The 144,179-nt window shown below is 47.3% G+C and overlaps 1 long non-coding RNA gene across 1 annotated transcript; it reads left to right on the top strand.

Annotated features, from left to right (window-relative positions):
* The first annotated feature begins 31,578 nt into the window (after positions 1-31,578).
* LOC146868162 (uncharacterized) lies at positions 31,579-99,338 on the top strand. Its single transcript, XR_014966186.1, has 3 exons — positions 31,579-32,216; positions 32,309-32,424; positions 99,166-99,338. It is a non-coding gene; the product is annotated as an uncharacterized LOC146868162 (long non-coding RNA).
* Positions 99,339-144,179: the final 44,841 nt, after the last annotated feature.

Here is a 144,179-nt window from a genome sequence, read left to right as displayed (position 1 = left end):
CCTAATCTGGGCATAAAGCTCTCTCGTCTCTTCCCTCTGATCTTTTAAGGCTTGTAATATCTGGGAGAGTATTGGGGTATCGTTTTCCTCGGAATCTGCATCTAGCAGCCCAGCTGACTTCTTTGACTGCAGGTTGTGCAGGACCGGCTTCCCTAGGTTCGCCGTTTATTTCATGTTCTCTGTCCCAGCAGCATCAACCTTCCCTGCTGCCTTTACACCCCCCGGCGTCTCCACACTCACCGGCAAACGACTCGTAGCACAAGTCCCTCTAGCTGGGTTCTTCTGTGGTGCCATCTCAGGCAGCAAAGGGAATGCCCGTACCAGCAAAGCTAACCCTAAATTAGTGCAGCTCGAGATGCGCCGAGCTGCAAGTCGTGCTGCCACCTAAGTGAGCAGCAAGTGAGGCGTACAGCTCAATCCGATCCTTGCCAGCGTCTGCATCCGGCGTTGTAAGCTGTTAGCGCGGCCGCCTTCAGCTAAGTTCAATGGAGTCGAGTCGACCCTGAATTTTCTCGTTTCTCGTAAGGTGAGTTCGGCTTCACAGGTAAGCTCTCACCACACTCCAACTTCCCACCACCACACTTCCCGTTGTTGATGCTTTCCTTTTCTCACAACATTAGCTCCGTTAGCATTAGCAGTGGCGTTCCACTCGCATTTAGGGGCATATTATCAAGACAGGCGATAAAATTATCGCCACTTTAGCGGCAGAAATCTGCCGCTAAAACGACGATAATGGGCTTGATAATATGCTCTATGGAATTCCAATTGAAGGCCATGTTAGATGTGAAGGACATCTAACCTGAGCTTCAATTGGAATTCCATAGAGCATATTATCAAGCCCATTATTATTATAATTTTATCTCCTGTCTTGATAATATGCCCCTTAGTGAACTAGTGAAAGCGCAGGAATTTTATCACCTGTCTTGATAATATGCCCCTCAGTGAACTAGTGAAAGCACAGGAATCACAAACTTCTCAGCAGCCACATCGCGGTGCAGGTTTCTCAAAAGACGACGTCAATCCGCCATCTTCCTCTTCCCCCAACCCCAGGCTAAAAGGCATTATTAAAGCCAAAAGCTATCACATAGGTGAGACCTATTCCTTTTGCCAATGCTTGTTGCTCTAATTGTGCTATTAAGGGGGCCTGTGGTGGAAAATGAGAAAATGCCCAAGTTGTAGATAACCGTCACTGCCAGCCTGGCGGGGCACTTGGCTCTTTTTAGAAGCGTTCGCCTTGTTTGTGGACTGGAGCAAGAACGGCTCCGGGTGTGGAGGGGACTGGCCTTCGGTCCTCTGAAGGGCAGTGCTTGCTTGGGTAGTGTCACTCGACTGCTTGCCAGTCTGTGTAGATGGAATTTTCCACTTGGCCTGTCTGCTTCTTGCTTCTCACCACTGGTATGACCAGGTGACCAGTCACAAAGGGTTTCTATAAGATTCATTAACAGGTATATTTATATTTAAGAGATACTTCTTTTTGTATACGACCTCACAAGGATGGTAGTTTGTGCTGGCCCCACTGAGAATTGCTGCAGCAATCTTTGTATCATCTGCACCAGTTCTGAGACTCAAATACGAGTCAGGTAAATGTTCATTCTCGTGGTGTAGAAAAAACAAGACTCTTTGAATTGGATCAAAACACTATTGCCTAAGTGACATCCACTTGCTTCTTGGTATGCGAATGCCTTGTACACATGGACAGGTTTCTACTGAAGTTGAATCCTTGCAGTATTCATTGTTGCACATAATAAACTGGATCACGTGGTTGGAGTCATTCAGACTGAACCCCATCCAACTCTTGGCCTCTCAGCTTAGATTACCAGAACAAATAGTGATTTCTTCCAGTTGCGATTGGTTGGAGGAACTGTATGGCAGGAAATAAATAATGATGCAAGTTAACACTGCAGCATAGGAGGTGGGGCAATATGGACAATGAGAGGGAGGGTGATAGGGAAAAGACAACAGAGGGGAAAAAGCATCACAGACAATGGGAGGGAAGTAGCAACATGGGATGAAGCTTCATGGAGGAAGAAGAAAGAAGCAACACGGGGTAAGAAGAAAGAAAATGAGAGGTTGGAGGGAAGAAGCAACAAAGGGAAGAAGAAATAATGCAGGAGAATTGAACGAAAATGAGGGGTGGAAGTGAAAAAGCAGCACAAGCAACCGGTGGGTGGGAGGGAAGAAGCTGCCGAACAACGGGATGGGAGGAGGTGGGTAGGAAGCAGCACAGAGAGAAACGACACAGGAAAGAAGTACTTTGTCCATACACCAAACAAAACAAGACGAAGTGAAATAAGAGCTCGCCAGACAATTAGAAAGCAGCAAATAAAAGTGACAATGAAGCCAGAAAAAAGTAAGCAATGGCTGGCTCTAAGCACCTTTCAGTAAATAAAAAATCTCACAAGCGAGAATACATGCACTAGCGCAGTTGCTGTCTCAGGCGAGACCTAAAAACAAGTGTATATATCATTATTTTAAGATTTTTAATAAACTGAAGTTTCAAGAGATGTAGAAGTTGCATATGCAGCAGGCTTCAACCAATAAGGAACAAAATCCAAAAACTACTGAAACACGTCAGTTGAGGTTTAAAAAAAGAAAATACATTATAACTCTATATAAAATACCTTCATCGTTTCTAAATTATGTTGGACTGTAATAGTACTGTAAAAGTGATAATCATTCACAATTAGATAAGCGTTTTGTATAGCCCTTTTTTTTCCCCAGTAGCACTTTAACTGGTGTATTTCGGTACAGTTATATGTTTTACAGCTCCTAGTGTGCACCCATTGTACCCTTATATACAGTTGAAATCTGTATTTTGAAGAAGTGGCAAAGCAGAGCTATGGGGTGCACAGTATGGTGTCCATGTTTGTTTAATAAAATGCCACTGTTATTTTGTTTTCCGGTATAAATAAAGCGTCTTCTATGCAGAGTTCAGTTGGTAAATGTTAAGTACCATTGAGACAATTACAAACTGAATTCAGGTTCCAAAACATGCATGCATCTAAATAGTAGCAACTCAAGCATACTGTTCCTTCTTGCATAAAGGGGCTGATGGGAAAGCTAGAAGTGCCAACTCAAGAAGTAAGGTTATTAGAGACTAGAAGGGCCCAAAAATAATATTGCTGATATTTACTACCTTAACGGTCTTCAAAAAAACCAAAAAACTGGATGGTATCAAAGCCAGATGGAGAAAGACATGGGCCCGATAGAAATGGGTTATGCTAGGCGTAAGGAAATGAGCCATTAGCTGAGTGGCCTGCACAAGTAATGGATCCACATTTGCCCTCCACTGGAAACCGAACACCCCAGTGTACCACTTGACTCTCTGAGGGTAGCGGAACAGAGCAGTCCAAGGCCTACTCGAGGGAGGTGGTGTGTGCTAGTAATCACCATTCGTTGGCATGTAATAACACTCAATAAATGATTGTCCGGTCTAGCCGGATGGGGCAGCGGGGCTCCCCACGCAACCTCTAATGGTATTTCACTGGGCCCGGGAACAAAATCGGCCAGGGAAAGGGGGCTGTTTGCCACGCCCCCTAGTTATAATGCTGGGACCCAGAGGATGGATTCTGAAGGGCCAAAGTAGGCCCAGGGAGGGAGGCTGTGTGCCCCCTTACCCTGATTGCAGCTGTGGGCTTTGGAGGTTGGGTACCCAGGGCCGTAATCAGCTCAGGGACGGGGCCATGTGACCTCCTCCCCTTTTAAAATGGGGCCGGGCCGTGAGGGATGGGGTCCCTGGGGCCAGAAGTAATCCGGGGATTGGGGGCCTCGTGCTGCCCTACCCTCAATGTTCATTAGTGGCCTGGGGGATGGGGTCCTCAGGGCCTAGCAAGCCTCGGGGGGGGGGGGGGGAAGGCAGCCCACTTCCCCTTTGATACAAAAAAGGGGAATTTGTCAGTGTCAACATTAATGTTTTGAACTAAAAAAAAACCACAGAATTTACCACTTATAGCTAGCAGCACTAACTATAACTTGCGTCCCAGCCATGCACTGCTTATGAACTCACTTATGACATCACTCATTACATTTTCTATGACATCACTGATGACATCTCAAATGACATTATTGATGATATCACTGATAACATCATTCAAGCTTCAGTTTCCTGCATATAGCTGTATAAATTGCTATGGCTTTACACGTAGTATAGTTCACATAAACAAGCAACCACAGATATATGGGTAGCCCTCATTGCATACGGTGTTAAATCTGTATACAACTGTTCAAAGAAAGCCAAAATAGTGAATGCCACTTACAAAACAAATGCCCTACTATGGACAGTTTTTATCTGCATCAAACCCCTGATACACACCAAACCTACATTAAGAAATGAAGTTGATATCAGTCGAGAACTGAGTACTGTAAACAGTGTTTATTCTATGTAGAATGTTTATTCTATACCACACTGTTTGCAAACACTAAAACTTTCATGAGAAATACACCACAGATTATTCAAAGAATCTACTAAGAACAGTGTATATTCTATGCAACATTTGTCGAAAAAGATACTATGCTACTTGACATTGCGGCTGGACGAGGGGGTCATATTGGAACAAACTGTGTTTGAAAGTGCATTGCTCCCTTGGGGAGAAGTGGCAGCCTATTTGGGTAGAACTTTATGGAGAGACTGCAATAACTGGCCACATGAGTCCAATGAAAATGATGTACCATTTTACATATTTTTCCCATCCATTTAATAAATATACTAAATTAGACTATTTTTTGATTTCTAGCTCTGAAATTAAGAATGTTATAATTGAGAAGCTTCCAAAAATTTTGTCGGACCATAACCCATTAATTATGGAGATTCTGGTAGATAGCCCGAATAGGAAACAAACAAAATGGACATTTGAGAGGAAGCTTCTCGCTAATCCCAGTTTTGTTGAGCATATTAGGGAGTGGACCCAGGAGTATTTTAATATGAATCGCTATAGTGCATCCCGAAACACTGTTTGGGATGCATTTAAGGCAGCTCTTAGAGGGAAACAATAAGCTTTTCAGCTAAAGGGAAGAAAGAAGAGCGTGAGAATAATAACAGATTAATGGGTCAGCTAGCTGAAGCTGAGGAGCAACATATTAAATATATTAGCCAGGGTGGTGAGATCTCGGGGATTAAGCAGAAGATTATATGTATTAGAGCAGAAATACTTAAAGGGATAGCACAAAAATCTGCTGATGAATACCAGACCCAGAGGGGCAAGCTCTATGAGACGGGAGAACAGGCAGGAAAACTGTTAGCCCTACGGATCAGACGGGAAAATATAAAGAATAAAATAACTAATATAGCAGAGGGGGAAAGGTCTTATACTGAACCAGAAGATATAATAAATGTGTTCAAATGCTTCTATCAGCATCTATATAAGGAAGTGAATCTGCCAGATGATGACAGTCATGAATTTTTAGACTTAGGCCCACGTCTAGGCAGTCAAGATTTAGCGGCACTGGAGAAAGATTTTGAAAAAGGGGAGGTTGCAGAAGCAATACAAGATTTACGTACTGGGAAGGCTGCTGGGCCCGATAGCATTCTGCTAGAGGTACACAAATATATACAGAATAAGATCGTTAGTATATTACTGGATTTATTTAACGGTATAATGAACTCCGGGGTAATCCCGGACTCATGGAAAGAAACCAACATAATAGTCTTTCATAAAAAAGGGAAGCCCCCAGAGAACCCGGCTTCATATCGCCCTATATCCCTCATTAATAGTGACACTAAGATCTACGCAAAGGTTGTGGCCAGAAGGATCATAGGCGGACTTGTCTCCCCGTGGCAGCATGGGTTTATTCCGGGTCGTGGGACCACAGAACATATCAGGCGGGTTATTTCACTTTTTGATATGCAGGCTGCCACGAGTGGACGGATGGCCTTGATCCTTCTCGATGCAGAAAAGGCCTTTGATCGTGTCACATGGAAATATCTTTGGGGGATATTGGAATATAGAGGTTTTGGGCCTAAAATAATAAGCTCTATTAAGGCCATGTACTCTGAACCGACGGCGAGAATTCAATTAATGGGCATAAGTTCGGAAAGAATATTTATATCCAGGGGGACACGTCAGGGATGCCCCTGTTCACCTTTTCTTTTCGCTCTATATATAGACCCATTAATTCAAAGATTAATAGGATGTGATAATATTAGACCAATGGTTAGTAATGGATTTGAGACCAAACTATTGGCCTATGCTGATGATCTTGCAATATTAACCCCTGAACCAGGCCGGGCTATGAATAGTATAAAAGAGATCGCTAATGAATTTGGACGAGGCTCCGGATATTTGCTAAATGATAGTAAGACACAGATAGTGTGTACAAGTAATATTATAATGAACGACGAAAGACGAATCGATTCTGCAGTATATTTGGGGGTTAGAGTGAGCCCGGTACCGGAAGCTATTATTAAAGATAATTTTGATCCGTTATTAGCAAGTATGACGGTGGATTTAAAAAGAATAGACGCTTTACATCTGACAATAATAGGTAGAGTCAATGTATTGAAGATGACTATGCTCCCAAAATTACTCTACCTCTTTCGATCTATTCCATATATGATTGAGGAAGGTTTAATGAAATTAATAGAGGCAACATTTATGAACTTTATCTGGCAGTACGGTAAAATAAGACGATCTATGAAATATCTCTCGCAGCCGCAGGAAAAAAGGGGACTTGCTATGCCTAACATCATATTCTACCATTATTCGTGTCTAATTAGTCAAATGGCAACACTATTTGAATCGGCCAAACATCATACAGACAACTTATATGGTAGCTCAGAATTACCATCTATTTATGAATTAATGTTGGGCAGGGAAGCCATAGGATTCCTGTTACGGAGAACGGATAAAAGATATTATAAAAAATCACGATATAAATTGATGGATAGTGCCTGGAAGGTCTGGAATCGGTTCTGTAGCTTAATAGGAATACCTAAAATAAACTATTATACCCCCCTCTGGAATTCAAGTCCTTTTCCCCAACTCAGCTATGATAGAATGGGGAAAGTCTGGGAACAACAAGGAGTGACAAGAATAGGGGATATCTGGGAAGGTGGGCAAATGTTAGACTTCGGCATTATTCAACAGAAATTTGGTATACAAGATAATCAAGGCTTTAAATATTTACAAATACGTAATACTTTAATGGGTATCAGACCAAGGATATGTCCAGGCGGTAGTATCAAGGAGTTTTACTATATTTTAGGGGGGGGGACTAAAATTAAAGTGGTATATAACACCTTGTTATTAAGTTTAAAAGATGACATTGAAAAGGTTGAGGCTTCCTGGATGCAGAAACTAGATGATCCGGATGTTGATGTGGACAAAGCATTGCAAATGGCAGGGAAAATCTTTCGCTCCACAAATTTAAAGTCACAGCATTACAAAACCATATTTAACTTATATTATACACCCTCCAAACTATATGAGTGGAATAAAAGGGAAGATGATAAATGCCCAAGGTGTGTGGAGGGACCCGCCAATTTGATCCACATGTTTTACCAATGTAATAAATTGAGTATAATTTGTGAAGAGATTGAAAAGTTTTTGGAGGGGCTGCTAGATAGAAAGATCAACCTATCCCCAACCCTAATGATAACAGGTATTGACAGTAACCTGGGGCTGAAGACGGAGGAGGAAGCCTTTGTGTTTTTATGTCTGGCTGTCTTGCGTTTAATGTTAGCAGGAAGTTGGAAAGATGCCTTGGCCCCTACGTTTCAATTGTGGCTATCTAGACTACTTGGGATACATAATATTGAAGCTGCTCTATACAGTCGTAGGGGAAGGAAGATGAGGGAGTTGGGGTTGGAAATATGGGCTCCTCTGAAGAGGTGGAGGAACTCCCAATGGTAGGGCAGAGCTGCATACAGATTGTATCTAGATTTCTCTAAATGTTAGTTTAACATTTATGAACTAACTGCCTTCCTAATATATATATTCTTGTATTTTATATTTAATGGAATCACTAAACACCTGATTATGTATTATGTATTATTTATGACCATCAATGTAAAAATTAAGCTATGTCAGATTGTCTATTATATAAATGTATATATTGTTATCAAACCAGGTATTTAATAATAAAAAAAAAAAAAGAAAATGATGTACCAGCATCTTGAACCCATTAAAGGTTGAATGTTATATTGGGTTACTTGAACTTCGATTAAAGTGATATCAAGTACATGGGCATCACCATTGGGAGTGTTATTTTAATTAGACATACAGTGATGGCCACCTCTGAAATGAAAAGTCCTATTTTATTATCCTCCAATGGGAGCTATTCAGGAAGTATTTATACACTTGCATTTGTCCCCCCCTTTAAAAAAAAAAAGCCTTGAAAAAGGCATTTAAGCTGAAACACGTCTGCTTTTTTGTTTAAATTTCTTTATTGGGAGTTTTACATTACATGGTACATAGTTACGCCTCATTATTAACACACATTGACAGGTAAGTGCAGGCACTTGGATGGTATCATTGCAGCACGAAACAACCATCCTATCATATAGTTTGCATCACAGGTAGGATACAGAGAGATGCAATGGGGATTACTCTTCAGTTGGACCTTACATGTAGCGATAGGTTCCTTGGTATCCGTGTACGTGGGTCTCCCAGAGGTATGGGTTGATGGTCAGTCCCCATCCTTATCCCCGTAAACCCACTTGTATAGTGTCCATGATTGCATTCCCGATGCAAGTAGGCCGGCTTCGGGGGTGCTTGGGGAAAACATAGAACAGTTAACTGGGGGGAGAGATCCCGGGGGGTTGGAGAGCTGTCGGATTGTATCGTGGTAACTGTCTATTATGTGGCTGATTCTGGTTCGCTGTTAGTATGTTGTGGTGTTTGTAGCGGAGGAAGAGAGGAGCAAGGGGGTCGTGTCGTCCGTTCGGGACAGGGGTACTTTTCTAGTAGTGCCCTAGCGCACAGTCAGTTTTATGTATCACACGGCTGCCTCGTGTTGGTCATCGTTTGTTCCATGGGGGACAAGGGTGGAGTTTGAGATTGCGTGGCTGTAGGTGATTCCTCTGGTGTTGCCTCCTGAATAAATTGGAATAGTAATTGCGCCCATTCCATAGAGATGAGATGTTTACGTATCCCCTTCACCTCCTCCTGAAACACGTCTGCTTGAAGTGACTTTAAGAAATCAGAACCCGCAGAGTGCTCTGCTCTATTTTCTTCTGAAGTGTGGTTGTGTTTACGTGAGTTCACCCTCACGACAAAGCACCCCTCTGTGTTTGGCAGTTTTTGGTGGAAATGTGGTGACGATATGAAATGATTAACTGCCTAAACCACCGCGGTCAGACTGGGAGGCACACCTGTTGATGCGAGTTGGGACATTATCAGATGGATGGGCACAGGGTCATTTGACCAGAGTCGATGGGCATGTGCCATGTGACTTGCAATTGCGGCTGGACGGGGGGCGCTTATTGGAAGGAACTGTGTTTGAATGGACATTGCTCCCTTGGGGGAGAAGTGGCAGCCCATTCAGGCAGGACTTTGTGGTGAGACTGCAATAATTGACCACATGTATGCAACGTAATTGGTGTACCAGCGTCTTGAACGCATTAAAGCTTAAATGTTAAATGGGTTATTTGAACTGTGATTAAAGTGACATCAAGTATGTGGGCACCACCATTGGGAGTGTTATTTCGATTAGACACACAGTGATAGGCGCCGCAGAATTTAGTACTTTACCAAGATTGGAGCAGTCCTCTTTTGTTGCCATTCGCTATCCTCCAATGGGAGCTATTCAGGAAGTAGTTATACACTTTGATTTATCACCCTTTTTTTCAGAAAGCATTGAGAAAGGCACTTACGCTGAAACGCGTCTACTTGAACTGAATTTCAGTATTGAGAACTCGCAGAGTGCGCCGCTCATTTTTATACGGAAGTGTGGTTGTGTTTACATGAGTCCACCTCCACCCTCATGACGAAGCACCCGTCTCCTTAGTGTTCAGTAGTTTTTGGTGGAAATGTGTTGGTAGAATTTGTAAGTGGTGGGCTGCCTCTTGTATGCTTTTAATATGGGGCTGTATTTCACTTTAGTACATCAGTTTATATCACTATATTGAAAGGCATTTATTAACAGTTTTAATAAATGCCTCTCACTATAGTGATATAAACTGATGTACTAGAATGAAGCACTCCCACATGTTAAAAGTATACCAGAGAGCACTTTTTTTTTTAAAGATATGTCAGTTCTGAATGTGAAAGAAACCAGATGCTGTTATGCATACATTTATTTTTGCAGGGAAAAGTAAAGTTCCACTTACCAAGCATCTCAGGAAATGTAAAACACGTTTATATTGTGCAATGGTGAAAGGCGGCCTGGCCAGGCTGCCATACTAACAATTACCACAGGCCACCTGGTAGCTGCAGGGAGTGGGGCTAAGGGCTACGAAGATTTCCTGTACAAGCAGCTTTCATACATATTAGTTCCACGTTGGTCAGCAGCCTTAGTATGCATGTGTTCTCCATTCTTTAACATGTCCAGTCCTTTGCTCCAGGTTGGAGAGAGCTGTAGGAAGGTAGGATCTGACTGCATGGTTACCCCCGCTTTTTTTGCTGGTTTTTGACTAGTCTGACTGGGATCCTTCTAATCAGGACCCCAGTCTATCTACTTTCTACCTTAAACTGTCATGTATGTACCTTGGTATACTCCAGATTGGATACTGGGGTACCCTTATCAGTCCCTAGTATATGGTACATATGTACCCAGGGCATAGGTACCCCAGAGGCCTCCCATGGGCTGAAGCATGTATTGTGCCACCCATGAAAGGCCATGCAAAATGGAACTCGAGGTCTGCTACTACAGCCAGTGTAAGATGGCGCTTGCACCACTTACCTTAGATATAGGTTCACTATATCTAATTGTCACTACACTTAAAACTTATAAGTCACCCCTATAGCAGGCCTTAACAATCCTGAAGGCAGGGTGCTGGGTTTTATGTGAGAGGATGCCTCTGCATGAGCAGAGCTTCTCTGCAGCCTTCGGAGACCATTCTCCCGGGTTGTTTGTGACTCAGCCGGACATATAGGTAGAGGTGCATTATAACCTTGCAGTAAATGATATCTAGAAACATATCGAGTTTGGTATCAAACATCTTGGAATCATACCTCCACACCAGTAACTGGTGTGTGAGGTATGATTCCACCCTTCTGAAGCGAGCTTCGTGGTGTCACTGCCTTCTCAACCCAGACGATACCAAAGGGGATGATGGACGGAGCATTTGAGCTAATCAAACACTCACCCCCAGTCAACTGATCTGGGTTTAGTCCATCATCATTCTTTAGCTCACTCCACCACCCCAGTTCTGACATGGCCATATGCAAATCAGACTGACCCTGTGCCTCATGGGAACAGTCCAGCCCGAACTGCCAAGCCATGTCTTCCCTGGACCGAAAACAAGCATCCTGGGACCGGTTTCAGGTTCATAACCCTCATCAGCCAGGCTATCTTGAATACAGTTGCAAAGTGAGCAAGGGACCCATGTCTGGGCATACCCTGCCAACTTAGGGCGAACAAAGCGATGCCAAAGGGGATGATGGACGGAGTGTTTGAGCTAATCAAACACTCACCCCCAGTCAACTGATCTGGGTTTAGTCCATCATTCTTTATCTCACTCCACCACCCCAGTTCAGACATGGCTATATGCAAATCAGTCTGATCCTGTGCCTCATGGGAACAGTCCAGCTCGAACTTCCAAGCCATGTCTTCCCTGGACCAGAAACAAGCATCCTGGGACCAGTTTCGGGTTCATAAGCCCTCATCAGCCAGGCTATCTTGAATCCAGTGGCAAAGTGAGCAAGGGACCCACGTCTGGGCATACCCTGCCAACTTAGGGCGAACAAAGCGATACCAAAGGGGATGATGGACGGAGCATTTGAGCTAATCAAACACTCACCCCCAGTCAACTGATCTGGGTTTAGTCCATCATCATTCTTTAGCTCACTCCACCTCCCCAGTTCAGACATGGCCATATGCAAATCAGTCTGACCCTGTGCCTCATGGGAACAGTCCAGCCAGAACTGCCAAGCCATGTATTCCCTGGACCGGAATCAAGCATCCTAGGACCGGTTTCGGGGTTTCACCCCTCTTCAGCCAGGATAGCTTGACTCCAGTGGCGTAGTGAGCACGGGACCCACGTCTGGGCATACCCTGCCAACTTAGGGCGAACAAAGCGATACCAAAGGGGATGATGGACGGAGGTACAAGGTCCCCGCTTTAATTAGTGGACATCATATACCAGTCCACCTTCTCACAAGTGCTACCAGACTCGTCCCCAAAATGACGCCTCAGCATCTCCCACGCCTACATTAACATCATACGCCAGCCTACTCCAAGCCATTTACTTGCATGATGCTCTGCTGACTCCGCCCTGGGCCACAGGAATCACACCTTAAGGCAGACTAACGCAGAGATTCTGAAACAGGCCATGCCCACCGCTTCTAACATCAATGCACTAGCTTTGACGTCGAGGGTTAACCCTCGCCTGGCACATGTGCAATAGCACCAACTTTGTCTTGCCTGATCCCTCCTAAAAAAACATAAGGCAATCTTTTTTTGTTGTTTAACATTTCTTTTATTGATTTCAAGACAGAGGAAATAACGAACGAGCCAGTGTGCTCTATAGTCATCGGGATGCAACCCGGCAGGTTTGTTATCATGTATGGCCAAAGAAATAACAAGAATAATAAAAAAAGAGAACACCCCCCCTCCCGCCCCACCCTCCTCCCACCAGTCATAAGCTATGCCTCCAGGAAGTGGTAACAATAAGTTCAAACTTGGGAAGACCCATATGGAAAGGTACACTAAATAGCTGAAATGTTTGAGGTTGGCAATCTAGGGGGGTCCGCGAGTTGCAATAGTCGCAAATATTTGGGACAAGTAAGCTCCGTAAACTCAGACATTAGGAGCGTGAGGAAAGGTTCCCATAGGTCATGAAAGGAGGCCCCAGTGTGAGTCAGAGAAAGGGAAATCTTTTCCATACCCAAGATGCCCCACATCCTATGGAGCCATCCCAGCCCAGTTGGAACAGTCTTAGTGCCCCAGTGAGCAAGGATGTTCTGGACCGCTGCCCCCAGTGCAAGTGCCATCTGTTTACCCCTTCTAGATTTGAGGGGAAAGGTAATAGCGTTAGGAAGGCCCAGAAGAACATACACTGGGAAGCGAGGGATCTGTGTGTCGAAATGGGAGTCCACATCGTCTAGTATCTGCTGCCAATATGTCCTCAAGGAAGGGCAGTCCCACAATAAGTGAGTTAAGGTACCTAGTTGGCCACAATCACGCCAGCATTGCGGGCTACGGGAGGGGTTACCCCTATGTAGTCGTACAGGAGTAAGGTACCAATAAGTAGCAACCTTAGTAGCTGTCTCCACAGAGGACACGTTGCGTGCTGTGCGGCGGGCTCTGAAATAGATATCGTTCCATTCCTTCTGCGTTGTAGTGTAGTTTCTATTTCCCTTATAGGCTCTGGGCATTGGAATAATATACACTATAGTTTTTGCATAAGACTAAGGTCAGTATGTTCCTATCGAGTACATTAAACTTAAATACTTGTGTGTGCCAGCTAACTCAGAGGTCACTAGAAACTTCTCGAATGAAGGGATTAGTTTCTGACAACCGCATAAACATGACTTTGTTTCCCTTAGAATTGGAACGCGTCTCAGAATCGTGGAAACAATAGATAACAGTTTCACTCAGTCAATCGTGCATGCTTAGTTTCTCCAGAGTTACACAGAAATAGATAGAAGGGCATTTCAATAAAAAGGTTTATTGAACAGTCTTGTTTGTCGTGTAAGAGATATGAGCTATTACAATCGTTAGACAGTAAGCAAGATATAATACACACAGCGTAAGCAGTGAGAAGAAATAATACTGCACTAGCATTGTCTTTTTAGCTATGACATATATTCATATATACATACATAAATAACACAGGCTAAAACGTGAATACTCGTCTGATGCTTCTAAATAGTTCTACCCCAGTGTACCTAACCTAAGTGTAGTACGAGGTACGAAGTAGGTGCTGTTTTCTATAGAATAGTATATACTAAGTTTAGTATGCCAAGAGTCCCTCTAGGTTCTAGTCAGTTCCATACCTTAGAATGAGAGAGGTGGGAATCTCTTTCTGGGTCTCAAACTCTAACACCCCGCGAAGGGAGTCAGAACACTGGAAGCTGGATTCTCTGCAAGCAGGGATGACAGCGTCTAGTCAGTGCATCAGGCCGGGATATGGTCTCTGCCGAACTTGTCGTGGCGAACCGTGCAGTTAAGTTGTGCCGAGTCGTGCCGTAGTTTGCCATGGTAAGGGAAGGTATACTTCTACCTGGAAGGTGCTTAGGAATGCTAGCATTGACGTACAGTCGGGCAGAGGAAGACGTCATGGATGAACCCCTAAGGAATAGTAGTTCATGCATAATAGATGAGTTCTTGGAGAAATCAATAATCCTAGCTAGGGTAAGTCCCGTTCGGCTTAAGGGTCTGGTTTCTAAAAACTCGTTGTGACGTGGGATGGACGGATGTAGGTGACCATGCCTGTATTTGGTTAGCATGGCTAATGCCTAAATAAGGACTGGGATTCTATGCCTAAATAAGGGCAATGCGAATTGTGCCTATATAGGGACATGATTCAGGAAAACCTATATATGGGTATCTAAATCGAAACACAACAGCGTCAGGGCTCTACCTAGCTCTCCTTCCTATTGCAACTGGCCGGGGGTTTTCACGAAATCTAAGGTGCCCCTAGCAAACCTATATAGATCCGCGGTCAGGTGTGCATCAGTGTAACGTGTAAGCAACCCCTTCTCAAACGTAGTGAGGTGTCTCTCCGCGCCCCACCCGTACCTCCCCATGGGACACCCAATGACGAACCTGCACATAGCGGTAACGCTCCTGTTCTGGTAGAACCTGCTCCTTGCGAAGATCAGTAAAGGAGCGGAGCCCAGAGAGATCGAAAAGATGCCCTATTGAGCGACATGACTCCCTAGTCCAGTGTCGAAAAGTCTCGGAATCAAGCCCCCATGTAAAGTCGGAGTTATGGACTATAGGCGTAAATAAGGCAATCTTAACTTGTTACCTGCACACACTCTGCAGTCCTTAATGTTAAGCTGCTTGGTGTGCTCCTCCTTCCACCTCCACCATGAATAGCAGTGCAAGACCCCAAACGCTCTTTAACACCAGCTGTCCCTGCCCCTAACTTCTACTGTTGAATTTCTGTTATTTGCGTGTTTGAGCCTCAAATAGAACTCACTATTTTACAAGTGTTTTTCTCAGTGAATGAAATTGTGTTTTCTATGATTCACTTATTTTTCTTACCCCCACTGTGCATGGCTTCGGCTGTGCGCATTGGTTTGGGCATTGTGTCCGCTGTTCACTGGGGTTAGGGGACAGAGCCTGGCCATTGGCCATCCCTGCACTCTACCTCCTGCTTTACAGGCTAATCCTGTCACCTATTTTAGTGATTCGTTTGGCTTGTGTTTCTTTTTTACAGTGAGTGAAATTTGGTAGTTAGGCTCAAAATGGCTGTTGGTGTGCTGATGAGTTGGCAGTGTGTCGAAAATGTCTTGTTTTCCAGGTTACTGTTGATTTTTTATGTGTCAGGTTTACCATGACCAGTGCCCTGGGGTCTGCCACTGTTAGGGTTTACTGTTGAAGGCTGAATAAAAATGTTGATGTGATTGACAGACTGACTTACAGTTTAAACAGAAGATGTATACAAAAGTGTTATCCCTTTAAAATCTGCTCAGCTACTCTTTTAAATACTAATATCTCAAGCATTACTGACAGATTTGCATAAAAACGTTTCTGAGTAACTTTCTTCTTTTATGCCAAATTTGGTGTCAATCTATTCAACTGTTCAGGCTGTAGAATATAGCCAAAGTTGCTGTATGAGCTAAAATGTGTGCTCCCCATTCCTCTACTCCTTTAACTTTTTTTTCCTGTGGATGGATCTTCACAAATATTTAGGTAAAAATATCTTTACTGACTTTTACCATGATATACTTATGAGCACAATAGAATTGCGATATTCAAAAGGGACAGAGACCAAGGCACGTTTGCGACACCTGGGCCAACACAGAGCAAGCATCCCCCTCACTCAACTGAAGAGCCGGAGCCAGAGCCAGAGCCTGGAAGTCTTTCAAGTTTACCTTTCTTTTTTTTTTGTCTTGTGTCTGCGACTTGCTTTCGCAGCTGCGTTGTTTCTGGATATTGTCTGCCGTGTTTCAGAGGGACTCAACCATGTAATAAGTATAGGCAGACAACCTCACAGAAAAAAACTGTGTCAGAGAGATCAGCACTCTGCAAAAAGCAACCCCTGAGACCCTCCTCTTGCTCAAGATCCTCCAAATCAGCATTTTAGTGAGACCGAGCAGCTTTGCAGGAGGACCATCAGCCTCCTATTCCAGCTTACACTGCCTCATTAATCGAAATGCGCAAGGCATCCACAGTGGGAACACCCGCATAGTGCCAATATCGGCAACAGTTGTCACAAAACACATAAGTACATAAATAAACCACACAACACTATTGTAAGTGGAGAAATATTGCTGCAGGTTTATTAGCATAAACAATATGCAAATATGGTGGGTTATCTTACGGGCGATCCCAGGGCAGGCCAGCCCCTATGCCGCCTGCCCGTCTGATAAGCCTAGAGTCACCATGGCAACGCCAGATGGTGTATACCAACTAATGGGAGGGGCCACCGCTCCCATCCGTGGACCCCCAGTCCACTTGCTTCACACGCCCCCTGCCCTGTGAGGGGTGGGCAGAGCATACATGGCAGCCCCCGGTTGCTCAGACCCACAACCGCCTGTCGGCTAACAGGGCGCCGTCGTTCTTCCAGGGGACAACGCTAAAACATCCCTGGGTATCCTGGCTTAGCACCCCGCGGTGCTGCTGCATGATGTACCCCTTGGTATGTGCAGACCCTGGATCGCCCTGTAATCCTCCTGCAACACAAAGTAACATTGTTAGAAGACCTAACCCCCCCTTTGTACCTCCGGACGCTGGGTAAGCGGAGGGGCGGGCAAGGCGAACGAGAGGACAAGAGGGCGAGGAGGGGGCGGAGACAGTATAAATACCCCTGTCTCCTCCCCGCCCCCGCCGGAAGCAGCCATCTGCTGGGGTCTCCCCTGGTGCGACCCAGGGACTAGACCTCCCACCCCTGTGCCTTCCTGTGGCACTAAGGCGGCCGCCCTCTTCGGGGGGTGGGGCCGCTGCGCAACCCCCCACCCCGGACAGCCTTACATAGTGCCAATATCGGCAACAGTTGTCACAAAACACATAAGTACATAAATAAACCACACGACACTATTGTAAGTGGAGAAATATTGCTGCAGGTTTATTAGCATAAACAATATGCAAATATGGTGGGTTACGGGCGATCCCAGGGCAGGCCAGCCCCTATGCCGCTTGCCCGTCTGATAAGCCTAGAGTCACCATGGCAACGCCAGATGGTGTATGCCAACTAATGGGAGGGGCCAACCCTCCCATCCGTGGACCCCCAGTCCACTTGCTTCACATGCCCCCTGCCCCGTGAGGGGTGGGCGGAGCATACATGGCAGCCCCCGGTTGCTCAGACCCACAACCGCCTGTCGGCTAACAGGGCGCCGTCGTTCTGCCAGGGGACAACGCTAAAACATCCATGGGTATCCTGGCTTAGCACCCCGCGGTGCTGCTGCATGATGTACCCCTTGGTATGTGCAGACCCTGGATCGCCCTGTAACTCCTCCACAGCCTTGGGAGTGGCCACCGTCACTACCAGGGCCCCCCACCAAGGTAGACCTATTTACTTACAACCTGCTGCAGCCAAAGCTTCCCCTAGGTCCAGTAGGAGAAGGTCCATGCCTAAACTAGAGAGGTGCACCCCATCTCCCTCCAGGCACCCTGTGGACTTGACGTGTAAAAGACCATGCATGATGAAGCCAAGACCCTTTGCTCTGCGCAACTGCGCATGGCTCCCGGTAGGCCTTTTTACCTACAGCATGCTGATACCGGGCTTCTCCCAGGTCCAGCCAAAACAAGTCTACGCCTAACCGGACCAGCGGCCAGCATGCACCATCAGGACAGGTTCCCCCATCCTTTCTAAACTCCCCCGGGATTTTTGACTGAAATGACCTTAAACCTAAACTAGGCGATGGTCCAAAGTTGCCTTTGAATGGCTGAAGAACAATCCCTTTGACAGGACACTCCTGCCTGGCCGTGCCAATGCGGGAGGGGGTAAGGGTTGACAAGCCCGCCTTACTTCCTCTTTCACTCCGTTGGAGTGCGTCCATCGCATTCCATCAGTCACCACCAAATGTGAAGCCTTGCCCTCCCAAAATTCTGCTAATATACCAGGGAGGGACAGGACAGAGTGACCACAGAAGAGAACCAGCGAGTAAAATTCTTCTCTATTTTGAATACTGGGGAAGGCAATTGTTCTCCAGCTGGTTTCTAGCACAAAGTGTCACCCCGGGGAATCCCTTAATCATACGGACCATCTCGCCCCCGTTGGAAGGCCACTTCCACCACCTGCCTAGCTGCCAGCCAGTGCTGGAGGGTGAGAGAGGTTACCCGGTACCGGTACTCGCATCAATGGTACCTGTTTCGTCGAACTCAAGGACGGGCTGCTGAGTGACCAACCAGGCTCCGCCCTTGATCCAGGGTCAAAACCAAGCCCCTCCAAGTTCTGCTGCTTCACCTGCCTGTTAACACGAATCCCAGGGCAGACCACCGGCCTATGACCCATGTTTGGCCATGCCTGAGCTAAAACACCTCTGAACAGCATGACAACAGGCTAACCACCAGCATTGCATTCTGAATGTTCCTGACACAGCCAAGAAACATGCGCATAACTAAAGCAACTGGCACCATGCCATAAAAGTATCAATTCAGCCTTCTATGAATGCAAAAAGTGCTCTGTGGCGATCCGTATTAGTGTTCCCTCCAAACCAGCCGCCCTAACCAGGCAACCCGCACCCTCTTGCACTGGCACACTCCCGCCCCAGCTGCCCTAGGGTGCCTGGTCGTGTGTGGCCACAACCTACGTTTTATCACTGACGTTATGTCGGGGTATGATGACACTCAACTAACTCTACTGCTGAGTGCCCCTTGCACCATCGCAAGTATGTCTTTGCCTACTTAGTGGCTGGATGTAAAGTTAGATGACATTGGCAGCCCAGTCCCGGGCGAACATAGCAGCTTTACAGTTTCTGGTGCTGTAGACCGTACCTGTAGCTTGCGAACCGAATGCAATTCCCTTGCTCCTGTTGAGCACGAAACCCACAACAATTTCTCACCATGGTTCAATACCTTACTGCTGCTCATCATTTCCGAGCAGAATGTTGACAAATCTATGTTCTGCAATGGCACTACTTCGCAGCCTGCACCATTCTGCCAGTGCCGAAAAGACCTTTGTCCTGCTGCCTGGCCTAAGCAATCTAGCCCTGTTCTAGAAGCGCCCGCTTCAGCCCTGGAGCAAACAATTCGCCAGTAACCCCAAACTGACCCTGACTAATAGCAGGTCTAACAGCGTCAACCAGCATCCTCAGCTTACAATGGCGTGAAGGAGTAGGGGGTTTCCATTGAGAATAAGATGACAGCAAATACAGCGGGAGGAGCGACCAATGACCTGCCCAAAGACTCTTCGAAATCCTCCTACCGAATGATGTGGGAGCTCGCCACCAACCTCTGTCCAAGCCTGCCAACCCCACAAGTATTTGGACCCCTATTGCTCCAAAGATTGGAGGGGGGGAGGAGGGGCAGTCTGGTCTGAAGATGTGTGTGATGGAGGACATGCGTCCTAGAGTACCTATAGTTGGGTTCAAACGAGTACCTGATGTGTTTAATACTAATAACAGTAGTAGCAACTCAATCGGAAACAGGGCTAGTGGCCCCCCGTCTTACAACGGTGTGCGACACACAGGGAGATTAACGGAAGGCTAACCCCAGTCAGACACAGAAAGACCCACCACGTGGCTGTGCCCAAAACCACCATCCCACATCAAACCGACCCGATGGAAAGACAAGCGCCTAACGCTCTACACCCGCGTATGACCCAGGAAATAACCAATCGTTTAACAATCGAGTAAATAACAACGGACATCCTTTCAGCATCTGAAGGCCTAGCCCTTCAGAAGTAACCTGGGAGCCCAACGCCAGGCATCTGGACAGGCCTCGGCACCTGTGGCGTGTGTGATCTTTGCCCACTACCGTGTGAGCCAGGGCCCCCGTTGCATCCTTTTTTTTTTTTTTTATGATCACTGAAGCACACGAAGGCACAAGGGATACCTACGGGCCCCGAGCCCATCCCGATGAAGGGTGTGCATTACCAACAGTGAGAGCCGTAGTCATTATTGGTGAGCCCAGGCAAAGTCAGGCAGATCATTGGTTCCCCAGGTCTATTTACAACATTTACTGGGTTACCAAATGCGTTAAGGACATCTGCAATGCATAACCACCAGAATACGATGTTGGGCCGGTGGCGATGAATGGCGTACACAAAAGGCTGGTAAAGCAGTGGACACTAAGAGATATTGCACTTGGCCACCAAGAACTCACACAATAAGTCAACCTGCCTGGCCCCCGCAGGCAATAACCGGGAAATCACATCTCCTTCCTGGACAAGGGACGTTGACGGACACAACAAAACGGGCCCCTCACCCTATGCCATTGACCGACTTGGGCCCACGAGGTAATCTACTGTGGTGGAGGACACCTACCCCCTGATGGATGCTGTATACACATTACCCCTTCAGGAGCATGCCTCCAAGGTGGCCGACTCACCACGTGCACTCCGACAGTTTTCAGCCCGGTAGAACTCAAGCAACGTCACCCAATCTCTAAGACAAGCAACAATGCCATGACATGTCAATGCATGGGAGGAAGGCAAATCAACCACCGCTAACTCAAACCGCAACAAGGGACATATGACCTGTCTTTGAATGCACAGCACATGTGGTAAAAACAAGTTTTAAAGGCATATTTATTGTCCATTCACCACCAGCACACTAATTTAGAATAGAGGCACCGTAGACCTAAACCGTTCCTTAATTAATGGAAAGTGTTGAGGCAAAGTCGACGTTAAAATCCCAAGAGCATCTGGCCATCTTCCACATGCAAGTCGAAGAGCTGTGCCTCAAGTTTGCCAAGAGGTCAGGTGGTTCACAAAGGTCCCAAAAGAGACGTGCGAGGCCAAGTTTTGTATTTAATTAAGTTCAACTTTTGGCTCTTAGCAGCTCTCGCTGCATATAGACAAAGTTCTACCCCTACTTCTTGCTTCATACTCCCAATATGAAGAAATGTATGGACGTTTGTACAAGGTTTCCTCTCCAAATATGTTGGATTCTCCCAGGGATCTTAACAATTAGCTATTTACACGAATGCCTTCCAACTCAAAGCCCCTGCATATAGCTGCAGTTCACCGTTTTTGCTGCGTAGCGACTACTTCAGTACCAAATTGTGTGATGCAGCCCCTATGTTTCATTAAGCCATATATCACATTTCACAAAAAACAAGGCAATGATATACATGACCCCTACCTTCCTCCTCAAGGTTATTTCTAATTTGTGCCAATCAGAATATGTAGTCCACTAAAGGCCCTCTCCATATATTTCCTTGCCAGATGAAAATCATCTCACACACAAGAAGCAGAGTTCTTATAAAGTGCCTAGTCAAAACTAAAGACTTGAGACAGTCTACTCAACTATGCTCGTCTCCATAACATGACTGAAATGCTGTAAAACTCTCACACTCTCGCGGAGAAACGGCAGTGCTGTGGCCAAGGGGCAGGGCTTCACGCAGTACATACAACGCCAACAGATCAGAATGGTCACAACCTATACCCGCCGAGACACAAAACAGGCCTCCCATCCAAGTACTAACCGTGCCCAACCCTGCTTAACTTACACACAGTGCCCTGAAATCACCACAAGACTAGCGACTGCATATGAGAGCGATGCCGAGGGAGAACAATTGTGCGCCCAGCGCTAAAGATAACCGTCCAGTAGCGAGCGACTCCCACCGGTCTGCCGGACACCTGGCACGATCTAAGAGAGAGAATGGAGAGGTTACAACAGTTTTTTTTTGTTTTTTTTATTAAAGAAACTCCATGATTCTTTGGCCTGCATTGCAACTCCGTACACCCGCGACGCAGTGGGATACATGGGGGGGGGGGGAGGAGGGCACCCTTGAAATTGTTGGGGCCTGCCCCCCCCCCGCCGACCCGCACTGCCCCCCGTGGGAGCGGCTGCGGCCCGATAATATATGTGTGCGGACCCTGGAGCCATACCTTGCTTCGCCGCCCAGTGGGGGGAGGCCACCGCGCGCCGCTGTTGAGAGGAGGAGGGAGGAAGCAAGCCTTAGGGCGGCAGAGGGGGGGGCAGCGCCCGAGGAACTCAGGGAGTCCCAGCTCCGGGACACATGTACCGCCCGCGTGAGGCCCGCCGCACCTAGAGCAAGCGCCCCCCCCATACCGGGTAAAGCTTGATGGGGCACCCTCCAGTAAAATTAAGCCCCTCCGCTGCACTCATGCCACCTGCGCGGGCAGGGCGCCCCGGGGAAGCTGTGCCAGATCTTATTTTCCGCCCCCCGGGACTCGAACCCTGGTCGCCTGGTCACGTTGGCGCTACTCTAACGAGTGCGCAGTTCCAGAACCCGAACCCTGCGAACCGGGCCGGAGAGAGCCCCAGCTGCCAGGACCACGGTCGGCCCGTACACTACATATCCTCGCAGCCCAGCTTTTGCACTAGTACGCAACAGTGCGACTCCGAGGCTTTGGTGCTGGGATATATTGGCGCGAACTCGACCCGCGACCTTGCTCTCCGTGTCCCTTCCCAGTCCCCCTGCGCCACTTACACCCTTGTCCAGTAGCGAGCGGGTCCCGTCGGTCTACCGGACACCTGGCACGATCTATGAGAAGGAATGGAGAGGTGAGTATAATAATTATTTTTTTTTTATTTTTTTTTTAAGAAACTCCCTGGTTCTTTAGCCTGCAATGCATTCCCCCGTACACCCGCAGCGCGCTGGCAGATTCACAGGGGGGGGGACCCATTCAGTTGTTGGGGGGGGGCGCCCCACCCCGCCGCCCCGCACCCCCCCCCCCGTGGGAGCGGCTGTGGCCTGGTAGTACCTGTGTGCGCGACTCCAGGGCGCATGGGAGGAGGAAAAGCCTATGGGCAGGGGGGGGCAGCGCCAGAGCAAACTCGGGGCGTTCCAGCTCCGGGCCACGCGGGGCACGTGCACCGCCCGCGATAGGCCCACCGATCCTAGAGCGCCCCCCCCCCCCAAGGCCGGGACTAGCTAGATGAGGCCCCCTCCCGTAAAAGTAAGCGTTTTTTTGGGGGGTTTTTTTATATGCGCCACCCGGGCGCAATTAACAACAAGGTTTAGGAAGCGCTCGAACCTGGTTCTCTGGCAATGCATGTCCAGGAGGTGCTTGTAAACATACTCTATTAGGTATATGAATATACAAAATTAGCCCCGAATGACCGGGTGCCCACACATTGCCAATCTCAAACCACCCCCGCGAGGGTCTCTCTGCGCTGGGCGCCTTCGGGAAGATTAAGCAAGCCATTGCCCCGAGTCACGTGATGCCGGGCTGAACCGCCACCAGAGGAGAGCGAAGCATGTCTGCCGGTGATCCCGCAACCCCATCCCCCTGTGACGGTGGCTCGTATATGAAAGCGGGAACACAGGGGAGGGTGCGGGAGTGACTACGCGGTGACCGGATCCTGGCCCCCCGCACCCTCAGCAGTCGCGCAAGCAGCGTGAGGGGGGGACCTGCTTCCTTAAATCATGCTACATATTGGGGGCGACCGCGAGGCTCGAATTATGCGACCACACTAAATACTGTCCTCCTTTAAATCCTTTTTCATAGCGTGACTCGACCCGCAGGTCCTGGAGGCTGTGCATAGCATCGTACTTGCATTACATACTCAGACCCGGGGAGATAAAGCGGTTAACCCAGAATCACCGGGCGTGGACGCGGCCCCGGGGCTCGAACCCTGGTTTCCTGCACCAGGTCGGCAGTGCGGCCGGCAGACCACATCGCCCACGGAGATCTCGACCCACGGGACCTGGAGCGCTGTACATAGCACCGTATATACATTACCTAACAGGCACGGGATGATTAAGTTCTTATGCCCCAGAATCACCCGGTATGGACGCGGCCGCGAGGCTCGAACCCTGAGACCTGGTCTCTTGCACCGAGTCGGCGGTGCAGCCAGCGGACCCCATCGCCCACGGGATCTCGACACGCAGGTCCTGGAGCGCTGAACATAGCATCGTAACTACATTCCGTATTCAGGCCCGGGGAGAAAAGTGATTTGCCCAGGATCACCGGGTGTGGACGCGGCCACGGGGATCGAACCCTGGCACTCGTGACCGCAAAACCCTGGTTCGAAGCGGCGGGGGTGAGGTGAAAGGAAGCCCCGGTATGTAGAAGTAACATACTCTAACCATTAAGCCACCCTGACTTAGAAGCTTTGCATTTAAAACCCCGCAAACCCTTATCTCTTTGCGGCCGGCGCGTGGGCTTAGAAGCTCTCACAATTGAATCCCGCTACTCTTTCGCGCCAATTTCCGTGCGCCCCCAAGGCCCCTTTAATCGCGCTACGTCCCCGCTACACCGCTGCAGACGCTCATTACGACGACCGCAGCGTCGTCCTATCAAGCCACCAAGGACCATCTTGCGCCCCCCCCCCGCCCGTGGCCAGCCGAGCCACAGGGCCCCGTCGACCTGGTACTGCCCAGGGACAGAGCCGGGGCGGAGTGGGTGTAGCAAGACTCACCGTTGTTCCAGTGATCAGTAAGATGACGGCGGGGCCGGGATCGCAGCGACGAGGCGAGGACAACGACCGATGCCGCTGGAGACGACTACCGATCAATGTGGCGAGGTAGGCAAGGCGAACGAGAGGACAAGAGGGCGAGGAGGGGGCGGAGACAGTATAAATACCCCTGTCTCCTCCCCGCCCCGCCGGAAGCAGCCATTTGCTGGGGTCTCCCCTGGTGCGACCCAGGGACTAGACCTCCCACCCCTGTGCCTTCCTGTGGCACTAAGGCGGCCGCCCTCTTAGGGGGGGGGGGGGGCGCTGCGCAACCCCCCCCCCCCCCCCCCCGGGCAGCTTTACAGAGCAGCTCGCAGCAGACTCCATATTGGTATGTACAACATGGGTGCTTCCTGCCCCGTTTCTAGGGAATCAAAGTCTTGTGCCCTGACCTCTCACGGGAGAGGCTTGAAAGCAGGATGCGCTCGGAGACCAGAAAAGCAGCCCAGACGGGCATGCTCCATAAGAGAAATGAGCCATAAAAGACGGGCACAAGGACGGTCCGCGCCGCCACCTGACATTCGCCAACGCCAGATGAAGCAGGGTGGGCAGGAAATTGTCAAAAAACACAGCGCAATTGCATCTATAATGCAACACAACACCTGCTGATGCAGGGCGGACAAGAGGAAAAAAGTAGCGCGGCTGCACAGCACCGGAAACTAACAACCGCTGATGGAACTCCAGGTCCGCTATTTGTTGGTCATCTCCTTTGATAACTTATGTGCTGCTGCTGCGGCTTCAGGGGCTTCCATTGCTGCTCGTCACCATATTTGGATGTGGACCGGGAAGGTGAAGGCTTCTCAGAAATCTGTCCTTATGAAGTTGCCTTTTGGAGGTTCAAAGCTGTTTGGCCCTCAACTGAGGATATGGTTAAGCAGTGAGCTCAGAATAGGACGCTGGTTGCTCCTGTTTTCCCTCTCTTTTGGGAGAGAGCTTTAGTTATCACTGCGCCTTTACTTTTTCTCAGTCCACCAGAAATGCTCTCCAGCCCTTTTGAGGCAGGAGTCGAGGCCCGGGGGCCCCTGGAGGTGACAAGTCCCACTCTCTGTCCCCCTTTGCCTCATCCGCTCCTTCCCCAAAACAATAAAGGCCCATCTTTTCCAGTTGGAGGTCACCTTTGCTTCTTCTGTCACTGCTGGAAGGGTCTTTCCGATGCCTGGGCGATTCAGACGGTGACTTACAGTTACTGGATCGAGTTCTCGTCTTGCCCAGCTCAGGTTTTCAAGGAGACTCCTTTGCCACAAATTCTGTAAGGCAGGTGGATTTGTTGGAGGGCGTTCGGGTTCTCTTGGAGAAACAGGCTGTCACTGAGGTTCACCCCTGGAATAGGGGCTGGGTTACTATTCAATCCTTTTGAATGGGTTATTATTCAATTCTCTATCTGATTTCGAAGGAGGACACCACCAACTTGGATCTGAAAGGGGTGAATCTTCACATTCTGCATCGCCGTTTCAAGATGGTGACTTTGCAGTCCATTCTTTAGCTGGTGCACCAGGGGTGCTTCCTCTCTTCACTATACCTTCTGGACGCCTACCTACAAGTTCCCATCCATCTGAAGGATCAGCAGATTCTGCACATTGCTGTGAGCTCAAGGCACTTCCATTTCTGAGTGCTTCTTTTCGGCCTTTCATTGGCGTCAAGGGTTTTTACGAAGCTCTTGGCCCCCCTGGTGGGTATTCTCCATTCAAGGGTTATTCAAATTTATCCTTACAATAAGGATTGGTTGGTTGTTTCTCCTTTCTCTTAGGAGGATGTTTGTAATGTCTGTCTTCTGCTGGGTTCCTCATCAATCACAGGAAATCCTCCCTTCAGCCCTCCCAGTCTGAATTTCCTGGAGGCCCTCTTCCGGATGTATCTGGGGCTGGTGTTCCTGTCTCTGGAAAGACAATTGACTCTGTTCCAGCATCTTTCCTGGGTGCTCTCCAAGTCTTAAGTGTCATCCCGGCTCTGGCTGTGCATTCAGGGGGAGATGGCCTCCACTTTGCATGCCCTCAACTGGGCCGTCTTCATCTGTATCCCCTTATGCATATCCTTCTGCGTCACTGGGATTTGTCTTCTCGGGGCTACCAGGCTCTCATTCGAGTGTCTCCTGCCATTCTGGAGTCCCTCCAGGGGTGGTTGTGCCCGCACAATCTCTCTAGGGATTTTGACCTTCTACTTCCTTCTTCGGTGGTCTTGACCACCGATGCCAGTGCCACTGGGTGGGTGGCAGATCTGGGGGATTCCAAGACCCAGGACTGGTGGTCCCATTTCAAGTCTCTCCAGCCCTCAAATTGGCGGGAATTGATGGGGGTTTGGCGGGACTTTCTTTAGTTCCCTCCCCTCCTTTGGACCCAGACCGACAACCAGGTAATTCTGGCCTATGTCAACCGACAGGCAGGAATTTGCTGGTGTCTGTTTCTCCTTTCCCAGAAGATTGGTCTGTGCGCCGAGGGGAATCTCTTTTTTCTTTCAGCAGTTTATCTTCTGGGGAATGAGAATGGGCCTGCGGATTCTTTGAGTAGGGTGTTGCCCTCGTCTGTGGCCATGAGTCTGTCTCATCTTCTTTTTTAGAAGCTCATTTCCAGGTTTGGCCTTCCATGGCTGAATCTGTTTGCCTCGGGGAAGATGGCCTTCTTCCACAGTTTTGCAGCCTGATTTCCTCATGGTTGGCCTGGGCGATCAATGCCTTCTCGATCCCATGGTCCCAAGGGCTCCTGTTCGCTTTCCCTCCCTTCTCCTTGATTCCTCCAGAAGATTCGGTGGATCGGGCGGAGGTGCTTCTGGTGGTTCCAGAGTGGTCGCAGATGTCCTGGTTTCCCATTCTTCAGAGTTTGGCGGTGTGTCCCCATTGTTGGTTTCCCCTATGCCCGTCTCCGCTACTTGCTCCCCTTCTCAGCCCGTCCTCTTTCCTCTGCCTCCGGCTGGGGTTTGGCACTTAAGAGGTTGAATTTGTTAGGTCAGGGTAGTTCTCTGGAGGTGGCTCGAAGCATCCAGTTGTCTCACAGGCCTTTGACACTGAAGTCTTACTGGTGTCATTGAAAGAACTTTGACTCCTGGTGTCATGAGCGAGGTCTGACTTCTTCGTCCTGTGATCCTGCCCACGCGTTGAACTTTTTGAGGGATGGTTTTGTCATGGGTCTCACTGTCTCCACCCTCTGTGCCCAGTGGGCTGCCATTCTTGCCTTCCGGGGTTCTGAGGTGACCTCTTTTTCTCCTTTGGTGTCTCGCCTTTTGTGGGGTTTTTGGCTTCAGCATCCTGTTTTCTGCTCTCCTGTTCCAGTCTGGGTTATTCCCTTGGTGCTTCAGGCATTTGCCGATCCCTCATTTGAGCCCCTGTTTTCTGTTGACCTTAAGTTCCTTTATGCTAAGGTCCTTTTTTGGTGACCATTTCTTCGGGTAGGTGGGTTGGTGAGATTGGGGCTTTGCTGGTTTCTATCTTTTTCTAACATGTTTGCACGGACAAGGTGATTTTGCAACCTAGTCTGTTTTTTCTGCCCAAGGTTTTGTCTACCTTCCACTGTCACAAGGATATTGTCCGTCCTGTGTTTTTTCCTGATCCATCTTCTCCTGAGGAGGAGATTCTCCATTCCCTGGGTGTGTTTTGGGCTCTTCGCATCTATCTAGAAAGTACCTGTGATTTTCGGAAGGTGGGAATACATTATTGTTACCTACGGTGTCTCTGGGATGTGTCTCAAACCTTCTTTGTCCATTCTGACTAGGTGTGTGAAGCATGCTGTAGTCTTGTCTTACGAGGCTGCTTTGTTCATCAGGTCTGTCTTCTGCTGGGTTCCTTTGGGTTCCTCATCAATCACAGGAAATCCTCCCTTCGGACCTCTCAGTCTCTGAAGTTCCTGGGGGCCCTCTTCCGGATGGATCTGGGGCTGGTGTTTCTGTCTCCGGAAAGACAATAGACTCTGTTCCAACATCTTTCCTGGGTGCTCTCCAAGTCTCAAGTGTCAGCCAGACTCTGTCTGCGGAGTCAGGGGGAGATGGCCTCCACTGTGCATGTCCTCCCCTGGGTCGTCTTCCTCTGTATCCCTTTTGCATCACCTTCTGCGCCACTGGGATCCAGCTTCTTGGGACTGCGAGGCTCTAATTTCAGTGTCTCCCGCCATTCTGGAGTCCCTCCAGTTATGGTTGTCCCCACACAATCTCTTCAGGTTTTTCGACCTTCTTGCTCCTCCTTACTCATTGTTCCTGACCACTGATGCCAGTGCCACAGGGTGGGGCAGTTCTGTGGGATTCCAAGGTCCATGGCTGGTGGTTCCATTTCAAGTCTCTCCAGTCCTCAAATTGACAGGAATTGATGGTGGTTCGGTGGGATCTACTTTGGTTCATTCTCCTCCTTCGGACCCGGGCTGTCTGCATTTAGATCCATCGACAACCAGGTCATTTGGGCCTATGTCAACCAACAGGGGGATGCGCTGGTCTCTGTTTCCCCTTTCTCAGAAGATTGTTCTGTAGGCCAAGAGGAATCGCCTTTCTCTCTGCAGTTTATCTTCTGGAGAAGGAGAATGGGCCTGAGGATTCTTTCAGCAGGGTGTTCCCCTTGTCTGTGGCCACGTGTCCGTCCCTTCTTCTTTTTTGGCAGATCATCTCCAGGTTCGGCCTTCCATGACTGGATTTCTTTGACGGCCTCTTCTTCCGCAGGTTTGAATCCTTATTCCCTCGCCGTTGGCCTGGGAAAGCAATGGCTTCTCGATCCCATGGTCCCAGTGGCTCCTGTTCGATATTCATCCCTGTCCCTTGATTCCTCAGTTATTCAGGAAGATTCGGTTAGATCGGGTGCAGGTGATTCTGGTGGTTCTGGAGTGGTCCAGGAGACCCTGGTTTCTCATTCTTCAGGGTTTGGCTGTGTGTCTCCCATTGGTGTTTTCCCTATGCCTGTCTCCGCTGCTTGCTCCCCTTCTCATCCCGTCCTCTCTCATTCGCCTCTGGATGGGGATTTGGCACTTGTGAGATTGAATTTGTTGGGTCAAGGTTGTTCGCTGGAGGTGGCTCGAAACATCCAGTTGTCTTGCAGGCCTTCGACACTGAAGTCTTACGGGCATCATTGGAAGAACTTTGGCTCTTGTTGTCATGAGCGAGGTTTGTCTTCTTTGTCTGTGATCCTGTCTGGGCGTTGGACTTTTGAGGGAGGGTTTTGTCATGGGTCTCGCTGTCTCCACCCTCTGTGCCCAGTGGGCTGCCATTCTTGCCTTCCAGGATTCTGAGATGGCCTCTATTTCTCCTTTGCTGTGTCGCCTTTTGCAGAGTTTTTTGTTTCAGTGTTCTGTTTCCCTCTCTCCACTTCCAGCCTAGGATCATCCCTTGGTGCTTCAGGCATCGCCCGGCCACCCGTTTGAGCCCCTGTTTTCTGTTGACCATAATTTCCTTTCTGCTATGGTTCTTTTTATGTGCCCGTTTCTTTGGGTAGGTTGGTTGGTGAGATTGGGGCTTTGTTGGCTTCTCCCTCTTTCTTATGTTTTTGCACGGAAAAGGTGATTTTGCGGCCTAGTCCTTTTTTTCTGCCCAAGGTTTTGTCTGCCTTCCACTGCAAGGAGGATATTATCCTTCCTGTGGTTTTTCCTAATCCATCTTCTCCTGAGGAGGAGATTCTCTATTCCCTGGATGTGTTGCGGGCTCTTCGCATCTATCTAAAACGTACCTGTGATTTTCGGAAGATGGGTTCCCTTTTTGTTACTTATGGTGTCTCTGGGATGGATCTCAAACCTTCTTTGTCCACTATGACTAGGTGGGTGAAGTGTCCTGTGGTCTTGCCCTACAAAGCTGCTCACCATCTTCTGTCGTCTGTCCTGGGGCATTCCTTAGCTGATCCATAAGCTGCGCAGCTATGTTTGTGGTATTTGCAGGTTTACTTCTCTCATACAGGTTATGCCCCAAATCGGTATGACTCTGGTGTCTGTAGGCCAAGGGAAAGAGAAACTATACTCTAAAGAAGCCCTCCCCATAGGTGCACAATGCAGTGTCACTGCAGACAAGACAGGAAACCACACTGACATTCCCTATGAGTGCAAACTAACATTATGAGGCCTACCCTGCGACAATACAAATCCTGCGGAATCCGCTCTGCGCCAGGCTAATTGTGCGCAGTTACTAGACTGCGCACTGCACGAGTCTACCGCGCGCAGTCCTCAAATGTGTGCACTCGTGTTCATGTGTAACCAACCAAGTGCCTCTACCCAGGTTCTGTGTCCACTAGGGAGTACGCTTTCGCCCCCCACCCCCCACCCCCCTCCCCCCTCCCCACCGGACCTCAAAGGCAGGCCCTGGGTCTAATGGTCAATTTCGAGCCTTAGTAGTATGCAGGATTTCATGTGTGCTGGAGTTGAACGAAAATCAGGATATCAGGTTCATATGCAGTCATGGTATGCAGGGCAGGGTTGATTCCCATCCCAACAGTCTGTTTCTAAATAAAGGAAACCTTTTATTTTGTTTTCTGCCATAGATCACTCACCTGTACCTTCATTTAAGTATCTTTGATATAGCGTTGTTGGTATTAGCCAAACTGTCTATCTAACTTACTCAGCTGGATTGATAACTCTCTTACAACAAAAACAAATGTAGATAATTTTACACAAATCACTGCTCTTGGATATTCCAGAATAGCAAAATGTAAACAAATGGCCCGTATTATTTTATGTGTAGAAATGTGGCAACCCTATGAGCAGTAAGAACTGTGCGTGGAAGCAAACCTGTCGTGCAGGGAGCACAAGGCCAGTGCTGTCCGCTTCCGGTGCGTCATTGCCGCCTCACTGGCCGACGCTCCGTTACATCACACAGACCACGCTGAGCGTCATGAAAATCTTTCACCAGACCCCAGCCGCCACCACTCACGGCGCACCCCACGGACCCTTTCTTTCCCCCTGTTAACCTCTCTCCCACAATTACCTTGTGCAGCCCCTACGCGTCTCCTCCCTTCCCCACCACCACTGAAAGTGACCCGACGACAATACTCGCCCACGGCCCTGTTTTTCAATCCACCATGTCGTGCTGCTCAAGTCGTTGCGGCGCTACCCGTTGCGGCCCTCCTCCTTGCTGCCCTCCCCCTTGCTGCCCACGTCGTTGCCCTCCCCCTTGCTGTCCCCCGCGGTGCCCCCCGCCTTGTTGTCCTCCTCCTCCTCCCCGCTGCCCCCCACCTCGCTGCCCCCCGCCCTGTTGCCCTCCTCGCTGCCCAACGCCTTGTTGTAATAATACTAGCAGCTGCACGGACCGTATCTGCTAGTAAGTGCCTAAACCATGCAAGAGCCCCTACGGCATGACCCGGGCGTAGCAAACTCCAAGCGCTACTGTTTCTTGTAATGGTCGCCCTTGTGGCCTTTTCGCACTGACGTCTACTTAACCCGCTACGATCGTCCTTTGGAACTGGTAGACCCCCTTCTCAGGGTCGTCTCCGGGTGTAGACTCACCATTTTCCAGACTCTGATTGCTCAGGTATTTTAAATTGGGAGTCTATGTTGCTCAGGCAGCTAGCATGTGTGCACCTGTATACCACGCTTTCTAATGCCTACTTGCTGTTTATGTAGTTACAGGATTGGACTGTGGTTCCTCGAGCGACCAGGCCATACACACCTCAAGCAGCCCTGTAAGCTGTGACCCTGAGCCTAAAGCATACCTGACAACTGGATGGCGGTGGAAGAGGGTAAGGCCAAGAGGGTGATCCTAAAAAGTGAAATTAAAAAGGATAATGCAGGGTTTCAAATGATGGTTAATTTATGGAAATGTATGCAGGCATGTTGCATTTTGGGAGGGCGCATATTATTGAAAAGTTGGTTCTACTCTTAAATTGAGGGTTAGTTTACAAGTATGATGGAGATGTGTGTGCGACTAAAGTGTTTATACTCTGGAGACTATGGGGGGGAGGCAGCCAGGGTCGGATTGGGATCACAATTAGACCCAGGCGTTTCCAAAACAGTGGCCTACATTCCCAGATCGTCCCATTCATGGACCATCATCTGCTTAGTCTCGTTGAACTAATTTTTTTGAGAAATATTTGGTAATTAAATGTTTGAAAGCTTCTGTAACCAGTGACATTGGTATAACTAGAAGCACTGCATTTTGGCTGGATGGGCAAGGAGAAATAAAGTAGCCTAGGGTCCACAACACTTGATCTGACTAGGGTTGTCATCTGGATGGTATTTTAATGTCCAGGATCGATACGAAACAGAAGAAAATCACCCAAACTCTGTATTTTTTAATGTGACTAGTATATACTTTAAATAGTAAATGAAAGATTAAAGCACTTTGGGGAGACAATTGGCTTAATGGCCAGAGTGGCCAACTTTGAAGCTGGGGAACCAGGTTCGAGTCTGGTGAGGCTTAAGCATTCTGTGGTTCTGGGCAAATCACTTAATCTCTCCATGAATAAAAAAACAAAACAAAAAACAAAACAAGCGTTTGCAATGCATTAGGTCTTGCATTTTCGAGAATTTTAGCTATTGGCATTGTAAATAACAATGCATTTTATTTATGTGTTTTGAAACCTGTAAGCACTGTGTACACACAGTTTGTTTTTATTGTCGTTGCTTACAAGAAGCAAGGCTGGCAGTATCAGTGCCTCTTACCACCCGCCTTGCTTTTCGTAAACAAGGACTATAAGTACAAAGTGCATGTTTACGCACCGCTTGCAGGTTTTCAAAACACATAAATACAAGGCATTGTCATTTACAATGCCAATAGCTCAAACTCTCGCAAATGTGAGGACTATTGCCTTGCAAATGCTTGTTAACAGCAGTTTGAGGCTATATCCTGCATGCCATGTTGTCTGCTGGCCCTTAATTAAAATGCAGTGACTTCCTACCCTTTTTTGCCCCTTGACCCATCTTGAATTCGGTTCAATGATAGAATATCGACACCCAAAATATCCCCATACACAAATATCGAGTCATAAATATCGAGGTAAAAAAATATTGACATCCTAGATTTATAATGGTAAGTATAAAAATATCGGGAAAAAATATCGATGTGAAAAATATCGATGTACAAAATATTGATTTTTTTATATATATAAAAAATAATGTTAAATATATTAAGGAATATTATTAACTTGTAAAGAATTATTTAGATTCAATGTACATTTTAACAAATATAAGAAATAAATGTCATTTAAAAAACTTATAAAAAATGTAATATATATATATTTACTTTAAAACAAATAAACTTAATTTTAATCTGTTTTTACATTTTATAAATATATGAAAAATTAAAATATATATATATATATATACCTATAACATAAAATCCAATTATAAAAAGCATTAAATTATAAATTAAAACATTTAAATATTTAATAGTTTTTAAACTAAAATGTTACACTCCACTGAGTGCAACAGTAGGGAAAATGTTGGATAGCGGAGGGGTATAAATTACTATTCCGACTCCAGTGAGTGCAACAGTAGGGAAAGTGTTGGATAGCGGCGGGGTAAAAATTAATATTCCCATTGGAGTCCATTCAAAATTAAAAACAAACAAAATATCAACTACAACACAAAAGATTTAAAAAAAGAAAACATATATAAAAATATAAAAATTTTACAAAAGATCAAAACATATTACAATGTTAAAAAGATCTAACAAATACCTAGAAAGATTATTTTTAACAAATTTAAAAATAATTTACAAAGAACTATTTTAAGAGAAATTATTTATAATCAAAAAACATTAATTTCATAAATGTAATGTTTTTTTTATTTCCTACCCTATAACACCACACAATTCGCACATCTATTTTTTTAAATTTACCTCTGTAATTAACAACTAATTATCAATTAAAGAAATATAATTATTTAAAAAACACATTAAAACAGATAAAAATTAAATTACGCCCCCAAGCGTTACCCCTATAAAACCGAAATCCACACACAAAATAAAAAGAAACAATTACCATAAATATTTATGAATTGATGAATTAATATTAATGATCAACTGATTATTAATTAATTAAATATAAATAACTTTCCACCCTCTACCCCAATAAACACCACAACCCACGCGCTTGCCAAAAAATTAATTCTGCAGATGAAAGGGAGAAAGTTGCGAGGAAAATAAAGGCGCGCAACAGCGATAGTTAAAGCATGCCATGCTGCCAAAATAGAAAAAAATAACATAGATCAGTGTTTCCCACACTTTTGACTCCTGAGGACCCCCAGTAAGTCACTGCTGGAAGCCAGGGACCCCCAAGCAATTTGTACTATTTAAATTTCAAACATTAAAACCGTAATTCGTGAAAAATACACAAACAAGTGAACACCAAACAATTACTCTAATAGCTAAAGATGTTATTATTTTATATTGAACAAATTTGCAGAAATCCAAAGATTTTAATGGGAAGGTTAGTGATGCACCTCGGCGACTAACTTTCCAATCTTTGCTTTTATTTCTCGGTACGAGGCTCCTGCTCCTGCTAGGGCTGTACTGAAAACCCAAAGCAGCCCTGGCAAATGTTGTCAGGCCAGTCCCTGTACAGTGGGCACCACATACATTTGTCATTATATATTGAATTGTATTATTTTTTAAAGCATAGTAAATGATGACCTTACTGTGTACTAGGATACGATGGTCTTTGTTGGGGGTTCTTCAATGATTACATCACTATCACCCTCCAACAGTGCCTCTTATCTCTCCATAGCCCCTCTGTCACACGTATTGCATTTGTTTTTATAGCATCTCTCATACCAGTGTAGGGCAGAGACAATGAATCATACATGTGTAAATCGGTGTATAGAAAATTTTACATAAGGCAAAGGGGACTTGAAGGTGTAGGATTCACATGTCATCTGTACTGGTAGGCATTTTATAAGAGTGCTTGGTCTGAAGAAGCACAAACTCAGGATTCAGAACATAACACAGTGGTTGGCATTGATGTTAATAATAAGAATGTATTTCTACCCAAATAAACCTTTATTAGCAGCATCAGGAAAATGAAAGACTGAGAGAAAACATAACATACGAACTTGTACCATGCAGTTTGAATGCAGCTCTTTGATGGCCGCTCATAGCTCACGGTGCTAGTTTACAATTGTAACTTATGAACTGCACAGTTAAAGCATGCCATGCTGCCAAAATAGAAAAAAATAACATAGATGAAAAGGTGTAAGCAAAGCCGGCGGCGATGCAGGAAAGCATGTCTTGCCTGCAGTAGGAGAAAATCATTAAAGAAAATAGTGCTCACAGATTGTAAATAAAACATACCGTGTAACAACACAAGTAAAAGGACCAATCCTCATGGGAGGGTACAAATGTAGAAAAAGTGGTGCTAAGGAGGGACTAAAAAGCCTATTTACGAATCAGAAGCCAACATTTACAAAGGACAATGACACAAGCCAATAAAAAATATGGGCGGAGCGTCAAGTCCATACCTGGATACAGCATGTCTCGAAGAAATAGCGCAAGCGTTGCCTAGGCAAGACCTAGAAATTAATGCGTCTGTCTGTAATGCAGCTGGTGCCCATATAAAGTGCTCTGATATTTTGCGCTCCTCAAAATTGCACACATTTAAAAAAAAAAAATGTGTTCTAAAGCCGCCTTAATGATCTGTGACTCATAGTTAAACTAAACAGAGGCAGAAAATACATTTTGAAAAGGAATAGGGACTTTTGTTTGGATAAAGAGTCCTCTTTGATTTTTATTGTCCAGCCTTTGTAAAATCTGCTTGGTTATTTTTTGGTATGTATTTTTTTTTGTAGTTTCATATAGTGTGAACTCGGCCCAAAGGTATTGGAGCAATGTACATGAACACCCGTTACATTACACAAGATTGAATTAATTTTATTTAAGGTAGGGAGAATCAGTGATTTGCTCAGAATCACAGGCTGTTCAGCTCACGCCACGACTCAAACCTGTTAGCTCTGAACATAATGCTGCATCCAATTATTTAAACTCCCAACAATGCCCAAAAGACACTGGGGCCGAGTTAACAACACCTGGCCCCTAGGGAGGCAACTTCTCATACCCCCTCCCCAGCCTACAATAGCCTTAAGGCGATGACCGGGCAGGAGAGGGGCAAAGAAAGGCACACAGCTGCTGCTGCTCCAGGGGGGCACCTGAATCTGATGCTTTGGTGGGGTGGGGGTACACTGCTTCTGGCCCAGCAGGCCACACAGGCAGGGGGCTGAGGTGAGAATGCCCCAAATGCCAGAGCAACACCACGCCCCCAGCCTCATTTTATATCATGTCATGAGTGCCAATAATGCTGCTGCCACATTACAGTGGCCTGGCGCGGACTGGGGAAGACAGTAGGTCTCTTGGGCCGGTTTACAGAGGCCATAAAAAAAGGCCCACGGGTGCCCCTGAAGCACCGGCCTGTCGCCCAATGCCCGACTGTTCGCCTTCTCAATCCGACCCTGAAGGCAGCCCAGAAAGTGTCATGCAGAAAACATTTATCTTTATTGATGCTAAGAAAGAGCAACCGATTACATGATGTGAAGCAGCCGTTATGAAACAATTCAGCCTAAAGCCTTCGTTTCCCCACTGATTAGATCAAGTTAATGGCCATTCCACATAGTCCCACATGTATTCATGCTAAATTGTTATTTTATTAATATCTGTAGAGCGCATGTTTGCCAGTGTTTCATGGCACTCTCAAGAGTAATTACGTATTTAGAACCCTCTTTGATGGTGCTCTTATTTTGTATCACACATTTGATGCAGTCAAACTTCTCAATTATAAATTCATTGTACTCCATACTTGACGTGCAGATAAGAGAGTTCATATGGCCCCCAGTGCTCATATTCTAATGCATATCACCGCTCTCAGGTATTGTTTCTCTTGTATTCGTAACACATTTTGATCATACGTATGGATACATTTGAAGAAATGAAATCATAAACATTGGAAAAACATGTTTTTAACTATAAGCACATTAGAAAACAAATAATTATTAACATTACATGAGTTGATGGTGGTTGATATAAGTGGAATAATTCAAGAAAAGACATTTATGTTAAGCTCTGAGCAACACAAGGTAGATACAATCCGAGGTAGTGAGTGCCATAGAGGGCAATAACACAATCCCAAGGTGCTATATAACAAAAGAAGACACCTTTATTTATTAACAAGCCCTGGCAAAGCCAGTAGGTCTGACCTACAAGAGCTAATGGTGTTGTCAATGTTTTTAGCCATGCTGTACAGTTGTGTGGCTAAAAGTAATTTACAAAAGTACTATAAGCCAGCCTGTTTTAGCCACATCATAATTAGGGCTCCCGTTTTTTTGCCTTTTCTGTCTGTATTTATTCATATTTATTTTTTGGGCATTTTTTCTGTATTTATCCACATGTATTTTTGCCACAAGCAAAAGGCGACGCTACAGCTAGTATTTTTCCACATTTATTTAAACTGACAAGGCACACCTGCGCCCGGTTGTTACTGGTCAACACAATACATTCATCTGAAAACTTTGCCATTGTAGTACAAGCACATGTGCATTTCAAGAGACTTTGAGGACTTTGATGCTCTTTCTGGTTTGTTAATGAAGTGAAGACCACTGAAAACCCGTTCAATATTTGCTGATGATACTGGAATGGCCAAAAGATTCAAAGAAAGATTACACAGTGTTGGCCATTCTTGCTTCTCAGAACGCCAGTATGTCACTGCCCTGATGTCTTTTTGTGGAGTAGGGTGCATTACATATTTCTTGAATTCTTATTCTACAACATTCATTACATCATCAGAAGCTCCAACCAACATGAATAAATCTTTGTAATCATTGAAATCCTGACTAAACTGAACTTTCTTGAATGGGTCCAGGATTGTAACCAGTTTCCAAAAAGAGCTGTAACTCATTTGCCCAGTTATGTTACGAGCTAGTACAGCATCCCACTTGTTTTTCAGTGCATCTTTAAAATTAATCATCTCTTTTATTAGGGGATTTGCTTTTTTGGGTGGTAACATTTGCAATAGACTGGCGATCATTGGGTCTTGCGTATAGTCTTGCTCCAATGCCAAAGCCATGTCAATATCTAAGGCTGAATATATTTGGTGGGCATGTGTTTCTTCTGACTCGAGCTTCTTCTGAATGTTGATGATACCAGTGAGAGTTCTAACAATGAAATGCATCTTCACATAGAAAGATTGGTAGTTTGCACTGTTGGGGCCGAGTAGTTTACGTAGGTGATCAATTTTGGATCGAGTGGCTTCTTCATTGTTTACAAAAGCTAGGAAGTAGTGCCATATTTCCAAAAGTCTTACTGCTCCCTCATACCAGCTGAACCATCGGATCACAACAACCGCCCTTGGATATCTCATTCTCCCATCTACATTTCCTTGCGCATAAATGCATTTTAAGTTTCGCGCATACTTAAATACTATTCCAGCCTTTATAACAAAATCATACATGTCCCGGTTCTCAGGCTGAGACAGAGTTTAGGAAACAGCAGCATGTATAAGATGACATGGATCTTTTATATGGATGGAATTATTCCTCTGAGCAGCGCGCAAATCAGTTACTGCCTTTGTCATATAGGATGCAGAATCAGAACATATTGCAACAAGATCATGCCATAATTTACCCAACTTTTGAAGCACTCTGCATACAATTAAGCCAATTTTAGCAGAATTACACTCATCAGATACAGTGATGTCAACTAAGGCTGAGCGGCGACCCTTTTCTTCATCATCACAGTAATATGTGACCAATGTTCCAATGGCTGGGTCACCATGCACCTCTGTGGTTTCGTAAATTGTTAAAGAGATAGGGACTTTTGCTACAGCTTGATGTATGTTTCCAAGCTGTGCTTCAAACTCTTCGGGGAGATATTTTTCATACATTTGGCTGGATTTGCACATTGTAGTTGCTGCAGGGCACAGCTGCCTAATCAGCTCTCCAATTGGACCATCAGTCTGGTGAAGTGGAACACCACCTTCACACAGAGCTTTCACAAACAAAACACAATATTTTGGTGTGCACGAGTTGTACATTGCTCCATGGTCATTTGCTCCATGCGGGCCTTCTTTACGACTGGAGAAGAAAGTCTATTGTGTGTTTTTCTGCTCAAGTGGGCTTTGATATTGTCCGCTGCCCTGTTTTCAATGTTGACAGTTGTTCGACATGACTTGCAGGTAAACATTTTGATCCCTTTAAGGGATACAGCTTCAAATTCAGCATACTCCTGTACGTAATCGTCAATGTCCTTGCGTTTGCGGCCCATCTCTATAAATGTAAGGATTCAACAATTAAGCAGCCATTGATTTGATGTTTAAAATACTGTATGTGACCATGACAAGACACTCAGCCATTATCTGCACTGCGGAATTGGGTATGTAGGAATTTTACCCCAAAGACATTCAAATCCATCAATGTTTCTCGTTGATCTTAGCTTGTACATTTTTAGTTGCAATTAGTTTCTTCTTTATCCAAATATGTTCACATATACCAATTGTTTCTTCATTGACATATTCACACACACTCAATTAGGTGATTTATAGAGCTCAGCGAATCACCCGAGAGGATGTCCAGGCACTTGCAGGGTCCGAGAGACTCATTTAAATAGCCAGGTCTTAAGATCATTTTGAAATTCCAGAATAGATGGGGCAAGCTGGAGGGGGAGGTTGTTCCATGTCTTCGCTGTGAGATAGGAGAAGTATCCTCCGCTCGTGCTTCTGCTGATGCAGTGAGTGTGGGCGAGCGAGATGGAGGCTATGGTGACGTGCTATGTAATCTGACCTCTGCAATCTTTTTTATTATTGGCAATCTATCTGTCATATCACAAAAATAAATGATGCAAAAGGACATCATGGCCAAACTATGAAAAAGAATAACTTTCGAAATTGGCCCCTTAGGGCAGAAAGACTCTCAGCAGTGGGTGCCTTATTGTTCCGGATTTCCTCTGAGTTAAAAAAAGCTTTATTTAAGGTTTCAAATTCTAGTTTTTCCAGTGGAGAGACAGAGTTCGACATATAGTGTTTTTGTTGTTGTTTTATGATGTGCTTTTTCTCTGAACAGTTACCCTCACCGTAGGCATACACCATACTGACTTAAAACTCTGTGTTTTATCAACCTGATAAGGATGAAATGCCGAGTGGGCCCACCGATTTAAAATTGACAATTTCTCTTTTAAACAGTATGCTAATAATTACATGGAAGTGCAAAGGTAAACAGGGCACCTCAAGGAAGTATTCAACCCTAAACTTAACAGGCTTACCTTAAGTGTTAAACAGGAAGTGATGTCAGGACCTTGCAGCAGCAGGCGAGTCAGGAGAGTGCAACACACTGAAAGCAAGACACACAAAGTGAACACACCCCTCACACACAGTGCAGAATGACCTCCTACAAAAACCCTATGTCACATGTTACACCAGTATAAGTTGCAGCATAGTGCTCTGTCTTCTACACACAGTACTTTGATAAATGTTAATTTTTCGACACAATGACATAGAACTTACATTTTATATTGGCAAAGCAATGGTGTGCACATGCTTTGGGGTTAAATTATTATTTTTTTCTGACGTGATGCAAATCGAACTAGGCAGCAGATTGACCTCAGGTTCCAAAGACCAGCTGTTTTTACTGGTCATGCTGCTTTTTGCTCAGAAGTCCTAAGGCCAGCTTCAAAATTGGCTGCTGCTCAAACGAGAGAAGGGGTAGAGACAAAGTCCTACAAGTTATATAAACTGGCACACATAGATAAAACATGAGCCATGGAGACTGTAGCGCGATCTCATCCCAGTACAAACTTATTATTTTCATTGTAAAAAGATGTCAAACACGCCCCCAACACATGTACAACTGCTTGTACACGGAGAGTAGAGGGAACAACAAACTAAAAATAGCAACACAACACACACTAATAACAAATTAAAAGGAACACCAGGGCCAGCTTTAGCGGTGGTGGCGCCCAGTGCGACAATGTTCGTTGGCACCCCCCCCCCATGACTACCTCCACCACAGATTCTCTCTCTAGCACCCTTTAAATTGTGAACAAGTCTCCATAACCACTCTCTCTTAGGTGCATTGAATTAGTTATATAGCGCCACTCATACCAGTAAAGGATGTCAGAACACTTTGCATCACACACACATTACACAGAGGCAATCAAACATACGTGTGTAAATCAGCTTATAGGAAATGTTACATAAGCCAAAGGATTATAATTGTAAGAGTCACATGTATTCCATACTAGTAGGCCGCATAGTTTAGGAGTGCTTGGTGTGGAGAAGCACAAACTAAGAGCAGAAAAAGAAGCAGCATAGTTGGGAGTTTTCTTTAACAATAAGAATAGATTTCTACCCAAATTAACCCTTTTTGCCACATTAATCTATGCTCAAATAAATATTTTGTAGTGTGTATGCAGCTCTATGCTGAAAGTTAATAGCTCGCTGTTCTATATTAGGACTTTAAATTATGTCTCTTTTGAAAGCAGTAACCTGCTGATCTATTTACATTATATGCACTCTGTGTTCTACATGGTACACGTTCTTTGCAGCAGGCATATTGACCCTCTGCACTACCTTTGCATAAATCAAAACATCAACTATACAAAACTCCAATCTCTGTCCAGGAAGAACGTTAATCACAGGAGTTAACTTGACATTTTTGTGAGGCCTGGTAATTGCCAGAGAAAAGGAACGTGACAGCAGGTGCTTTAAAAACATAATAAACTTGCCCTAGAGCCAGCCCTGAGGAACACCACAAGTCCCACCCACATTAGGATTGAGGATACGATCCCCTTGTGCTGGAGTGGCATGCATGGCTCTCACACCAAGTGACATTGGCCCGGGAAGTACTTGTTGCAATGATTGAGAGACAACATAATTGAGAACCACAGAAACAGGACACGAAGAGGACAGACCTGCACCACCTACAGGTAATCAAGAATCTGTACCAACTGGGCCTCCACAGGAACCTAGACCAGAGAAAAACGATTCCCTAACACTGCACTACAAAGTGTCGGATGTGCAACCGAACAGGTTTGTAAGGGCACAAGAGCCATTGCTACCACAAGAGAACGCTGCCACAATTGAAATAAGGTGGAAGACTGCAGGAAACGTACCCCTCTGAAGAGTACCACAGAGGGATAACACAAGAGAAAAATGTGATTTGTCTAGGTCAAGTTAGGGTTCAGCAACATCCTTCCGATGCATCCCCAGTCCTTGTCTGCATGCAAAGACCACCACATACTCAACTCTCAGAACACAAGCTGCGAGTCGGTTTGTTTCTGGTCTGTGCTTACCCTTTAAACATTCCACAGAAGCCATCTTTCTTTCGCACAAGCCCCCAAATGGTGCAGAAGGGAAAAGCCAGTGATCCACCAGGCCGTGAAATGCACATATTTAAGAGGCATCCAGCAAATATTGCAGCGGTTAGAGGAGGCCACTCAGAACAGTGGAGGAGCGACTAGATCACCCTGGGTACCCCTGCACTGATTCCAATGAGGCAGGGACCCCCACACACTGGTACCCCTGCCCCTAAAAGATGCCCCGCTCAGGGTCTGATGCCCCCAACTGTGCGGCCCAAGCACTGCAAGCAGAGCCCCCAACTTAACTGGTGCATGTTGAATACCCTGCCGGAGGCAATCAGCAGCTAAGGCAGTGATCCGTCCCCTAACTGCATACTCAAAGTCCTGGGGCTCAGTGAACCCCCAAGCCCAGGGGGAGGCTGGGAGCAAACCACAAAGTACGGATCGGGGCAATGCTGTCGCCTGACCCCGCTAACCAAGCAGGCTCCACATCTTGATGGGTGCCAGATTCTCACCGGAACCGGCCAACTCTGATCGGCGGCCCCACAAAGTGTGCCGGAGTGGGTAAGTCAGAGAAGGGGATATATGAGTGACCCTAACCCCCCCACAAGTATTAGGGTCACCCGGATTACGGTGAGTGTGGTACAACACGCTGAGTAGGAGTAGGTCGATTGCACAGGGTGCTGGGGGTGAGTGCACACGGGGCCACATGTGAACAGGAATCGAGATTAGCTCAGAGTGAATTTGATCGCCACAACAAGCAATTCCGACTCATAACGCACTTACCTTGTGAGTAGGAATGGCGGTGGGCTGGCGCAGAGCTAAAGCTGACGGTGGCAACAGGAAGGCGGTGATCCGTAGTGCAGGTAAACAGTCATCCGTAGTGCAGGCAAACAGGAAGAATAGGCAGGTGACCCCCCAAAATAAAGGGCAAAAGTTATGAGGGAGGTGCCGGAGGTGTTGGCATGCCCACACAGTGACGCTTTTGATCAGGCCAGGATAGGCTGAGGGGCACGATCGTCACTGAGAGACCCTGAGCCCATAGGCCCACATGAGGGCACTAAAGACCCTGATTGGAAGGGATTGCAAGGAATTTTCTGGAACGGGGTGTGGCAAGGAAACTCTGCACTGGAGCACGGCAACGTGGCAACATTTAGTAGTATTTTGCAGTTTCTAACTATAAATACAGACAAAGGAAATATAGATTTCCGTCTCTATTTATATGTAAAAATCCGTAAAAACGGAAAACCTAATCATAATGCTTTTTCTTTTATTTTTAGCCTTGTCCTTTGCCAAGGTAACACAGAGGATGGGCGGGACAGAATGACAGGTGATAGGGCATGGGGAAGCACATGGACAGTGGAGGGTGTGCGGATGGGCAGGCAGATGACAGGTGCAGTATGACTAAAAGTAATTTAAAAAGCATTTGCAATTCAATCAGTCTCGCATTCGTGAAAGTTAGAGCTCTTGGCGTTAAAAATGACAATATTTTTTACTTTTGTTTTGTATTTGCAGTGGAGGGATCATATTTGTATAGCGCTATTGCCATTTGTCAGACCTCACAGCGCTAGAGAACCAGAAAATGGGAAATAGGTTACGAGGGAGGGAAAATAAGAGTAATACGCTGCCTGAAAAAAAAGTAACAACATCCTGGAAAAAGTAAACACCCAAATGCAAGATTAACTAAAGCATGTGAAATGTAAGTAAGAACAACATGGTTAGCTTAACACTTTTACACTTATTATGAAGGAATCAATGAGTGTTTGCCAGACACTGCTCTTCTTAGAGGTGTGGGTAAAAGCTGGTGGCTTTGGGGTCCCTTGGAGCAGTAAGCAGGTAAAAGGATGACAAAAGGATACCAGTGAGCTCCTTAACTCCGCTGAGACATTGAAACAAACCAAAAGATCTGAGGGAACTGTAACCCTTTCATCTCTGAAGAGCTCCCACGTACGGGGTACCCAATATTTGTTGACGGGGCAAAGTCATGGCAAAAATTCAGGCTATTCAAACAAGGGAGAAAAAAATTAAAAGCCATAATCACTGAGGAAACGTCCCGGGTCATCTATGCAGAGGCAAGCTTACCCGGTTAGGAAGGAAGGCAAGTAGGACAATTCAAGTGATCTCTGTCAAACCTTGGAGTCCTTTGCAATCTATGCAATCCGTGGTGTGGAAGGAGGACATCGGGGGCTAAACCTGCCCAAACCCAACCATGTCCTTATGTGGAAATAAAGAAGGAAAAGGGAGAAGTAAATTGAGTGAGGAATGGACCATGGGAGGCTGTAGGAAGGCTAAGAGGGGTAAGCAAAGCTCAGGTCTGGAGAGCCAAAGTGCTGGAGTCGGAGCCATAGACATTTTTTAGACAATTCAGGGCTAAGTGAGGGGAGAAGTAAATCCCTGGTGAGTGAACAAGGTATCTGATGCCAGTGGCACCATAATCCAACCGATGCATGTGCAGTCGTGTTGGGTGCTATTAATTCTTCTGATATCTAGCTCCATGGTTCAATAATGCCAGGGGCTCATGAACCCTGGGAGAGCGAGCAAGGTACCTAAAGGCTGCAGCACCATAATCTTTCCCATGCAGGGGAAGTCCTATGGGACGCGATGATGATGAGTCTGAAGAGGCATGAAGAATTCATGCCTGGGGCTCTTGGACAATGGGAGGGTACTCCCAACGAGGTCTATAGTAGTGTGGTCGTGTAAGGATGTTAAAAGGGGGAGAGCAGGAACAGTGCAATTGTGTGGGGAAGGGTTTACCAGGTTGAAGGAAACTAATGCTCGAGTAGAGAGCACATTTGCCAGTCATTTGGTGTGGAGGGTTGCCTGGAAACAAATCCGGAAGATAAGTGGTGTGACGCGACGGTCGAGAGTTAGACTGCACGTAATCAGAGGAGGGGGAGCCAGGTACTCCCGGTGCATGAGTGAAGGAAAGAGGGGCAAAAAAATAGTCATGCTGCACACAATGATTTTATTAAAGTCTAAAGATCACACAGTCATGCTGCACACAATGGTTTTATTAAAGTGTAAAGACAAATAACATGGGTAGACCAGTGAGTCTGCTGAGTATTTACATGTGGAATGGAACTTGAATAAAAAGCCTGGCAGCAGTCGTGCTGATTATTATAAAGAAATGCTTTACCAGGGCTTTGGGCGTGGCCTAATGCGCCTGATTGAAACAGGAGACCCATAGCGATGTGGCGTAACAAACAGAGCTGCCGACTTTGGGCTAGGGGAACCGGGTTCGAGTCTCGACATGAACTGTACAAAAAACTTGCAGATTTAAAAAAATACATTTAAAGTCATAATAAATATAATTACAAAGGTTGAATATGTACAATTATACAATTGCTGAACAAACCATGCAGGAGCAAAAAACAAACAAGCGGGAGGGGTAAGTGCATGGAAAAGGCGCCCTCAAAACGCATCTAATGAAATGCAAATGCCCAGTGTGCTTGTTAGCTCGAAATCCAATGCAGGAGGGGTAAGTGCACGGAACAGGTGCCCTCGGAAGCATCTGATGAGTCTGAGTCGGGGAAATGCTAGCTGTCGTGCCTGCAACAAAAAACTCATTAACACAAGAGTGGTTTGAAACTGTAAGTAAAACATACAGAGTAAGGTCACATGTAACAGGGGCAGTCTTCATGGGAGGTTACAGCAGTAGAAAGGAAACAGATGGAAGCGGGTAAGAAGACAGACAACCAAGGGTGGGCATGGAGTCAAGCAGACAGACACAGATTTGGGCTGGGGTTTAAGCAGATGGAGAATGGAGGGTCGGTGGGACGGGCTGGGAGCAACCACATGACAGTAAACAGGAAAAGTACTCAAGAGAGACAGCTGAAAAACAGACTCTTGTGGAATGCTTAATCAACAAAAAGTAGTTCCTGAAAATATGAGCAATGACAGGATATAAGTAATGCGTCCATGCTCCACTGGACGTACAGACACACAAAGTGGAAGGAAGATGACAAATAATCAGTTTTATGAAAGTGATATAAAGCTTGCCAATAGTAAGCAATTGGCTGCCTCTACACCCACCTGTAAGGTAACAAGACTTCTTGCAAAAGCCCACACATGTACTGTCTTAGGCGAGACTTAAAAAGGAAAGTTTCCTTTGTTTCTTAATAAAAGAAGTGAAGGATTCAAACCTAACTCAAAAGAGTTCCATTTGTTGGCCGCTGCCACCAAAAAGGCTGTGCTCTCAGAAGCAACTGTTTTCCTTTTGGGAATTTCCTGCAGACATTTGCCAGTAGAACATTGAGTACACCAGGGTATATGTATCTTAAGCTTCACATCCAGGAATGTGGGTGAGGATTTATGAATAATCATTTTTGACTAACATCTGAGTTTTGAATTTTACTCTTTTTTTTTTTAATCTGTAGCCAGTGAAGTTACCTCAGGATGGGAGTAATAGGGCCACTGCACCTGGCTCCAGTGTACAGTCAGGAGGCATCGTTTCGCACCAGCTGAAATCTTTTGTAAAGTTTCTTGGGAAGTGCTAGATGAATGGCATTTCCGTAGTCCAGCCTTGATTGGATAAGGGCCGTAGCTGCAGATGTGTGTTATTCTAGCGAAATGTAAAAGTCGATTTAAATACATAGCTTTTGAACTCATTTTGCCAGGATGGAGAGTGGATGGGGGTAGGTTTCATCAATGTAGGTATACATGTAGGGTTCTATTTTGCATTAGGGCTTTCCTAAATAATAGTTTTATTTTCACAAACTACACATTCATGGCTATCCAACCACGTACACTGATAAAAGCATTAGTTAGCTGCTCCTGTTTGGAGCCGGGGGACGATGAAAATGAATGCTGCATTAGTAATTTGAATAGAAGATGGGTATCATCAGCATATATGTAAGCAAAGAGAAATGTATACATGAGGAAGAGTAGGGATGAAATCAGTGAATACTGTTGGACTCCAAACTTAACCTGGCTAAAGTTAGACTTCAACACTGAAGGAAGACTTTCTGAAAATGGTCAGAGAAAAAAGAATGCAACCATTGTATTGACAAGTTGTTAATGCCTGTAACTTTCAGTTTGGAAAGCAATAGTGAATGATCAGTGGTATCTAAGGCAACCAAGAAGACTTATGCTATACCCTTGCCCTGATCCATTAACATCCACAGATAACTCGGGACTGATGTAACTAATTCTGTGCTGTGTTCAGGGGGGGCTGAAACTTGCTTCTAGATGTTGTAGTATGCAGATGTTTATGTTCTAAATTTTCTAGAATGTTCCCCATATGTAGAAGCTGAATATTGGCCGAAAATGTTGTGAATCAGGCCTTTTTACACACTTTTGCTTTAAAGACTGATTGAACAAATTGACTAAAGGAGATTGTCTAGTTATTTCATAATATATGATGGGCATATAGTCACAGGGTAGCTGGAGGGTTTGGAGGGATGGTATTAGATATAATCTCCAAAACTTCCTGGGTTGAAATCTCCCTGAAATAGGCATGCTTATTTTGATGATTCAGTCTTCACACAGTGGGGAGATCAGTTTTAGTATTTAAGGAATTTTCTAAGTTTGAATGTTATCAATCTTACTACCAAAAAAGCCAGAAAGACATGTTAAAGAAATCTGGGAACACAATCATGGATAACGAAGACTAACAACGAAGGTGGGTGGAGCACTTTGAAGAACGGCTGAACCAGATCGTGCCACAGTCTCCACCAGACACAGCCAGCTTACAAGAATTTTTTATTTTACTGCAGCAGACTAACCGAGGAAGATATACGGCAAGCCTTCAAAACATCTGAGAAATAGGAAGGCAGCAGGACCTGACAACATTCCTGCAGAGCCACTTTAGGCAGATATTGAAACATCAGTAGACATGCTCTACCCCATGTTTGGAAGGATCTGGCAAGAGGAAAAGGCGCCATCAGACTAGAAGGAGGGATAGCTCATCAATATCCCCAAGAAAGATGACCTGAGTAACTGCAAGCTAAAGATGGATAACTCTTCTGTCACCCCCAGGCACAGTTTTCCTCGGAGTCATCTTGGACAGAATGAAGGAACAAGTCGACGCCCACTTGCAAGACTAGCAAGCTGGCTCAGTTACAAGACTAGCAAGCTGGCTTCCACAGAGGACACCCTACACAGACCAGATTGCATCTCTGCGCATCATTGTGGAGCAGTCAGTGGGATGTAACTTTTCCCCCCTCCCTATGTCAACTTCATCTACTATGAGAAAGCATTTGACAGCATGGACAGAGAGAACCTTTGAAAACGCCTCCACCATTGCGGTGTGCCAGATAAACTCATAAAAATCATCAGGAGCTCTTCCAAGGCAATGACTAATAGTCCATGGAGTACAACTCATGAAAGCCTTCCAAGTGAGGACCGGAGTCCCCCACAGTGGTTTACTCTCACCTCTTCTCTTCTTGCTGGCCATAGACTGGATCATGAAGACATCCACAGCACGGAGAAGAAATGGGATCAAGTGGACACCTTGGATCAGCTCAGTGACCTGTAATTTACAGATCCTCTATTTATTACCCATCAGCAGATACAAGAGAAGACCGACAATAGTGGCAGCTACATCAGTACAACTTAGCCTCAAAATCCACAGGGGAAAAAACAAGATCCTGAAGACTAACATAGCCAACAAAACTGCAGTTACTCTTGCAGGTGATGCACTGGAAGAGTTTGAGGCATTCAACTATCTAGGCAGTGTCATAGACATGCAGGTCGGCACAGACGCACCGTCAAGGCAAGAATCGGCAAAGGAAGGGGCTGCCTTCATTCAGCTAAGGAAGATCTGGAGCTCCATGGACCTAACACTGCAAACCAAGATCAGGCTTTTTAACACCAATGTAAAATCGGTCTTTCTGTGTGAAGTAGAACCTTGGAGGACAACAGTGACCACCACCAACAAAGTCCAGACCTTCACCAACACCTGCCAGAGGAAAATTCTCCATATCAGATCACCAACAATGACCTATGGCAGAGAGAATTCCTAACACCCTGCCCATGAATAAATCATGAAAAGACGCTGGGGCTGGAAAGGTCATGCCCTCTGCGAGTCCGCATTAAACACCACCAGGCAAGCCCTGACCTGGACCCCTCAAGGGTGAAGGAAAAGAGGAAGGCCAAGAAACACCTGCAGTCGGGCCTCAAAGCTGACTGCAAGGAGATGGGTTACATCCGCAGTCAGATTTAAAGACAACCCCAGGACAGAGATGACTGGAGAGCCCAGTATTCATAACTAAGTAAGTACTGACAAAAAAGCTTGAACTTTTATTGTGCAGTGTTTTAGTTTTCTTGGGGTACAGCTGCTGCTAATTTTCCAGCTGTCTTAAAAATGTATTTTGCTGTATTGTTTACAAAATCAATACCAGTGGAGTAATAGTTCTGTTTTGCTAAAGTTATTGTTTAAAAAAGGTCACAACTTTAGTGTAAAATTGTTTGGCTTTGTTACTATAGATCAGACACCATTTTCTTTCTGTTCTGACTTTGAGTTTTCAAGTGTAGAATTACAATGTGAACCATGTATTACTTTTGTGGGTGGAGTTTACTGAACTAGTTTGTGATCCAATAGGTAGAGGTTTGTCCAGAAGAATGGTTAGGTTTTGATAAAAAAGTTTAGACCCCTTCGATATCTTTCAGGTTTTTAGGATTGGAATTAAAATTAGGTGTAATATGTTCACTTGCTCCAAGAACTGAGAAAGATTTTAGTTTCTGTTAACAATTGTTTTTTTTGTGTCAGTTTCCAAACATTTTGGCATTATGAAGGTAAAAATGCACCCCCAAATAGCAGGACCAGGATAGCCTTATATAATTGCTCAGCCCAAATTTGAAGATCGGGAAAGGTGAAAATCACATCCAAGAATGGCCCGATTCATGGGAAAGTTTGTTATTTACTTTTATGTTGTTAATTTCAAATTCTTCTAACAAGCATATGGCTGCTTCATAAGTTCTTTTTAAATGGTAATTAAAATCATGCAAAACTATTAACCTTTCATTATTTAGTCTGAAGTTCCATAGGTGTTCTTTGAAGGTGGTTGAGACCACAGGAGGGAGGATTTTGGGTGTGGAGGGCTGATAAAAGAAAAATATATTCACCATCATATGCACAAATCAGAAATTCAACTTGAACTTTCTTTGTAAAGATTTAGATTTCTTTTGATGTTAAGATTCTTTTGATAAATAAAGGCTATTGTAGGAAGATGGCTTTTTATTGAGTGTACCAAAATGAGGTACACTATGTTAAAAGTTCAGACAACCCTTATTGGTTTACAGGCTTAAATTATTAATCCTAAATGCTCTCTTTGCGGTAGTGTGGGCGAGCAGTTTAGGCTTATCACAGTGTTAAGCATTTGTGTCTCAAAGACTGAGACATACACTCAAGAAGAAACTCAATACCAATTTAGAAAAGTAACATAAATGTTATCGAATTTTAGATGCCAAGAACTTTGTAATCGGGTAAGAACTTTAGATGTTATCAAATTTTATAGTAAAAATGGTAGAAAATGACAGCTGGCAGATTTAGGGCATGAGCCTCGAACGTGGTAATGTTATCCTATGGGAGAAATATTCACTGCATAGGGTCACTTACAATTGATGTACAGGGTTGGTTTTCTGGACTTAAGGTAAGTAGGGGCCAAGGTCCTTAGAACCACCAGCAGTTTCAGTTTTTCTGACCTAGTGGCCCCAGGTGCAGAGGTGCTAGTCGCAAGGGTAGCCTCGAACGCTACAGCTGAAGTCTATGGAGAAACCTGTCACAAGAAAAAGGCTGCAAGTGGGAACTTGGGTACAAGTCCGTCAGAACCCAAAGGGGGGCTCGGTTCATGAGGGCCTCGGGGCCAAGGGTGCTGTGTCGGTAGGCACGGGCTCAGGCTGTGAGGCTCGGGTGCAGAGATGTTTTGTCTGGCGGGTCGCTTGCGTTGGAGGTTCTCACTTTTTAGGTTTACCTAGAAATGGGGACAAACCAGGACAGCTGCGCCACTCTGAAAGATCGCCTCTCTAAAGCTGATGTCTCAAGTCGGTAGGTCAGTCTTGGCGGTGTTGGTGTCCGGGCTGGACATTGAACAAGCCATGGCTGCTGCAAGGGGTGTTCAGTTCCTTAGGTATTTGTGTAGTGTGGCTTCTGGAGATCCTGGCAACTACAAACCTGGTGGGGAGACATAGCTGAACTCCTGGAGCATGGTGGCCTCCTCCTGATCTTCTGCTACGTCGGTGGACCCAGTAGTCAGCAGATTGGTGAACTGGACGTTGCGGTTGGTATCTGTAGGTTGCAGGGAAGTGGCTCCTCCACTTCAAGGGAGATGGTGGATTGTTGGTGAAATGTTGGCAGACCACCAAGACTTTTGAAGGATGCACAGCTATAGGACAAGTTGGGTCTTTGCGATTGTCAGGACAGCAGCAGGCAGGAAGGAATTAGTGACAAAGTTCACAACTAGTCTAAAGTTCTTGCGTTCTTTGGCTCTTCTTTGTCCTTCTCCTTTAGTTAGGTGAATCTGAGTTCCTGGTGTCAGGGGGCCACCTAAGTGCTACATTTAGGGGCGTTAATGGGAGAGAAGAGTATTAGCCAATGGCCTACTTACCCATGGAGTCACTACACCCGCTGTATGACCACTTACTGTGGGGAGTGGGCATAACCCTGTCCCAGTGTGCTAATTCCACCAAAACAGGCAGTCCACCTTAGGGATGTGATTAGCATGGTAGTGCAACAACATATACTTACAAAGCTAATTTCCTGCCTGTGCTAGTGCCAAATGGGCCTCAGGGCAGGGAATGGCATCTCCCAGGCCTGGGGAAGCTGCATCACATATCAAAGGGGGCAGGGGCTCTAAAGCCCCTGACCGTGATATTCTAAATCACTAGCCATACTGCTGGAGGAGGTGTGAACACCTTCCTCCGGAGTAGGCATTGTTCCTGGCCTTTCACCTGCAGGGGGTCAGAAACATGTCTGTGATGGCAGGCTGAACGATACCAGTCGACCAGCCAGCACACTAGCTAGTGGGTGATCTTTCAGGGTGCACCTCTATGGTGCCATCTTGGGGCATGTCATAGTAAATCTTGCATTGGCAATAGTACAGATTTACTGAGACAAAGTGTTTGATTCAAAACACCATATGTTTTAGTAAAGCCATCATGAAGCTGGGGAATTCGTAATGACCAATGCCCAGTAGATAAACTTAAGATGGCTTCCCTATTCACTTGTACCATGTATTAATTGAACTAGACAGCACAAGGGCATGTCTGCTCATTCAGAGATGACCTCACATGTAATACAATGCACCCTGCTTTAGGGCTTTAAGGCCTGCTGTAGGGGTGACTTACATACATTGCCTGCAGTGACATTGGCAGGGCACACAGTGAGCGTGCCATGTCGTGTTTTTATTCTTGATTTGCTCCATGACATGCAGTTTGCAGTGGCAGACTGCATGCAATTTGTATGGGCGTCCCTTAGATTGGCAAAATACATTCTGCAGCCCTCAGGGACCCTCTGTGGTAGCTATGCCCTAGGTACCGGGAGTACCACTTACTAAGGACTTACAGGGTGGGGGTGAAGTGTGTGCGCGCCAATTGTGTTACAATTAGCCCATTTTACCTTGTTTTAAGGAAAAAGCACTGGCAGTGGGGCTTGGTTAGCAGGGACCCAGTGTACATCAGTGAAAAACACATCAGTACCAGTGGCAAAAAGTGGGGGTGCCCATGACAAAAAGGGACAGTTTCCTACACCCCTGCCCCCAAAACGAAAGAGGATGAGACTAAACTTTTCCAGGAGAATCTTCATTGTCTAAATGGATTAACCTGGAAAGGCCATCTGCATTGGCTTGGGCAGTCCTAGGTCTGTGTTCCACTACAAAGTCCATTCCCTGTTGGGAGATGATACACCTCAACAATTTTGAATTTCCCCCTTCATTTGCATCAGCCATCTGTGGTCAGTTTGGACAAGGAAGGGAGTCCCAAATCTCTTCAGGGACCAAACCACAGCAAAGGCTTCCCTCTCAGTGTCACTCTAACGCTGATCCCTGGGGAGTAACCTAAAAGCAACAGGCTGGTCTTGATCATCATCGTTGGTCTGTGATAGGACTGCTCCTATCCCATGCTCAGCGGCATCAGTCTGTACAACAAACTACTCGTTTTAGTCTGGAGCATTTGGAATGGGGGTTGAGCACATTGCTTCCTTCAGAGTGTCAAAAGTCTTTTGACAGCTCACTGTTCAGTTCACTTTCTTTGGTTGCTTCTTTGAGGTCAATTCAGTGAGAGGTGCCACAATGGTGCCATACCCCTTCACAAGCCTTCGGTAGTGCCCCGTCAAGCAAAGGAATGCCCTGAATTCATTCTGGGTTGTTGGAGCTTCCTAGTCCAGAATAGTCTGGATATTGGACTGTAAGGTTAGAACCGGACCTCCACCTACAGGGTGGCCCAAATATACAACAGAACCCTGCCCTACCTGGCGCTTGCTTGTCTTGATAGTGACTCCTGCATGCTGCTGGGCCTTAAGGACCTTTCCAAGATGGATCAGGAAATCCGGTCAAGTGGCGCTATAGCCAGCGATATCATCAAGATATACTGCACTAAAAGACTCCAGCCCAGCCAGGACTTTGTTCACCAGCTTTTTGAAGGTGGCAGGGACATTCTTTAAACCAGAGAGCATCATAGTAAACTGGTACTGCCCATCTGGGGTGGCAAATGCTGATTTTTCTTTTGCCCCTGGCGTCATCCCAGTCTGCCAGTACCCTGAGGTCAAATCAAAAGTGCTGAGAAACTTGGCTGCCCCTAACCTGTCAATGAGTTCATCCGCTCTTGGAATGCAGTGTGCATCAGTTTTAGTGACAGCATTGAGGACTCTGAAGTCCATATGAAACCTCACTTCTGGTTTACCAACCCTTGGAATGAGGTTTGGGGACTAAGACCACTGGGCTGGCCCAGGGACTCTTAGAGGGTGCAATCACTCCTAATTCCAGCATCTTGCTGACTTCAGCTCCGATTATTTCCTTGACTTGGTCAGACTGCCTGTAGATTTTATTTTTGACAGGTAGGCTATACCCAGTGTCAACATCATGGGTACACCACGTTGTCTGACCATGGGGTCAAAGAAAAGAGCTCAGCATACTGCTGGAGGACTTGTCTGCAGTCAGTCTCCTGTTGGGCAGTTACGGTGTCTGAGAAGCCCACTTTCTCAACAGACCCATCTTTAGGACTGTGGGAGAGGAGGTCAGGGAAAGGCTCACGCTCTTCTTCCTTATCCCCACCAGTGACCACCAGCATGATCACATCAGCCCTGTCATCGTAGAGTTTAAGGTAGTTCACATGGGTAACCCTCTTTGGACTCCTGGAAGTGCCAAGGGACACCAGATGGGTGACCTCTCCTTTTCTTTCTAGGATAGGGTAGGGTCCACTCCACTTGACATGCCAAAGGCTCCAATACCCATACCTTCTACCCTGGTTGAAACTCTACCAGTTCAGCCTTCTGGTCAAACCATTGCTTCTAGAGCTCTTGGCTTACCTCAAGGTTTTTATTGGTTTTCTCAGTGTGCTCCGCCATCCTGGAATGAAGACCAAGAATATAGTCTCTATGGCTAGTTTGGGTTTTTTGAGAGGCTTCTCTTAGCCTTCCGTTACCAGACTTACTGGCACATGCATCAACAATGCCATTTGCGATTCCTTAATAGCGAAAAATAAGGATTCGCTAATAAGGAATAGCAAAAGGCTATGCATGTAGAAATCGCTTACAAAATAGCGATTTCTAAACATTCCTTAATTGCTACTCGCAAATTGCGAGTCGCAATTAAGGAATACCTCCCCATTGATTCCTAGAGGCCCATAGGAATGAATGGGAAGACTTTCTCAATTTGCTAATCTCAATTAGAGAATCGCAAATTGCTCATGCTATTTCAAGGGTGCCAGGGTGTCAAAAAAACACCCTGTTGCACCCCTGAAATCTGCATATGAATACATCTTGCACACACACATGCCCCAAGGGCATGTGTGTGTGTAAAATGGAACTTTGAAAAATGCACTTTAGTGCATTTTTCAAAGTTTTTGCAAATTACCATGAAGTTCAACTTCATGGTAATTTGCTCCCCCTATTAGCGAAATCGCAAATTTTTTAACTTTTATGCATTGCATTTAAGGAATCTCAATTTGGGATTCCTTAAATGCAATAGCAATTTAAGGAATCGCAATTTAGAGATTCCTTAAATTGCGATTTTTGCATTTGGGATGATGCATCCCAAATGCAAAAATCCCAGTCGCAAAGGGGCAGATTCTGAGAATCTGCTCGTTTGCATGTGGGCCTAAGTGCACCTCTCACAAAATAGCCAAACAGAATATCAAAGGGACTAAAGCTCACTCCTTTCTGTGGCACCTCTTTGTAAGTAAAATGCAGGCATGGCAAAAGGACATCTCACCTCGTTTCGAGTTTTTCAGGAAGTTCCATGCTCATGTCTTTCATTGTCTTGTTGAATCTCTTAACCAGACCTTTTGTTTGTGCATGATTGGGTGTGGTAAACTGATATGTCACCCTACACTTGGCCCACATGGTTTTTAGGTAGCCAGACATGAAGTTACTAGGTCTGGCTGACACCACCTCCTTAGGAAAGCCCACTCTAGTAAAGATACTGATTAGACCCCCGGCAACTACAAGAGCAGGGATAGTCCTAAGTGGAATTGCTTCAGGATACCTCATTGCATGATCCACTAGCACAAGTATAAATCTGTTTCCTGATCCTGTTGGAGGGTCATGGGGACAGACAATGTCAATCCCTACCCTTTTAAAGGAAACCCCAACTACTGGGAGTGGGATTAAGGGGGCCTTTGGGTGGTTATCTGTCTTGCTACTGGCTTGACAGGTAGCATAAGAGTTGCAAATCTCCTTCACCTTCTGGGACATGTCTGGCCAGTAAAAGTGGGCGACTAGCCTACTCCAAGTCTTCTTCCCGGCCAAGATGCCCAGCAAGGGGGATGTCATGGGCCAACAAGAGTTAGAACTCTGTGTATTGCTGAGGCACTACCACTCTCCTAGTGGCACCAGGTTTGAGGTCCTGTGGGAGCCACTGACATTTCCTGGTCAGCAGCTTGCTGTCTCAGGCTCTCAGGAGTGGTACATGTTTTCTGTCCCTGGCACAGATCTTCCCTAGAGGGCCCCCCCGGGCCTAGACGCTATGCCGTGTAAGGCCCAAGTTCCTGGGGCTCAGTTCCCTCAAGTGCTGACAGGTCTCCTCCCTGAGGAGAGGGGACCTGAGCTTGTGTTTGCTCAGAAGTTGGTTTTCCAGACTTATTGCCTTTTCTCTTGGAGGGTTGAGCCATTAATCCAGGCTTTAAATCCTGTTTTTCACCCTTGGTTTTTGCACTGTTCTTTAGTTTTCACACACCCATTCTGGTATTCCCAGCATGGCTGCATGGGATTTCATCTCTCTATCGCTGCCCCTGCTGAGGACTCCAGATCATTCTCTAGCAGACATTCTACTGGAATTAAAGAGGACAAAACCACCCTGTTTTGGCCAGTAACCCCTCCCCACTCTAAGGTCACCATTGCCATGAGATTAACCTTAAGAATGTTATCGGCATTGCTAACTCGATAAGTTTGTCCAATTATGTACTGCTCTGGGGGATATCAGTTTTTCAGTCACCATGCTGACACTTGCACCTGTATCCCTCATTGCTTCTACTTTTACTCATTTATATTTGGCTTTTGTCTGTACTTCTCAAGTTTATTGGGTCAGACAGCTAGAAAAGCTATATCCTACCCCCTTCAGAGACTAAAGTAGCTTCAGTGTGCTCTATAACCTGGTCAGGGGACACCAAGGATCCCAACTGAGACTCACCATGCAGTAGAGACTGAAGGTGCACTAGTGGAACCCTTTTTGGGACAGGAAGGCTCCCCAGTTCGGTGTCCAGCGGCCTTACAATTGAAACACCAATCCTTTTTGGGATCCCAATTCTTACCCTGGTACCCACCCTTTGATTGGGAAGTGTCTCTGGGCCCATCCTCATTATCAGGTTTTTGGGGGCCTTTAAAAGACTCTTTGGACTTTTCCCCTTTGTGCCCACTATCTTTCCCTGGGGTGGGGAGTATTTGGAACCCCTTTCTTCTGGTCACCCCCTTCTTGGGTCTTTTTGGACACCCCGGTTTTGACCTTCAATATTGTTAGTGTTTTATTCTCATGCCTCGGCTCTATCAAACTCAACAAGCAACTCCTGGAGTTTTGCTTTGGTTGGTTTAGGCCAAGTTGCAATTGTGCAGACCTTACAGAGGTTCTTTAACGCTTCATACTAATTTGCAGGTAAGGAGTCCAGTTGAGTTCCTCACCTCTCTCCTCTGAGGCTGACATGTTTAGTGTAGTTGGGTCTTTTGTTTGTTTTTAGAAAATCAACTAAAATTCTAAAACCGACTTTTAAGGCCTAACCACTAGTATACGTTTACATTTCTAATACAGTTTGGACTGGGGGACTTATCATAAGGCCCTAACAGTTCAGATTAAAAATATCGGGGGGAAAAGGGAAAATCCTTTTATCTAAAGTCATTTGTGGTTTTTTTCGTGGAATCATCTAATGACCAAGTGGTATCAGCAAATGCAAAGTCTTGTACCCCATCGCTGTTCCACCAATTTAGGAAGCTGGCTTTTTATGCAGTGTACCAAAATGATGTGCACTATGTAAAATCTCTAAATGACCCTTATTAGTTCACAGTGCTCAAATTAAATATCCCAAATGCTCTCTTTTGTGGTAGTGTGGGCAAGCAATTCATGCTTATGAGAAGGTAATGTTAGGTGTTTGTTGTACACACCGAGCCAATAAATGAGGGACACACTCAAAAAGAAACTCCAGACCAATTTAGAAAAATAACATATATTTTTATCGAATTTTAGACACCAAGAACTTTGTAATTAGGTAAGTACTTTAGACATTATCACATTTTACAGTAAAAACGTAGAAAATGACAGCTGTACAATTTGAGGTAACAAACGTCTTAAGTAGTATTCTAAAGACTATTACTAAAATGTAAAACAATTTACAAGAAAGAAATAAGAAGGGGCGTGGCTAACCGCCTAGATGGCAGCAGCATAATCTCAAAGCACTTGATCCCTGGCCTCATGATTCGCTAGTATGTCCCCGGACCCCACAGCATCAGACATTGTCCCTGATAGCACCAGTAGCCCCTCGCCCAGGCACTCAAGGACTGGGTTGTTAAGCTGAGAGACATTGCCATTTTGGCCCTGCTGTGATGTCTGGATGGGTCTAAGGCTTGCACCCCCAGGTTGGGTGTGTGCAGTGGCCCAAAGGCAGTGGCGACACTGGCAGCTCGTTCCCCTTTCCACCTTGAAAGACGAGTGCACAGACGAAGATTGCTCTCTGGCCGTTGACTGGAACATTCAGGTGAAGTGGAGTGCGACTGGGGGACACGAGGAGGCCCCACGAGAATACTTCACTGCTGCCTGGGGGGAGATGTGCATGACAGCCCATCACAACTGGGGCAGCGGTATTGCTGAGTGAGGCTGCTGCAGAGCAGCGGGCCCACCATTGTCTACTGGCCCCACCCTGGAATTTCTTTGTGGATGGGTGCCCTTTCACGTGCAGCACATAGTACTGAGTCTCGGTCCTTGAAGTTGAGGATTTTAGCCACCATTGGTCATGGCGGAGCCCCCAGAATAGGCCATCTAGAGGGGACCATGTATGCCCGCTCCACTACAAACAGTTCTGACATAACTCAAACAATTTCTGGGAAGGCAGGGAGGGTGGGTTAGGAGAAAAGGGGGGGGGGGGAAGAGGGATAAAGCATATTCAGAGCGCATAATGGCATAAGCAAAGAATACCACACCAAGCTGTATATAGGACGTTGTACATTGGTAGCACATCCATGATCAACATTCAAAAGTCTCAGGTATAACGGCCGAAGTGAGAGCTCCTAGTGCACATCTGGCGCACTGAGTGATGTCTCAAGACTGGATTAGGACTAACTCTCCTTTACTACCCACATTACATGACCTCTTATTCAATGTATGCAGGATTTCCCTAATTCAGAACAACATGTTTCTAGGGCGAGGGTGTATCACGCAATCTCAAATACATTAAAAAGTGTTCCCAAATATCTCTTGGTCGGGCTGGAGTAGGCATCAGCTCCCAGTAGGTGGCCAATTGTTCTTGGCAGTACATAGCATCTTTTAACCATAATGTGACCTTAGTAGCAGCTCTCTTCCCCCAGTGTTTAACCAGTTGGTGTATGGCCAATATTAGGAGCATTACAGTTAGGCGGCAGTATGCCTGTGGCAGATCTTTAACATAGCCAAGGAGGCTGACTATCGGTGTTAGAGGAATCTGGTGCCCAGTGATCTGTTGAAGCGTAGAGTGTGCCTCCTGCCAGTAGTCTGCAATTCTAGGACATTCCCAGGTTAAATATGGAAATGAGGCCTGGGGTGCTGAACATCTTTCACACTGCGCCTCTTCTCTTAACCCCATGCAGATGAAGGGGCGTATGGTATAGTCAGTGCAAAAATGTTTTGTGTATGAGATGCAGTCTATAATTGGGTGACAAGCTTGCGATGTGAAGCATTCATCAGTATATGTTCTAAAGCATGTAATATTGAAGGAGGCTCAAGAAAGGTGATACGACGTGCTCGAGAGGTAGCACGGATATAGAGGCATATCATCACAGTGGGACACGGACTGTCAGTTGGTTTGGGTGGTGGTAAGAAATGCCAATGTGGATATAAATCATATGTGAATAGGTGTCTATTGGCACCCGAACATGCATTCCGTCATCCTGCAGTGCCGGCACCATAAGATTACGCGCTATGGGGATAGAAGGAGCGCATATGTAATTTAGAGTTGCACGTCGTTGTAACCCGTCCCACACCCACCTGACACAATCTACGGTGTCAGCTACAGCACACGTGGATTTGTCGGTTGGGTAGAATGTGGTGGAAAGTGGGATCGAGGAAGTCAGGTCAGCCTCCACCGCAAAGTTGGCTGAAATTTAACTTGACAAAGCCAAAAATGTAAATATTGGGCCTGAACACACCATGAGTATAGTGCCATGCCAGGTGCTGTCGGAGAGTTAGAGTTTCCCATGCACCCTGAGCTTTTTACCGGCCCATGCCGATGATATCATGTTCGACCTCAGGTTTTTGAGAAACTGCTGGGTAAGCGGCAGATATAAAAATGTAGGCAATACTACCATCTTGACAAGTGCTAATCGTCCAGTCAGCGGAAGGGGGAGACAATTCCAGGGTAGGATCCCCTCTTCCAGCCAAGACATTGCCCTGCTGTAGTTATCCTGCCAATGTTCGCCCTTGTCACGACTGAGCCATATGTCTAGATATCGCACCAGCTCCTTTGCCCACTCCAGTGAAAATTCAGAGTCGAACTGTGTAGTGCTGCCTGTGAGGGGCAAGATGACAGATTTAGCCCAGTTTATTGTTATACCAGATAACCCCCCGAACTAAATAACCACTCGGATAGAGGGATCTAGATTATCCTGAGGGTTTCTGATGTTTAGCGCGATGTCATCCGTATACATAGAGATTAATATTCCTCTCTCTTGGAATCGGAGCATCCTATGAGCATGGTGCTGACGTAAACGGGCAGCCAGGGGTTCCATAGCTATGGCAAAGATATGCGGGGATAGAGGACACCCCTGAAGGGTGCCACATGTGATCAGGAATATATTAGATAGCCTCCCGTTCATTCGTAGTCTAGCAGTAGGAGAGGTGTACAATAACTGAATGAGGTTCACAAACCGCTGGCTCAGTCCCAGGTGTCAAAGAAGGGTAAACAGGAAGAGCCATTCTAAAGAATAAAACGCTTTAGTGGCGTCTAGGAGAGTGGCAATCGCTGCTAGACTCAGGTCCACACCATGCATGACAGTAAATAGGGTGCGGAGATTGTGTGCTGCAGATCAGTCAGGTACAAAGCCTGACTGATCTGGCCGAATTATGTCTGGGAGAAGTGGGGAAAGAGCGGTTAGCGATAAGTTTGGCCAGTATTTTGTTATCCACGTTTATCATAGATAACGGCCTGTATGTTTTTTTTCTGGGCTTAAATATTGTAACAATAACAGCCTCGCAGGGTGACAGAGGCAGTCTATTTGTCTGTACAGAGGCCTGAAATATTGATAAAAGATGGGGGGTTAATATGGTGGCATACTCCTTATAGAAGTAAGTCCATGTAAACCGGGCGCCTTGTCGTTAGGAAGACTGTGTATTACTTGCAAGACTTCTTCCTCAGTGAATGGGGAATCAAGGTATTGACAATGTGCGTGGTCTAGCCATAGTAATTGCGTAGAGTCCATGTATGCCTTAATTTGGTCGGTAGATGTTTAAGATTTAATTTGATGTAGGAGTAGTTTGACGTTCTGCACACTCATCTATAAGTTCTACAACATAGTCATGGGATTTGTGGGGTCGGATCATAGTGGCAAGAGTCCTGCCGGTATGTTCTCCTTCCCCATATCTGCGCAGTTGCTTAACAGTATAAATAATTCAGTTCACGTCCTGCTTCATCATTCAATTCTACTAATTTTTCTCGTATGAGCGCCATAGTGGCTGGGGCGCAAGAATTTAAATACTCTAGCTCTAGCGCCCGCAGATCGCTTTCGAACTGAGTTAGTCTAGTTCGTATCGCCTTCAGAACTCCTGCTTGTTTTGCAATGCATGCATCTCTTATAATTACTTTAAATGGTTCTCGGAGCACCAGTGGGAACTTGACTGAGCCCTCGTTTATTTCGAAATAATCAACGATGGTGGTTCGAATTTCAGTGCGGAACACCTGGTCCCTTAAAGCTGCTGCTGGTAGTTGCCAAGTGAAGATACGCGGAGTAGCTAATGGCATTGATAGTTCCAGCAGCTCAGGAGCATGGTCTGAAAGTGTAGGGGTAAGCAGCATTGTCCCGACAGTCCACGTTAGGACCTCTCGGGTAGTTAACCAATAGTCAATGCGTGACCAGGCTCCATGGGCTGATGTGATGCATGCCCTCTCTACAGGTCCTATTCAAGGTCCGCCAAATATCATTTAGGCCCTGATCATGCATTAGAGTGTGTAATTGTGTGGCGGCATTAGGGTCTGCGGGAGGTGCTTGATCTATCTAGATTCGGATATAGAATAACATTGAAATCCAACCCCCCCCACACACCCACCATATTATAGTGCCCGGTCCTAAATTGACAATGCGTCGCCATACATCTGGCTGAATCGGCGAATATCACCCGTGTCAGTGGCCATCGGGTCAAGTATTTCAGTTTATCCACACCCACGATGGTGTGCCATGCACTCATTTTGCCAGACAGCCATGTCCATTCCTCTGTCTTGCCCCAGGGCCAATGATATCACAGCATGGGTCTCAAGCAGAGTCAGTATTAGTCATTGTCGTCCAGTTGTGTCCCCTCCTCACAGCACGGGAACCCCCTTTCGGCCCTTGGTTGATACTTTTAGCAAACTTTTTTTTAAACTTTATTTATTGGCATTTCAAAGTCATACAATACGATGGCAGCTACAAAAGTAGGCAAAGAGGAAGGGAGAGAGAGCATATACAGCACACTTAAATTGCATGATGAAGAGAATTATAGCAGGCTTTGTACAAAATAGTGCATATGAGCAACACAGTTTTGTTTGACAAGTACAACTCTTATTTGTGATAATCAAGGCAAAAGAACACATATATCATAGGCATCTCAGCTAACATTACGGAAGTTTGGGTAAGGACAACATAATTCACAGGTCCCACATTATCTGGCAGCTTTTGCGGTTCTGATTCGGGGTGCTCAATACAGCGCAGCCTGTGTCTAGGGTGGGGTTGTGCCTTGTGATCGCAAGCATATTAAAAGCGGTTCCCAAATATCTTTTGGGCGGGCTTGTAAGGGCATCAACTCCCAATAGCTGGCTAGCTGCTCTTGGCAATACGAAGCATCTTGTAGCCATAATGTAACCTGCGAGGCCGCTTTACTCCCCCAATGTTTAGCAAGTTGGTGCTTGGCTAGTATCAAGAGCATTGTAAGGAGGCAACGTGAGTTCGGTGGCATGTCATTAACATAGCCTAGGAGACTGACCAGCGGGGTAATGGGGAGCTGGTGGCCAACCATTTGCTGAAGAGTAGAGTGTTCTTCCCTCCAGTAATCTGCAATCTTGGGGCATTCCCAGGCCAGATGTAAAAACAGGCCTGAGACGTTGAACATTTAACAAATCTAGCCTTCTCGTTTAGCCCCATGCGCTGCAGTTGTAGGGGGGGTGTGATATAATCTATTCAAAAACTTGAAATGGATAAAGCACAGTCTATAGTTGGGCGATAAAGCTGCAGTTTGCGCACAGCAATATGAACATTGTTCAGCAGTCCTGGTCAGTCTGTATCTAGCCTCCACTGTTCTTGCGCTTTGGACGTACATACAGGCGTTTTGTCCTGCATCACTGCATAAAGTCTGGTGATGAGTTTGCGATGTGAAGTAGGTGTGAGCATATGTTCAAGCGCATGTAACGTTGGAGGGGGAAGGAAAGGTAGCATGGAGCGCACGACACGTAGCACAAAGTTGGGAGTAAAGAAGCAGGTCCATCATGTTAGATTTCAGGATGTCAGTTGGCGCAGGTGCTGCTATGAACTGTCCGTTCGGGAACAGGTCAGCAAATGTGGCAAGATGTTTATTGTGAGCCAGAGTGCGCATTCCATCGTCTGTCAGTGCTGGTATCTCAGGGTTGAGCGCTACAGGTATGGAAGGGGCATGTGAGGAAAACGACACCGGGCTTACCTTCGGGTCACCCCGGACAGAACGCTCCGGCATCCCGGATCAACAGAATGCATCCTGGGATTGGAAATCCGAGTCAAGACCACAACCAACGGGCCCCTATGCTGTCTCTTCACAGAGAGATGACGTAACGAAACCGGAAGAGGGCGGAGATGAACTCGGAAGGGATTCTCCTGTCCCAATGAAAGGAGGGCGAACCAGGAAGAAGGGGGCGGTAACCAATTGCGGTGAAGCAGATCGAGGAAAGGAGAGCAGAGAGTACGGACCCGGCGAGAACGACACGGAGACCCAGGAAGACGCGGAGACTGAGGACGACCGGGAAGAAGACGAGGACCCTACCGACCAGTGGACCGAGGAGTGGTGGTGTCCACCGGAGGAGGCTGGAGAGCGGCCGCAACTCCGGAGAGTTGCGACGGAGCGGGTGAGTCCTCACGTGTCAGGGGACAAGGGGGGAGGGTGAGCGGGAGGAGGGAGGTGTATCGGCCGAAGGGCTGGGATAGCCGAGTTAAGGTCTTTTTGTCCGGGGAAAGGTTCCGTTTTGGGTTTCCCTTGTCAATGTGGCATTGCTAGGCACCAGTACCGGCAGAGAAAGCACTATACTGTCATTCACTTGTTTTTCTTTCCGTTCTGCGGCATATATATACCGACTCCAAGCCGTGAGACGTTTCTTTCCCCTTCATTGGTTTTGAATCACCCTATTCTAAGTGTATCCCAGAGCACACCCTCTATACCGACCTTTAATCACTTATCGGTGTGGTGATGGAAAGTGATTGAAATACCTATTTAAACAGAATATCTGACGGCTCCCTTTTCTCTCCTATTCTATGAGTCTCCGGGGACACACCATCAAGACCAAGGAGGAGCCCGGAACATCTAACTTGGAAGCCCCGTCCAGTTCCACCCAGAGGGAATTAAGAGAGGAACAGGAAGATATAGACTCTGTACAAAGTCAAAAATCCATCTCTGACAATAAACAACGTGATTTTGGGAAATATATTAAGCCTCCTCGCCTGTTTATCAAACCCGCACTCCCACAGGGCATATATGCAATCAAGAGACGCTCGTCGTCGCAATCCATTCCACGCCCACCTTACACATTCCGCTGTGTCCCCTGCCATATGTGTAGGCCTGTAAGTTTGATATAACGCTGTGTTCAGCGGAACTGGGGAGGTCAGGTCTACCTCCACCCTGACGTGATACTGGAATTTTACCAGGTATAGCCAGAGATGTAGGAACTGGGCCTGAGCACACAACGCATATAACTGCATATCGGGTGCATTTAAGCCGCCTTGATTGAAAGGCAACGTAAAGGTTTCCCATGCTATTATGGGCTGTTTTTCCACCCAAGCTAAGTAGATCAGGTTGGATCTCAGCCGTTTAAAGAACTGCTTTGTGTGAGCGGCAAGGGGAGATTTAAAAAGAGATAAAATGTAGGTAGCACAACCATCTTGGCGATGGTCAGACGACTAGTTAGCGAAAGGGGAAGGTGATTCCAGGCCGGGATTCTCTCTTTCAACAAGGCCATCGCCCTGCCATAGTTGGCCTGCCATTGAGGTGACCAACCGTCCGTTAATTTCATGGGCCGTCCGTAATTAGAACCTCACGTCCGTTGTCCATGAGGATCCCTTTTACGGACGTCTTTTTGTTCGAAATTATGGCCTTTACAGGGAGCAGCACTGCTCCCCTACGAGACGCCTTAGCCTCCTGATGGGGCCGCCTCGCACTCTTCTTAGCACAAGAGCAGCCCCACCTCGCCCATCTTTATGCCTCGCCTGGCATAAGACTGCACAGACATGCGCAGTCTCGCTGGCGAGATTTAACGTTTTAGGGTCGATTTCTCTAGTGGGTTTTAAGCCCCGCCTCTCGTTTCCATTCGCTGTCGTCACCGTTTATGCTAAACGGTGGCCAGCCATTGGAAAAGAACGTCTAGTGACGTACACTTTTCTCTTTTAGAGACGTCCCAGTTGGACTGGCTGCCCCAACTTACTGCTGGCGTAAAAGGTTTTCTTATCTTTATGGGGCCAAACACATGGCGCCGTAAAGATAAGAAACCAGTCATGCGAGTCAGTCCAACTGGGACGGCTCTAAAAGAGTGAAGCAGTGTTTGCTCCTCTGTTTGTTGCTGAATGGAGTGAAGATTTCCTTCAGCTCGCGGGCTCACAAGCGCGGATGCAAGCCTTACCTTGCCTTCAGATGCGGGGTGAATCCAGCAAGCCAGGCAATTCTCCTCTCCGAGACGCTCCCCGGTCCCAGGCTGAGGCTCACTTCTCTCTTCGAGCATGGGAGAGCCCTCTGGGCCGGGGACCAATCCCAGCGCGGCACTGGGATGACGCGGCAGGAATCCTGGAGGGCTGGGACCAATCCCAGCGCGGCTCTCGCGTGGAGCGTCCAAGCTCAAGGAAACACTCTCTCCCGCTGGGCCAATCCCAGCGTGACAGAGAGATGATGTCGCGGGGACGCCGGCCTGCGGCGGTGAGCTTAGGAGCGGCGATCTCGGGGCCTGGGTCAGCGATGGCGGTGAATTTTTGCTTAAAGAAATGCCGGCAAGACGGGTCCGAGTTGTAATTTGGAATAGTAACACATCTCTCACAGCTGCTGTCAGTGACACCTGTATTAGTAACTGTGTTAACCGTATGAATCTAGAACAATGCCTCCAGTGCCTCCTATAGAATTATATATTCACCTGGTGGTGCGAAGTATGCCGGCAGTATCATTTATAAAACTATATTAACCCTGTGTGTGTACAGAGTTTGCCGGCAGCGTCACCTACAGATGTAAATTAACCCTGTGAGTTTATATAGTGTGCCAGCCTCGTCACCCATAGAATTACATTAACCCTGTGATTGTACATTGTGTGCCGGCTGCGTCACATATACAAGTACATGAACCCGGCCTGGAATTACCATCTGGTATCAGCTCCGTCGGAAAGATCCCCGGGGTACCCTCTCCCCCCCCCCCCCCCCCACCCCCCTCACCCCCCCAGGGCTGGAGAGAGTCACCAGATACACTCCCCGTTGCTATCAGATGCTGACAGGGCAGGCTCGGGTCACAGGCAGAAGTATGATAAAGAGCATTTAATTCAAGTGCCCTGGATGCAGGTTCCCGCGGGGTCACCCGGTCCGCAGACACACCTAGGGACCCCAAGCGCCCATGGTCCACACCCCCTGTCCAGAGGGGGCACCCCTTCGAGATGTCACAGCCGTTATGACTCATTCACAAGCTTCCCTGAGCGCCGCTGCTTGTGCCGGGGTCACGTGGTCCGCAGATACACTCAAGGGCCCCAAGCGCCATGCCCCACACCCCCTGTCCAGAGGGGGCACCACTTTGAGATGTCACAGCTGTTACGACTCATTCGCAAGCTTCCCTGAGCGCCACAGCTTGTGCCGGGGTCACATGGTCTGCAGATACACTCAAGGGCCCCAAGCGCCCATGGTCCACACCCCCTGTCCAGAGGGGGCACCCCTATGAGATGTCACACCCCTGACGGCTCATTCGCAAGCTTCCCTGAGCGCTGCAGCTTGTGCCGGGGTCACGTGGTCCGCAGATACACTCAAGGGCCCCAAGCGCCCATGGTCCACACCCCCTGTGCAGAGGGGACACCCCTTCGAGATGTCACACCCCTGACGGCTCATTCACAAGCTTCCCTGAGCGCCGCAGCTTGTGTCAAAAGATATAAACCATGAATGCGGGGTTAATCAATGAGTAAAGTGCACGTGGGCTGAGTCTGAGTGGTTTTCGACTGCGCACCTGCCAGCAGACGTTGCGCACAGGCCACGCACTGGCCTCGCTGCACTCCTAGGGACTTCCTTCCTGCATAAACAGGTCGGCTTAGTTAGGTTGCGCGGAGGGCGTGCAATGGCCTCGCAGCACTCCTAGGGACTTCTTTCCCGCATTAAACAGGTCGGCTTAGTTTGGTTGCGCACAGGGCGCGCATTGGCTTCGCAGCACTCCTAGGGACTTCTTTCCCGCATTAAACAGGTCGGCTTAGTTAGGTTGCACGGACTGACCCCCCCATCCCCCGTGCGCACAGGTTGGCACCAGCTGCAGACGTGCTCCACAGTCACCTAGTTGGACCTTGCAGCGAGTACATTTTGCGCACAATTTACCAAAGACTCGCTCGGGTCTTGCACAGACCACACTTTGCGCACAAGCCGGCATACTGCAGACAGGTTTCATACTCATCTCGCTGGGGCCCTGCACAGATCATAGTTTGTGCACAAGCTGGCACAGACTGCAAACAGGTTGCACACTCATCTCACTTGGGCCCTGCACAGATCATAGTTTGCGCACAAGCTGGCACAGACTTCAGACAGGGTGCACACTAATCTCGCTCGGGCCCTGCACAGGCCATATTTTGCGCACAAGCTGGCACAGGCTGCACACAGGGTGCACACTCATCTCATTTGGGGGCCTTCCACAGGCCATAGTTTGGGAACAAGTTAGTACAAATTGAAGACAGGGTGCACACTCCTCTTGCTTGGGTCTTGCGCAAAACCACAGGTTGCGCACAGGTTGACACAGCTGCAGACAGGTGTGCACTGCTCTTGCCTTGTGCAGCTAACAGTTTACGCACACGCTGGCACGGCCAGTCTCACCTCCCTGGGCCTTGCACCGGACCGAACTGCACACAGCTTGGCTCAGCTTGACCCTTCTCCGGGGCTCTGCGTTGCGCACAGGCTGCGCCTCCTCCGCGGCTTGCAGGGCTCGTCTCGGCTCCTCACAGACACTCCGAGGCCGCCCTCCTTTATAGAGCCCATCTCAGCGGGCAGTCTCAGCTCCTTTTTCCTCTGAGCCCAGAGCCCAGCAGAGGGATTCGGTGCCAGCCCAGCCCTGTCTGGAATCTTACAGCCAGACGGTGCCCAGACAGGGGCCGACCTTGGCCCCAGGGGGCGACAGTGGGGACTTCCTAAAGAAAATCACCCCTCTGGGCTCCTGTCCCTGGACACTCATCGGGGCGCAATGTAGGAAGACTCCTTTTCAGGGTTCATTTTCTTAGGAAATCTTCCTAAATCGCCCCTTTCTACTGATATTTTCTTCAAATGGGACCCCGTCTTGCCCCCGCAGGGTTCTTCCCCCTTTCACGACTGATTGACTATTGAAACCTCCCGGCCCTGCAGTGACGTGGGTTGCTGTTTAGGAGTATCGTACAATGATTTCGACTTTTTGTCACAGACATTTACATTGAAATTTAAAATCTCCATTTTGATACAATATTGGACTTTGTAACATGGGTCGATGCCTCTCTCTACAGTTGTCTGGCAGCGAAGGGGACAGGCGTAGAAAAAGGCACAGAATCACGGGGGCAACGAAGGGGACAGGAGAAAAAAAAGGCAGAGAATCACGGGGGCAGCGAAGGGGACAGAAGGAGAAAACAAGCATTGAAAAGGCAATAGGTCTCGCCTTTGATTAAGTTAAAGCCATTTGCTTTGCTAATGGTAATATATATCAAAGCAAATGGATTCAACTTAATAAAAGGCAAGGCCTATTGCATTTTCAATGCTTGTTATTCTGTATGCTGGCTAATTGCCACGTACAGAATGACAATGGGGAATCTGAGCTGTTAAAGCATGTGGTGGCCTCCTCCTGCCTCAGTGTACAGCAGGGCATTTTGTTAGATGGATAAAAGGTAAAACGCCTATGCTGCATTGTGAGAATACAGTTTATATGAAGAAGCCTGTGAATCAAGTTAAAAAGGATGGGTTATAGTTCTTTCATTGTCTCATCATTTTAGAACTGACACATTTTCAATATTATATTCAACAAAGCCATGGTTGCTGCTTTTTTTATTTTAAGCAACTAACAACCATTGACAGAGCCAATAGTCCTGGCTTGTTGTTGGTGTAATGATACTTGCTGTATTATATATCTGCATGCAATGACAGAAACAACATAATACCAGTTTGGCGGAACACTACGCTAAGCACAGATTTTTAGCCTAGGTGTTTTAAGCCACGCCCTTAATTACATCGAACACCCCCTTTGAAGAGACCCCCCAGTTTTTCCACCCCACTTAAAGCCCTGGAAACAACACTATGTCACAGTCACCTCACGTCCTGGCACTGTGCATCATGCATGACTCATGACTTTTCAGATTGCCTATGTGCAGGAGCATAGTGAACCCCCCCTCCCCACCCACACCCCTTGCTTTAGGAACTACAGCAAGGTGAAATTCTTATGGGCCTCTTCTGTCTGCAACTCTGCACACAAAGGCTCAGCTCATAATGTGAAAAGGTGGGTGAGTAAATAAATGAAGAAATGTGTGATTGGCTGGACGGATTACTGAAAGGATGAAGGGATTTATGAAAGGGTGAATGGATAGATAATGAAAGAAAGGATGGATGGATGGATGAGTGAGTAGAAGGATGAGAGAAAAGGTAAATAGGTAGATGGATGGGTGGAAGGGTAGATGGATGGGTAAAAGGGTGGATGGATGAGTGAAAGGATGGATGGATTGATGAATTGATAAGTGAAAAGGATGGATGGATGGATAAGTGAAAGGGTGGATGTAAGGATTGATGAGTGAGTGAAAGGGGGTAGATGGACAAAAGGATTGATAGATGAGTGAATAAGTGAAAAGGTGGCTGGATGAGAGAACGGATGGATGAATGAGTGAAAGGATGGATGAGTAAATGGGTCAATGGATCGATTCATGAATGGATGGGTGGGTGGGTGGAAAGATGGATGGATGGATAATTGAAAGAGGGATGGTGAGAGAAAGGGAGGATGAATGACTGAAAGGGTGAATGGTGGAAGGATCAGTGACTGGGTGGATGGATGGGAAAGTGAAAAGATGGCTGGATGGCTGAAAGGGTAAATGGCTGGCTGGATGAGTGAATAGATGGATGAGTAGAAGAGTGGATCAATGAGTGTACGGATGGATGGGGTGAAAGGATGGATCGATGAGTGGAAGGAGGGATGGATGAGAGTGAAATGATGGATGGAAGGATACATGGTGGATAGGTTTGCAAATGGTTGAATATGTTTGGATATAGATGGGCACACAGATGGAAGGACAGAATTAATGGTGAAAGACTGAATGATAGATAAAAGAATGATTACGCCTTGTAGCACCCATTATCTTAAGTAATATTTCCTATACATTGACTTTCACGTTTATATGAGTCATTGTCTCTATATGACGTGTGTGTGATGTAACACACTCCGACACCCTGCCCTACATACTTGGGATGAGTAACACTATAAAAGAAATTAAATACACATGAGAGACGTTATATGAGAAGATGAGGGGCACCATTGGAGGGTGGTAGCAATGCCGAACTGGCCCGACAGGGCATCGGGTGTTTCCCTCGGTGGCTGGAAAGGGGGAGGGGGCAGTTTTGTTACTAGGGGCTGGCACTGCAAAGTTCCTTGTATATCCAGTAGTTTTCAAGCAACAATAAAAGCGGCCTCACTTATATTCAGGTGTGGTTCACATTGTCTGGTGACTAATACGTGCTGGAGCGAGATGCGAGTTTTGAATCGTCTAAGGTAGCAAGCTGCGGGCATACTGAAAGTGCACGATTTTCTCAGCCTAATATAATCTTATTTTGACTTGTACTTAAGTGGTTGTCTATTTACTTACTTTTATATTATTGCGCGACCTCCTCTGACGTGTCTATAAAACTTACCTTTTGTCCCGAAGTTTTGTCCAGAATTTTGACCTCCTGTCCTGAATTTTTGTCCTGAATTTTGACCCTTTGTCCTGAATTTTTACACTCACCATCCTGAATTTGCACCCTTGCTAGTTGGTCACCCTACCTGCCATAGTTCACCCATGTCCCGGCTCAGCCACACACCCAGATAACGGACTGGTTCCGTTGCCCACTGCAGTGCAAACTCAGATTCAGATTGCACGGTGCTCTCGGTGAGGTGGAATATAACAGACTTGGTCCAGTTTATGGCTATACCCGATTGTCCCCCGATTTTAATGAACTCCCTAATAGCGGGATCTAGGTTACCTTGGCTATTCCTGATTTAGAGTGCAACATAATCTGTGTACATGGAGAGCAGTAATCCCGCTCACGGAATCTAATCCCTTTGTAGCTGTGATGCTGATGCAGTCTGGCTGCCAGGGGTTCCATGGCTATAGCGAATAGGAGAGGGGAAAGGGGACATCCCTGCCGTGTGCCATATGTAATTGAGAATGGATTGGATAATAGGCCATTCACCAGCAGTCTAGCTGAGGGGGAGGTGTATAACCACTTGATAAGGTTCCGGAATCAAGTTCTCAATCCCAGTTGCTGTAAAAGATGGAACAGAAAAGGCCACTCTAAAGAATCACTTCGTGGCTCAAGTAAAGTAAAAAGTAAAGCAGCAGTCGCATGACCGCAACAAGGTGCGGAGATTATGTACAGTTAAGCGATCCGGTTCAAATCCAGACTGATCCGGCCGGATCATGGCTGGAAGAAGTGGGGCCAAACGGTTGGCAATGAGTTTTACAAAGATTTTATTATCCACGTTAATTATGGCGTGCGGTTTATAAGAATCACAAGAAGTGGCTGGTTTGCCAGGTTTAAGAATAGTAATGATTACCGCCCCTCGAAGTGACAGAGGTATTGTCCCTGTCTCCACAGATGTTTGGTACATAGCTAAGAGATGTGGGATTAGTATAGTGGCAAATTCTTTGTAAAAGGATGTTGTGAGGCTATCCAAACTGGGAGCCTTATCATTGGGAAGACTACAAAAAGCATGGGGAGTCCAGATATTGGCGATGTACATCATCTAACCATAATAATTGTATCTACTCCAGATACTGTTTGATTTGGTCAGAGGGTATTCAGCATTTAGTTTGGTAGAGATTTGAGTAAAAGGTGGTTATCATATTGAGTAGCTCAGTGGGGCTAGTATGGTGTTCCATGTTTTCATGTATGAGGTCTAAAATATAGTCATTAGCTGTGTGTGGTCTGATCATTTGGGCCAATGTCCTACCAGAGTGCTCTCCATCCCCATATCTGTGGGCTCTCACCTCTTGTCCCATGTAATGTAACTCGCGTTCAGCCTCTTCATTTCATTCTGATAGTGTTTCCTGTATTCGCACAATTGTGTCCTGATCGTTAGATTGAAAAAAGTTGAGTGCCAGTCTTGCACAAAAAGCCTTCAAGACCCCGCTTGTTTCACAATACATACCCCTCTTATGACCACTTTAAAGGCCTCCCAGAGCACTGACGGGGACTTAACTGAGCTCATGTTTGTTGCAAAGTAGTGAACATTTGCAGTGCGTAATTCGGAGCAGAATAGTTGATCCCATAGGGTGCCGGCTGGCAGTCGCCAGGAAAAGGTGTGCGGGATAGAGAGAGTCATTGCCAGCTCCAGCAGCACTGGGGCATGGTCAAATAATGTCCAGGGGAGCAGCGATGTACGGGTCGTCCACGTTAGGACGTCCTGAGTGATTAGCCAGTAGTCAATATGGGACCACACCCACGTCGCCAATTCAAGGCATGTGACTTCCTTGCGTGATTCATTTAAAAGTCGCCAAGCGTCAGTTAAGCTCTGGTCCTGTATTAAAGTGAGGAGCTGTGCCACGGCATTAGGGTGTGGGCGGCGAGAGACGCCCAACCTATCCACATTTGGGTCTAAAATCACATTAAAGTCTCCCCCCCCATATTATAGCCGCAGTCCTAGATTTACAATATGTCACCATACCTCACTGAAAAACTCAGGGCAGTCAGTGTTGGGTCCATCTATGCAAGCGAGTATGATTGGGTGTTGATGGAGGGTGCCAGCTAAAAGGACAAAACTGCCTTCTGAGTCCAGGTTAACTGATGTGAGCTTCCATGGTAAGTTTTTTCAAATCAGTATAGCTGCACTGCGGGCATAATTGGAATAATAGGATGCATGTATTTCCGTGCACTACCGAGCCCGCAGACGGGATGCTGTTAAGGGGCTAAGATGGAGTTTCTGTAAGAAGCATTGTCTTGTGAGGTAGTTGTATAGAAGACAAGCCTTCCTGCCATCATTAGGCCCACGTATATTCCAAGTAAGGCATTTAATACCTGCAGTCATATAGCAATACATTGGGATTAGACTTTCGGAGGGAGAGCCTGGTGATATATATTTTTTTTTATTGAGATTTTCTTAGTTGATGCAGTAGATTAATAACATCGGTAATACACATGGCAGCTAAGTTACAATAACTGTTGACGTTCTACATAATGTCTAATTGAGCTAGCAGACCATCTGTACACCATATCTGTATAACAGTGACATTTCAGTTGTATACATTAAGGGTTCACCTTAAATACATCAGGGTGTTCTCGTAAATAGGCAGTGAGAGGCTCCCAGAAGTTAGATGGTTTGGGAGCGGTAGGCAATTCCTCAGTATATAACAGAAAATTATCTCTGCAGTAGGCAGCGTCCGTAATCCAGTGTTTTACAGTAGGTGTTTGTTTACTGTCCCAATGTATTGCCACTCTTCGCTTTGCCAGTAGTAGCATTATTGCTGCTAATTTTTTCTTAACAGATTTCAGAGGTATTTGATGGCCTAATAGATATAATTGCGGTGTGCAATTTAGTTTACATAGTACGATTTCTTCCATTAGATATATCACTTGTTCCCAATATTGTCTAATCTTACCACAATGCCATGCTAAGTGTCCAAAGTTAACCTGATCGAACCCACATCTTTTGCAGTGCGCATTGTCACGTAATCTTTATTTGTATAGTTTGAGTGGGGTATGATAGGCTTGGTGTAGGTACTTATAATGGATAATACGGAGATTACCATTGGGTGTTAGTAATTTGGTAAGTGCACAGCAAGATTTCCAATCTTCGTCATTTAATGGGGACTCCAGGAGTGTATTCCATTTATCTTGGGCTCTGTGTGTGTTTGCACCTATTTCCGTCTGCACCTTTTTGTAGAGTTGTGCTACTATATTATTGTTAGTTGGATTTGTAATCAGTGTCTGTAGAGACTCTAATGTTGGAGGTTCATTCGGATAAGTGGGATATAGGACCTTGACAGCTGCTCGTAGCCTGTGATAAATAAATCTAAATAACAGTGACTGGTTGCTTATGTATGCGAGGTCATCCGGTGTGATAAAGGCGCCATTGGGGTAAAGGTCGCCCATTTTTGCTATACCCACTTGTTCTAGGAGCGCCATGTTATTTTTTTCCTGCGTAACTGATAAATCAGGGTGGCGAGCTAGAGGCATATCTGGAGCATAAATGGGAACCTTTTTAGTGAGTTGACTAATTTGTTGCCATGCTGTGGAGGTTGTTCGTATCGTATTCATCTTCCATCTTCCACCGCAGATGTGGCATAAATGGCACTGGGTGATACCAATAGTGCGCATATAGCGCCTGAGCACATAGATAGTATAAATACATATCTGGCACTGTAAATCCGTCCGATGCATATTGGAGTGTTAATGTATTGAGATTGATCCTTGCCTGTTTGCCAGCCCATATTAATTTAATGAGGTTTGTATGTATTCTTTTGAAGATTGGGGTTGGAGGGTGTATCGGGATATTTGTAAAGAGATAAAGCAGTTTAGGTAATATCACCATTTTCACTAGTGAGATTCTGTCTGCTAGCGAGAGGGGTAGTGTTATCCATCTGGCGATTTGTATTTCTACCTTATCAATTGCTGTGCCATAATTGTATTGGACTACTAATTCAGGATCGCGATGAATTCAAATTCCGAGGAACTTTATCGGGTCTTCCTGCCAAATTAGAGGGAATTCCATTTGTGGTGGTTGCGTGTTTACTGTTAGTGGTAGTACAGCTGATTTACTCCAGTTTATCTGATGCCCTGAGTGGCATCCGAATTGCATATATTCTCTAAGTAACAATGATAAATTTGTGTCAGGGTCTCTAATGGACAGCAGCATGTCATCTGCATAGAGTGAGATACCAATGGGTCGTAGCTGGAAGCCTAATGCCGTTTGTGCATATTTGTGACGTATTTTACAGGCTAGAGGTTCTAATGTGATAGAGAATAATAGGGGAGATAATGGGCATCCCTGTCGGGTGCCCCTTTGTATCGGTATAGCCTTTAATATGTGCCTATTGACTTTGATGCAAGCTGCCGGCCTATTATAAAGTAGTCTGATCCAGTTAATAAACATGGGTGGCAGTCCAACCCTCTGTAGTATTGTGAACATATATGACCACTCAACGGAATCCAAGGCTTTAGCCGCTTCAAGCAGCACCGCCACTGCTTGCAGGTCTGGATCTAGCTGATGTAGGAGAGCAGAGATGTTGCGGATATTGTGTGCAGTTGAGCGGTTTGGTATGAATCCAGATTGATCTGGTAAGACTATAGTAGACATGAACGGTTGTAGTCTTGTGGCAATAATTTTGGCTAAAATCTTAACATCCGTATTTATTAAAGATAACGGTCTATAAGATTCAGCTTTGTCGGGGTTTTTATCTGTTTCAACAATGCAACTATAAGCGCTTCGCATAGTGTTGGAGGGAGGATCTTATTATAATAGGCTTCATCGTACATTTCAAGAAGATATGGACTTAATAAATCGGAATATGCTTTATAAAATTGCCCTGTGTAGCCCTCAGGACCGGGTGATTTACCGTTAGGTAATGACTTAATAGCTAATTGTATTTCTTCTTCAGTCATGGGTTGCGCTAAATAATCGCGTTGGCCATCCGATAGCCATAATAATGCTTTGTCCTCAATGTATTGTAAAATTGCTGGTGTAGACGCAGTGTCTTGCGTTTTAAATAATGCGCTATAGGTCTCCATAAACGTTTGTAGTATACCCTCTGTGTCATAGTGAATTATCTTATTATCATCCTCTATCCGTAGAACAGTGTGTTGTTTATGGTCTGTGTGTATATTTTGTGCCAGAATCCGGCCTGGTCTGCCCTCTTCGCCCAACTTGCGTGCTGTATGACGTCGTGATATATATTTTAGTTCCTCATCCGCTAAGTCATTATACCGGTTCAGTTCGTCCTTTATTTCACTTAGGGTATGTGCACTGTGAGTAGTGTCATATTCTGCTTCTAGTTTCTTAATGTGTGTTTCGCATTGTTGAAGTTGCGTGCAAATGTCTTTTAATATTCCGGCATTTGTGCTAATGCATATGCCTCTCAGAGTCATTTTAAAGGCTTCCCGCACTATCTATTGACCCTTTGTTTATAGTGAAGAAATCCACTATTGCTGTGTGAATAGTGTCTTTATAGAGTGGGTTTAATAAGGCAGCGGCATTGAAACGCTATACAAATGGTGATTGGACATATGTTGGGATTTGTATAGTTAATAAAACAGGTTTATGGTCTGAAAACGTCTCGGGGAGATGACTAATGTTCTGGGTCCATATACAGGCTTGTTCCGTAATAAGCCAATACTCAATTCTTGACCAGCTGTTATGTACTGTTGATGAGTGGGTGCTGTCTTGTATAGTTGGATTGCGCATCCGCCATATGTCATACATTCGGAATTCTGTCATGCCGTTTAGTATAGCTGAGATGGCCCGGTGATGATGTTCCGTTGTGTTTGTTTCGTCAAGTGCCATGTTTAAGTCCCCTCCCCACAGTAAGTCCATAGGTGGTAGCTCACGGAGTTTGGACCATACATTCACTATAAAGTCGGGATCGTCCACATTTGGACCATATATGTTAATAAGTCCTACTTTAGTACCTCGGAAAATGCCTGTTACAATTACATATCTACCTTGAGGGTCTGTGATTGTCTGGTCCAGTACAAAACAGGTTCATTTCCTTATTAGGGTTATTACCCCACGTGCATGGGAGAAGTAAGATGATGACACCACAAGTTCCGCCCATCTGTTACCAAGTTTTACTGCTTTCTGTTGGAGTAGATGGGTCTCCTGCAGTAGTGCTATGTCTATATGATGCCTATCTAAATAAGCAAACACTTGTCTGATTTTTCTGGGATTATTAAGGCCTCTCACATTCCAGGTCACGAGTTTCAGAGGTGTAGGTTTAGTTACTGTATGCATCTGTGTGATCATGAGAATACCAATTATAGATCGCAACGTCAACACTTTTCACAGTATTAAGCATGTCTGCATGTGCTGTAACTAAGAACGCGTTATGTGTACATGTGTATGAAAATGAAGCCATCATGTATACAATTACCATGTTTCCCAAACTCTGCATTCGCCCACCCCCCACCAACTTCGCCATCCCAATTATAGCGAAGACAATCCCGATTAACTACTAACAATTTTGCCCACCCACAAATTATTCCCTATCAGGGAAAGAGAGATTCGTGGTATACCCAAGGTGGCGGAAACTGCCAGCCGTAAACCCCAATGACTATCATATGGGGGATCGAGTTCACAAATATACAACATTCAAAATGAGGATAATGCATTGTGCATAACCTAATAGCGTTAACAGGTTACCTACTTGATAATACCATTTATGTTATGTTATGTTATTTACTTTTATTACGCGCACAGATACTCGAAAGAGTGTCCCGGCGCGGCCCAAGGAAAGACAGAACTAAGACCAAGCCCTACGAGAAGAGGTGCGTTTTTAGCAGTTTTTTAAAAACCCCAGTGTCTTCAACAATTCGGAGTGAGAGGGGGAGCGCATTCCAAGCGCGGGCAGCAAACACGACCAGGGAAGCGCCACCTAATCGATGGCGCTGGAAGCAAGGCATCTTCATCAGCCTGAGAGAGGAAGACCTCAAGTATCTCCCCGGCACGTAAAACGAGAAGCGTTTCTGCAGGTAGCCAGGCCCCTGCCCATGCAGGGCGCGGTGGGCTATGGTGAGAGATTTGAAAGCTACCCGAGCCCTGACCGGGAGCCAATGAAGGGAGCGACGGTAGCCATGAACACTCTGCCTGTGACCCAGCCCGCCCAGCATGCGGACAGCCGCATTCTGGGTCACTTGAAGCTTATTGAGAGCATAAGCTGGGAGCCCAGCATAGAGAGCATTGGCATAGTCCAAACGGGACAAAATGAGTGCCCGGACCACTGATTCCCTAGCCGCTTGAGGCAGCAGCGGAAGGAATCTTCTCAGAATTCTGAGAAGACCAAAACAGCAACCTGTCAGACGCTTAACCTGGCTGGAAAAGGAGAGATTACTGTCAAAATAGATGCCCAGGTTCTTTGCAGTCTGACTGTTGGAAACAGGCGGTGGGAACTCGGGAGGCCAGATAGACTCTATGAATCCTGAGGGGAAGTCGCCGAACATCAAAACCTTGGATTTATCCTCATTGCATTTTAAATGTGCCGATGCCAACCATTCAAAGACCGAGGAGAGGCACCTCTGCACGGGGGCCACCGAGGACCCCTGTTTGTCCCAAGTGAACAGAAGTTGCGTGTCGTCGGCGTAGGCAATGACCTTAGCCCCCAACCCCTCCGCTAGAAAGACCAGAGGCGTAAGGTATATATTGAACAAGAGGGGGCTAAGGGATGAACCCTGGGGAACCCCCGTGCCATCTTGAAGAGGTGACGAGGCCACCGGGGGTATCCAGACTTGCTGGTACCGGCCATCCAAAAAGGATTTAATCCAGCCCCAAACCGAGCCCGACACACCAATCTTCGAAAGTCTGTCAAGCAGCAGTGAATGGGGGACAGTGTCGAAGGCCGCCGACAAGTCAAGCAGCACAAGGGCAGCCTTCCCGCCGGCGTCTAAACACTCCCGAATGGCTTCTGAGATTTCCAAAAGAGCACCTTCCGTACTGAAGGAGGGACGGAATCCCGATTGGGCAGGGTGAAGAAGACCCGCACTCTCGACAAACTCCGACAGCTGTCTGTTCACTATTTTCTCACAGACCTTAAGCATGCATTAAGATCAGGAACTGTAAGAAAATATAAGAAATATTGGAGTGTGTAGGCTAGGGAGGAGAGAAATAGGTCTGTAGTTTCCCGGCACTAAAGGATCAAGAGTAGATTTCTTCAGTAGGGGGAGGATTTTGGCCTGCTTCCAACAGCTAGGGACCCTGGCATCCTGCAAGGACAGGTTAATGATGAAATTAACTTCCTCATTCACCGTCTCTGCCACAGAAGCCAGTAGTCTTGCTGAGCATGGGTCGTCCAGAGAACCAGACTTCAAACCTTGAAGAATTCTCAAAGTGCACGACAAATCTACTGGAGAGAAATTAGACAAGGAATGAATGGAGGGCAAAGCAACAGGAGTGGTGACTGAAGAGACAGGAGGAACCGCGGGCCCAATAGAGACAACCGGGCCAGAGAAGCTGCCTTGTATCTTTAGAATCTTGTTCCGGAAGAATGTAGAAAGCGTCTCACACCAATCAGTTGTTGCCGGTAGGATGCAGCTCTGCGCCACAGGGGACATAAAACTTTGGACAATAGTGAAAATTTCCTTAGAGTTGTTCTGGGCCTGATCGATCCGAGTGGCAAAGAACGCCCTTTTAGCAGAGGAGATCGCTTTATAGTAGGTTTTCTGACCCTGCGTGAGCTGCTCCTTAGCTGCCGGGCAGTAGTTGCTAAGACGCCAAGAGCGCTCCAATTTCTTACAGCCCTGCTTGAGGAGACGCAGATCCTCTGTAAACCATGGTTTGGAGGGGGAATCCCTTGACTGTCTAGCCGAGGTAGGTATGGCAATTGCCACCAAAGAGCCCAGAAGCCAGTTGGAAAAGGCAGCAAGACACTGATCGAGGTCTTGTGGCAAAAGCGGCCTGTTGGCCACCAGCGCCCTGGCAAAGAGTAAGGGGTCAACCTTCTTGAACGCTGGTTTATGATCGACCATTGGACTAGCACTGGGCGGGGTCACTACCCATGAAAAGCCAATTAGATAATGATCAGACCAAGGGACCGGGAGCGGAGCTTTAATTGAGATAGGGAAGTTGGAAAGAATAGGATCCAGAATATGGCCACCAAGATGAGTAGCCTGATCGACCCATTGAGAGAGCTGCGCTGATTGGCAAATATCAAGAAATTCACGTGTGTCCTTTGAGTTATTTTGGTCAAGATGAATATTGATATCGCCTAGAATCACATAATGGGAAAACTGTAGAGCTCTCATGGAGACCGCCTCCACACAGGCCTGAAGGAATGCATGGGCCACTCCCGGCGGACGATAAATCAAGGAGCTGCCAAGAGAAAAGTGGGCCGAGCAGCGGATATTAAAATCCAAAACTTCACAGCCGTCCCACGTGCTGAGAGAGCACTTGTCCAGCGCCCACATCTCTTTGAAAATAACAGCCAGCCCCCCGCCTCTACCTGTAGTTCGGTCTAATCTGCTGATTTTGTACCCCGAAGGGATAGCCAAGGTGACGATTGGGTCGGAGGAATTGTCAAGCCAGGTCTCCGTGACAAATAAAAAGTCCAGAGATTTGTCATCCAGGAGCTCGAACACCTCTGAGTGATGCTTTTTCAGAGAACGCACGTTGAGAAGCGCCGACGAAATGACAGGGGAGTTAGGTATTTTAGTGCCAGCAGTGGATCCCAACTCAAGGCGAAAGCCACAAGCCCCACACACAAAGTCTCGAGTCCCATACAGGTTAGGGAAGAACTGCGAGTTACAGCAGGGCCCCCGCAGCTGAGTAAGACACTCACGTGAGTAGGACCGGCGGCGAGAACCATCCACCCTGAAATGGGCAACATAACTGGCCCCGGCTCCCGACGGGCTGCTGACGGGCGCAGACGGGCTTGCCTTAGGCGCGCCTTCGGCGCGCCAGCGGCGCGCCCGCTGCGCGAACGCGCAGCTTGCATTTAAATAGTGCCGGTGGTGCAGAGACTAGAGCACCTTCAAAACAAAATGGCGCCTAGCTCTGTCCCGCCGGAAGTGAGGAAAGCTCTCACTACAGCGAAAAATACAGATTTAAAGTGCCCCAGATTCCATTTCCTAAACGAGTGTGCAAATAAGCAGAATAAAACTTTACAAAGTTAAAAATGAGCAAACACTAAATCACGATAAAAATAGCAGCAGAACAGCGATATTTCTTAGTAGAGTGAGATATTTTCTATCAGCCCTCGAGCACCTGCGAACGCGCAGCGTGCATTTAAATAGTGCCGGTGGTGCAGAGACTAGAGCGCCTTCAAAACAAAATGGCGCCTAGCTCTGTCCCGCCAGAAGTGAGGAAAGCTCTCACTACAGCGAAAAATACAGATTTAAAGTGCCCCTGATTCCATTTCCTAAACGAGTGTGCAAATAAGCAGAATAAAACTTTACAAAGTTAAAAATGAGCAAACACTAAATCACGATAAAAATAGCAGCAGAACAGCGATATTTCTTAGTAGAGTGAGATATTTTCTATCAGCCCTCGAGCCCTCGAGTTAACATAGGTGTCTCTGGTATTTAACTATGCAATATTACTTTTCAATAATGTGGTTCGTACTAAGTGTCTATTCTTAACTTTCATGGCATCTGCGGGAGTTTTTAGTGCGTTCCCTTGCTGAGTTACAAGCGGATTCATAGAGGAGATGTATTATTCCACGTCTGAAGTATTCTCCTGCTCCGCTTGCATCCCTCTCGGGGATTTTTGCCTTGTAGATTGCGGATGTTTGAGTTGCAAGTACTTTAGCACCTCCTTTGGCTCAATGAAAATGTTACTTTTCCCATCAACAGTAATTCTCAGGTGAGCTAGGTATATCATAGCATAGGTAATATTGTTCTCATGCAGTTTCTGTTTTACATCCAAGAATTTCTTCCGTGCATCTTGAACTTGTGAAGTGAAGTCCGGGTAAACGGAAATAGTAATGCCTTCATAATGTAGTGTGCCCAGTTCTCGGGCTCTGCGAAGCGCTGCATCTCTGTCTGTTAGTTCAGTATTTTGGCGATTATAGGGCGTGGCCTCTCCCCAGGTGATGGGGGGGCGCCAGGGATCTGTGTGCCCTCTCAACAATGAATACCTCAGAGAAAGTTTCTCTGCCAAGAAGAGCAATCAAAAGGGTCTCAATGAAGCGTTCCATATTTCCTGTCCGGGTTGATTCCGCCACGCCCATCAAGCGCAGATTGTTGCGGCATGATCGCGCCTCTAAATCTTCTGTCTTTGCCATCATGGCTGATAAGGCCTTGTCAGTTTTTGTTTGTTTCAATTCCAGTTGGTTTGGCGCGTCGGATATGCGGCGTTCTGCCATGTCGATACGCTCTGTATGTTTATCTAATCTTTCGGACATACGGTTGACCCGGTATTTTAAGGAGTCTATCTTTCTATCAATGTTTGATAGCGTTGATTGAATCGTGTTGAACATCGCTTGGAAGTCCTCTGTCGCATCAGGGCCTGTTGTGGTTGTGTTTGCCTGGTCCCTTAGGTGGCTATCAGTGCTGCTTTCAGCTGTTTTTTTGGGCTGCTCAAATTGTAATTTGGACTGAGTTTTGTCTGGCTTGCTAATGCTTGCGGGTGTTGAGATGTATCGAGACAGGTCCCAGTAGTACTCTGCGGGGACTGATTTGGCGCGTCTGTGGCAGTGAGTGTAGTATGTAAAGAGCTTTTTCTATTTAGTGGAACCTGTCTTTCAGTATTCAGATATATTGTATCCGTTGCAGGGCTGCACAGAACCAAACTGTAGTCTATGCGGAGCCGGTTAGGTATAAAGTTAAGTGCTTATGGTCATATGCACCTCATCTGGGAAATTATATTGTGTACTGATCATCCAGGAGCAGAGTCACAGAACAAGTGGTATGTTGCTCTCGTGGACCCCTCGGGTTATAATGTTGGTGAGTGTAGCTTTGGTCTAGTGCACAATAATACAGGTTTGCAACCCGGGCCGCCGTTGCAGCCCAATCCGCTGCTCCTCTGGGCTTGCTGGTATTTGGAAACTGTTGGTCGCGCTATATACAGCAGATGCCTTGCTTTATTATATAACGCGGGTGTAGCGTAAGGTACGTGGGATACGCGATATGGTAATCCGCCCTGGATGGGGAACCTCTGTGCATTAGTTATATATTATCGTCGTACTCTTGCACATATGTAGGGGCTATGCTCAGATCGCCAGCTTAACAGGCAGCGCACCACCACTTGTCGTTGTTTTGCCCTCAGTTCTCACCGGTTACTTCCAGCACAGAGCTCACCCCCACCTCGTGGAGTGTAGTCTTTGGCTTGGGTGAAACCCCGAAACCGGTCCTAGGATGCTTGATTCCGGTCCAGGAAAGACATGGCTTGGCTGTTCGGGCTGGACTGTTCCCATGAGGCACAGGGTCAAGACTGATTTGCATATGGCTATGTCTGAACTGGGGTGGCGTGGTGAGCAAAATAACCATGGATTAAACCCAGATCTGTGACTGGGGGTGAATGTTTTGCCAATGTGCAACATTCCATCCATCATCTTGTGTGTTTTGCTGTTCGCCCTATGTGGGAAGGGTATGCCCAGACGGGGGTCCCATGCTCATTACGCCACTGCAGTCAAGCTATCCTGGCTGAAGAGGGGTGAAACCCCGAAACCGGTCCTAGGATGCTTGATTCCGGTCCAGGAAAGACATGGCTTGGCTGTTCGGGCTGGACTGTTCCCATGAGGCACAGGGTCAAGACTGATTTGCATATGGCTATGTCTGAACTGGTGAGCAAAATAACGATGGACTAAACCCAGATCTGTGACTGGGGGTGAATGTTTTGCCAATGTTCAACATTCCGTCCATCATCTTGTGTGTTTGGGTGTTGTTAGGCCTTAAATCGCCTACTGTCGCAGCAGGGAGGTATGCCACAGTTTTCGGCGGACAGGGAGTGGGTATTTGCTGGCAATGTTGAAGATCTGCCTCTTCGCTCCCGTCGGGGCCCGCCAGACACACCCGGCTTATTTCGCCGCCGCTCACCTTCTGGGTTGATTGCAGAAGTATTAAGTTGTGGCAATCCTGGAGTCCTCGATGTTTGCCGTCGGCTAAGTCCGCTCAAAACTTTTCAGTTTTTAGGCCTCCGCCGCAGATGTCGCGCCCGGGGCTTGCGTAGTGGTTGCGTCCCAGCGTGCGCACCCACGATAACCAGGCCGCGTCTCAGTCGATTATTCAGCGGGATGATTTACCACTTACCAGATGGATTTCGGTGGCGGAGAGAGAACCGGTCAAAGGTCGCCTCTGACAGCCATGTCGATGGTTATTTTTGTAAGGATTAGTAGGTTATGACTGTAGGATCATTGCTGGATCGAGACTCGATCGGAGGAGCTCGCTCACAGCGCAGCCATCTCCAGGTTTGGCTAGCCGAGAGCCTGGTGATATGAATGTATGTGTAGGGTGCCTCTGTAGTGTCGCAATTGAGAAATCTCCTGCAAAAGATGAAACCAGGGTGATACACAGTTCTCGCACCAGTCTGGGGGGGAGTGGGGAAGACCAAAAGGGTAGCCTACCATGTAGTGTAATTGTATGCCAGCAGTGAAAACAGTATCCCACTGCTAAACGGAAACCCACCCCCACCTACTCCAACCCCCGAATTTGGTTGAAGACCTCGCTCCCACCCTTCACCCTACCCAAACCCCAAGAACTGTACTGTTCTTGCCCAACAGGGACCCAATAATACAAAAACTACAACATTTAAGGGACTCATCCCAGAGGGTGGAGGAGAGCCAGGCAAATACTCCAGCCAAATCTAGGCTGGGTGGCTGAGTCAGCAAATGTCGCCCACGTCATTTATCATCAGGTTCAGTAGGTCAACTCAAACGTTCTTGTGGTGGCATGCTTCGTGCTCGTTTCGCCTTCTAGCGAAGTTCAACCCGCCTTTCCATCTCGTTAGAAGACAGTGCGCAACGATAATCACAGCCTGAGTCAATTTTAGTTATTTTTGTCCACCAATGCCATCTCCTCACGGTGCGGGGACCCTCTCGGCGCCAATGAGGCAATGCTTTTGGCAAATTTGAGGGCGCACTGGTGATGTTGTGTGACTTCCCTTTGTGAGTGATTTTCAATTTGTCAGGGTAGATGAGGGCATATTTAATTTCCTCCTTTTGTAGAATTTTTTGGGGTGTATAGAAATTCCTTGCTTGCGGCCTGGACTGCAATGGTGAAGTCAAGTTAGAATGGGAGCACATTGCTTCAGAATTGCATTTCACTCTGAACCGCCAGATCAACCCCGTCGCTTCCACCAGTTTCAACTGCCTGCGCATCCTCCACAAGACCTTCAAATGGATCCCCCACAACTGCAGAAGGACCGTCACCCACGCACTCATTACCATTAGACTGGACTACAGCAATGCCCTATATGCCGGAATCAACAGAACGCTACTACACAAACTCCAAACCATCCAGAACGCCGCAGCCAGACTCATCCTTGGGACACCGCGTCACAAACACATGACCCAACACCTACGAGACCTCCACTGGCTCCGCGTCGAGAAGAGGATCACCTTCAAACTCCTCACCCATGCCTACAAATCCCTCAACAACATCGGACCCAAATACCTCAACGATAGAGTATCCTTCCACTCCCCCAAGAGGAACCATCACGCCGCCGTCCTCGCCCTGGCAGAGGTCCCCCGCATGTGCAGAAACAGAACAGGCGGGACAGCCTTCTCCTACATCGCTGCCAAGACCTGGAACGAGCTCCCCGTGAACATCAGGCGCCCCCCGACCCTGCACACGTTCAGGAAGGACCTCAAGACCTGGCTCTTCGACTGCTCCTGAGCAGCTCCCCCGTGCCTTGATACCCTCACGGGTGAGTAGCGCGCTTTATAAACCCCTGATTGATTGATTGATTGAGAGAGGCGCAGGACCCCATCTCTGTATTTATAATTGAGAAGGTGTGCAATTATGGGTCGTGTCGGAGCGCCTGGGAAGGCCGTGGCGCTAAACATCTTTGTTCTCGTTCCACGATGAACACCAGAGACAGGGCCTCACCAAAGAGTCTTTGAGCATTGTTTTTATGCAGTCCTCCATGTTATCAATGGCTGTAGACTCCGGCACACCCACAATGTGCAGATTATTGCACCTCGACCGGGCCTCTAGATCTTCATTCTTGCCTTTGATGATGGCCAGAACTTTGTCCATTCTAAGTAACTGCTCTCTTGTCGTAGCCTGGTTATCATCGATGTAAGAGACCCTAGTTTCGAGCTGGTCTAGGCCATCTGCATGCTTATCCACACTCTCGTTCATCTTGTCATGTCGGTGCGCCATTAAATCGAGTTTGGCTTCAATCGCCTTAAGACTAGTTTTGACCTCGACCAGAATCTCCTTCAAGTCTTTGTCGTGGCCAGCCGCCCTCATGGGAGGGCCTGAGTCCTGTCCCCTCAGCTGTTCCATCTCTGTCCTGCGCGAGGAATTCTTGCTTTCAAACTGGAATTTAGATTGGCGTTTGTCAGGTTTACCCATTACAAAGAAACCAAGGAGGCTGCGTTCAGTAGCAGCAGAACTCGCAGATGAATTATGGTAATGCACTTCTGTAGTAATGAGTTTATCTGTATATAGCCTACTGCACTATTCCTCGTCTACCTGTCAGTGAGCCCGCAACTTGAAGTTCTGACCCACCGGGGGAAACTGCGGCATGCACTTCCCTGAGAGATGGGTCCCCCGCTTCGCCCCACCAAAGCAATGGGGATGCACGGGCTTCCAGACACACAGCAGGAGAATCCAGGCCCCCCCCGGTAAGAGTTCGCCTTCCTTAGCCTCAACGTCTCTGCCACCCTTCAGGGAGTGCAGTAACAGGAGGGCGGTCGGGCTTATTTTGCTTTCACGGAGGAGTTCCCCGCTGGTGGGCCAAGGAGCAATGCGAGCAACTAGGGGGGAGCCGGTCCCAGGTGCTCCAGAGTCCGGCAGTTATACCTGCGATGGAGGAGAGCCTGCAGCAGGATAATCCAGGCCTCCAACGAAAGAGTTCAGGCCCCTCACCCACAGCGTCTCTGCCGCCCTCCTCCCTACCCAGGCCGCTCAGGAGCAGGAGGGCTTATTTAGCCTTCACAGGGGAGTTCCTTGCTGCTGGGTCCAGGGGCAGTGTGAGCAACCGGGGGAGAGGAGAGGGGGGTTGAGGCTCATCTTTCGCCACGACTTGCCTCCACCGTGGAAGTGTCCGAGATTGACCCCTGCGAATGCTCCATCTCCGTCCGGCGTAGTGCTTTTGTTTTCAAACGGGAGTTTGGATTGCCGTGTGTCATGTTTGCCTACCTTGAATCGCCAGAGCACTTTTATTGTCTGTAGTCAGCAGAAGAGACCGCAGCTGGACCACTCTGATGGGTTTAACTCTGTGTTCTCGTGGGTTCTGATGTGCCCACATATTAGCCCTCTGTGCCACCTCCCTCTGTCCTTGTTAGTCCGCTCCACAGCATGTGAGGGCATAGCAGGGAGGCCGTTTAGTGTGCTCAGGCGGCCAGCGAGTCCCCGCCGTGAAGGAATCAGTATCCAGGTGGAAATGATGGAACAGATATTGTGCCCCACCACACCCTTGTTTTTTCAGTCAGAATGGGGGGCACAGGCAGGCCCAGTCACCATCAACACAGCTGCAGGGTAAAGCAATCTGAGACTCTCCAGGTAAGTGCCAGGCAGTAGTGCCAATGCTGCCCGTCTTCCACCTCAACAAAGCGGGATCGAAAAGCTCAGCAGGGGCCGTGGCCTCGTGTAGATAGGCACCGGGGGCCCATGTGGATTACTGCACAGCGTGGAGAGGCACAGATGTCCTCTGACAGTCCGCAGCAGGGGAAATGCAAATATTTCAAGGCTTCCAAGGCGTCCCCTACTTCAATCCCCCGTGGCCGTCACTCACCGGGGAGGTGCTCCCAAGGCGTCCTGTCTGTCGGGCAGGCCCGGGCCTGTGTTGTGTCGTGCCTGTGATGCAACAGGCACTGTACGTAGGGTCATGTGACCCAACCCTAATAAATGGGTGACGCTTGTGCGTACGCCAGTCAGGCGAACGACGAGAGTAGCCCCTAACCCACAATCCTGGCTCATGGGCTTATTGCCCTCCAGGCCACCATAAACCCTGTAAGCAAACTCACTCGTGAGGTCGTGAGCCCCGCGATCCTCACGACATAACATTTGGTGACGAGGGGTGGGCGTGCCCCGCTCTTGCACCGAGTGGCGGCCACGAGGGCTTCTCACCTGCCCTGTGGTGCTCGTGCCACGGTGCGCTGGTGCCTGGGAGTGCGGAGGAGCGAATTGGTGTGGCCCTGCGGAGGCGGCGTGGCATCTACTGTGCCGGTGACGAGGTGACCTCCTGCTGGGGTACCGCCGGCAAGAACAGCTGCCGTGTGTGAGCCGCTCCGCTGTCAGAGCCTCCGCGCGCTCACCTGTGCACACGCGCGCGCTACTCCACGTGCGTAGCGTCGTGCCCAGTGACTCCTCGCCCGACCTCGGTTACATCCCCGGCGCCTCTCAACACAGCGCGAACGCAGAGGAGAAGGGGGAAAGGCAGTGGACACCACAGCGCTCTGGAAAACACACCAATCAGTGCCTGCAGTCGGGAGAGGCTTGCCAGCAACTGAGCCTCCTGCTCCCAAAGGAAATCCCCAGAGTGAGCCCAGAGGAGACTGCACAGCAAGAACACTGCAGTAAGTGCCACACAGAGTGACCCCAGGGGAGGCTGATTATAGAAACTCTCACAAATAAAAATAAAGCGAAAGGGAACCAAAACGCTGTCAGCAAGGGGATAACCTCCACAGAGCATCTGGGGTGAAACATTAGAAAGCAACTGAGGGTCACCATGTTCACAATTCCCCCGATAAAGCCCTTTATAGTGGAAGGTTCCCCGTCTTCACTCGCCCCCAAATGGAATGACTGGGTGGAACGGCTATTGATATTCTTTGAAGCCACCAAGGCGCACAGAGATCAGAAACAAGCTATTCTATTGCATCTAGGGGGTAAAGATATCCATAATATAACCAAGACGCTCACCGAAGCCACGCCAAAAACTCATAACACCCTGATAAATGCTCTCAATTGTTATTTTGAGCCAATGGCCAATCAGGACTATGAGCGGTTTATTTTACGGCAGGCGCGCCAACTCCCAGAAGAGTCCCTTGACACATTCCACGCCCGCCTCAAGAACCTGTCGTCGACGTGTGGTTTCCGCGACGAAACGGAGATGATTAGGGGACAGATCATCCAGGGTTGTGCGTCTGCCAAGCTCCGCGAAAGAATCCTGGAGGAATCTGGGAAGCCACTACAGGACATACAAACATTGGGGTGCACGAAGGAACTATCCAAGGCCCGGGCGGCCCATATGGAAGCGGCTTCCAATCCCCAGTCAAGACGGAACCAGTGAATATCGTGACGACCAAGTCGACAAACCGCTGGACAAAAAAAGACACGGGAACAGCGTTCCAGGGGCAGACGAAAACCTGCGGGTACTGCGGAGAACCACCTCACAGAACAACGGACTGTCCAGCCAAGGGGAGAAGGTGCTCGGGATGTGGCCGATTTAACCATTTTGAAAAGGTCTGTAGATCAAAGGGATATCGGAAACCTCAACAGGTGGTGAACATGGTCCCGGAAGAAGAAAAAGGGCCCAGTGATATGGACTATGACGAGGAAGAGGAGCGTGTAGTACACAGGGTACACATGATAGGAACAGCCACCCGGAAAGCCCGACGGCTACCCCAATGTAATATCCAGGTGGGTTCTCAGGACGTCCTAGCGGTGGTAGACACTGGTGCCACCATCAATATCATGGCCTCCGCCTTGTATGAGACCCTGAACTCTGCACCCCCACTCAGCCACACGGCCATCACTGTGTTTGCATATGGCCAAGACTCATCCCTGAAGATGCAAGGCAAATTTAATGATAGCCCACGGCGCCCATTCAATCACTACCAACGTGTATGTCAGGGAAGATGGACAAGGCATGCTATTAGGTTGCCGGGCCACTGAAGACTTGGGGGTTGTGAAGTTCGCATTTGGAGTGCACCAGGAGTCAGTCCAACACATTTTGAAGGAATTTGCGAACGTATTTGAGGGGCTTGGGAAGTTCAAAGGCAAAGAGGTGCATCTACACATTGACCCCACAGTACAACCTGTAGATTTGCACCACCGGCGAATAGCATTCCACCTGCGTCCTCTAGTGGAAGAAGAGCTATAAAAACTAGAAGTAGCGGGCATAATTAAGAAGGTCTCTGGACCCACGCCGTGGGTATCCCCAATCGTCGTCACAAGAAAACCAAAGCAACCGGGCGCAGTGAGAATCTGTGTGGACATGAGGTTACCAAATGCTGCCATTAAGAGGGAACGGCACATTACCCTGACCATAGATGACCTCATAGGAGAGATGGCGGGAGCCTGCTGGTTCTCCAAGTTGGACCTGAGGTCGGGGTATCACCAGTTAGTACTGGACGACTCCTGTCGCAATATAACCACATTCTCAACTCATGTGGGCCTCCGGAGATACACACGCCTGAGTTTCGGTGTATCAAGTGCGGCTGAGGTATTCCAGAATACCATACATGAATTGATTATGGACATACCCGGAGTAATAAATGTCAGCTATGACATTATGGTGCATGCCAAGACAATCCCGGAACATAATTCACGACTGACTCAGGTGCTTCGCCGTATTCAAGATGCTGGACTTACCCTCCACCGTGAGAAGTGCAAATTTCTGAATACCAAGCTACAGTTCTTCGGATACACCTTCTCTGCGGAAGGAGTGAATCCGGATCATGAAAAGGTCCGTGACATTAAGGATGCTGCTGCCCCCACCAACGTCACGGAGGTCCGTAGGTTACTTGGAATGGTAAACTATTGTGGGCATTTCATTTGTGACCTCACAACACTTACCCAGCCACTGAGGGAACTTACAAAAGACTCCACGCCGTGGAAGTGGGACAAGGAGCAAGCCCAGGCCTTCAGGGACATCAAGGAGGCGCTCTCAGAGGCGACTACACTAGCATTCTTCGACCCCCGGAAGATGACCCAGATCACCTTTGATGCTGGTCCAACTGGGCTTGGAGCGGTGTTTCTACAACGACGAGGCCCGGAAGAAGACTGGGCATCGGTAGCATTTGCCAGTCGGTCTCTCACAGACACGGAGCAAAGGTACTCGCAAATCGAGAAAGAGGCCATTGCAATACACTGGGGGTGCCATCACTTTCACCTATACGTGTATGGCAAGTCATTTGTGGTAGAAACTGACCACAAACCTCTGGTAGCTCTCTTCACGGGGACATCCTCCAAGCCGCCACCCCGAATTGAGAAATGGATGTTGCAGCTCCAAAATTATAACTGCAGGGTGGAGTATCAGCCAGGGTCCAGGAATCCAGCGGACTACCTCTTGCGGCATCCGAGAGCTGCCACGGAGCAGGAGCAAGAAGATGCTGCCGACAAAGAGGAATATGTGAGGTGTGTCACAGCCCAGTCATGCCCCCTTCCCCTTTCCATGAATGACCTGCGAACCGAGACGGAGAAGGACAACTGTCTGCAACGGGCCAAGGTAGCTCTGAAGCATGGTCACTGACACCGAGCCAGAGGAGTGGAAAATCCTGACTGTAGAGGCCCAGCGTATCATGGACAGCCTATACCACGTCCAAGATGAACTCACAGAAGACACCTCAGGATACCTCCTGAGGGGACACCGACTGGTCATTCCGACGGCCCTCACTGCCCGGGTCGTTCAGCTAGCTCACATCGGACACCAGGGGATGGTCAAAAGTATGTCACGACTCCGGACCAAGGTCTGGTTTCCCCTCATGGACGAGCTGGTGGAGGCCACGGTTCGTTCCTGCCTGTCCTGTCAAGTAACTGGGGACGCTCCCTGTCCCGCTCCCATCATTACGGAACCAAGGCCTTCTTTACCCTGGTCATGTGTCAGTTTGGATTTTGGCAGCTTGCCCGATGGCCGGCACCTGTTTGTAGTCATTGATGACCATTCCAAATATCCTGAGGTCGAAATCATATCATCCCTCAGTGCTGCCGAGGTGATTCCCAAGCTTGAAATAGTAATGGCGACCCATGGCCTCATCCAGGAGCTGAGGACAGACAAATGACCCCCTTTCCAAGGGCAGGAACTGACAACTTAACTCAATTCCCTGAATATTCGCCACAGGAGGATTACCCCAAGATGGCCCCAGGCCAATGGGGAAGTAGAAAGGTTCATGCGAACCTTGAACAAGGTGATACGGATTGCCTCTGACAAAGGACAGTCCCTAGAGCTTGCTATCTTCACATTTCTACGGAGCTACCGTCAGACACCCCACACCACCACGGGAGTAGCTCCGGCGCATCTGCTCATGGGAAGAGTAGTTAATGACTCTATACCACATCACCCACAGTGGCGCCCCGAGGTACCTGATAACGTTCAAGTGGATGCCCGACGTCTCCGAGCCCATGCTCAAGTTAGTAAAAAACGGCGTGCGCAACCACTACAGTTTGCAAGAGGAGACATGGTCCTACTAAAGAACCGGGTGACGAGCGGGAAATTCCGTCTGCCATATGAAAAGAGTCCATGGACTGTTGTAGACGTGAAAGGTACCCGAGTTATTGCGCCGCAAGGAAGAGAGACTGTGACCAGAAACATGTCCTTCTTCAAGAAATACCAGCTGGTATCTTCGCCACCAGAGGCTGTCTTAGTGGATCGTGAACGTCAAGTGGTGACACCGGCAGAGGCGAGTAGGGACATAAGTCTTGAAACATCACAAGCTAGGGATCTGGATGAAGAACCTAGCAGTGACCCACATCAGGACGGTGAGTCCAGAAATGAGACCTCAAGATAAGGGCTAGGTGACGCTGGAAGTCACCAGGGTGCCATGCCGGCTGGTGTGGCTGTCCGAGAAGCCCTGGGGCGTGGCAGAGTCCAGTACCGCCTGCGAGAAAATCCTGAGCCCAGTCGTCGTCTGATGGACTATTTCACGTAAGACTGTTCTCAATTACATGTTTGAAATGTTGCTCATGTTGAGCTATTAGGTATTATCACTATCAGAAATGGTATGGCACTGATATTGCAAATTCATTGTTGATTTCATGTTTGTTGGGGGGAATGTTGTGTCGTGCCTGTGACGCAACAGGCACGCTATGTAGGGTCATGTGACCCAACCCTAATAAATAGGTGATGCTCGTGAGTACGCCAGTCAGGCGAAAGACGAGAGTAGCCCAAAACCCACAATCCTGGCTCCTGTGCTTATTGCCCTCCAGGCCACCATAAACCCCGTAAGCATATTCACTCGTGAGGTCGCGAGCCCCGCGATCCTCACGACATAAAAGCCCGCTCGCGCACTCCTCACCTCAAACCGCACGGGTGCCGCTCGCGAGCGGTTGACTCCAGCCGCAGGGCAATCCAACTGGAGAATATGGCAGCCTCAGGCACTTCGATCGCACCAGCAGCCAAGGCCAAGGTACGCGCACCGCCAGAGCTCCGCTCCCCGCAACAGGTCCACAGTAAGGCTGCGGCAGGCAGCCACTCCAGTCCGGCCTCACATAGGCTGGAAGGGCCCAAGCACTCGTCAGCAGCCACAGCTTTTGTCAGTCCCGGGGCATCCACGGCTCACCCATTTCAGGATGCCCCACACCGCACCTGCATGGGCAGTCATTTATCCCCACACTGATGGCCGATGAGCAAAGGATTGAATAGGATTTTTCATTCAGTCGGCAGAGCCCCTCTATCGAGCGTCCGTCTCGCTGCGTGGCTAGGCTCCACCCCCTCATTTATGAACAGACGCTTGATACTTTATACTGTTCTGTAATACATGTGACATGATTTTTCTGTATACAATGCCTATTTTGCCGCTGTGAGTGACATGACGAGGTTGTGAAATGAATAAATACAATAAAGTTTGTGTTAAAGAAAAGAAAGAATTAAGAAAAGGGAAAAGACACCATAACCCATTCGTACCACCTCAAGGCGAACTGCTGGGTTGTGTCAGCCCCAGCTCAGCCATTTGTTCACCAACAGAAGTTGGGAGGCCCAGTTAGAAAGCTAAATGTTTGCGCCATACCCAACCCACCGTCATATGGCGATCTGACATATTTGCTGAAATACAGCCTGGATGGGCAGTTAGCCCATAGGAAGGTCCTGATTTGAGTAAATAGTGTCTGGACCCGGCACTGGTGTATCCACAAGGAATGTTCCGAGTTACATAAAGTATATGGGGGAGCAATATCAATTTAAATAGCACTATCCTTCCCATTATGTTAAGGGGGAGTTTAGCCCAGGTGGCTAGTGATGTCGTCAGGTTGGGCATGAGGGGTTTTAAGTTGCAAGTCCAAGTAAAGTGTGGATCCAGGGATATGTAACCCCTTAAATAGGGGAAACTTGGGGCTCAATTAGAATGTCGGGCGGATCGCCACCACCCACATGGCGGTGGCGATCCGCCCGACATTCTCTCCCGCCCGCATACCATTTCCCCCCGCCATATTACTATGGCGGAGGGACCCCGGCGGACAGAAAGACCATCAGCCGGTTTTCCGCCCGGTCGATGAGTCGTCCGGGCGGAAAAGGTTTTAATATGGAGGCGGTGTCTGTTAGACACCGCCATCCATATTAGGATACATGTGGGGATTTGCCTTTCCGTGACGGCGATGCCGCCATAGAAAGGCATGCGGTGCTTGCCATTGGGGCCCCTAGCAGGCCCCCTGGAATTTTGGGGGGTGGGGGGGTGCACATGGGGGGTACCATTTGCATGCACAAAATGGCAGACACCGCGCGGTCCCTGCCACGTTGTGCATGCAAATGCACAACATGCATGTTTGGCATTGCGGCGGGTGGTGCTGGATGCACCGCCCGCCGCAATGTCAAAAATGCAGGATGTGCCTGCCAGTGTGGCGGGCGCATCCTAATCTCCACAACGGGACCGCCGCACTTATGGCGGGCTGTTCCTTTTTACATCCTAATGATGCCCTAAGCCTCCAGATAGGCAGTTGGACCTGTTTGCCAATCACATTGCTGTTGCTGCTCAGAGGGGAACAGAAGAGATATGGACCAGTTGACCGTTTGCAGAAGTCAGGAGCCTGTTAGAGAGGGTCGTAGAGAGAAACCGAAGGATTTCATCCATGTATAATGCTATTTGATCTACTAGTGCTAGTGCGTGTCCCCAATCAAATGCCCATACCTCTGCATCGCATTTGACCCCCCAGACTGCCAGTAGCTCTATAGACAGGGCAAATAGGAGCAAGATAGTGGGCATCCCTGCCTTGTGCCCCTGCCCATGCGTAAGGGGGTGTGACAAGGTCCCGTTCACTCCGACTTGTGCTCTTGGCTGTGCATACGGGATTTGGATTAGCGATAGAAAGCGGGGTCTGATACCCATTCTTGTCAGCACGTCTCCCAGAAAGGTCCAAGGCTTTCTTGAAGTCTATCAACACAGTTGAGTCTTTCGATTTGGAAAGCAATGCTAAAGCCGTCTAGACTCTGTGAATACAGTGTTGTGCACTCTGTAGTGGCATAAGCCCACACTGGTCTGGTTAGACCAGATGTGGAAGCAGTGGTTGGAGTCTGTTGGCCAGGGCTTTAGAATTAATTTAGAGGGGAATGTTGATCAGTGATATTAATCTGTAGGACTGATCTGAAGGAGTCCTGGTTTATGGCAAACCACATCCCTGCCTGTTGCACTGAGATGATCACTCCTGATAATCTTGAGGAGGCCAATAATGAAATCTTGTTTCATGTGATCACTATTACAACACTAATATTAGTAGCTTGGGTTGATTTTCATTGAATATAAATAGCTCCTATTAGAGTAAAGGGTTGGAGAACTCTGGGGTAGATATAATAAAACAAAGGAAAGAAAAATTAACAAGTAGAAATAATACGCATTCTTGGTTATAAGAAAGTCAGAAGATACATTAGGATAATTAACTAAGTGGATTGGAAAAGGGTGATTTATACTGAGCTCTACTGTTACAATTGTTTGTGTGTGGGAGAGATGGTGATTGTATTTTGATTTTGCCTTACTGCCTCTCAATCATGGTGGTTTCGATTTTTGCATGTATAAGTCCAACTTGTACCATAGTGCATGTGATGAGTTTGAGTTGTACTTGTTTTATTGTAAGTAGCATTGTCTGCAGTTCTGATAAAACCTACTTAGCTACCATATCTCAAGATGGGTTTAGTAGATAACAAAAAGACATTTTGAGATCGCAAACCCTTTGCTACCGCAAAAATGGCTTTGTACATCAGGCCATAGGTTCTCAAAATTGGACAGGTGTTGTCAGTGTCTAAAACAGAAGATCTCCTGAAAGCCTTTCTTCATTTCTGCCCATTGCCTCATGCATTTCCATAGCCCATCCATGCTTCTTCATGGCCCTCCCACATCCAGAACCTTGAGCCATGTCTTCCAGACGACCTAAGTCAAAGTGGTCTTCTTCACCTTTCTCACTTCATTGCACAGTAACAGCCACTGTTGCATATTTCCCTGTACTCTTCCACCCTCTATTCACTTACTTGCTTGCATCTAAACACTTCACTTCTTTATACTGTTACTTTCTAACCTCCCCTTTTATTCTAATATTTCTATTTCATTCTTCTTTGCCTCCCTCACCTGGGCTCTGACTTCCTTACTATTTACATCCATCCTCCCCCAGTATGAATTTTGTTCTCCTCTTCACTGGTTACCTTACCTCACATTTAGCCTAATCACATTTACACACACTCCTTGCTTTGTTCTTGCTTCCTAACTTCCTTTCTCATTACCATTTCTTTTGCTTCTTATTTTACTTTTAACTCTTCTCAGCGTACTTGTTTACTCCCTTATTCAGTGTATTTCCAACCTCCCTGTTTGTCAGACAATTCATACAGTCATTACTGTGAAGGATTGTTTTATGAGCTACTGATGCAAATCTTCCTATAAAGGATTGTCTTTTACTGCCTCAAGCTGAGGCAGTGTTAGCTATTTTGCAAAGCTTATACTATCATTACACATAACTGCATAAGGTTAGCCCTCCTTGGATGCCGTTCCTCTGTGGATCAACTCGCATTGCTTCCCGTGGTTGTTGACACTGTCATTCATTATGTATGGAGTAATTGCCTCTTTACCGGCTGATGATTCTGTCTAACATCTTGCCTTCTACCACACACCACCTCACCCTGTATGCTGCCAACTCACAGCACAGAGACCGTGCTGAGCGCCGCATCGTGAAATTATTAAATTGTGACCCGTTTTTATAAAACAAAATCCACTGTCTACAATGCATGCACTGACTCCGTATCTCTTCTAGTTAGCACTTGCGTTGTAGATAGCAAAGCTTGAAAACGCTGACTCTTAACAAATTCCCCAATTAATGAAGAAGCATTTTCACCTACAGGAAAAGCCAGGCCTGTTGAGTTTATCAATTATTTCCTAAAATATACTTCTGAACCTGTGCAATACAGTCCAATGGCAGGACATAATGTTGGCAGGACTGAGGGGCTAACAGTACTATACTAACTAAGGTAAATTTTTATTATTTCTTATGTACTTTACCCCTCCTGTGATTCCTCTAAGGGAAAAGTACTTTGCTCTGAACAAAAAGTGGGATTGGTCATGCGGAGTTTAAGCCAGAACTCTTTTTTTAAGATGAAGCCTATTTCCACTCAGTCAAGGTAACAGTGGTCGTGGGATCTACACCTTTACGCCAAAATTAAATGGCAAAAATTGTACTTAAAACTGTTAAATAGCACATGAATGGAGTTAAATAGAAAATATACATTCTTAAAGTTGATGTTCAATTCTGCAGTCTGATTTCAATTTATTATGTTTGTTGGAAATTCCCAAATTGAAGTGGGTCTGCTGCCTTCTCTGTATTGTTGCATAATGATACCCCTAGCCATGGTTCCTTGCTTTGTGAAAATTCATACCTCTGTTTTTGACGTTTCTGTAGATGGAATCATGTGAAGTATGTGACGTCAGTGACAAGATCACAAGGTACACATTGAAGAAGAAAATCCAGCTACATGTGGGCTTTGCAGGCAGTGTTTGAGAGGCAATAAGGACTTGTCAAGAGAACAGACCCTAGGCCCCAGCGCAACCAAAATAAAAAAACACAAAAAAATGTCTCACCACTATTAATCTGTTTGTTTCATTTAAGGAGTGTATGTGGTTGTGGGTGGAAGGGTTGGGTTAATGATTGCAAATCAGGAAATATATTCAGTGTTAGCCCGTGAGCTAACAGTATTGCCTGTTCTTAGTCAATCTTAGACGCTAGCATCCGAGGACATTTCTTTAATCAACTGCTGTAGTTAATCTTTGGAACGAATCTAACTTGGAAACTAATGAAATCTCTCCTTATATTGCTCAACATGCATAGAGATACTTTTTAATATGATGCGCCACGATTGGAGGTTTGAGATATAATTTAACATGACAAGGTAACATTGGAGTTGCTGAAAGTTACAGATACTTGAAGCTATTAATTAACACACATATCAAAGGAATAAACAAATTAGATTAGACTGTAGCACGAACTATGAAATTGTCATCACAATTGGCACAGTTATATGTATAGAATCCTTCAAGTGACAAAAAAATAATAGTTTCCTGTGATTGCCCAAAACCGAGGGCACTATGATAGAGCATGAGGTTCATGCTGCGGTAAGAAATGAAGTTGCAAACGTTCCCCGCAAGGGGGTCGGGGGCAGGAGGACTCATACATGTTAACCAATATACTGTTGTCTTAAGGTATTTCACAACACTTCTGTCATCATTAGTCCTTGCATTTCTTTAAAAACAGTCAACGTGTTTCGTTCACAATGAACTTCTTCAGGGCTTTACACAATGTAGATAAACAACAATCATAATTCAGTAAATAGCTGTAATGATACCAAATATAACATACCTATATATAATAAAATCATAGGATAAAGATACTCAATATTTGGTCAAACAACAAGTTGCAGCCTGAGTAAGTAGTAACATCTAATCTGATTGTAATACTTATTAATCCATCTCCATTTATGAAAGGATCAACTTCTAGAATCAACAAATGAAGTTGGTAATGTGATAAGTGGAAAACAGCGATACAGAATTGCAGTTACCGGTGTGAGTACACTGGTAAAAGAAAAAAACATATTACAGATCAGCCATCGTCTATGACCACAGCTAAAATAAAACATACAATAGGCTCTACTCCAGAGCCTCTACAATTCCCAATGCATTATATAATAACTCAGCATCTAAAGCTGATAGAGTGTGCCTAATGTTGAACAATTCAAGAGAGTGGGCTACATTTATTCCAATTAATACTAAAATTTGGTGTGATAAAATGATGATATTGACATCATTTTATTTGTTGGTGTAAATGAGGAATGTACCTGTTAAACGTGGCGTTTGACTCACCTTTGTGAATAAGAAAAATTGCGCAAGGACTTGATCTGCTAGGCAAGATGGCGCCCGAGTAGTTCCTTGCTCGAAACACTCCTTCGACCGGACCTCCAGCCATCTAAAATAGCCGATGCTATGGGAGAATACAACTGGTGCTTTACCTGAACGTTGCGCTCGGGAAGGTAGACCGCCACGGTCTTCATGAAGGATCTCTGGAGCGGGCTGTGTGTGGCAGCCCCCATTGTCTCAGCTGCCGATCTCTACTGCTCTCCTTCTGCCAGCGCCAGCTCACTTTGGATCAGCTGCTGTCTGGGGGGGTTCCTGCGCATACGCTGAGCTTGCGGCACTGGCTCATGCTGAGTCAGCAGCTGCTGCATTCAACGGTTCCTGTTGCCTGGGGGTACTTGTGGCTTCGGCGCCGGCAGATTCTGCTTGGATCTTCAGTTTTACTGCAACGCTTGCTACAACCAGAAATGGCAGGATGCTGTGGGAAGTCCACGAAATTGAGGAATGCTCCGCAAGCTCTGTATCAGCAGCAGCTGTACAGCCTCACCCACAGCGTGAGATGCTTTCAGAAAATCGAATTACTGGCAAAAAGAGTGATGGTTGTCAGTGGCGTCACTAGGGTTGGTGTCACCCGGTGCGGGTAACTCATGGTGTCACCCCCTCACGACTTACCGCATGGACCTCCTCCGCCCCGAGTCCGCCAGTGGACACAGTTGGCAAATAACGGGACCATACAGAATCCTTAGTAACGTTTGTAAATGTAGGTCCTATATTTACAAAATGTGCCTGTTAACAACAGTGTGATAATGATTCGTTAATCAGGTTGTACAGTGGGCTACCTGCTAGTCAACAGTTTATTGGAATTTATAATATCATAGGTATGGTACTTTTTACTGGTGTGGTGTTCCCACTATCCATCAACACGATATATCAGTGGTCGAAGTGGGGGAAAAATAGTAGGGGAACTGTGGGCGGAGAATCAAAGGGCAGGAATAACCCAAGGATTGGATCAGTGGGCAGAGCCAGAGGCGTGGCCAGAATGCGCAAACATCCCAATTTTTTGTATTTGTTTGGTTTCACTGCCCAGTTTTATCAACCAATGGATACACATGATTATTTAAGGTTATAATGAGTTATTGACAGTAAAATGTGTTCACAAAGTGGGATATGCTTCTAATCACAGAATGTCCCCAAATACGATAAAATGTGGAAGCACAAGCCATTTGTCTCCGAGCCATGGAGTTTCTGTCATCAGCACTTCTCCCTTTACCAAAACAGCAGTTCAAACATGAATGGCTAAAAATCCTAGTTTGCAAATGTTTTCTAAATAATAATGGCTCTGCCATATTTGCCTCATAATGCAAGATCTGCAGCATGATCTCACCATTTAAACTAATAAATTGTTTGTTGCTCAAACGTATCAAAAGTTAATAAAAAATTTGACTTGTGTTGCTGCGGAGTAGATGACAATTAATAGCTCACTGTTCTATGATAGAATTTTAACTTATAAACTGCAAGTAACAAAAGGATCTCTCTGACAAAAGCAGTAGCCCACTGGCCTATTTACATTATGTGCACTTTGTGATCTGCATGGTACATGTTCTTTGCAGCAGGTACATTAACCCTCTGAGCTACCTTTCCATGAGTCAAATCTTCCATTAGACAAAATTCCGATCTCTCTCTAGGAAGAACATTAATCACCAGAGTCATCATGACATTTTTATTGTTACCGAACATTACTGGAGGCCAGGAAGGAGGCAGCAAGCGCTTTTAAAACCATAATATACTTGCAAAAATGATGCCTCCACCGAAAGTGAGCACCTGGTGCGGTCACACCGGTTGCACCGCCCTAGAGCTGGCCCTTCTCAAGGGTCCTGTGATCTCAGTGACAGGGTCACTGTTCTAGGGTGTACTGCTTCATAGGCCTGCCGCAAAACTGGAGGTGAACTTCAGTATGAATAGTGGTGGACAAGCCTTGAAGGTTAACCTACACTTGTCATGCTAGGGTCCACCTGCTGGTGCTACGACACCGGGGCTTCTAATGTCTTGCGAAGCCTTCTAAGGTCTAGCATGAGATAGTGCTCTCTCAGGAGAGTGGTCTGGCGGACTGGTTATTAAGGCTGAACCTGGTTCCCCAGTTCCAAATTCAGCAGCTCTGGCCATAGTGCCACATCCTCTCCCCCACTGAACACCATACTGCCCCACTGAGAAAAACTCAGACTGCCTTCAACTACAACCCAATTGTTGCCAGCTATAAACACCTGGATGCGGCTCAATTTAAATTACGCACTGGGCAAGAGCAATATGTGGCCTACAAAAAAAAGTGACAGCATCCTGGAAAAAGCAAACAATCATAGGGAATGCAAAAGTTTGTAACCATGTGAAATGTAAGCAGGAACAACATGGTTAACTTAACACTTTTACCCTCACTGTTCAGAAATCAGTGAGTGCTTTTGCCTGAAAAGTTAAGGACATGACAACAGGGCCCTGAATGGACCCATTTCAATGGCCATTGCTTATATCCTTACAAAACGTAAGCAGTATGGTAAAAAAAGACAACATCCCTAGATACAGAGCAGCAGTACAAATTTTGTTTTTCAATCCTCACATTGCAGTACCTCCAGGATTGGTGCACTAGCTCCAAGCCCAGGGAAAACAAAGCCAAGACAACAAAAATAGCGCTTCACTGGCAAACTCTGTAAAAGTGGCGCTAATGTGTTTGGGTGTGAATAAAAATCAATCTGGACAGTTTGCAACCACTCTGTCTTACTTTATTTAGTTATTTATTTTTCATATTTTTAAACTTTTATTCCTGATGCTGCATTTTGGAATTAAATGTCAGAAAAATACGACATTGATTTCCAGCAAAAGTGATTTTCTTTTTTGGATCCATTTCACAGGGAAGCAAATAAAAGAAAGGAGAGGAGACAGTGTGCACTGCACACAGGCACGTCCTCTTCCTAAAAGGTTAGGTTGCTCTGCGCACACAGGCCCCAGGGCCGGCTTTAGCGCTGGTGGCGCCCTGTGAGACAATGTTTGTTGGCGCCCCCCCAATGACCACCTCCACCACGGATTCTCTCACTAGCACCCTTTAACAGTGACCAAGTCACCATAACCACACTCTCTCAGATGCATTGAATTAGTTATATAGCGCCACTCATACCAGTGTAGGGTGTCCGAGCACTTTGCATCACACACACATTACACAGAGACAATCAATCATAGGTGTGTAAATCCGTGTATAGGAAATGATACATTAACCAAAGGACTGAAAGTGTAGGAGTCACATGTCATCCATACTGGTAGGCAGTATAGTGCTTGGTGTGGAGAAGCACAAACGCAGAGTCGAAAAAGAAATAGCATAGTTGGGAGTTTTCTTTAATAATAAGAATCTATTTCTAGCCAAATTAACCCTTTTTGCAACATTAATCAATGTTCTAATAATGTATATTTTGAGGTGTGTATGCAGTTCTATGATGAAAGTTAATAGTTCACTATTCTATATTAGGAGTTATAAATTGCAAGTAACAAAAGGATGTCTCTTTTGAAAGCAGTAGCCTGCTGATCTGCACTCTATAATCTACTTGGCACACGTTCTTTGCAGCAGGCATATTAACCTTCTGCACTAACTTCACCTAAGTCAAAACCTCAACTTTACAAAACACTGATCTCTCTCCAGGAAGATAATTAATCACACCAGTTATCTTGACATTTATGTGAGGCCTGGTAATTGCCGACGGAAAGAAACGCGGCAGCAGGTGCTTCAAAAGCGTAATAAACTTTCAAACACGGCGCCCCCAGGAAGCCAGCACCCGGTCGCACCTCCCTAAAGCCGGCCCCTGACGGGCCCTGTTGGTGTCACCCCACTTGAGGGTGTCACCCGGTGCGGTCCGCACACCCCGCACCCCCATAGTGACGCCGCTGATGGTTGTGGTGGTAATAGGGTAAAAGTAGATAAAACTGAAACTGTAAAGAAAGCACCACAGATGAATCCCCGTGAAGTAGAAGGCTGTCAGCCTTTGATTACTAAACATTTTGGCACTATCGGCATAGGTTTGCAGCCTATGGATGACCTGGAGTGGGGAGAGGGGGTGCAAGTGGCTGTCTGTGACGTAATGACCCAGGATGTGGAAGCCGTGTCTGATCCGTTGGTAAAATCCAATACAGAACATGCCTTAGAAACCTCAGGTTCTTCCCAGCTAAATCTCTATCCAGGCCTCTTGAATGGAGACAAAATAACGGAAGTCAGTCATATAACAACCAAAGCTATGATCCCTCATTTGGATAAGGCTACCAGGGATAAAGCAGTAAGCGCCCCCCCAAATCAAGCTAGATCCCCCAATGCAAATGAAAGATTCTACTCCCTGACAGATGAGTCAGAAATTACGGATGTACGTATATCTGCATCTGGTGAAGAAGAGGGCGCTAATTGGAACAGTAGCTCTGGGCCAGAAGACCTAGGAAACCTTCAGTGGCAAAGGAAATCTCTCACCAAAAAGGGGTGGAAGAAAGTAAAAGACCTACAGGAAATCGGTGATGGTGGCAGTAGAGGAGATCTGAAGTGGGACTATTCAGCCTCACACTCACTGTCTTAGCGGGTCGAATGGACAAACATGAAGGAGATTCGACAGGCTCTGCAATGGCAAATACCGGGGAGATATCGGAGACTGGGAACCAGAGCAAACCTTCCCTCTCAATGGTTCTGCAATCTATTAAGAGTTTCCAGGAGAAGGTGAAAAATTATAATTGCAGAGCCCTGCTTGCTGCCAAAAAACTACAGGGTGCTGTCAGGAAAGTGGGAAGAACCTATGCTGACATTGTAGAACGAATGGCTTTGGTTGAAGCTCAGACTGAAAGTCTTGAAACAGAAGTCGTGGCTTTAAAAACAAAGAGTGTTGCTCATGAGGGGATTGTCAAAGACATGATGTGGAAAATTGAAGATCAAGAAAACAGTCAATGCCATAACAATCTACGTTTTCTGGGAATTCCTGAAGGGGTCGAGGGGATCGATTCCAGAAACTATATTGTTTCTCTACTGAGAGATGCCTTTCCCGAACTAAATACTTGGGACTTGGATAAGGAAATCCAGAGAACTCACAGGTTTCCTTTAATGTTGCCAAAATTCTCACCTAACACCCTTGAACGGCCACTGGCAAAGCTGTTATATTTTGGGAACTTTTTGCTGTGACAGGTTCTCTATGATCTAGCCCACACAACAGCAAAAAAAGAACACTAATGAGTGACTTTTTTCACTAGGCCGGATTTTGCCCATGCCACCTTTGAACAAAGGTGGCAGCTTAGGCAGCTTTTTGCCCTGTTTCAAACAGCTTGGGGCAGAAGTATATCTTCATAATCCAGCTCGACTGAATATTGTTTTTAGGGGGGAACCACGCAGCTTAATTTCAGAAATTCAGGCTCAATTATCCTTAAAGGATATTTCTGGTAGATGGGGTCGGAGGGTATATAATAGGCTACATTTATGCAGCAATATGGTTTATGATTTGGGTGTTAGTTGCTATGTTGCATACAGTGTGATGAGCAACTGAGTGTTATATCCTTTTTCTAGGGTGGAAAAACTTGAAGGGGCGGTGGGGATGGAATTATTTTGGATGACATCATCCTGGCTCTGGCTGAACCAGGTTGCCTTTGTTACAGGTGGTGGGTGGGGGGGGGTCCAGCGGGCGAGGTGTTGTATTCAAACGTTTGGTCTTTTTTGCTGTTTTTCTTCTCTCTTTCCCTTTTTCCTTTCTTTGCTCTTAGCGCTTATGGCACAAGGAAGCACGAAGATACCCTCATTTATAAGGGATGGGGAAAATACGTATAGCCACATAATATATGTGGGCTTAATGGCCTTAAAGAAAGGCAGAATACTGTGGCAGGATTACGCATATTAAAGGCTGATATTGTATGCATCCAGGAGACCTATATAGAGGGTGCTCGTCTGCACCTCTTGAATTCAATGGGATATAGGCTGGTTTGGGGTACAACTCAGAACACCCAGACACGAGGGATAGCTATCATGACACGTAATACTAATTTACAATTCACTCACACGTTAGCTGTAAAATTTGGCCGATGTGTCATTACTGAATGTCTGAGAGACACTGGAGAAACGTTTACTATATGTTCTATTCTTGGTAGCATTTTGGATGATGCAGGCGTATTTGAACAGCTAACTAACACACTTGTGGCCTGGCTTCTCCCAGTCATTCACTGTGGTGACTTTAATATTAATATACCAGCTAATAGGGCACTGAGCTCTGAAATAGATTGGACATAAACTGGGAGGAAACCTAAGGGGTTCCATGCACTAAGGGTATTATGTAAGGATCATGGGTTAAGTGACGTATGGAATTGGCAAAAGCCATTGGACCGGGATACACTTTTTTTTCCATACCACATAATGTTCATGCCCGACTCGATTTTGTGTTTGTCCCCTTCTCTATGTTACATGAGTGTTCAATAGAGAAAGCTCTGCGTATACTTTCAGACCATAACCCGTTAGTGGTTGAGATCAAGGGGGAAGGTTTGAAGCCCAAAGAAAAGACCTGGAGTTTTGAGCAAGCTTTTTTAATTAATGAAGAGTACTGCAGCTATATGCGGAATTGTATCCCGTGTTTTTTTAAAGTAGAATTTAGGGAGTGCAGAATAGATATTGTCTAGGATAAACTAAAAGCTGGAATATGAGGGGAAACTCTTAGATATTCTTTGAACCTGAAAAGAAAGGCCGACAGCGAATATGTAATTTACAAGCAGGGTTGGCTCAAGCAGAGGAAGACTTGATCAAGGTTCTTCAACAGGGTGGAGATTTAGAGGAAGCTCAGGCAAAGGTCGCAGTTTATAAGGCTTCTATTCTGGAAATCATAGCTACAAGTGCTGCAGATAAACTTACCATCTGGAAAGAGAAATCATATGAATGCAGCAAGCAGATTGGGCACCATTTGGCATGGCGATCCAGGCAAAGGAGCGAGCAAAATCTAATCCGTGAGATACAGGATCCAGCTAGGGGGCTAATTACAGACTCAGATAACATTAGACAGGCATTCCATCAATACTATCAAAACCTGCATCGGGAGGATTTAAAGGGGAATCTTGGAGAGATTAAGGAATATTTGGGTTTAATCCCTAGAGAACAATTTGCTCTTGAAGAGCAGCAACAGCTAGAGGATCCCCCACAATGGATAGAGATTTTATTAGCTATAAATAGTCTTCCTAGTGGTAAAGCTCCTGGCATGGATAGTATACCGGCCGAGTTTTATAAAAAAATATCTCAACAACTTAAAGAGTGTATGACTCAGTGGGTTTTTCATGTGTTTAAGGGGGCAGGCCACTGAGTTCCTGGTCCTCTGCCAAAATTGTGATGTTTCTTAAAAAAAGTAAACCAACAGTGTATCCTAGCTCATATCGTCCAATAACTTTGATTAACAGCAACTGGAAAATCTATTCTAAAATCCTGGCCTCCCGCTTAGTGCCAATTATGTATAAGGTAGTTTCACCCCGTCAACATGGATTTATCCCAGGAAGGGACAGATCATATAAGGAGGATGATTTCACTTCTAGATGCCACGGCAATACTTAAGAACCCGATAGCATTTATTCAGCCCGACGCAGAAGCTTTTGACAGGGTCTCTTGGCAAATTTTTATGGAAGGCCCTGTCAATGATGGAAATTAAACAGGGCTTTTTGCAGGCAATAAAAATGCTGACCACCAACCAATGGCCAGGGTTTTTGTGAACGGGGCACTTTCGGCCCCTTTTCTACTAACTAGAGGGACCCGACAAGGATATCCGACTTCCCCTCTGTTGTTTGCCATATATATTTACCCTTTTATACGTAGGCTGGAAAACAAAAAGGCCATCTTGCCTATCCAAACACATGGGTGGGAAACAGAAGGAGAAGCAGAGAGGTTTAGGAAAGTCACTGGGTACGTTCTTAATCGTTATAAAACGCAAGTGGTAGTTAATGGTAATATAACTATACACGACGATAGAGTAGTCAGATAGGCAACCTATCTGGGAATTAACATTTCTGCAGATATAGACAAATGTGGTCAAGGCTAATGTTGAACCTCTTTTAATTAAGACTAAACAGGATTTGCTTAGACTGAACAATCTTCATCTATCCATTGTTGGTAGATGCAATATGGTTAAAATGCTGTTTTTCCCCGAAATTATATATCTTTTTCGGGCAATTCAATTAGAATTCTCAGCACAATAGTTGAAGAGAATGGAAGACCTGTTCTCTAGGTTCGTTTGGGCTTATGCAAAACCGAGAAGAGCCTTTACATTTCTTACACTCCCCTGGGATAGAGGGGGATGGGCTTTGCCTAATTTGAGGCTGTATTACTGGGCCACCTTTCTACTGCATAGTTTAGTTCTGTTTCAAGAGCAACCGGTGAAAAGGTGTATCGGAGAGGTTCCATCCTCCTTCAAACTCATTTTGGGAAAAGGTGCCTGGGGATGCTTGTGGTGATATCTAAATGATATTTACTACAAGAAAGTTTGTTTCAAGACACTATATGGGGTCTTCAAAATATGGAAGTCAGCCTGGAGGTTCATAGGAATAGGCAGGATTAGTTTTTATACGCCGTTAGTAAATAATTAAAATTTTACTGAGATCTTTGGGGATCAACTGAGTAGGAGATGGGTGGAGTCCGGTTTGTCTTTATTTTCCTCAGGGAGCTTTGTCTCCTTTGATGTTCTTAGAACGATCTTTGGGTTAGATTGGAGAGACTTTTTTTTTTTTTTTTAAGCTTTATTTAGAAAATTCAAACATTACAGACAATTGCATTGTATTCCGGAGCATAAAATCAGCACAGTATTCTTGATATAATCCTGCACAGTTACCGCTCGGTTTTGTTTACCCCCAGCCACAGCACAGCAGTACATCCACCAGAGTCCAGCCTAGCCATTCAAGGTATACCGCTGCGGGGTCTTTCCCAATCCTCGCAACCCCGTCCTAGTGCACATGATTCATACAGTTTCAAGTGTATCAGTCCCCACCTGCACCCCCCTCCTCCCCACCTCCCTCCCCGGACACAGTCTCCTCTCTGCGCACCTCAGGCACGCCTCCTTGCGGATACGCCAGTAAATAACCCTTCAGTGGTCCCCAAATATCTCTGGGTTTAGAGGTGCCGGGCAGTAGATCCGCATAGGTGCCAAGCTGCTCCTGACAATATATCAAATCGCCAAGCCATACTTTGAACTTCGGCGCCCTCCCTCTGCCCCAACGACACGCCACTCGCCGCTTTGCCATCAGCAGCGCCAGTGCCACATACTTGCGGTGCACAGCCTTCAATGGTTTAACATAGCCCAGTATCGCCAGCAGGGGCGTGGGTTCGATATGCTCGTTAATCATTAGAGCTAAGGCCTCAAAAACCTCCCTCCAGTAAGCATGGACACCCGGGCACTCCCAGGCCAAATGCAGGAAATCCGCATTCGGCGCTCTGCACCTTTCACAGTGATCCTCCGTTCTCAACTTATATCGGCACAATCTGGCCGGCGAGTAATATAGTCTATGCAAAAATTTATAATGCACAATGCGCAGCCGGCTGCTAGCCGAAACCTGTTCTGTCTGCGACGCGCAGTACTCCCACTGCTCATCTGTCAGTTCAGTTCCCAACTCCGCATCCCAGCCCACACGGGCCGGGGCGGGCGACATTTGCCTCTGCGTGTGAACAGTAGTGTATATGAGCGAGACCAAGCGTTTCACCGTCGCACTTTTAAGAATGAATTGTAAAGGCGCAAGCTCAGGGGGTTCCTCCGGGAAGCCAGGGGAGATCGGACACCTTGCCTAAGGCGGATATATAAGAACGCATCAAGAGGAGTACTCGGTAATTCCCCAAACATATGCTCTAGCGCACGAAAGTGCCCATTATGATAAAGATCTCCCCATGTTTTAATGCGCACTCGTTCCGCAAATCTGCGGAACACCGTTTCCTGTAACAAGGGCATTGTGGGGTGGTAGACGAGTGGTAACAACGGAGAGTAGAGCATAAGGGCATCCAGCATGTTACAGATACGCTGCCATGCCGCCACGGTGCAGGCAACTGTCGTCGTCGGCAGGTCCCTGCCAGTATGCACCTCATACAGCGCGCCGTCGATCGGGATGGGATGAGCCAGCCAATGCTCCGCCGCGACTTGCGGCATACATCTCAGCTGGCGCACCCAGAAATATGCATAGTGCGCCTGTGCACTGAGGTAATATAATTCAAGGTTGGGCACACCGAAGCCTCCCTGTGAGTACGGTCGAGCAAGGACATCCCACCGCAGTCGTGAGTGCTTGCCCCCCCATACCAAGCGTATCAACTCAGATCTCAATGTTTTAAAAAAGTGATTGCCGGGATAGAATGGTATATTGAGGAATAGATAGAGCAGCTGGGGTAAAATCACCATTTTAATCAGAGATGCTCGTCCCGCCATCGAGAGCGGGAGGGTGATCCACCGCGTCACGCATTCCTCAATACGTGTCAGGGTCGTGCCGTAATTGAGGCGCATGAGCGCCTCACTGTCTCTCGAGACCGTAATGCCTAGGTATCGCACCTCTTCCTCGCACCACTCCAGGGGGTAATCCATCGGGAATCGAGTTGCGGCGGCCGTCAAGGGGAAGACACAAGACTTGCTCCAATTTATTTGGATCCCAGAGAGTCTCCCGAATACAATAAACTCACGGAGGATCGGGTTTAGGTTGATGTGCGGCTCTCGAACATACAAAGTGATGTCATCCGCATATAATGAGATTAATATGTGTCGAATGTTGCAGTGCAATGCCTTATCACTGTGATGCTGTCGCAGCCTAGCCGCTAAGGGCTCAACAGCTAGTGCAAAGAGTAAAGGGGACAGAGGGCACCCTTGTCGCGTGCCCCTCGTAACCGAGAAGGATCGGGACACTCGCCCGTTGACGAGCACTTTAGCCATGGGCATGCAGTACAGCAACCGAATCCAAGAGAGAAACAGAGGTGGAAAGCCCATACGTAACATCACCCCAAACATGTAGTCCCACTCAAGAGAGTCGAACGCCTTCGTGGCATCCAAAAACACTGCCGCTAGAGGCAATTCGGGCGCAACATTGTTCAAGACTGAAAAAAGGGTGCGCAGATTATGAGAAGTCGCGCGGCCGGGCACAAACCCCGATTGGTCAGGGAGAACCAATGCCTCCATTAATAAATTAAGCCGGTTGGCGATTAATTTGGCCAATATTTTGACGTCGCAATTAAGGAGCGACAATGGGCGATATGAGTCGCACAGATGAGGCTCCTTCCCAGGTTTCAATATGGAAATTATCAAGGCTTCCCGCATAGACGGCGGGAGGTTCCCAACCTCCAGGGCATCTTCATAAACTTCGCGCAATATGGGGGCCATCTGATCTATGTACAGTTTATAGAATTCTACCGGTATGCCATCTGTGCCAGTGGCTTTTCCGGATTGAAGCTGCATTATGGCCTCCCGCACCTCATCCAATTGAAACGGGGTGCAAAGGAACTCCCGTTGCCTATCGCTCAGCCATCCAAGCGCCACATCGGCCAAGTAACCATCCAAGTCTAGCTCCCCGGCCCTCTGCGTGGTATACAGTCGCTCATAATGTGCGGCAAAGGCATTGAGGATGTTCGCCGTGTCTCTGTACACTTCCTCCCCTGGGCCCGCAAGTTCCAGCACTAGGGAGGAGTATCGTGGTTTCCGGATAACATCCGCCAGCGCCTTCCCCGGTCTCTCCCCCTCCCCATACCGCCGAGCCGTCCAATATTTGCCCCGAAAGCGCGTCTCCCGTTGTGCCTCTGCCATATACTCAGTGAGCTGTTCACGAAACTTGAGCCGGGTAGCGCCATCCGGGCACGCGGCCAATCTCGTCTCCAAGTCTTTCAGGTCACTATCCAGCCGCCTCAATGTGCCAACAATATCCTTGAGCACACCCGCGCCCTTAGATATGCAATATCCCCGGAGCGTGACCTTGAAGGCCTCCCAAACGGTCTCAACATGCTCGACTGATCCCTTATTTCGAGCAAAAAAATCGCTCACCTCTTCCCCCAGCCCATCCTGAAAAACCGGGTCCAGCAATATAGATGCACGCAGTCTCCAGCTATTGCGCGGGGGACCATAATCCGCCGATGCCAGGGTGAGTCGAACTGGGGCGTGGTCGGAATAGGTACGCGCCAGGTGCTGCACCTGTGCTATAGCGGGCCCCAATCCACGGGACACAAAGACATAATCCAACCGCGCCCAGGACGCCGCCTGCGCCGTAAAATGTGTACCTTCCTTTATGTGCGGGTGTAGGTGCCGCCATGCATCCAATAACTGATAAGTGCAGAGTATGTCATGAAGGGCCGCTCGGGCCCGAGTATAATGGTGCGAAGCAGGGTGAGATCTATCCTTCCCTGGGTCACAGGTGAAGTTAAAATCCCCTCCCCAAATAACATGATTCGAGCCTGTCTCAAGTATTCTATTCCACAAAGCAGAATAAAAGTCGGGGGTATCCACATTAGGGCCAAAACAGCAAGCAAAGGTGACAGAGTCAGAGCCCAGCCGGCCCCAAGCTATGCAGTATCTCCCCTGCTCGTCCCAGGCAGTGCCCGCCAGCTGAAATGGGGTACGTTTCCTTATAAGAATAGCAGTGCCCCTAGCATAAGTGGAGTGAGAGGAAAAGATTCGGTGTTCCGCCCATCTACTGGCAACAGCATTGGGCCTCCGAGGGCTAAAATGCGTCTCCTGCAACATAGCCATATGCACCCGATGCCGGTCGAGGTAGGCTAGTATCTGTCGTTTCTTACGTGCATCTCCCAACCCTCGAACATTCCAAGTAATAATGTTCAGCTTGTCCCTCAACTCATCCGGCATAAGTATACATGTTCAGTAATAATCAACAAGGATCGTGCCGGCCAAACATAAAGCAGCAAGTGGGGACCCATACGATACCATAATGCAAGCTGTGCCATACGCTCGGGTCTGCCCGCACTCATCGTGCTCAATAGAACTAGTCGCAAATTGCTCCTATCTGGAAAGAACAAGCAAGTCTAAAAAACACCCTGTGTACACCCTCCCCGCACCCACTGAAGCATCCCCAACGTGCCAGAAGTATTCACCCACCCTCCTATTCCTCCCCAACAAAGTACATAACAACAACAAAAAAAAGAGTCAAAAAAACCCCCAAAAAATTCCAGTAAGGCAGTGACCAGCCCGCATGACCCAGCCCATGCAGTCTGCCACCACAGGGGGTTACCCATGAGGGATCGCTCAGGTGGCTGCACTATTACTCCCCGCTCCACCGGTCCACAACGTGTGGCACTGCCCAGACCCAGGTGGAGCCGAGAGTGCCCAGCCTGTCAAATGTCATTCTTTTAGAGCGATCAAGTAGGCGAACAGTACACAAGCCCCCCAACAAATGTTCACCCCTCGTATTCACACTAGGCATCTCACTGTCCGCAACCCAGTCCGATGCAAATTGTTCCTGAGACAAAAAAAAGCAATAATTAGTAAAGGAAAGGAAGCAACACTATAGTTACTGTGTGCCAGCATCTTCCCCCGATGGCGATGAGGGCCGTACTGCAGCAGCAGGGTCCGCTCCGCAGCCAGTCCGCTTCAGGTGCTTGAGGAAATCCTCCACCTGCTGTGGCGACGTAAAGAACCGCTGCTGGCCCTGATGAGTTACGTGAAGGCGCGCCGGGTACAACAACGCATAGTCTATTTGGGCCTGCCGCAGTTTGGACTTGACCGCCGTGAACTTGCGACGTTCCTCTTGGACCAGCGGAGTAAAGTCCGGGTAAACTGTAAAAGTATTGGCGTCGTATGACAGTTGCTTTTTGTTCCTCGCTATCCGCAAAGTAGCATCACGGTCCCTGTAATTTAAGAGTCGCGCTATGATGGGACGAGGCGCGCTCCCCGGAGGCGGCCGCGGGCCAAGTGTTCGGTGCGCCCTCTCGACAATGAAGTGGCCCGAGAGAGCAGCCTCCCCGACGGTGGCCAGTAACATCTTCTCTATATAGTCCTCCCCGTATTGGTGGATTCCGGAATACCCACGACGCGGATATTGTTGCGCCGGCTGCGCGCCTGCAAATCCTCATTCTTCGCAGCCACCAACTTCAGCAATTTCTCCATGCGATTGACTTGCGTGGTGAGCAGAAGTGTCCTCAGCGTCCGAGATGCGCCTCTCAGCCTCTCTAAGACGATCTTCATGCCCGTCCAGCTTGTGCGTGATAGCATCTATGCGCGACGACATCCCGTCCATCTTATCCGCTATAGTAGCGAATCCCTGTCGAACCTCCAGCAAGATGCTCTGGACATCAGCAGCCGTCGCGGGCCCCTCACTCCGAGTCCCCCCCCGCAGCGCCCAGCTCCTGATCTTCCTGCGAGGCACGCATGTTTTTCTTGGGCGCCGCAAAGGTCAGCTTGGGCTGCCTGGCATCCGACTTTCCCATGTTGCCCCCTCGGTCGCAGCCACTCTCGGGAGCCTGGGCCCAGTCCACAAGTATCACGGTCAAGCTGCACCCAGGCGGAGGGCCACCTCAATCCTCTCACTTCCCTAGCCTCTCAGGGCCGCTCGAAGTAGGAAGCCCGAGGTCTTCACAGAAGACTCAGAAGCGTTGCAGGGGCCCCCAGCGCAGCTCTCTGCCCAGCGCTCCAAGCACAGCCTTCGGACTCACCCACGCCGCAGAGGGATCCAAAACCCACCTCGCACCAGAGAAGAGGCACACAGGCCCGCTCCTCAAACAGGAGCAGCGCAAACAGCCCAATATGGGTCTCTACAGGGCCGCCTGCAGGCTCCTCAGCCCCCGCAGCGCCAAACAGTTCCAGGTAGTGGTCCAAGCAGTCCCGCCACTCTTCGTCTCCACGAGCCCCAGCAGCCGCTCTGCTCCGCAGCACACCTCACTGCGCCACTTGCCGGAGGCTTCGCTGACGCCGGCATTTCGTCCGCAGGGCATCGCTTTTCCCCTCAGCCGGCTCCGCCATCGCCGCTACCAGTCCCGCGACAGGGGGGCAACCAGGGAGCTGGCCAGCAGCGCCCCCCCAGACAGCACTCACCAGTAGCCAGGGGAGCTTCCGCCGTCGCCGCGTCCCTCAGGTCGCACCTCCAGGATCCAGAGGCCGCGCTGCGATGGGCGAGGCCGCGCTGCGATGGGCGAGCCCGCGCGCTCAGGTCCGCAGGGTCTCGCCGCCGTCCCAGGGCTCACCCCTCGCTGCAATGTCGCCGCTTCGTTGCCACTCCCCGTCCAGGGTCTCAGCAGGCACTCACACAGCACACGCTGCAGGGAGTTAGGTCCTTCCGCGGTGATCCCGGCTCCTGACTCGGCCTCTCAGGCCTAGATGCCTCATGTGCTGCCCCGGTCTCACGTAGTCTCTCAGGCCGGGAGAGGGCTCCGCCTCATTTCACCCTCCAGTCCGGCTCAGAGTTCGTCGCGACAGAACTCGGGCTGGTCCGCTCCAATCAAGACACCCTCCTCGCCGAGGCTGCAGCAGTAGATGCGCACCCCATAGCCATCTTTTTGTCACGTTTCTGCGCTCCAAACAGGATAATTAAACGGAAAAATGCGCTGGGCTGCAGGAGCCTCACGACAGTGCGGCCATTCTGCTAGTGCGCCACCTAGCGCCCCCCTAGATTGGAGAGACTTCTTTAAATACCAGATCAGGGACTTTGATAAATTGGTAGAGAATAGGGATTTGTCAATACGGGAAATATATAATCTTTTCAAAGCATTGATGAAAGATGATTTGGAGCAATGGTCAATGAAATGGAATGATAAAATTGGTATTTCAGATACGGTGTTCCATCAATCATTCAGAATGGTGCAGAACGTTTTAGTCCCCGCTCGACTGCAAGAACAATATTCTAAGACCTGCTTTTCCCTATCTTATACTCCAGATACAATTGCTAAATGGGAGATGGGTAAGGGGACATACTGTCCTCGCTGTGCAGTGTATCGGGCAAATCTAGTCCATATTTTTGCTTCATGTGACACGCTTATGAATTGAAAAAAGAAATCAGAATTTTTTAATGAAGTGTTAGGATTGGAATGTTCCCTCTCTCCAAGCCTGATTTGGTTAGGCTTGACAAATGAGGAGGTGGGGAGAATAGGGCAAGATCTGATTGTTATTGGTATGGCAGTTTTACGGCTTTGCATTGCATCAGCTTTGTTGGACTCTTAACCCACCGGGATTTCAGCAGTGGCTTACCCGGTTCTTAGCAGTCTATAACCTTGAAATGGCTGTTTATGCAAGAAGGGGGGCTAGAGCGCATATGAAAGGCTTGAGAGTCTGGGCGCCATTAACTGAGTGGGTAGAGGGGAATAACTAAACAGGCAAAGTTGATAGATTGCTGTTCTGGCACACCGCACTTACTAGAAATGTATAGAAATTGTTATTTATAGCCGGTGGATATTTAAAGATTTATAACTATTTGTGAGAAAGGGGTTTCTTTTATGGAAAATGTTTTTTCTTTTTGAGTCTTAAGAACGAATTACATATATTGTTTGGATCTCTCATCAGCTGCGAGGGGGGGTTCCTGGGTGGGTAAAAAATTAGAAAATGCACACATCATTGGGAAGATTTTGATGTTTTCTTCTCCTTTGTATCATAACTTCTGCTTCTAACTGTCGAATTTATTGGTGTAATTTTGGATACGAAATGATGTGCAATAAAAAAGAAGAAAAAAAAGAGAAATTGTACAAGGAAAAACTCAGTAATTTGATATCATATAGTGGACTAATTTGAAATGAAGAACAATTTCCTGCCAGCTTGATAGCCGATACAGTATAAATAATTGGATCACTGATGTTGCTGGTGCACTCCTGACAGGAAATTTTGATCTAAATGACCCTAAAAGCTACACTGCAGATGTTCACAATACTTCTATATTGCGGTGTTGTCCAACACTGCATACGCAACTGCAATTTGAGTGTTACCCAAATAGTCCACAGCTGATAAATCTGGCACAATTCATTAATATGAGTATATCAACAATGCGACTGCAGGCTAGGAGTCTTATGACTATTGTAACTTGTCCAATTTGTTCAATGTAATAGGGGCTCATGAACTGGAGATTATTTATGTGTTGTTTTTGATCATTATGCTACAGAATACTTGGTGTAGCTGTCCATTAGCTTGGCCTGTATGTCAGTATAAACAGTTGATAATACTTGAAATCCTGTAGACCCAGTATACAGGCTGACCATAATTTCCTTATTAAGGTTGAATTATGACCTCTCTATTCATCTGTAATAGGACATTGATATAGCTGCTTATTTGTAATAACTTATTACATTTAAGCTGTGATGTAATAATGCCTGCTGCGTACAGCCAAGCTGAAAGACAGGTCGCAGAGCATCATTGCAGCTGCAGTTTAAACACTTTTCGTTCTTATGATCAATTTGTCTAAAATGAACAGTGATCACCACAAAGGGGAGATTAATGGCAACACTTTTATTTTTTGAGCACTGTTATTCATTGCAGTACTGAAAGAATCTCTTCATGTTGCTACTTATTCTGAGCTACAGCCTTTTAAAATCTAATTTACTTTAAGCAGATTCAAATACGTTTTTCAAATAAATTACTGTTTTCTTGTGATTTTGATTTTGCACTACAGATTCCTCTTTTATTCTTCATGCTTGCAACCATACTACTTCTGTCTCATGAAGGAGCAATTCATCAAGTTGAGTTGGACGATGGTATAACCACATTATTTATTATAAGAAATAAAATATGATACCATGTGCCGTTTGTGAAATGTATATTTTAAGTCATCTGGACTTTCATGACCTTATAAAGGAACTCACCTGTGTAACTTATAATATCCTTATAATGTAGGGCAGCGGGTACGTACTCTCATATATATAATTGATTCGGGAAATTCCAGGAGGGGCAGGCCCAGTTAGGGTTTATTATCAAGTTAAATCGGCAAGATTAGACCCTTTGAGCACACAGAAAGGAAAGACTGTTGCTCTAATAGTTTCGAACGGAAATGGGCTAACTAGTGAAATCTGTTAGTAACAATTATGATTCAAAAATATTTTTATTTCAAACCTGGACAGGAGTGTAGGAAGTGATTTCATGGAACTCGGCGTGTAGATTAGGGGAACATTTAGAAAGAGTTCATGTAACTCTGTACAGCAAGTAAAGTTGCTGCACAGTGTTGCATGAATGGGAGAGAGCAGAACTGCGCCATATCTACTTACAAATGGTACAGTTCTGCTCGCACCCTGGTCTGGCATTCTTGTGGCTACCATGTGCCAATGCAGGCATCCTTGCGCCAGTTTTAAGAGTGGCTGCACTGTAATCAGCATAGTTTTTTATACATGAAGGGGCTGACTGAACCCTCATAATTGCTGTATTTTACTACCCAACAGCAGTCAAAGTGGGCATTTTCCTTGCTCATACCCGGGTCTGTAGGATCCTTGCTAAGCTACTGGATCTCTTCATGAAATGAGAAAGGTAAGTACCTCAGGTAATTGTGACTCTTGCTCTCTGGCTTTAATTGTAATTGAAAATCACCAAAAAATTGAAAAAATTCAAATACATTTTGTAACTCACTGTAGTTAACATTAGTACGGATTAACATTTTTCACTAAAATATCAAGTCACCTTACTGACAACTAGTCTTTGCTGCACGATGAATGTATTCACATCAGAGTCTTTGGTTCTGTGCACCAAAAAACAAGTCCTCTATTCGCTTGTTCAATCACACATCCATCTCTATAATTCACGGTATGATCTAAATGTAAAGGTATGAAGTGCGTACGTCTTTAAATCATGTTATTAATAAATTACCTACTTTTGGCAGTTTTGGTTCAGTTTCTTGGTCCAAAGCTGCGCTCTGTTTTTTTTTGCTTTCAAACTACACTGTTTATTAATATGAAATATTGCTATGTGGATACACATCCTTTCATTCAATGCTTGGTTTTTCCGTATTATTCTTTTTCTCGACGAAAGTCGGAAGTGCACCACCACAAAGGTCCGAGGTATCCCGCACAACATCAAAACCTACCAAGAAGTTGTGAAGATATATTGAACTAACTTTTTCTTTTTAGTTACGAAATCTACATATTTTTAAAAAACGAAGAGAAGAGGGTGCATCACTGGCGTCCTACCACAGCTGTAGTCGAGCTGAAACTTGTATTCAGGGTTTAAACCATTCGAATCTCCAGGGAATCACACAACACTAACCACCAGCACAGGAAATCGCCATAATTTTAAGAATTGAAATCAGGGTGTTCCTTTTATAGCACAAGGCTTAAAATGGCCCCTTAACTAGACCTATGAGATTTGCCGTCCAAAAACAGTATGGTAAGGCCAGAAAAAAAACAGGCCTGAGCCTTCCAATCCTTTATTGAAGTTGCCTTCAAGTTCTGATGTAAAAAGGGTGTTGAAAGACCCTTCGTTGATGAAACATGTCATCGAATAAAATGTAGACAAAACTGACTGTGGCCACAGCGTCATTGACAGCACCAATGATAACACCATCGTCGTCAGGAACATCAACAACATTGTCGACAATGCAGTCAACGATGATTTTATCTAAGGAGAATGCACCGTGACAAACATCAACAACGGCACAGACATCAACAGCTCCATTGTCGTATCCATCGGCCTTCTTCCAGCATAAAAAACAACCATCAATGAAGGAGAAAACATTTGATTATGGAAAAGGAATACCAGATCAGATTATCCTGGAATAGACTTCTTCAATCAAAGTCACTCCCCCTTGCACCTGCACAATTGTTAGATTTTGAAGAGACGGAGGATGAGGTTCCCTTTGGCACAACTTAAAGTACCGCACAACTCCATGTTGAATGTCAGGAAGTTGATGATGACGATGCATTCTTAGAAGGAGAATTCTATTTCCAAGACTGGCCAGATGCAATAAAGCCCAGATTTATTGAGGCCTTCATTGAACAGTATGCCTATGACCCATCTGATGAACAGGAACAATACCAGGATCAGATGATGCATGAACCCACAGCTTTGGTCCTGGATCTCCGCCAAATGCTGGTGGACTACTACAGATTTCCAGAGTCAGATAGCACTCCGATACCTCCACTACCATCTCCTGCTCCTAAACATGTTGCATCTCCACCCTTAGTCCAGTCTTTAAGAAGTACTGCTTCACACTCGGGAGAGTTGCCGCTGACCGGAACACTCCTATCCATTACTACTTAGGATGTGTACTTCAAGGATGACGAGTCAGAGGAGAGTAAAGTAATGTAGGACCCGTCAGCTGATGCAGGAACAGAGTGGATGATTATGTGGCTTCTCTCTCAACCCTACCTACTCTAGCAGTGGCAGCTCCCCTCTAGACGACATAGGAGGGTCCCATGATCTTTTGGAGAGAGCTTCAAAAAGGTGTGATCTCCCCATCCCATTAAACAGTTAGGGACCCATTACGATGGCGGGCAACGTAACGGAAAAAGGGACCGACCGCCCGAGGTGCGCCGGTCCCTTGAGGCCAATTAGGATGCGCTCATCACACTGGCGGGCGCATTCTGGACTTTAACATGTCATTCTCCGCATGCCTAGACTCCTCCATGGAAAGGCATGCCCACCGCACTCATCATAATATGGATGGCGGTGCCTGCAAGGCAAGCCACCATATTGTGGGCCTTTTCCGCCCAGCAGGCAATCGTGACGATTGCCTGCCAGCGGAAAAGCGGCAGGCGGTCTTTCCGTCCGCCGCGGTACCCCCGCCATGGTAATATGGCGGTCAGGTGGGGAGTTATGGCGTGCGGATCTGCGATGGTGATCCGCACGCCAACATAATGACCCCCTGAGACTGTTTTCTTTACAATTTTATAGAACCGGCACACAAGTTGGTCAAGGCTATACCCAATGTAGATTACATATGTACATAGGGCTTGATAGTGAAAAATCCTGCACTAGTGGCTCAGATTGTGCCACAGTTGGGTACAAAATAATAATCCCCAAATGATTCCAGGCTTGCCTTAATGGACACCCGCAGCCAGATTTGGTGGTTGTGCAGGCTACCCACATGGGGTTCCACAAACCTTTTCACACCTTGCTCCACCTTACCTTACAACGAGGGAAGATGCCTGGACAATGTAACCAAAATATTTAAAGCAGTGGGAATTCCCAGTATTAGACCTTGCAATGCCCTAACTATACTGGGGAGATACAGCAGTCTTAAGGCTAAGATGGCTCTAAGAAACTTCCTTTAGACATGAAGTACAGGCTAAAATATTTGCTATGCCATATGATGGCATGACCTTGTTTCACAACCCAAAAACCCTGACATTTTTCTTTCACAAAGGGCATTTCCGTATGCAAATGGGTTACCACCTCCTTTGAGGTGTCAGTAATATTTCATTGTTTTGATTCCAGATTTCGATAGAAAACATTGGTACATTTCTTAATGAATCGTTATTTAGAAAGAACGCCCTAAGCTCCCTCCTTCCAAATAGTGATTTGTTAAAGATTTCTTTTTTGTGCATGACTTTTTAATTAAAGTCTTCCATGTTTTTTTTTGTTGAAACATTTTTTATTGTTTTCATAACAACAACACAGTACAAACCCGCTTCCTCCACGGCCAAAGAATGTTTAGTACACATAAAGTTACCAGCCAACAACCGGGAGAATGAGCTTCCGGCCCCTACCGGCCCTCCCCCCTCCCTCCCCACCCCATGTCAGTGTGCCTCCTGTCTTTCACCTCGCTCCCGATGTGCCCCTTCCCTGCCATAAATCAGACACGGGTACTCGCCCTCCACTAGGAATCCATGTCTTTCCCTTACACTTAGCCACAGCCTCGTTGCCAGCGATCACTACTACTCCACTTCTACTCCCCATTCACCACCTCCTCCTGCCCGCCAGATGTGTCCCCCTCTACCCCATTGTCAGCCATCAACCCCTGAAGTTCCACCACCAGCGCCTCCCACGCCCGGGCCATCGCCAACGCCTTTTCGTCATCACGCCGAAGAGCTAATTGCAACCGGAGCGCACCCTCAGCCCCCGCCCAACGCACAAAGGCCGCCCTCCATCGCAAGCAGCTAGGCCCCGTCCTGGACTTCCAGTGCATAGTCAGTTCCCTCTTGGCCATTATCAATCCTAAGTCGTAAAACTTGCTAGTGACCTTCGTCCGGCGGGTGTGCGGGAACCAAAGCAGCAAACAGGCCCCCAGGTCCGGGTCAATAGCTCGGTCCGTCACCTGATTAAGGCAATCCATGACCTCTGCACAATAATCACCCAGCTGGACGCAGGACCAAAACATGTGACGAAAATCAGCGCCCTCTCTCCCGCACCGCGGGCACTGCGAGTGCGCCCCCCCAAAAAATTGCAATATTTTCACCGGTGTCAAATACGCCCGGTGCAACGTGAAAAATTGCACCAACTGGAACCGGGCATTGCGCGTTCCCTTCCAGGCCCGCCGCACCAGCGTGGACCAGGTAGTCTCGGGGATCGGTTTCTCAAGGTCCAACTCCCACTTGCCCCTCAAGGTGGCAAGAGGCGGCAAGCCTTCCATCGCCAGCCTGCGGTATAGGCAAGTAATGGCCTTGGACGTCCCCGCTGCCATCACTACATATTGGCAACCCGCAGCGACCGGCGGCTCCGAGAGCCCTGCATTCCAGTGCCGCTGAAGGCTCGCTACCAGGGCCGCGTGGAGCAAGAAGTCCCCACGTGGGATCCCATAGGAGTCCTGCAACTCTTGGAACGGCAGCAGCACCCCCTCCCGGAATAAGTCACCCACCATCTGCACACCCAACTCCTCCCAAACAGCCAGCCCAGACCAATCGCCTCCATGCGGGAACCAGGGCCGGACTGGGAACTGAAATCAGCCCTGGCAAAATTTGGCAGACCAGCCCCCGTCAAATTTTGCAGACCAGCCTCCGTCCAGCGCGTAGCGAGCGAGCGCAGCGAGCGAGCCCGACCGCTACTAGGGGGATTTGGGGGGGTTCTCCCCCCTAAGAAAATTTTGGAAAACAACCGACCAAAATGGTGAATTTTACAGCACATTTTTCATTACATATTCAATTGTATCAACTTTCAAACCACAGTAAATAGTAGATGATGACCTTCAAGAGCACCAGGTTACCCACCCAGTCATATGTACCCATAGACATTCTTTCAGAGAGCACCAAAAATAGGCACGAGTAGTAAATCAGAGAGAAATAAAAGTGAGACCAGCCCCCACATGGTGTGTAACGAGCAAGCGCAGTGAGCAACCACTATTAGGGGGAGTTTGGGGGCGTTGAACTTGTCCCCCCCACACAAGAAATTTGGGAGACAGAAAGGCCAAAAAAAAAAAGTATTTTTCAACACATTTTTCATTACATATTATATTGGATTGTATTAACTTTTAAAGCATAGTAAATGATTACCTTAAGGAGCACCAAGATACACAGTCATAAAACATAGACATTCCTACAGAGAACACTAAAAAATGAAATGTCGAGCACAAAACATGAATATAAATATAAACAATTTATTCTTCATATAAAATAGCATAAAGACATTTAAAAACGCACTTAACTTCAAACAATTGTGCAAAGGTTCAGAGTAAAAAGTGTACAAGACAATGTGCAAACATTAAATGATTTTTATATCCTGAGTTTTGTAAATAGTGCTAAAATAAAGCATCTCTCCGTAGCCACTCCCCCTCATGGCCTCCTCCTCAGACACCCTAACTACCACCCTCCACCAGTGCCCCTCATCTCTCCGTAGCTCCCACACCCCATGACCTCCTCCTCAGATTCCCTCACTGCCAACCTTCACCAGCACCCCTCATCACTCCGTAGTTTCCCCCCACCCCATGACCCCCTCATCGGATTCCCTCACTGCCATCCTCCACTAGTGCCCCTCATTTCTCTGTAGCCCCCCCACCCCATGACCTCCTCCTCAGATTCCCTCACTTCCATCCTCCACTAGTGCCCCTCATTTCTCTGTAGCCCCCCACCCCATGACCTACTCAGATTCCCTCACCGCTCCCTCCACCAGCGCCCCTCATCTGTCTGTAGTTCCCCCCCTACCCCGTGACCTCCTCCTCGGATTCCCTCACTGCCACCCCCACCAGTGCCCCTCATCTCTCTGTAGTTCCCTTCCAGCCTGTGACCCACCTCCTCATAAGATTCCCTCACTGCCACCCTCCACTATTGCCCCTCATCGCTCTGTAGTTCCCCCTGCCCCATGACATCCTCGTTGGCTTCCCTCACTGCCACCCTCCATTAGTACCCCTCATCTCTCCTGTAGTTCCCCCACCTCATGACCTCCACCTCGGTTTCCCTCACTCCCACTCTCCACTAGTGCCCCTCAGCTCTCTGTAGTTCCCCCCCACCCCGGGACCTCCTCCTCTGACTCCCTCACTGCCACCCTCCCTCACTGTCTGCCACCCACACCCTTCATCTCTCTGTAGCTCCCCCCACCCCATGACCTCTTCCTGGTATTCCCTCACTGCCACCCTCCACTAGTGCCCCTTATCTCTCCGTTGCCCCTCTCATACCCATTCCATTCGTTGTATAGCACTACTCATATCAGTGTAAGGTGTCACAGTACTTTACATAACAGCAGCACACATTATACAGAGACAATAAATCAAAATCAGTTTACGCGAAATGTCACATAAGCTAATGAGGATTACAAGGTGTAGAAATCACTTCATCCATTCTGGTGGGCAGTATATTTTACGGGGGTTTGGTCGGGACTCGGAGAAGCACAAAGTCAGGATTTAAAGAGTACTCCAGTGGTCAGGGTTGGCTTTACTGATAAAAATGTATAACTGCCCAAACAAACTCTTATTAGTAACATTAGAATAATGAAAGAATGGAGAAGTTCTAACTACATCACAACACAAAAAAGCGAAGTTTGTATGCAGTTTTTTTATGACAGTTCATTGGTCACTGTCTTATGTTAACTTCTGAACTGCAAGTAACACAAGGATATCTGTGACAGAGGTAGTAACCCACTGAGCTATTCCCATAAAATTCAGTTTATCTGCATTTACGAACTACCAACCGACAAATGGTTGCTCTGCAGCAGGATCGTAAATCACAAGTTAACAGTTTTTATTGTTGTTGTACATCGGTGGCAGATTCACTGCGACTGCGAGGGCTAAGGAGGCTCATGTTTGGTGGGCCTGGCCCACCCTCTAGAACCGGGCCTGGTAGGTAGTGGTGCAGCCTGCTAGCATAGCCGGAGTCTTGCTCGCAGCCTCAGGCACAGGCAGGTCAGTGAGGAAGACTGCCCTCAAGGCCAGGGACGGCCTTAGCACTGGTGGTGCCCTTTGCATTAATAGCTCACTGTTCTATGTTAGGATTTTAACTTATTAACTGCAAGTAACAATAGGATCTCTCTGACAAAAGCAGTAGCCCACTGACCTATTTACATTATGTGCACTTTGTGATCTGCATGGTACATGTTCTTTGCAGCAGGCACATTAACACTCTGAGCTACCTTTCCATAAGTCAAAACTTCCACTAAACAATATGCAGATCTCTCTCTAGGAAGAACATTCAACACCAGATTCATCATGCCATTTTTATTGATGCCGAAAATTGCTGGAGGCCAGGAAGGAGGCAGCAAGCGCTTTTAAAATCTTAATATACTTGCAAACATAATGCCTCCACCCAAAGTCAGCACCCGGTGCGGTCACACCGGTTGCACTGCCCTAGAGCTGGCCCTTCAAGGGTCCTGTGACCTCAATGACAGTCACTGTTCTAGGGTGTGCTGCTTCATAGGCCTGCCCGCAAGACTGGAGGTGAACTTCAGTATGGATTGTGGTGGACAAGCCTTGAAGGTTAAACCACACTTGCCACTGCTAGGATCCGCCTGCTGGTGCTAAGACACCAGAGTTTCTAAGGTCTTGCGAAGCCTTCTAAGGTCTAGCATGGGTTGTGCTCACTCAGGAGAGTGGTCTAATGGACTGGTTATTAAGGCTGAACCTGGTTCACCAGTTCCAAATTCAGCAGCTCTGGCCATAGTGCCACATCCTCTCCCCCACTGAAAACCATACTGCCCCACTGAGAAAAACTCACACTACCTTCAATTACAACCCAATTGTTGCCGGCTATAAACACCTGGATGTGGCTCAATTTAAATGACGCACTAGACAAGAGCAATATGTGGCCTACAAAAAATAGTAACAACATCCTGGAAAAGCAAACACTCAAAGGGAATGCAAAATTAGCAAACCATGTGAAATGTAAGCAGGAACAACATGTTTAGCTTAGCGCTTTTACACTCACTATTCAGAAATCAGTGAGTGCTTTTGCCTGAAAAGTTGAGGACATGACAACAAGGCCCTGAATGGACCCATTTTAACGTCCATTGCTTATATCCTTACAAAATGTAAGCAGTAGTAGGGTAAAAAAGACCACATCCCTGGACGCAGAGCCGCAGTACACATTTCTTTTCTCCAATCCACACATTGCAGCACCTCCAGGATTGGTGCACTAGGTGCAAGCCCAGGAAAAACAAAGACAAGAAAACAAAAATAGCGCTTCACTGGCAAACTCTGTAAAAGTGACGCTAATGTGTTTGGGTGTTAATAAAATCAATCTGGCCAGCTTGCTACCACTCTGTCTTACTTTATTTAGTTATTTTATCATATTTTAACCTTTTATTCCCGAAGCTGCACCTTGGAAATAAAATAACAGAAAAATACGACATTTCCAACAAAAGTGTTTTTTTTTTTTGGATCCATTTCACAGGGGAGCAAATAAAAGAAAGGAGAGGAATGAGACAGGGGACGCACATCGCACCGTGAACTAGACTGTCAATCAGCGCTGGACAGTCACCCAGTCCTGCGGCTTTTAGTGTCAGGGAGCAGCGTCGCGTGTCAGGCAGTAGGCGATAATCCTAAACCCGTGCTGGCTGCAGTGCCAGGCCTGAGGCCAGCCACCACCTCGCTCCCTGTGCCTAGTAGTAGCCCCCTTGCCCCTTACTTCCTTAGGCCCCTTTTGCTTTTGAAATTTCTGGCCCGCTCCAGCCCGGTCTTGAGTCGCGACTCCCCCGCACCAGGAACACTGCCCTGACACTACAGTGCCACCACACCATAGGACGGAACAATGCACGCAGTTGCCCATATGTCGTGTTCACCGAGCTCAGGTTTGTGTATGTAAGTTATGTAACAGAGCAAAAGGAAAATCCAGATCAGACTCTGATCTGGATTCTCCTGTTGCTCTGTTACGTAACTTACATACACAAACCTGAGCTCGGTGAACACGACAATCAGAGAATACCAGGTCGATCCCTACCCGTTGACCCCGCGCTCCTACTGCTGTGCATTATCTGATTGAAAATGCAATTAGCAAAAATGCAAAAACAACACTCACTTGGCGGCGGGCGGCACTGGGACACACTGGGACAGGCAGGGGCTAGGGGGCTATAAATAAATTAAATTATGGGGTGGCGAGAGAGGGCCTCTGGTCGACTCGTCAAGGTCTCAGTCTCTGCTGCAGCCTGCGTTCTGGAACCTGGGGATCACGCGCACTTTTTATTGCGTGAGCTCCAATGCGCATGTGTCAACTCACCACCAACAGCCGCACCCGCCCCACCCCCCTAAGGTGGGTGAACTGCGAGTCTGCGACTAAGAGCAGGCAGCGCAGACGCGGCGGTGGAGACTTCAGCGCACCGCGCTATTTATCCAGCACTGACCTACAGTCAGCACTAAATTCATTAATTGTGTTCATAAATTTTGCTTTTTTCCGCACCGAGCGAGGGAGACGCAGTCACGCAGCAGAGACAGTACAGAGCAAACAGTGAGCAACAAAACCGGCCCCCGGCCCAAAAACCGGCCCCCGGCCCAAAAACCGGCCCCCACCCCTGGCAGCCTACCGGGGGATTGCCCGGTGCCCGGCATTGCCAGTCCGGGCCTGGCGGGAACGCCGTACACATCCCCAAAGGAATCTCCGGGGCATAGGGGCGAGTTATCGCCGCCCTCCTCTGGCATCGGTTCCAACACAGCCGGAGTGTACGCTCTTCCAACGTGAGCAGGTCAAGGTCCAGCCTCTGCTGTAGGACTATGAAGGCTAGCACATGTCGCGGAATCAGCCTGCCCTGTGGGCCCTCCGGGCCCCGGTATTCTCTAGCAACCGCCTGCGTAAGCCACTGGAGTTGGGCCGCCAGATAGTACCACTCGAAGTCCGGGACTGCCAGGCCCACCTCCGCCCTCGGCCGCCGCAGGGTGGTCAACGCCACCCGCCTTCTCCCGGAGCCCCAAATGAAGCCCGTGGACATCGCCCTAAGCCGTTGGAAGTACGACGCCGGCACCCATATAGGTAGGGTGCGAAAGTAATAGAGGAGTCGTGGCAACGCCACCATCTTCAACAGCGCCACCCTCCCGGCACACGAAAGCGGGAAAAGTCTTCCATGTTGATATAAAAAGGGATCAAAGACAATCAGTTTATAGTATGAGTCTGTAATGGCGTTATACATAAGCAATAAAATATTGAATTAGACTTTGAGTGTCATTTGACATTTTGCATCATGACTTGCGAAAAGCATTGTCTGATCAGTAAACATATGAAATATATGAAATTCGTTCCATGGCTAGAAGCATTGCTGACAGTTGTGGTAGATCAGGCTTTTCCAACAAGTAGCTTGTGAGCTACTAGTATCTCTCCAGCTACCTGTAAGAAGCTCTCCTGTGCGCAGCTCAGCCTATCAAACTAGAAGGTGTTGCTTAGTTAAAATAATATATGTATATCAGAATTATAAATGATGCATTCAAGACGAAAATATGTTTATTTTCGGAACTTCTGAGCAGATATATAAATGGTTGAATTTCCATTTCGATCATTCCACCCATTCTGTTGGGTAATATTAAACATGTGGTATTTCAGCTGCAAGATATCACTTCAAGTGAATGTGTGCTTTAAAATACATGTGCTATGTTACGTTATGTTTAAACCTGGTATTTGTCTGGAAAGCAGCTGGAGAAGGACATTTGATAAGACAACCAGTCCAAACTATTTCTGAATTTTCTCATGGCGGAGCCACATCCTGTGTCTGGAAAATGTGTATAAAAGTGGGAACCAAACCATCCCACTTTGTTCCAGTTCCAGCTTATTAACCAAGAAAGGGTATTCTCAATAGAGTTCTTGAGGAGTTGCTGTTTAACCAGGACTCGTATTTGCCTGACAGCCAGTCTTTTGTAGGTGAAGTCTGTACTTTCTGGTGGAGGAACTGAGAGTCTGCCTAGTGTCTATAAGCCTGCCTGTCTGCTGAGAGGAGTGCGCCTTGCTCTGCCAAGGAGAAACAGACCAGGATGGTCCTGTTGTTTGGAGAACTCAAGAGAAAGTTACAGTATCACAGTGTGAAGCCGGGAGCAACTCATATGGATCCCCTGTACTCTCTGCATGCTTCTTATCAGAGAACTGCTCTAAAAAATTAACTAAATCAAGCTTGGCTGTGTTCACTGTCAGCCACTGCATCTATGAATGAGGGCTGTTGATGCTAGAAAACCAAGAAGACGATGCAGCACAATCATATGAGCCTGATCAGCCTAGGAGTCTCCACTGCATATTGCCACCATGAACCTAATCGGCCTAGAAGGCTGTCTCAGCAAGTCGCTGCTGTGAATCTGACCGGCGGGAAGGCTGCAACCACTGCAGAGGCCATACTGTCATACCTTGCCTGTCACTGAGCTGATGACTGGTGGTGCGTCTTTGGCTGCGGGCTGGACCTGATGCCCAGGTCTTCACAGTTCTTGACTGCCAGAGATACAGGTGACACTTTCCTGTAGTCACGTCTTTTTGCATTTGTCACGTTGCTGCCGACACAGAAGCGCCTAGGCAAAAAAGTGCCTTCAGGAATTTGCCTCATCAAGGAGGAAAAAGCCAGAGGGCAAAAAACCTCCATATGAACTTCAAGGCGCTGGAAGGACTTCAACCCAAGATTCAGGGCAGCGATGGGAAATTGGAGGAGGATCCAGACCAACAGGAGACTACAGGGAAATGGCGAGGGAACAGCCAATCTGAGCGGAACCTCAAGAAAGGACTGAAGCACTTGGAACACACCACAGGAATCTTGAAGGCGTTGCAATGCAAGGCCTGAGCACAAACACTTCCCCCCACCCTTAAATAGGTAGAAATCAGGAAATACCTCACAGGAAATTAGGTCACCATGTTAGATTGGGAAGGTTCGACATGAATCAATATGGAAACTACCATCATGGATCAGGCAGTATAACCTATCCCAGAAATCCTCACTAGAGAATTCTGGGACGAAGACTCTTTACGGAGATGTCAAGGCTGTCTCCCTCCCACCATGCCCCAGAAGAAAGACTGGTGCTCTAGAAGACACCGGCGGGCTGTCTGCCTTGAGGTAAGTGCGCTGAGGGACTGCGGCAGCCTGCTGGTGCCTCTGCAATCTCGCCTATGGTCAGCTTTGCTCCCGACATGGCCTCAATCACAGACTCCGGGCGGGGCTCAACATTGAAGTGCTGCAGTCACCCAGTGACCATGTTTGCCTCCACTGTTTTCTGTGGAAGTACTAGTTGCAGTACTAGAGGTTGACCATTTGTAGTGCTTGCCTTACTCCAAGCTGGGCTGGAGTACATTTGTGTCAGTTTTGACACCTTTAGGGATGTACTAACTTTATAAGGGTATTCTATAAATTGCAATTGTCTTTCTGTATTGTGGGTTTATGTTTTGTATTAGCATACACATGCATGGCTGACAATTCTGCAGTGGGTTTTCTATTAAAGAAAACCCTTTCCAATGTGGCTGCTGACTTCCAAGCATGTGCTGTGATTCGCATGCATGCATGCGTTGTGAAGCGAGTGTAGGCATTGTGATGCGGGTGGTCATTTTTAAATTGCCGTTCTAACATTGCAAACAGCTGTTTTAGAATGATAAATTAAAACATTTTTATTGTGAAGAACAAGTGCACACTGGTGGAAAAAAGGGAGCACACAGACCAGTAGCCGTTTGCAGCTGCAAATGTAAATTAAAAAAAATATCTATTTAAATCCAGAGCAGTAGACAGAGCTGGATAAGGACCATTGGGCCGCAGGGGTGGGGAGAGAAAAGACAGCACACAGTTGTAAAAGCGGGCTGAGGAACAAATGGGAGAGAGAGAAAACACATAGGTCCTTATTATGAGTTTGGCAGAGTTTTCTCCTGTTCTGGCAGGCTGTTCTTTGGTGTTCCCAGGGCAGTGCCTATGAAATAGGCAACACAATGGGAACGTCAAAGGCAGTACCACCACTGCATGGACTGCTGCAGTCCATGCTTTGCAGGTAAGGGTGTGCATGCACACCCACCTATGTGCATCCATATGGCATGAGACACCAGGGGACCCTGTAGGGCCCTCTTTGTTTCCTCACCCCCGGCCATAAAAAACATGGTGCTGAGGAATCTCGTAATATGCTTGGCGGGGCCGCAGCGGCCCCACCAAGCATATTGGGCCACTCTGATCACTGGTGGTTGTGGTGGGCCCAGGGCGGGGGCAGCCCAACCCCTCTAGTCCTAATAGGGTGGTCGGAAACCCGCCACGCCCCGAGTCTGGTGGACCAAGGACCACCAGACTCGTAACAAGCCCCATACACTCCTATGGAATAACCCTGCAGAAGAAAATAAGCACTAGCTAAGCCAATAGGCCTGGGTAATTTTAGGTGACTGTGGGCCAGCTGTACAAATAACTGCCTGCCAAATACTGGTCGCTGTTTGCTCGCCAAAGGGCAAGTTTCTTGCCTTTAATTGAAAAGATCACTCCTTCGGAACAGGAAAAGTCATCACTCAGCTTTGTCATCAATGGCTTTATAATGCACTTTCTTCATACAATTTCTTAGGGTTTTTTAACCTCACCCAACCCCAAGCATAGAAATTCACTGAAAACAAACAAAAGTTGAAGTGACGTTATATTTTGGAATTGTAATAATAGCTTACTTTACAAAAATAAAAAACTTAGGGATTCACTTTAAAAACAAAGGTTAAGGTGATGTTATAGTTGGGTGCACATATCAGTTAAAAAGAATCCATTATAAACTAAAAAAATGTATATTCAGGCAAAATATTGAAAATGTTATATCGAGCTGCATAAATATCAAGCTGGAAATATCGTGTTACAGAAATAAGAAATATTGTGTGCAAGAATATCGATTTTAAGGTAAGTAATATCGATTTAAAAAATATGGAAAGTGTTAATTTTGTTTACAAGAATATCTATGTTGTGAATATCAATGTTAAAATATCTATGGGCCTAATTACAATGTCGCTCGGAAAGCCTCCGGAGGCTTTCCGACCGATTTTGTAGGTTTAAACCGACGGGACTCCGACTCCATTCCGTCTGCCAGAACTGCACCATAATCCCTCAAGGATGGCATTTCCGCCATCAGGATTATGATTTCAGTTTCCGACAGCCAATCCATGTCGGACCTTCCGACATGGATTGGCTGTCGGAAACTGACTTTGGGGGCCACGATTAGGGCCTCCTTCCCCCATGGACCTCCGCATTTCGACCTGGGGGTACCTATGGTTCCCCCCTAAATATAATACACACAATGAAAAGGGGGAGAAGGAAGAAACCCTACCTCATCCTCCTCAAAAATAATATGTAAAAACAAACAAAGAGGTAGAGCAAACAACAGTCGTCCTATATATGTTTGCAAATGTAGTGGATTAGGAGAGCACACTTGCTTTGTAAAAACTGCCCTCACCCACAACAAGTTGTGGCATGCTTCATCATAGGGCGCTACTGACGCCTCTGCGCAAACTAACGCTCGAGGCGGAGCAATAGGGTGGGGTAAACGATACAACAGTGATAAAGACAAAAGGAAAAGACAGGATCCTATAGTGCACATAAATCGTGGGTTTAAAACTGGCTATGGGATATCTCTATAATATTTTTATTCCTAGATTCCCTAGTCAGATTTAAAAAGGTATAAAAAATATACCTATCGCATAATGGTGGTGTGAGTAAATTAGGTGCTCACCACCCCTCCGTTCTGCATAGTGGTCAACTAGTTTCTGCCGGTTCAAAGCATATAATCCGGCATTTATCAGGACAGGTTGGATCCCTATGCTACTTTTCCAAAAAACCCTCAATGCCCACTATGATGGGCTATACTCCACCTGTGAGTCTGGAGTAGTTTGTAACTTTACTCTTCCAATTGGAACGAGTTTATTAAGTAGAGAGCTAAAAATGGCGACCCTCTGTAGTCACACATTCATCAAGAGTGGTGCGCCGCAACTGGACACAGTCTCTCTCGGTGCCGTGTAGGTTCCGTCCCCCCCTAAACATCCCTGCACCGTGTGGCAGGCGCCTCACGGTGCCTACCACATGGTGCAGGGATGTTCACAAGCTTCCATTTTTCGATGAGAGCTTGTGCTACGGGCGTTTTCATCCCGCCACACAACCTCCCATTGAAAAATGGAAGTTTGCGACCGTACCATGTGCAGTGGCATCCTAATGAGGTTGTTGGAACCGCCAACCAATGGTCGAGTGGTTTCTTCCCCAAAATGGTGCCGGTTGGAGGCAACTCCGAGCGACATCGAAATAAGGTCCTAAGTTGTTAATGTTGTTTACAAAAATATGGATGTCATTAATATCGATTTTAATTTTTTTAATGTATTTTACTATATATTTTAATTGTATTTATAAATTGTTTGTATAAATACTGTTAATGTTTTTTAATATAGTTTGTTCATTTTTAGCAGTTTTTAAATGTAATAGTTTGTTTTGTCATTTTATTACAGTAGCGGGTTGTGGTGTTTATAGGGGTACAGGGCGCAAAGATATTATTAATTTTAATTAACATTAGTTATTTATTTGATAATTATTGTAATTGTATAATAACTTTTTTATTTTAAGTTTTAGGTGCTGTGTGTGGGTTTTGTAGTGGTACAGGGTGGGAAGTAAATTAATCCTAATTAATAATTAATTTAAATTAATATTGATTATTTACATTGTATAATAATTATTTTTTAAAGTTAAGATTTAGGTGTGAGTTGTGGGTTTTGTTGGGGTATACAGTGGAAAATAATTATAATTATCGAATAAATATTTATCATTATAATGAATTAATTGATAATTATGTAAATTGTCTAAATTGTTTTTGGGTGTGAGTTGTGTTTGTATGGGTAAACGTTGTCTGGAAATGAATTAGAATAATAATTAATGTTAAGTTATAATTATTTAGTTATGTAAATTGTGTAATTAAGATATTGTTTAAGTTATATAGTAGGTGTGAGTTGTTGCATTTGTAGGGGTGAAGGGTGGGTAGTTAATTCAATACAATTAATTATATTAGTTATTTATTATTAATTGATAATTATGTAAATGATGTCATTACAATGTTTTTAATATATATAAATCAGGTGCAGTTTGTTTTGCAGGGGTGTAAAGGGTGGGAAGGTAATTAAATATAAATGTTTTACTATTAGGTAATTATTATTATTTTAATTTCTGATTATGTAAAATATTCACATATAATTTTTTAAGGTGCGTGTTGTGTAGTTTGTTTAGGGATTTACAAATTTAAAAATAGTTAAATATTTAAAACACATTTTGGTATTTATTATGTCATGTGTTAATTGTGTTGTGCTTTTAAATTGTAAATAATGTATTTATTGGTTGTTTGGGAATATAGGGGCCCATTAGGATGTCGGGCGGTGGCACCACCGCGGTGCTGGCGGTGCGGAAAAAAGCTATTTTCTGCCCGCGAGCAGCGGCCCTCACGTCCGCCATAGTAGTATGGCCAAACAGAGGCCATTTCCCGACTGACGCGGTGCGACGCACACCGCCATCCAAGTGTGTCCGCCACCGCGGCGGTGGGAGCCAATGGAGACCCTCCACCATGCGGAATGACGTCCGCCCTGCTCCACAAATTAGGATGACTCAAACAAGCAGACGCACCGCAGCGGAGACACTGCCCAAACAGAGACGGCGGAAGCTCAACAGCGGAGCGCAAAACCAGAGTCCCGGTCACGACCGCCATGGACCCACCTCTACACTTCTTTCCGGTGCTGTACCTGCTACATTACCAGGAACTCATGGACCGCCGCGGATGCCGCTGCAGGTGCGCAACAACACAAACACAACACACGTGCAGACACAGGGTCCAAACCCACATCAGACACCCTAGGGGGGACAGGGACACATCCACAAGGGCACCCACACATCACCCACCTGCCACAAAGTAGCCCCTCTGCATCCTGGACACACAGCAACCGCCACCATGCAGAAATGTCCCGGTCGCGTCACCGCAGCGGAGAAGACAAGGGAATACATGCGCACAATGCAGAAGGCAGTGCCAGCACCAGGCATGGGCGTGGCACAAAGAGGACAGGGCCACACCTCCACCCATCACACACTAGCACACCCCCTGAAGGCACATGCCATGTGCCTCTCCTGTGCACCCCATGCACAACAACAAGCCAGGTCAATACACACCCTGCACCACACAACAAACAATCATGGAGACAGACACTGTAGGAGTGGCTGCACAGGAACACACAGCACAGTAGCACAGGGCCAGGGAAACACACACACCACTACAACACCACACTCTGGGAAATAAAAATGAGGACAAGCACCAAATGAACACATACAAGGAATTAACTTCCAAATGGACACACAGCCTGCACAGTCACACATACATACCACAGACCGACACACACACACACACACCCCACATGCCAACAGCAATGGAGCACAACAAATAGGGAAACCAAAGTGGGCTGCACGCAAATGGAAGGCCATGGAGACATACAACAAGCATGTGTACATCACATCAACACAAGGAACTGAGAACAACACCCTCACACCATCAAAGCACACATGGCTGGCACAGTGAGTGAACACAAACCACAGACAGCTCAGTGCAACAACACAGGGAGACAGCAAGGCAAACTACGTATAGGATAAGGATGAAAGGAAGGCCCTGAAGTCAAACTGTGAACAGCCACACATCCATACAACTACTTCACAGGAGTACACCAGCAGCACTACACACAGGGCCCATCTACACACCTCAGGACTGACAAACACCAGTAGGAATCTACACACATACCCCCTCACACCAGCAGCACACAACACCAGTGCCAAACACACTGAAGGCTGGCAATACTTGCCAGTCAATACACACACAAACAACCACACACCCTGGGTTCAGCCACAAACATCACACACACACACACAGGGATGCCACCACAAATGTCAGTGGCCAGTCCAAGGTGCACAGTGAGTCCATGAGAAGCTGCACAGGCAGGGGGCACACAGCAGTGGAAGACAAGGCCAGTGGGCAGGACGAAGTGCAGAGTGAGTCCATGAGAAGCTGCACAGGGAATGTGTGCGACTGTACCATTCCATGGTCAGCAACACAGTCAGGGGGCAACATGTGCAGTACAGGTCCACCTGTGTTAGAGACAGGTGTGTGAGGGTGACTACCACTCAGACTTGGTTGTCAGGCGGACTGGGAGCTGGCTGTGTCTCGGGGACTGTCGGGGCACTTGACCGGGGAGAGCATGGAACAGCTGAGGTAGAGCAATCAGTGGCTTGGCAAACCGGAGGGCTGCTTGGACCAGGTGGTGTAGTGGCACGTGGAGATGGAGTCATGCAGACGGGAGACACGGTGTGGCTGGGAGATTATGGAGGGGTGCCCTTCCACTTCTTGGGGATCATAAATGGCTTGCCTGACTGTGGATCAATGGGAAGTGGTGTGGGCACAACAGGCACACTCACCACCACAGCTGCAGCAGGTGCAGCCGCTGGCAGCCCCACTGGTGATGTGCTGGACTCCTCGGAACGCTTTGCCTGGCTTCGCCTCTGCCCCCCTTCCCCTGTTTACTAGGTGTTACCCCTACAGTGCCCTCTTGCCCCTGCTTTACTGGGCTTGGAATGGGAGTCGAGGTGGTTGGTGATTCTGCCTTGGAGCCTTTCCTAGGTGTACCCTTGGCATGCACCCCCTCCTTGGTGGGCACAGACACTGTATGCTTCTCTTTGCGCAATGCTTTAGGGGCAGGAGAGTCCTTGGATGGGGATGCCACTGAGGCATGTGTGCCTGAGGTCTGCTGCTTTGCTTATTGTCCACTGGTGTCGCCTGATGGGCTTTTCTCCCTGCGCTATGGGGTGGCTTTGGTCTTCTGTGGGGATGATGTGTGCGCCCGGGACTGCTTGGGTTACTGCTGCTGTGTGCTTCGTGTGCTGTATCGTGACTTTGACGTATGTGGACCGTGGTCACTATCGTCAGACGTGGCCACTGCCAGGGAGGTGGACAGAAGGACTGGAGCTGGACTGTGAGAATGTGCCTGTTGCAGGGCAGACGTCACTGTTGATGACAAAGCCTTGACTGTCCGGTGCAGCCCACCCACGTCTGAATGTATGTCCTCCATGAAAGCAACCACCTGGGCCAATTTCTTGTTGTGGTCAATGAAGGCATTGAGGAGAGCTGTCTGGCCTACCCACAGCTGGTGCAAAAGGTCCACAGACTCAGCACTGATGGCAGCAGGGGGCACAGGGGCAGGAGCAGCGGTGCCAGGGGTGAAGGACACTCTTCCCCTCTTACTGAGGCAGACATGGGCATCACCAGGGGAAGTGGCTGGAAGGGTGGGCACTGGCCGCTGTGTGGTGAAAGTCGATGCAGAGTGCCTGTTCCCTCCAACATGGATGCATCCCCGCTGGCATTGGATGATGTGGTGCTTTGCGTCTCATACTGGGATTCCTCCAGCAGACTCCTGTCCCCCTCTGAGGCGCTGGTGACATCTGTGTCACTGAGCTCCTGTGCAGCTGTTGTGCCAGTTTCACCCCCACTGGTGCCCGTCTCCTGTCCCTCCGTGACCACAGGTGATGCTGCATGAGAGAGAGAGATGTAGGGTCAGATCAGTGACAGCAACAGAACAAACATATGCAAGCAATGCATCACAAAAGATGACCAAATCTACATGTTGCACACCACCCTGTGCAATCACATCGTGCCAGCTCACTATATTGACTCAAGCAGTGCGTGGAAACTGGAAACTCAGGCATGAGTGAGCCATGTGATGACCACACAGCAAAACACCCTGCTTGTGGCTCTGTTCAAACAGACACACAACTAGCTCTGAGCACACCTAGGGACATGAAGGAGGCACAGTATTTGTTACCAATGACAGATCTGGATGGAACAGGAGGGGACAACACAGACCCAGAATACAACATGACAGTCCACAATGGACATTAGCCCATGCCACCCACCATGTCGTACCTTGGGGACAATAGAATGGTGCACATTTTTGTCAGATGTGTAGGCCTCCCCAATCTTGGTGCATGCAATGGACGCTTTGATGCACGCACAGTCAGATCGGGCACACTGACGGTCCCTCCCATGGGATTCCCCAGACTACCCCAATGCAGAAGAAACCAGAAGAGCACAACTCAGAATGTAATGTGAAGGCACAGCATCAAAATCACCTTTGTAAGTACAGGGAGGGCAAATGCATGCCACCGGCACCCAGGCCAGCAGCCACCTACATGCCACATCATCACACTACCAACATCACATAGGCCAGCGCTGGCACAGGCTCTGTATACATGCAGCCACTCCCAGCCAAAGTCAGACTCCCCAAATGCTCACCCCTGGCTTGCTGCTGATGCTCCTTCAAACGTGCATCCAGCTCAGGCTGTGTCACAGCCAAGATGCGCCCCATTAGTGGTGTCATGCTGCGCCGTGCCAAGCGCCCAGTGCGAGGAAGCAGCCCCAAGGTCATCTCAGCCACATTCTCTTGTGGCAGTTGGTGCGCCGTCGGTTTGAGACCCCCAGAGCTCACACCTTCGCTGCAATGGCCCTCCACACGGCCTTACACTGGTGTACCTTGAGCTGCAGGCATGGGAGACATGAGAAATGATCAGTGACATAGTGTCATGTACCGACATCTATCAGTATAGCAGCAAGATACAAAATCATCACATATCCAACGATATGTCAACCTGAGACTATAGTACAGCTCACATGGGACACCTGCATGGGAAAAGCTGTTGTTAAAGCATGCAGGTGTGAGGTGGAACACAGTCCCTGCACATCTCATGCACATGCAGGATGCCAGCACTGAAACACCCATGTAGCCTTCCCACATCTCCAGTCCATTGTTGGCTTGGGCAACACATACATCACATGTCAACCTGTGTTCGGGGGTGGACTCACTGTGTCCAAGACTGCGCAGCCATCAATGTCCCTGTCCTGTGAATAGATGAATGTGTCATGGTGGTCACATTGACGGACATGATCTCAAATACAAAATAACATTCCGAAGGGCAGCTGTGTGCAAAATACAGTGCTGAGATGGCCCATAGCTGGAGTGCAATGTGAAAAGATTGATGTCATACTCTGTAAGTTAAGTGAGGTGTCCTTGTCGTTGTAGGCAGGGACTGTGCATGCCAGCTGGACTCACACTGAGATGGACTACAGGGGCACACACAGCCATCCAGCCAAGCAATCACTGTCCTGACTACAGCATGAACAACCTTCTGTGTCACTGTATGGCTGAACACAACACAGGTCACTCATACCTCATTCTCATACACTCATACATACATGTGCAGGGAGGGAAAGCTGTGGCATTGGGTACACACACCCTCCCACTGGAGACAGCATGTCAGGCAGTGCATGACACTACCCCAGGCACATACTGCATCAGTCCAACTACATGTGTGGCCCCCCTGCCCTACCCCACCACAGTCGAAGACTTACCACAACATTTGGGGCACCATATAGCCTTGGGTACTGTGTGAGCACCTCGTCCTGCAGGACCTCCAGTTCCTCGCTCGTGAAGGGACTGGCACGGATCTTCTCTGTCCTTGCCATCACTCTGGACATGGGACAACAGCGGCGGAATTTGGTGGTGATGGGTCTCAGGCAGCAGCAGGTGAGGGGTCTCAGGCAGCAGCAGGTGAGGGGTCTCAGGTAGCAGTTCCTGGAGGCAGCAGCAGGTGAGGGGTCTCAGGCAGCAGGCTCTGGAAGCAGTGGAAATGTGAGGCTCACTCCCACACATATATAGCCCCCTAGGGTCGTTTCAAAGGTGCCACGCTGCAGCAATTGGTGGTCCAGGTCTGCCTCTTTCAAATGCATCCAATGACCTCCTCCGTGGTGGCGGAGTACGCCTACCGCGATCTTCAAAATTGCATCATGCCACCGCAATCATGGCTCCCATTGGCTGTAAGGGCATGCTCCATGGCGGTGACACAACGCTGGGGTCCGGGGTGCGCAACCGTGATGGTGCATCTTTCAAATGCAGCCAATGTCCGCCTCCGTGGTGGCGGAGCACGCCTACCGCGATCTTCAAAATTGCATCATGCCACCGCAATCACGGCTCCCATTGGCTGTAAGGGCAAGCTCCATGGCGGTGACACACCGCTGGGGCCCGGTGTGCGCTACTGCGATGGTGCATCTTTCAAATGCAGCCAATGTCCGCCTCCGCGGTGCCGGAGCACGCCTACCGCGATCTTCAAAATTGCATCATGCCTCCGCTATCGAGCTTCGCATAGGCTCTAGGGCAAGCTCCATGGCGGTGACACACCGCAGGGGCCCGGTGTGCGCTACATCCATTTTAGCGGCGGAGCATGCCATCTGCCATTTCCACATGTCTCCATGCCTATCAGTACCGCACTTGTGTGAATGGGGGTGCTGGTGACACACCGCTGGGGCCAGGTGGTAGCTACCGCGATTTGGATGGCGGAGCATGCCAACCGCCATTTCCACATGTCTCCATGCCTATCACTACCACACTTGTGTGAATGGGGGTGCTGGTGACACACCGCCGGGGCCAGGCGGTAGCTACCGCGATTTGGATAGCGCAGCATGCCAACCGCCATTTCCACATGTCTCCATGCCTATCACTATCGCACTTGTGTGAATGGGGGTGCTGGTGACACACCGCTGGGGCCAGGCGGTAGCTACCGCGATTTGGGTGGCATACATTGACACGAGGCTCCGCCATTCATGCGGCGGAACATGCCAACCACCATTTCCACATGTCTCCATGCCTATCAGTACTGCACTTGTGTGAATGGGGGTGATGGTGACACACCACCGGGGCCAGGCGGTAGCTACCATTTCCACATGTCTCCATGCCTATCACTACCGAACTTGTGTGAATGGAAGTGCTGGTGACAGACCGCCGGGGCCAGGCGGTAGCTTCCGCGATTTGGGTGCCATACAATCGCAATGGCCATCTGTCAAACATCAACAGGGCACAGTGCCAACATGGTCAATGGAACATCATCGTGCACACGATGCTAATGTTCCATTTACTCCACTGATGGCTACACATGCCATGCTTGTGTGTGTGTTTCGTAGATTGGCCTCACATGTCACTTATGGATTTGATGTTGGTGTAGGCAGGACAGTGTTGTTCTGGACTCTACAATGTGTACACATGTCAACGTGTTGAGGTGCAGTGACAAGCACAGCAATGCTCGTCTCAATGAATGATGAACTATGTTGCATTGCCTCTCACGTCTGCTCATGCACACATTCGTCATTACAGCGCTGACTGTGGTCATTGAGTGGTGGATGTGTGCCAGGTTGTAATGACGCATTGAGGTGTGACAGATACAGCAGCTAGGTATAAGACAGTGGGTTTGATTAGTTACACATATGCTGGCTGCTATACTCCCAGGCGTGCCCATTTGAAATGTGGCCATATCCCTATGTGCATTCACATTGACCAAGGTGGTGTTGGAGGTACTTGTCTTGTGTAAGTTGCAAGGTGTGGCCTTTGTGTAAATGAAGGTGTCCCTACATGTGAGCTGGATTGATGTCAGTCATTGTTGTCGTTGTGTCATCCAGAACGTGATGTGCTGTGCACATCTCATGATGTATTGCATTGACATGTCTTCACTATCATCTCCAATAGGAGGAGGCCAAATTTGATTAGTCACTTGACGGTGCTGGAGGACATGGAGGATGTTGCGATCATACGGAAATGCCGCCTGGATAGAGCCACCCTGAAAACCCTTTGTGATCTGTTGGAGCCCTACCTTCAGCCTCGCAGGACATATCCACCAGCTTTCACCCCCACTTATAAGGTAATGGCGGCCCTGCATTTTTTTGCCACTGGATCGTTCCAAGAGACAGTGGCCAGCGCTGGTGGGATGTCACAACCGATGTTCAGCATGGTGCTGCGTGAAGTACTGTCCGCCATGATGCTATACAAGGACAGATAAATCCATTTCCCCAGGGGTGCTGAAATGCGAGTGAAGGGAGACTTCTATCCCCTTGGACACATCCCCAATGTTGTTGGTGCCATTGATTGCACCCATGTCGGGCTTGTGCCACCACAGGCAAGTGAGCACATTTACCGCAATTGCAAGCATTACCACGCCATCAATGTGCAGGTGGTGTGCCTGGCGGATTTGACCATCTCCCACGTGTGTGCCAAATTCCCAGGCTCGGCCCATGACTCCTACATCCTGCGGAACAACATTGTGCCCCAGCTGATGGCTAATCTGCTTCCCGAGCGTGCATGGATTGTGGGTGAGTATGCCTAGTCGTGTGGCGTGCTGGGTGTGTGACCTGCTGCCCTCAGCCTCTGCGACATTGCAATGTCTATTTGTGTTTGTCATACCTAGGTGACTGTGCATATCCCACCCGTCCCTGGTTGCTGAGCCCACTGCGGAATCCCAGGAGCCCGGCTGAAGTCCGCTACAATGAGCCCCATGGGAGGAAACATTGTGTGGTGGAGCGTACTTTTGGTCTGCTCAAGTCACGTGTCCGCTGCCCGGACAAGACCGGAGGTGCACTGGCATACTCGCCCGGGAAGGTGTGTCAGATTGTAGTGGCATGCTGCATGCTCCACAAGCTAGCCATTTGCAAGGAGATTCCCCTGCTCCTGGGTGATGGTGAGGACCCAAGGCCCCAGCCTGCAAACCAAGCCGTGTCCATTGATGAGGACAGTGGAGAGGAGGAAGGTGTTGACCTGCGTGAACAGCTCATCACCCGCTACGTCACTTGAAGGTGGGTGTCAATGTGCAACATACCCATTGTCTGTTGATATTGCTGTTGTCGTGAAGGGGCATGTGAGAATTGTAGCAGCAGCCAGTTGTAGACTCAGCGGTGTTTGGCAATATTTCTGGGACAGGTCATTTGGGAACATCTACAGGACGTGTATGTTGACACTTGTTGCCCATTGTGACATGTGCATGTTGGGTTATCCTGATGGTAGGGGCTGTGTGATGTCTGTGATGCCACACCCAGACCAGTGAAAGTAGTTCTGTTGTGTTTCCCTAGGTGCCTTCGACTTCTCCTTGTCTACATACAGCCCATGCTCCTGGTACATTGTGATCATGTTGAAGACTGTACATCCTGCAATAAAGACGGAGCAGACACAACAACATGTGTGTAAGGATATTTTATTTGCAATGGTGAGATGCGAGGGGGGGGTGTACATTTCCATTGGGGGGTGGGGTGGAGCAGTGAGTTGACAGTTGTGGTAGATGAGATAATTGAGTAGTCACCACATTGATGTGGTGACCCAGTCCAACAGACAGATGCTATTCACAAGGCAGTGTGGGGAAGGACAGTCCAAAAAGTCAATGCAGTGGTGGAGAGGGTTGCCATCATGGCTGGCTCCATGACTGGCGTCTGGCAGGTGCTTTGCCTCCAGAGACTCCCAGGGTCTTCTTGGGACGGCCCCTTCGTCGTGTGGGCCCCACTGGCCCTGCTGCAGGGCCA

The sequence above is a fragment of the Triturus cristatus genome, chromosome 1_2 (genome assembly GCF_964204655.1).
Source record: "Triturus cristatus chromosome 1_2, aTriCri1.1, whole genome shotgun sequence".
Taxonomy (NCBI): domain Eukaryota; kingdom Metazoa; phylum Chordata; class Amphibia; order Caudata; family Salamandridae; genus Triturus; species Triturus cristatus.
The sequence above is the reverse complement of the archived record's forward strand: the minus strand, read 5'-3'. Positions and strand labels throughout refer to the sequence as shown.